The sequence below is a fragment of the Dendrobates tinctorius genome, unplaced genomic scaffold (assembly GCF_039654945.1).
Source record: "Dendrobates tinctorius isolate UK_male_01 unplaced genomic scaffold, ASM3965494v1 ptg000205l, whole genome shotgun sequence".
In the NCBI taxonomy this organism is placed as follows: domain Eukaryota; kingdom Metazoa; phylum Chordata; class Amphibia; order Anura; family Dendrobatidae; genus Dendrobates; species Dendrobates tinctorius.
Window position 1 is genome coordinate 12,525,782 of NW_027361872.1, and position 144,179 is coordinate 12,669,960.

Consider the following 144,179-nt stretch of genomic DNA (forward strand, 5'->3'; position numbering starts at 1 on the left):
CTTGTTAGTACAGTAGCAAAAATATTTCAGATATTAAATACTTTTATGGAATTTATTACATTTTTGCACTTCCACGTGAAATAAATCATTACAGAATAAAATATAAAAAAACAAATATTTCCTTTTGCTCACTTCCTTTATTTATAAATGGCCACAATCTTAATCTGCCATCCTTTCTAATGTGAGTATGTAGGACATTGCTTTAGTATGACATGTGCTGGACACTCACTATTGATTGTATAAATGTTGTGTATATTGTTACTATACAATTTATAGAACATACCTTATATACTTACATTTGATAACGAAAGCAATAAATCTCTTCTGTTTGGTAGTACGGGCCGGACTACATTTCTGCAGGTTGCTGAATTTTTCCAGAGTCAGGTGTAATATCTGGACTACGGATCTCCCTGAGATGTGGATGGAGCCTGACCTCAAAGAGATGGACAGTCTTCATCTAAGGTGGCATTTTGCATGAGAAGACTGCCCCCACATTTACGGCAAAATGCCTTCTCTTCTCTGACTTTTGTGAAACGCCCAACTCTACGGAGACAGAAAAAACATGGATTAGCAGACAAGAAAGGGCAGAAATATTAGTTATTAGAGGGAAGACATGGATTGTTCATGGAAAATTAGATCTCAGTCTTCAATGATCTCCTGATCTCAGATAATATTAGTTGAAGTAATGTAGTTTTTTTTGTAATTCTATAAAAATAAAATATCTCCTTACCTATATTCACACCCTGCACACATGTAGTTATACGTGTAGTTGATCTCATACGCGTGATACGTGCTCACTGGTGGTAACTCAGGGTGAGCACAGATGACCATTTCAGTATAGGATGTCCAGAGAGGGCCATGTCCATCGTTTTGTACTCCATCAATGTGCCAGCAGGCGGCATGGCACAATTCGTGTGCTAAGGCATCTCTAAGGCGCTCTAAAGATAGAAAATATACAATTATTATAGCTTATAAAGATACTTTGCATCACAAGAGCCAATGTGCTAGGCCATGTTACAGGGAAGACTCAAGAGACATTTGACCTGGAGCTTTGGAAATTTCACCAAGTATAGGACCTGCAGGATCTCCATCACCCAAGCTGACTCTTCTGATCCATAGACCCAGTAATTCCTAGTTACATCCCTGGCAGTCACTATTTATGTGTATTTTATCCATTGTTCACCTCCACATTCCCAACAATTAAGGAAAAAGGGGTCCTTTAAGGCGTTTCAATGATATTATCCAGTTAAGAGCTATGAAAGTTGCAGTAATTTCGGTCTGGCCCTTACAACCTGCTAATTCCATCAAAATATCACATTGTTGCCATATTATTGTCATATCAAACTTACCTGCGGAGTCACACACTTTTTCAGACAGTTCAATAGTGGAATATTGCTCATTATCCTTCCAGATGTTAATGCAGAAGGCACATGTTGGCCTCAGTCTTTTACTCCACTTTATTTGTATTTTGTCTTCAGGAAGCTAAAGATGAGAAATGAAGAAATAAAATATATTATATATGCAATTTAATAAACAAAGTTAAACATGCAGTCCCTTCTAGGACACTACAATAGGGAGGTATAACTTGTGACTACTGGACCTAAAGACTCCCGTAGGCACCAGGTCGTGGGGTGAGTGCTACCTCCACACCTCTATAACTCTGCATTTACATAGAGGAATAGTAAAGGTTATTGATGATGTATTACATAGAAGATTACATGAAGAGTTACAGATAAGACAATATAGATGAGGATGTATAACCCAAAGACTATAGTATTTTACCTCGTTCCCAAACACAGTGATGTTGTAAAGCTTGATCAGCCGTGTTACCAACTCGTGTTTGGTCTTCTGGAAGTCCTTCACATATGGAGATGTCGGGCATGTGATCTCCTCTATGAAGCAGCCTTTGATGTTACAAGTAGCACTGGAAAGAACAGAAGATCATATATGAAGCCTTAGATTATATCTCAGAACTAACAGGAACATTTACGTGTTTATTCATTTCCCCTACAATTTAGAAGGGATTTCCCATTTAAGGATTAGGCTACCCCAATGGTAGAAGGTCAGAGGTACATATACAATAGGGGCAGTCAGCAACTGGCTATGACTCCGGGCAGGTGGAGGAATCAACACTGGAATAAATCTCCCAAAAATGCCAAATGCAAGAATCTAATATCATCTCTATGTGAGCGGCAGTATAAGGATTCTCTGAGTGCCAGGAATTACACAGGGAGGAGAGGGGTGATTAACTGAACCCCGACATGGATTGGGGGTGCAAACAATCAAAGACATGTGTGAGAGCTGGATTGTGTGAACTGAGCTGGTAGCTGAGGATGTCCACCAGTAGGAGGCACAACTTATTAATTTATAGCATATCTTATAAATTTATACAACTTACTGCTCCTCGGAGGTGGATCTCTCCAGATATCCAGATGATTCTGTATCTGGAAGGAAACATGGTGCAATGAAAATCTTTTCATCTTTGGTAATTATTACATTAGGTATCTATACAATATTCTTATAGAGAGGAGCAAAATCTGTAGTCCTTCATTGAAAGGGAGTGAGGAGGCACCAGATATTCATGGTCACTACTCTAAGGGTACCGTTACACTTAGCGATGCACCTGCGATCCCGACAACGATATGGATCGCTGGTGCATCGCTAAGTGGTCGCTAGTGAGCTGCCATCCAGGCAGATCTCACCAGCGACACAGCAGGGGTCGGGGGTCGTTACTTTCCTGTCAGACACGGCAATCCTGATGTCCTCCCGCCCGCGTCCACGCGCCGCACGTCGGCGCCACAGGAAGCCAATGACGAGAAATGATCCAGGACGTTCTCGCGCGACCAGCGATGAGCAGCGGGGGAGCCGGTCGGAGGTAAGTATCAGACATAGCGATATCGCTAGCAATATCGCTGCTATGTCACAAAATCGGTGACGTTACAGCGATATTGCTAGCGATATCGCTATGTGTAACGGGGGCTTTAGTGTGATTCCTGTGACCACTTATTGTCTATCAGGTCACGACGCACCTATCTATTGTTAGATTATCCTTAGGGGAAATGTATATAATCTGTAAAGATAAGTGATTTAATCCACAGTTTTGGACACTGACCACTGAAATGTGATGTTGGTGCCATTATTATACAGTCGTCGTCATCATCGCTGTCACTAATGATCACTGGAGATGCGTACTCTTCAGAGTCAGCAGCGGCTTCGATATCAGATGTCCTGAACCCTGTGAACATCATATAACAGAACAGAAAATGGATCAATGGAATATGTCCAATACCACAAATCTAGATTGTGTCTAGAAAACACAGCTAACTACTCCTTACGTTTGCGAGATGATGCTTCCTCGCCACTAGAATAATCATCATCATCAGATATAACAATGACATTGGTGGAACTGCAAAAAGAAATATAGAAATAGGAATCAGTGGGGAAAAATCTAATATTAAAACTCTATTAAATTATGGATGAAATTACTGATAAAAATGAATCAGATAAAATAATCCGGAGCCCAGGAACCACCAGGGTCTTTTATGAAGCTGGGGTGAAGGGCATTCAATAGAAATGTCTCCCAATGGGACCTGAGCTCCTCGTTGGAGAAGATGCGATTTATCCTACCTGTAGATGTCATTGCTGCATGATGGTAAAGATGTAATTACACCTGAGGAAGAAAAGGAAAAGGAATATGTGAGACAGTTATTACCGTATATGTAACTGCAATAGTAGACAATTACAGACATCTTCCAGGACGTGAAGATTGGAGGTTATACTTAGAATATACTTAGGATAGACTTTTAATGATTTGTGTGTATCTTATCAAAAGAATGAAGAAGCGAACGAATGGGCCACAGTGCAACTGCAAAAGTCATCATGGTCCCCTTCATTGGTTACAACCCAGTCTCAATTGGTGAGCTGCAGTACCAGAAATGGCTGCCCAAATGGTGAAGCCTGAGTTTACAATGTAGGATGTTTTCGAAGATCTGACCCCTAATGATTAAACACTGATAGCTTTTCCTAAGAATAGGCCATTCATGTTTAAGTCACACACAACACATTAAAAAAAAAGTACAGAGACTGCAAACCGTACAATCCTGAGCTAAGCTGTTCTACTAAACCCACTATATCTGGGGCACATATCAGCAGAGAATAGATTATATAGGGGATCAGTACCTGGTTTTCTAGATGTTACACCAGTATTGAATCCAGCTTCTTGTTGATGGTCCGGAAGCCTCAATCTTTTCTTAGGATGGGACTAGAAAAAGAGAAAAAATATAAGAAATGTGACATAAATCATCAGAAACATCATTACGGGTCTGAAAATAACAGACGGGGCCAGTTCTGGTTATCACAAGGGCACATGAGTGAACAGATCCAGGGGGCAGGAACATGTTATTCTTATATTAATAACAGTAAAAATTGTTAGTGACGGTCTAGTAAGATGGATATTAACTCTTGTGATTTTCTAAGGTCGCTGATTATTTACCCAATACCCAAATAAGATTATTTTCTTCAATATCAGCTATTAAGAAGCCAACAATCAGCCGTATTGATCACATAAACTATTAGATCATAGACTGGTAATATATGAGAATAATGCAGAGAAGTGACGGCTCACCTGGTGGTAATCCTCATCACTGTGGTCCTCTAAGTCGGACACAACAATATTTCGCTTGAAGCGCTTTTTGTTCGCCATGTTTTAAATCACAAATATCCACACTCCTCTCTCTCTAACGCCTTCAACAACCCTCAACAGAATCAGGCGTTACACGGCATCAAGAACTGTCAGTGTATTGTGACACCATCAGCCATGGAACATTGTCGCTGTGACATCACTCATACCATTAGAAGCAGCTATATATGTATAGATAGGAGGCTGCATCTATACTCACAGATAGTTATTCTAATAACATGGAGTAATAACCGGATGATTATTGTAAATGAGATGTGCTTGTAAAAAGTGTTGTTTTGCATTGCTGTAAAAAGCCTAGATTTATCAAATATTAATCTTTCTGCATATGACACACGGGCATACAGGACTTTGGGACAAGTATTTTACCTTCTATAATCACAGGAACAATGGCCCAGGCAGGACTCCGGACAAAAAATAAAAACAGTGGTCTAGATGCTATGTACGCTGACAGGGCAGCAGCAGTCCTCTGCCCTGATCTTCTGTTATTGGAGCAGCAGAATACAATATGTATTTTAATTTGAATAATTTTTAAAAATTCAGTTCTTAGTTTTTATTAAATTGCGTAATTGGTGAAAAAAGACACAAAAGCAAAATAGCGTATCAACAGAAGTTTGGGTGCTCCATTCCTTATCAAAAATCTGCATGAACGCTTGCAGGTGTGAGACATTTTCCATAATCTCATAGCATGAAAGGGCAGACTGATGCGGAAAGTAATGATTATAACTGCTAAATTCTGCAGCATTAGCACTGATAGCTCCTCTGGTCCAATCCAACAGAACAGCTTGATACATACTGTTCTGTGTAACCCAAGAGAGTGTACATGATGAACCTTATTCACCACTGAAAGTGGCTGCAATGGCCTTTGGAGTGTGGGAAGAAATCCATGGTGGGATTTGAACCTGTAGTCACCACATAATATAGGATGTTCTGAGACGTGCCTGCTCCAAATTAAATAGAAAATTCAAATACGTGCATGGAAGAGCCACGCTGATATATTGAGCATCAAAGCAGATCTCTCTTTATTGCATCCTTTGGTCAGGGTTTTACAGGTATTTAATATTCATACAAGGTAACAATATAATTAGCTCAGCTTATCTCTAATTGTGTGTTGGCATTAGCATACACGCATCTCATTGGCTAAAGTTAATTCTGAAGAGTCTAGGAATCTTTCTACTGTTAGTTTTGTTTCGTCATTATTTCTGAGTCTTTAGACAGTTCCAAGAACTGCTTATTTCAACACATGCACACAGACTCAAGCTCCATTTCGGAAAGGAGGAAATGCATGAAGAATATCAAAAATGGAGTCAGGATAGATAAACAAAAATCCTGCTGTCACAAACTCAAGTCCCCAATGCTGCAAAGCTACAGTGCTAACCACTGAACCACCATGCGGCCCATATGTGTGGCAGATGCATTGATGCTATATAGGCAACAGGAAATAAAGTATTATTTTAATTTCTATTCTATCCAAAGGAGCCTAAAAATTCTAAAGGCCACTGTGTATGTTATGGGTAGCAATATGATCTTTATGTTGCCTAAATATTCTAATTCTAATATATACCAAAATTTAAATTTCCAAAATCAGACATACCTAGGAAAACCCTAAAAAAATCTATATAGCCTCTCTCATACCCATTTTGTGATCCCATTCACAGGATTGTCCTGGCACAATTGCAACTTTACTTAAACTTTTCTAGATATTAATTTGCGGTTCGTGAATTAGAACAGTCTTGTCCTCGTCTCAGTTGCAATGTCTAGACAATACTCCATGAGCCAAAGAATCTGGACTCCAGATGGGTATGTTGTAGAAACCTATCAAAGAGGTTTGTGCAACTACTGCTGCTGTACGTTGTTCAGAGCGAACCCGAGGCCGAATCCACTTTCAGGTCAGAATCCTGAGAATGTAACTGTAGTGTTTTCATTCTCCGACTACAAACGAGCATCTAAAAAAATGTCGGGAAATTGAAAGTGTATTAGAAAGTTATTGAAGTTTTTATTCATGCACTGAATATGTAAGGTAAGGGTAATTTATGGAGCACTGACCATGTTGGAGGAGGTTCCCATCACAGGGATAACAACAAGTAATGCAAATGGACATGCATCAGTTCAAGAAAATGTTACTCTTTGGGTGGCAACGAGCCTGATGGTTACAGAGGTTTTTACTAGGTCCAAGGTATCAACAGAATTGCATAGTTAATATATACAAGAACATGAAAAGATCATGCACCACGTTTGTAATCCTGTTGCCTGCTGATATTGAAAGAAAACTGGCTCAGGATGGGTACGGAAGTGCCGTTTAAAATTGCAGACCAAAACCAGCACTTCCTTGTAAAAAAAATATCATAATTTTATTCCATCTTCATTAAAAAAAAACTACATACTGAATTATTGCATATACTCCATAGAAAACATCTGACGCGTTTCAGGCATGTAGCCGCCTTTAGTCATAATGAATATTAAATAAAAAGCAAAGCTAAAAACTATTTAAAACCATTAGAAGTCTATCCACTGAGAGCAAAATGGATAATCTGATAAGGGTTTTAAATTGTTCCTAATTTTGCTTTTTTTAATATTCACTATGACTAAAGGCGGCTACATGCCAGAAACGTGTCAGGTGTTTTCTATGGAGTATATTCAAGGACCGTTTATATACAATCTGTCAGGAACACCGCACTGCACTTGCTCACTGAGCCAGTGCGCGAGTCCTGAGTACAAAAACAGTGCTCAGAGAGACCTGTGGAGCGGGGCAGCAGCGGTGACGATGCTTGCTTCAGACTATCAGGACCTGAAGCGTGTGACTGCTGGGGGCGTGGCCTAAGCTCCACAGAGCTAGGAGCTGCAGGGAAACTCTAGAAAAGTAACTACAGGACAAGTTACCAAGGGGCATAGACAGAGATGTAAAACAGATCAAGCCGGGTCAAAGCGCGAGATAGCAGGACAGTACCAAAGGGTTAGACAGAATGGATAGTCAGGACGTAGCAATAGATCAGAAAACCAGATGGTACAATAGGGACAAACTGTAACAGAGTAACAATAGCCAAGCCAGGAGGTCAGAACCATAGAAGACAATAATACCAAAACGAGAGACAGAGAACTGAGTGAGGGGACAGACCGGGTCATACACGGGAATCAAACAAGCAATGCAGTATCCACGCACACCAGGGGGGTCAGACACACAGCCAGAATAACAGTATAGCTGACAGGGAATGCTAGTCTGGAGTGAGTATAAATACCCCTCCCAGATCCAAAGAGAGGCCGGCAAAAGTTAACCCTGTGAGAACAGGACATTAACCATATCCTAACCATGACACAATCTAACACTTGCACTTTTGACAGTCTGCCGGCAGGTAAACTTTAGGAGCACTTCCATAACTCAGATCTAGTCTAGTAGTCTCCTTCACAATGCAGCAAGGCACACAACCACAGTGCTGGTCATTGCATCTCCTCACAGTCACCTTTCTTTACCTGTAGAAGCTTGTGTCTGGCAATTTGCACACGGTTTAGGCCAACACATTTAGTTATCATGTAACAGTTCCTCACACAAAGTCATTTGTAATTGGCTTTCTCTTATGTGGTAATTCTCGTCACACTCAGGCCTCAGCGCTCAGATACTTCTGTGGTGATCTTCATAGTTAGGAATAAAAGGTTATACTTCACTCTATGGTGGCAAATCTTTGCCCTTATGGTGGGTAATCTTCACCCTATCAGCGAATACATTCTTCACTCAGAGGAATAAGCCTCTGTCCTGCCCTCGGTGGCAATCTTCACCTTCTCTCTGTAAAGTTGGCTCTCTCATCCTGGTAAACTGATCTCTTTCTCCTGGGAAAAGCTACACTGACTACAGTGCAGGATGGAGCTTACATGCTTCTTTTTGGCCCTAACTAGTTCCCTGGGATGACACACCAATTGTCAAGTGTTAAAAGCTTTTACTTATACAGTTTTTATCTTCTGCTGAGCCTCTCTTATCTCCTATTTTTGTCTGGCTGCTTGCCTGCAAATGTCTACACATACTTGAAATTCTAGCTCTATGTACAAACCCAGGGTCATGGTTGCACTGTTCATGGAAGCCTGGCAGCTGTTAATAGAGGTTCTACGGACATGCTTAGAGCAAGCCACTTTGTTACCAGATCCCAGGGATTGCACCGGCCTTTTCCCTTTAAACCCTGTTCAGGAATCTGTTCTTACAGAGGGATCCCTGGGCTGGGGCTATGTAGTCAGCTGCTGACTGGTGGAGAAAGCTGGCAGCAAGAAAGGTCTTCATGCAGGGTCCAAACCAAAAGGACATATCAGGGATAAAATCAGAAAGCAAGCAGGTGGCAAAAAAACAAGCCGAGGTCTGAAAATGGGATAAATCAGGAGACACAACAAGAGTAAGGGCAAAAGTTATAGATCAAGTAAACTGAATGTATTGAATGACAGTGCAAGTCAGAGATTAAAGGGTTTAGGTAGAATGCAACTCCTCCCAGGGCACACAGGAAAGCTAAATCAAAATCAGACAAGAAATAACCCCGTACCCCTGTAGGGGATTGAAGTAGAATATCCCTTTAATGCCACTGCCCCTTTAAGGAGTTCTAATATTAATATATTATAAATGTTGTACAGATATAATTATGCTCCGGTATTGCTACACTATTGTGTATTACCGCCGTTGTCATTGGTACTGCCACATTATATATGTGTTACCATGCCGTATAGACTGTATTGTATTATGTTTTGCATATTGATGTATAAGTTTAGGGTAAGCCAGTGCATCCTTCGGCTTCAATAGTGGAGGGCACTATTAGTATAGAGTTCATTTTATGGGTAAGTATAGTTCCGTTGTGGGCCACTAGATGGGAGTATACTAGTGGGCCTTGTTAGGTATAGCTGATAAGAAGTTCACATAGGGGTTAACTGTAGGAGGAGCTGCTATGGGTTAAGGAAGTGTAGGCTATAGGAAGAAGGCAGAAGGGCAGCACGCCATACAAGTCCACAAGGGCTCTAAGCCCAGGATGCCATAGCAGCTACGCAATGTTATTGGAAGAAGAAAAGAACGGGCACAGTCAGACGGGTGCTGGATAAGAGCAAACAAGATTTCAAGGGCAGTGAACATATAATTATAGGTGGCCCTGACCCATGGTGACCACCCCATAACATGCACTAGCTGTGGAAAAACTCCCAATACTTTGTATACAAAAACACATGGAGTAAAGACATCCACCAAGGAAAATATAAAAAATAGTTTTATTCTGAAAAGTTAATAATATAGGCAATGAAGTACATAAAGACGGGTCACATAATAAAAGAGCTCCATATGATAAGGAATTCAGGTACAGAAAAAACACACATGTAGCAATACTAACAACAATGGAATGTGTATAATGGATATGCAGAGATAAGTAAAGTGCCAGTGCTTAAAGTGTTTCTTTCAGATATCCAGAAAATCCCACAAAGAGACCCCCTCACAGTAATAGACCATAACGACATAATAGCGCAAAATCTTAGTCTGGAGGCCACATAATGAAAAACCTGTTCAAAACCGCTTACCCATAGCTAATTAGTATGCCACACGTGTAGCCCCTACGCGCGTTTCGCGTAGGCTTCGTCGGGGGGCTGTGATGGCATGTTCTGTCCCACTCTCCCTTATATCACCCCATCACAGCTGTGGAGAGTCATCATAGATGGCGCATGTCATCACAACGGGACCCGGAGTTCGCGTCAATAAACGGCGCCAAAATGGCGGTGCGGCTCACCCAGAACAACTGGTGACGTCACTGAACCGCACACATCATCAAACGGCGCCGGAAGTGGCACGCCGGTTATCTCAATGTGTAGGACATGCACACTGATGATCTCCCAAGGCTGATCACCAGAACAACAGGTGAAGTCATCGGACCGCCCAGACAATACAGCGGCACCTAAAGGTGACGCATCCATCGTCTCAGGATATGCGTTCTACCCATCTGGCGGTGCAATCTAGCAACTGGAATCAAAAACAAATCCAAAGGCGCATCTCCAACAACAATACAGGAGATCTATACGCTATGAACCAATGCAATATTATATGCACCGCTGAACAAGATATAAAGTATAATATTCACAAGACAGTAACGCATCAGTGCACAATTAGCCCAATCCAGACCATTATAGACACGAAAAACAAAAAATATATATATATGAGAAATAAAAAATAATAAATAATAAAAAATATAAGTGTTATACACATAAGTGTATGATACCATATGCACTAGAGACACGAGGTGAGAAAAACCTCAATATGTATGAATACAGCTTTTATCACAAAACTATCCCGCAGGATTATACAATAAAAAGGTGAAAATCTGAAGTGAAAATATATATATATATATATATATACATACATATATATATATAATGTGAAGAAAATTCATTTAGAATATAAATCAATACCAAAGGTGAAGTGAAAACGTAAAAAGTGAAATACAAAAAAATATAACATATTCAGACCACTATAAAGTGGAAACTATACCAAATAGTGCAAAACTGAGAAAAAAAAAACAAAAAAAACACATGTGTACATATATATATAGAAAGGTCGTGAATATATGATCCAGGCGCTCTAACATGTTTGAAAGTCTTCTTCCCGAAACCGTTGCTCGTTGTCAGAGGTCCAAGAGGGAGGATGCTCACAGATACTCATTCTCATATGGCAATAAACTATAAAAGACACAGAACATACAAAATAAAAATAAATCCAAAAAACACAAATGTTATAAAAAGGAGGAAAAACTAATTTGCTCGTTTAAGCCTTTCGGTGTTACAGTGTCCAGAACTGCAATCCACTTGCATTCTCTCTGGGTGAGGAATCGCACCGCATCCCCACCTCTAATACCCAATTGGATACAGTCAATCCCATATATCTGCAAGTCATTTGGATTACAGTTATGTCTCAGTTTGAAGTGCCGGGGAAGCGACTTGAGTCCACCAACATCATCCACATCACGGGCGGCCATAATGTCCCTAACGTGTTCACGTGTCCTTACTCGTAACTCACGTGATGCTAATCCTACATATATTAGGTTACACTTGCACTTTGCGTAGTAAACAACATGTGTAGTTGTACATGTAATGAACATGTTGATGTTAAAGGTTTTAGAGCCGTCCGAAGATGTGAATGATGTGGCCCGTACATGGTTTTTACATGCCAGACAATTTTTACATGGAAAAAACCCCTTCCTCCTATCTGCATTTCCAAATAAGGATGGGGGCCTAGTCACATAGTGACTATTCACTAGCATGTCTTTAAGATTTCGACTACGACGGGCCTTCATTTGAGGCACCACTGGTAAATTTTTACTGAGAGTTTGGTCTGTCATAAGTATCGGCCAATGCTTTTTAAGAATCATCCGCATTGTTTCCCACTGTTGGTTTAATGTAGAAATAAACCTTAACCCGGCATCACATTCCTTTTTCTTATTCCGTGGGACTAAGAGATTCCTTCTCTCGGATTTCCTCGCTCTAGTATAGCATCTCTTAATACTCCGCCTGCTGTACCCACGCTCTTGAAATCTGTCCCCAAGGTCAATGGCCTGCCGCTCAAATAGGCTGTCCGATGAACAAATCCTCCGGGCCCGGAGAAATTGGCCTACTGGGATAGCCTTAATAGTTGAGCCCAGGTGTGCAGACGAGGCATGTAGTAATGCATTAACTGCAGTTTCTTTACGAAACATGTCTGTATGAACAGAACCATCAGAATGCACCCTGAGCTCAATATCTAAAAAGGATATCTTCTCATGATGGAAATTGTAGGTAAGCCTGATGTTGGAGTCGTTGCGATTCAGACCCCCCATAAATGAGTGTAGTTCATCAGTGGTACCCTGCCATATAAACAATATGTCGTCTATAAAGCGGAACCATCCAAGTATATTGGGAGAGGCATGTGCGCCGTCGCAAAACAAACCCCTCTCCCAAAAACCGAGAAAGAGGTTTGCATACGAGGGCGCACATGCCGCTCCCATTGCGGTACCACGCGTTTGTAAGTAATATCTATCCTTGAATGTAAAGAAATTATGGGTAAGAATGAACCGCAACAACTCCAACACCAGTCCCCTCAGGTCAGCATCCAAATTACTTGCCTCAAGATAAAATTGAGTAGCTCGTATACCATCTTCATGAGAAATGCTCGTATACAGAGACTCTACATCTGCTACCACAAATAGCATATCGGGTTCGAGGAACAGTCCATCAACACGTTTCAGGACGTCCATAGTGTCTCTGACATAGGAGGGCAAAGTCTCCACCTGTGGTTTAAGATAATATTCAATAAATTTACATATTGGGTCGCATAGCCCTCCTATGCCAGAGACAATAGGACGCCCAGGAGGTGAGATAGAGTCTTTGTGGACCTTGGGTAACAGATAGAACGTGGGCACAACAGGGAACCTTACAGACAGCCCATCAAGGATTTTCTTAGAGATGATTCCTCTCTCATGTGCAATCTCCAAAATATTAACCAAAGCACCCTTAGGCTACTTTCACACTTCAGGTTTTCGGCGTCAGGCGCGATCCGGCGTCGTGCCGGAACGCCGGATCCGGCAAATGTTTAGTAAAACCGGATGTGACGGATCCGGTTTTCTGCCGGATCCGTCTTTTTCTTGACAGACAAAACCGGATCCGTCTCATCCGGTTCATCCGTTTTTCGACGGATTACGCCGGATCCGGTTTTTAAAATTGACCCTTGTGGCCTTCCGAACGGGATTGGCTACTGGAAAACTATATATAGCATGTTCCTACAGCCCTTCTTTGACAGGTTGTAGAGGAGAAAGTGCAGGTTGGAGAGAAGAGCAAGTTATTGGCGAAGATGGATGTTGTCATTGGAAATATTTTGAAGAATTTGGCGGATTTTATAGCGGAGGCGAATCGTTTGAGGGTGATTGTTCTGGAGAAGGAGAGAGCGAGACAGCAGCGCATCAGGCATCGTAGACGACGTTTGTGGATCCACCCCATCACAGCCAAGAGAATGACGCGTGGGGTCTATTCTACACTCTGCATGGACCTTCGACGAAACCCGGATAAATTTTTTGGATATGTTAGGATGAAAATGGAGAATTTTGATTACTTGGTGGAGCGCATTGCACACCTCATAAGAAAAGCGGACACCTATTGCCGCTTCTCTGTTTCACCCACAGAGCGTCTGATGGTGACTTTAAGGTAAGCCACATTTATTGGATGTGATCGCATCAGAGCACACTTTCACTGCAATCTTGTTGGTGGTAGTTTGTATCTCCAAGTGTTATAGCTCAGTTTTGGTATGTAATGCTGTGATTTAAAACTAATTTATTGTTTTTTAATTCCCCACAGATTTCTTGCAACTGGAGAATCCCTTTCGTCACTGCATTTCCAGTACAGACTCGGGATTTCCACCATATCTGGAATAGTGAAGTACACATGCCGTGCACTGTGGGACTCCTTAGCTGAAGAGTTTTTACCAGAGCCCACAACAGAGAGGTGGATTGAAATTGCTGACAAGTTTCAACAGATATGTCAGTTTCCCAACTGCTTGGGCGCTGTGGACGGGAAACATATCCGCATTGTAAAGCCAGCTGGATCGGGATCGGAATATTTCAATTACAAGAAACATTTTTCAATTGTCCTCATGGCCATCGCTGACGCGGAATACAAATTTATTGCGGTTGATATTGGGGCCTATGGCCGCTCCAATGACTCTCAAGTTTTCAAACTGTCTGCCATGGGGCGTAAACTGTATGGAAACACCTTCCAGTTCCCACCACCTAGACCGCTGCCGCAAACATCTGGTCCACCTATGCCATTTGTCTGTGTAGGGGATGAAGCCTTCCAGCTGTCAGAACACCTTTTGAAACCGTACTCTAGCAGAGGATTGACAAGACCAAAACGCATTTTTAATTACCGCCTCACAAGAGCAAGAAGAATGGTTGAATGTACCTTTGGTATTCTGACAGCCAAATGGCGGGTCCTATTGACTGCGATCAACCTCAAGACAGAAACTGTGGACGAGGTGATCAAAGCGTGCGTGGTACTCCACAATTTTGTTATCTGCAAGGAACCCATTTCCATTGAGGACACCTCTGAAGAAACCACCTTGCAAGATTACCATGACATTACCACTAGAAGTTCTGTGACGGTTTCAGTAATGAGGGACAATTTTGCACTATACTTTATGTCACCTCAAGGCAGAGTACACTGGCAGGATGACAGAGTGTGAAAGATTTGTGCCCAACCAAACTTGTGTACCTTCTGTACCAACAGTATATACCTTTGCCAACCAAAGTTGGCTATCTTGTCATGGTCTCTATTTTTAGCTTTAGGCCACAGGTGTGTACCTGGTTGTGTTTTATGCAAAGTATTTCACCTTTTAACAAAAGTTGTGTACATTGTTAGGAAATCACCAACAATAAACACAACTTTTTAGGTGAAATACTTTGCTTCCAACACAACCAGGAACACAACTGTGGCAAAAAGCTAAAATTGACCCACAGTTATATACCTAGTTTTGAATACCATTTCACCTTTTAAATACCCTGTATTTAACCTTTTTCGCCGCAGAAAGAAATGACAGACAACCAGTGTAAAATAATTTAACTTTTATTGAAAAATGTTTTTTTTAGTAAACTTTTTTAAAATTTTAATAAACTTGTTTAATAAAGCTTTGAAACTATAAAACTGAAACCATAAAACTGGTCATTTTTATTTAAATACACACATTATAAATCTGTGTAGTGTGTGGTGGAAATACTGCTGTAGGGGCTGCGGGACACTTCGACACTGGGAGTGTGGAGAGAGGACTGGGATCGTGGTGGGGAAGGAACAGTTAGAGGTGAAGGTGTGGAAAAAACTACAGAATGGGTGGACATGTGGGAAGCAGAAGAGGTGGTGGGTGGTGGAGTGGAGGGTTGGGCAGGGACTGTAGGAACAGATGATGTTGATGGCAAGTTGTATGGGGAAGGAGTTTGGTACAGGGCAGGTTGCTGGAAGTGGGGAGATGTCTGGTACGGGGCAGGTTGCTGGAAGTGGGGAGATGTCTGGTACGGGGCAGGTTGCTGGAAGTGGGGAGATGTCTGGTACGGGGCAGGTTGCTGGAAGTGGGGAGATGTCTGGTACTGGGGAGGTTGCTGGTACTGGGGAGTTTGCAGGTACTGGGGAGGTTGCTGGTACTGGGGAGGTTGCTGGTACTGGGGAGGTTGCTGGTACTTGGGAGGTTGCTGGTGCTGTGGAGGTTGATGGTGCTGGGGAGGTGGATGGTGCTGGGGAGGTGGATGGTATGTAATAGGAGGGGGAGGATGGAAAGTGGCTGGAGGGGGTGTAGATGTAATAGGAGGGGGAGGATGGAAAGTGGCTGGAGGGGGTGTAGATGTAATAGGAGGGGGAGGATGGAAAGTGGCTGGAGGGGGTGCAGGTGGAGGAACTACTGTGGTGGGAGGAGGAGGTTGGGAGGTAACTTGCTGGAGAGCAGCGTGGCATGAATGCATTACATGCATCTGCTGGGCAGGAGAGAGCGTTTCCATGCGCTCCACAACAGACCTGAAAAAGGTGTGGTTTGGCGAAGATCTTGCTTCTGAATGCATGGTTTGCAGAAGTGTCTTCACCTCCAGAATGCTGGAGTTGATCTGCTGATAGCCTGCGGAGATTTGCTCTGACAAGACTTTTAGACAGTTCTGGAAAGATGCATTCAGATGCAAGAACTCTGGCGCATAAGTCTTTTCCTGACCCCTCTGCCGCTGCCGCCCAGTACCCGCAGGTGTACTAGAGGTGGCAGGGGCAGAAGGGTGGGGTAAAGGGAAAGCGATCTCCTCACCAGCAGCTTCATGTAATGTAGGCGGCCACGATGCTCCTGTGCTGGTGGATGGGACTGATGGGTCGAATGTGTGGGAAGGCTGGGAAGGTGCAGATGTACCGGGGAGGTCGAAGTCTCCCTCGGTGCCGGTCTCCTCAGGGATCGCCTCAGAAGGGTCCAATCGTGCAGGCTCCCGAGTGCTGCTCACCGTGCTGTGGAATAAAGAGAAAAAAAAACAATTAAAATAGTGACATGGTATGGCCCTGGCTGAAAAAAAAAGTTACATCTAAACATTTTTTTGTCACATGTGGTGTGTAATATTTACCTTCTGGTGAGCATTGTCTCCCGGAGGAACGACAGGGCTCGTGCGTACTTGTACTTGCTCCTGCGTCCTCCAGATCCACTCGGGGCCCGCATCTCTTTATTGAACTCCTTCTTGAAACGATCCCTCACAGACCGCCACCGCTTCACAATTCTCTCCCCTGAAACGAGAAAGGACAAAGTGGTTAGTATACAACATCAGTGTTTCCCAAACTCCAGTCCTCATGGTCCCCAGGGGTCATGTTTTCAGGATTTCCAAAGTAAATAGAAATCCTGAACACATGATCCGTGGGGACCACGAGGACTGGAGTTTGGGAAACACAGGTTTAAATCAAGCAACCGGTACTGTATATACTTACGCTCTTTAATCTGGGCCCGAGCTTCGAGGTCCTCCCAGCGGTCCACAAGGAGCGAACAGATTTCCTCCCAGAGTCGTCGGGTAACAATCAGGTCAGCGTGGCGTCGGTCAGCCATATTCCAGAGCGGCTCCCTTTCTCTGACGAGATCGATGAGGCGGTCGACATCAATCCCTCCATCCTCACCGTCAGAGTCGGGAGCACGCTGTGAAGGCTGTTAAAGAAAAAGACAAAAATAACATAATTAGCCTCCACAAAAGAAATGAAATAAAAAGTGCAAAAAAAACAAAACAAAAATATTTATACTTACACGCTGGTGACCGCCGCGTTGCTGTCGCCGACGACCCTGGGAGGCACTGCGAGGACCTCTTGGCCGAGCACCAGATTGGGAAGACTAGAGAAGAAAACAAAAAATGTTATGTCTTTGGATGTAGGCATTTGTTTGCTGTGTGTGGTCTGCAGAACATTGTTTTCTATGTGTTGTGTGTAGTGTGATGTTGTGTTTCTGCGTTTGATGCAAAAAACTTACCAATTGTGAGCCCACTCCAAGTGTCTGTCCACCCCTTCCTTCTTCTTCTGGGAGCTCCTCTTCATCTTGTGATTCCTGTTTTGAAATAAAAGGCAATGAATACACATATATTACAGAGATGATGGATTTTGGAAATAAAAACTTACCGTCAAACGCTGACGATGCGAGGGAGGGCTCCCAGAAGATGTGCTGTCTTCCTCATGGCCAGACTCCATGGCTGTGGGTGGTGTTTCTGCTGCTGCCATTGCTGCTGCTGCTGCTGCTGCTGCATCTATTGGGCGGCTGTTGAATAAAGAGAAACAAAGGGCCAATGAATATCTTGATATTCCATAGCCCTAGTTTGGAGGAATGGGGGATTTGATAATTACCGTCTCTCATCTGCTGCTGGACTCCCCTCCCGTTGTTCAGCATGCTGCTCCATTTGGGGTGGTGCTGATGGTGCTGCTGCTGCAGATGTCTGCTGCCTTCTCCTGCTCCTGGTTCTTGGCTTGGGTGGCATGTTGGGTGTGGCTGAGGGTCCCATTGTCTTGCTTTTATATATGTCCTGTGGGCAGAGCTACTGAGCATGCTCAGACCAAAAAAAACGGATCCGGCGCATTGCGGCGCTCATAGGCTTTCATTGTATGAAAAAGCCGGACACGCCGGATCCGGCGTGTCCGGCTTTTTCGACGGATACAAAAAACGTTACAGTCACCGTCTTTTCCAGACGCCGGATCGCGTCACATTGCCGGATCCGGCGAAAATCGGATGAAACGCATGGCCATCCGGCTCGATCCGGCTCTAATGCAAGTCAATGGGGGGGAAACCGGATCCGGCATTGCATTTCGACGGATCCGGTTTTAGTCAAAAGCGCCGGATCGCGCCTGAAGCAGAAAACCTGATGTGTGAAAGAGGCCTTAAAGGAGACAAGCGGATTTGTTGTAAGTTGGGCATATGTTTCCTTATCTTTGAGCTGTCTGAATGCTTCCCTCTCATATTTCTCTACCGGCCAGACCACCACATTCCCCCCCTTGTCCGCTGGTTTAATGACTACGTCACCCAGTTTTCTCAGGTCATTAAGAGCCTTCCTTTGTTGGTAAGATAAATTATCTCTAGCTCCATTGTTCTTAATTTTACGGAAATCCTCCACCACCAATCGTGTGAAGATCTCCACCTGTGGACAAATAGACAAGGGAGGGAATGTGGTAGATCTGGGGCAGACTTGAGGAAAAGAGATACCTGAAATACCAGCAGTAGACTCTCTCTCCAATTCCTCCAATACTTCCAGGGCCTCTTGTTCTGATATTACCCCTCCCAAATCATCAGAATTTCTGGAGTGAAGCTTTTTCAACACCAGCTTACGGGAAAATAGGTGTAAATCTTTTAGCGCTGTGAAGAAATTGAAATTGTTACATGGAGAAAAAGACAAACCCAACTCAAGAACTTCTATCTTCGTTTTAGTTAGAATATGTGGTGACAAGTTAATTACCTGCAAGGCATTAGTTTTAGCTTTTTTATCAGCAGGAGGAGAGGATAAATTTTTACGTTTAGAAATGTTCTTAAAACTACCCGACCGAGGGTCCTTGAAAAAGTCTCTTCTGTCCCACGGAATTTTTGAATGGTCAGAACCCTGAGGTCTTTCCTCAGTCGATGAGACAGATGAAAAGGAGACAGAACGTGTTCTAGACCGTGATCTAAAAGCTGAATTATTTTTGTTATTCCACCTATACATCCGACCATTTTGTGAATCAGCCACATCACGCTGATATTTCTTTGTCTTATTCTGTACTATCTCCTTTTCCCATTTGAGTGACTCTACATCTAATTCATTTTTATATCTTAACACTTCCTCTGGAGTGAGTTGTTGATTCATCTCATCCTGAACTACCTTGAGTTCTTCATCTAGTTCCTCCATTTTAGATTGATTAGATTTCGCTAATAATTCCATAAATGTTTTTGAACACAATGATGCTGCATCTTCCCATGATTTAATAAAAACCTCCTCATTTACAGGAAAGGAAGGGAAGACTTGAACTCTTAGTCCTCTCGGAATCAGACCACACGTAATATACTTCTCCAGGAATGCTTTGTTCCACCATAGATGGGCTCTTTTGAGCAACAGTTCCTTATATTTTTTAAAAAGTTCTCCACCATTTTTGGATTTACAATCATTAGCAGCACCTGAACCCTCATCAAATACTCTGTCGAGTTGTGTGCGCCACGCTTTCTCGCGCTCGCGAAAGTCCATCTGTCCCAAGATGGAAACTGTGAAAACACAGACAATGATAATAGCAAACAAGATTTCAAGGGCAGTGAACATATAATTATAGGTGGCCCTGACCCATGGTGACCACCCCATAACATGCACTAGCTGTGGAAAAACTCCCAATACTTTGTATACAAAAACACATGGAGTAAAGACATCCACCAAGGAAAATATAAAAAATAGTTTTATTCTGAAAAGTTAATAATATAGGCAATGAAGTACATAAAGACGGGTCACATAATAAAAGAGCTCCATATGATAAGGAATTCAGGTACAGAAAAAACACACATGTAGCAATACTAACAGCGATGGAATGTGTATAATGGATATGCAGAGATAAGTAAAGTGCCAGTGCTTAAAGTCTTTCTTTCAGATATCCAGAAAATCCCACAAAGTGACCCCCTCACAGTAATAGACCATCACAACATAATAGCTCAAAATCTTAGTCTGGAGGCCACATAATGAAAAACCTGTTCAAAACCGCTTACCCATAGCTAATTAGAATATAAATCAATACCCAAGGTGAAGTGAAAACGTAAAAAGTGAAATACAAAAAAATATAACATATTCAGACCACTATAAAGTGGAAACTATACCAAATAGTGCAAAACTGAGAAGAAAAAAAAAAAAAAAAACATGTGTACATATATATATAGAAAGGTCGTGAATATATGATCCAGGCGCTCTAACATGTTTGAAAGTCTTCTTCCCGAAACCGTTGCTCGATGTCAGGGGTCCAAGAGGGAGGATGCTCACAGATACTCATTCTCATATGGCAATAAACTATAAAAGACACAGAACATACAAAATAAAAATAAAACCAAAAAACACAAATGTTATAAAAAGGAGGAAAAACTAATTTGCTCGTTTAAGCCTTTCGGTGTTACAGTGTCCAGAACTGCAATCCACTTGCATTCTCTCTGGGTGAGGAATCGCACCGCATCCCCACCTCTAATACCCAATTGGATACAGTCAATCCCATATATCTGCAAGTCATTTGGATTACAGTTATGTCTCAGTTTGAAGTGCCGGGGAAGCGACTTGAGTCCACCAACATCATCCACATCACGGGCGGCCATAATGTCCCTAACGTGTTCACGTGTCCTTACTCGTAACTCACGTGATGTTAATCCTACATATATTAGGTTACACTTGCACTTTGCGTAGTAAACAACATGTGTAGTTGTACATGTAATGAACATGTTGATGTTAAAGGTTTTAGAGCCGTCCGAAGATGTGAATGATGTGGCCCGTACATGGTTTTTACATGCCAGACAATTTTTACATGGAAAAAACCCCTTCCTCCTATCTGCATTTCCAAATAAGGATGGGGGCCTAGTCACATAGTGACTATTCACTAGCATGTCTTTAAGATTTCGACTACGACGGGCCTTCATTTGAGGCACCACTGGTAAATTTTTACTGAGAGTTTGGTCTGTCATAAGTATCGGCCAATGCTTTTTAAGAATCATCCGCATTGTTTCCCACTGTTGGTTTAATGTAGAAATAAACCTTAACCCGGCATCACATTCCTTTTTCTTATTCCGTGGGACTAAGAGATTCCTTCTCTCGGATTTCCTCGCTCTAGTATAGCCTCTCTTAATACTCCGCCTGCTGTACCCACGCTCTTGAAATCTGTCCCCAAGGTCAATGGCCTGCCGCTCAAATAGGCTGTCCGATGAACAAATCCTCCGGGCCCGGAGAAATTGGCCTACTGGGATAGCCTTAATGGTTGAGCCCAGGTGTGCAGACGAGGCATGTAGTAATGCATTAACTGCAGTTTCTTTACGAAACATGTCTGTATGAACAGAACCATCAGAATGCACCCTGAGCTCAATATCTAAAAAGGATATCTTCTCATGATGGAAATTGTAGGTAAGCCTGATGTTGGAGTCGTTGCGATTCAGACCCCCATAAATGAGTGTAGTTCATCAGTGGTACCCTGCCATATAAACAATATGTCGTCTATAAAGCGGAACCATCCAAGTATATTGGGAGAGGCATGTGCGCCGTCGCAAAACAAACCCCTCTCCCAAAAACCGAGAAAGAGGTTTGCATACGAGGGCGCACATGCCGCTCCCATTGCGGTACCACGCGTTTGTAAGTAATATCTATCCTTGAATGTAAAGAAATTATGGGTAAGAATGAACCGCAACAACTCCAACACCAGTCCCCTCAGGTCAGCATCCAAATTACTTGCCTCAAGATAAAATTGAGTAGCTCGTATACCATCTTCATGAGAAATGCTCGTATACAGAGACTCTACATCTGCTACCACAAATAGCATATCGGGTTCGAGGAACAGTCCATCAACACGTTTCAGGACGTCCATAGTGTCTCTGACATAGGAGGGCAAAGTCTCCACCTGTGGTTTAAGATAATATTCAATAAATTTACATATTGGGTCGCATAGCCCTCCTATGCCAGAGACAATAGGACGCCCAGGAGGTGAGATAGAGTCTTTGTGGACCTTGGGTAACAGATAGAACGTGGGCACAACAGGGAACCTTACAGACAGCCCATCAGGGATTTTCTTAGAGATGATTCCTCTCTCATGTGCAATCTCCAAAATATTAACCAAAGCACCCTTAAAGGAGACAAGCGGATTTGTTGTAAGTTGGGCATATGTTTCCTTATCTTTGAGCTGTCTGAATGCTTCCCTCTCATATTTCTCTACCGGCCAGACCACCACATTCCCCCCCTTGTCCGCTGGTTTAATGACTACGTCACCCAGTTTTCTCAGGTCATTAAGAGCCTTCCTTTGTTGGTAAGATAAATTATCTCTAGCTCCATTGTTCTTAATTTTACGGAAATCCTCCACCACCAATCGTGTGAAGATCTCCACCTGTGGACAAATAGACAAGGGAGGGAATGTGGTAGATCTGGGGCAGACTTGAGGAAAAGAGATACCTGAAATACCAGTAGTAGACTCTCTCTCCAATTCCTCCAATACTTCCAGGGCCTCTTGTTCTGATATTACCCCTCCCAAATCATCAGAATTTCTGGAGTGAAGCTTTTTCAACACCAGCTTACGGGAAAATAGGTGTAAATCTTTTAGCGCTGTGAAGAAATTGAAATTGTTACGTGGAGAAAAATACAAACCCAACTCAAGAACTTCTATCTGTGTTTTAGTTAGAATATGTGGTGACAAGTTAATTACTTGCAAGGCATTAGTTTTAGCTTTTTTATCAGCAAGAGGAGAGGATAAATTTTTACGTTTAGAAATGTTCTTAAAACTACCCAACCGAGGGTCCTTGAAAAAGTCTCTTCTGTCCCACGGAATTTTTGAATGGTCAGAACCCTGAGGTCTTTCCTCAGTCGATGAGACAGATGAAAAGGAGACAGAACGTGTTCTAGACCGTGATCTAAAAGCTGAATTATTTTTGTTATTCCACCTATACATCCGACCATTTTGTGAATCAGCCACATCACGCTGATATTTCTTTGTCTTATTCTGTACTATCTCCTTTTCCCATTTGAGTGACTCTACATCTAATTCATTTTTATATCTCAACACTTCCTCTGGAGTGAGTTGTTGATTCATCTCATCCTGAACTACCTTGAGTTCTTCATCTAGTTCCTCCATTTTAGATTGATTAGATTTCGCTAATAATTCCATAAATGTTTTTGAACACAATGATGCTGCATCTTCCCATGATTTAATAAAAACCTCCTCATTTACAGGAAAAGAAGGGAAGACTTGAACTCTTAGTCCTCTCGGAATCAGACCACACGTAATATACTTCTCCAGGAATGCTTTGTTCCACCATAGACGGGCTCTTTTGAGCAACAGTTCCTTATATTTTTTAAAAAGTTCTCCACCATTTTTGGATTTACAATCATTAGCAGCACCTGAACCCTCATCAAATACTCTGTCGAGTTGTGTGCGCCACGCTTTCTTGCGCTCGCGAAAGTCCATCTGTCCCAAGATGGAAACTGTGAAAACACAGACAATGATAATAGCAAACAAGATTTCAAGGGCAGTGAACATATAATTATAGGTGGCCCTGACCCATGGTGACCACCCCATAACATGCACTAGCTGTGGAAAAACTCCCAATACTTTGTATACAAAAACACATGGAGTAAAGACATCCACCAAGGAAAATATAAAAAATAGTTTTATTCTGAAAAGTTAATAATATAGGCAATGAAGTACATAAAGACAGGTCACATAATAAAAGAGCTCCATATGATAAGGAATTCAGGTACAGAAAAAACACACATGTAGCAATACTAACAGCAATGGAATGTGTATAATGGATATGCAGAGATAAGTAAAGTGCCAGTGCTTAAAGTCTTTCTTTCAGATATCCAGAAAATCCCACAAAGTGACCCCCTCACAGTAATAGACCATCACAACATAATAGCTCAAAATCTTAGTCTGGAGGCCACATAATGAAAAACCTGTTCAAAACCGCTTACCCATAGCTAATTAGTATGCCACACGTGTAGCCCCTACGCGCGTTTCGCGTAGGCTTCGTCGGGGGGCTGTGATGGCATGTTCTGTCCCACTCTCCCTTATATCACCCCATCACAGCTGTGGAGAGTCATCATAGATGGCGCATGTCATCACAACGGGACCCGGAGTTCGCGTCAATAAACGGCGCCAAAATGGCGGTGCGGCTCACCCAGAACAACTGGTGACGTCACTGAACCGCACACGTCATCAAACGGCGCCGGAAGTGGCACGCCGGTTATCTCAATGTGTAGGACATGCGCACTGATGATCTCCCAGAGCTGATCACCAGAACAACAGGTGAAGTCATCGGACCGCCCAGACAATACAGCGGCACCTAAAGATGACGCATCCATCGTCTCAGGATATGCGTTCTACCCATCTGGCGGTGCAATCTAGCAACTGGAATCAAAAACAAATCCAAAGGCGCATCTCCAACAACAATACAGGAGATCTATACGCTATGAACCAATGCAATATTATATGCACCGCTGAACAAGATATAAAGTATAATATTCACAAGACAGTAACGCATCAGTGCACAATTAGCCCAATCCAGACCATTATAGACACGAAAAACAAAAAATATATATATGAGAAATAAAAAATAATAAATAATAAAAAATATAAGTGTTATACACATAAGTGTATGATACCATATGCACTAGAGACACGAGGTGAGAAAAACCTCAATATGTATGAATACAGCTTTTATCACAAAACTATCCCGCAGGATTATACAATAAAAAGGTGAAAATCTGAAGTGAAAATATATATATATATATATATATATATATACATACATATATATATATAATGTGAAGAAAATTCATTTAGAATATAAATCAATACCAAAGGTGAAGTGAAAACGTAAAAAGTGAAATACAAAAAAATATAACATATTCAGACCACTATAAAGTGGAAACTATACCAAATAGTGCAAAACTGAGAAGAAAAAAAAACAAAAAAAAAACACATGTGTACATATACACTCACTGGCCACTTTATTAGGTACACCATGCTAGTAACGGGTTGGACCCCCTTTTGCCTTCAGAACTGCCTCAATTCTTCGTGGCAGAGATTCAACAAGGTGCTGGAAGCATTCCTCAGAGATTTTGGACCATATTGACATGATGGCATCACACAGTTGGCGCAGATTTGTCGGCTGCACATCCCTGATGCGAATCTCCCGTTCCACCACATCCCAAAGATGCTCTATTGGATTGAGATCTGGTGACTGAGGAGGCCATTTGAGTACAGTGAACTCATTGTCATGTTCAAGAAACCAATCTGAGATGAATCGAGCTTTATGACATGGCGCATTATCCTGCTGAAAGTAGCCATCAGATGCCTGTTCTTAGCTGAGAGGAGTGGTACCCAGTGTGGTCTTCTGCTGCTGTAGCCCATCTGCCTCAAAGTTCGACGCACTGTGCGTTCAGAGATGCTCTTCTGCCTACCTTGGTTGTAACGGGTGGCAATTTGAGTCACTGTTGCCTTTCTATCAGCTCGAACCAGTCTGCCCATTCTCCTCTGACCTCTGGCATCAACAAGGCATTTCCGGCCACAGAACTGCCGCTCACTGGATTTTTTTTCTTTTTCGGACCATTCTCTGTAAACCCTAGAGATGGTTGTGCGTGAAAATCCCAGTAGATCAGCAGTTTCTGAAATACTCAGACCAGCCCTTCTGGCACCAACAATCATGCCACGTTCAAAGGCACTCAAATCACCTTTCTTCCCCATACTGATGCTCGGTTTGAACTGCAGGAGATTGTCTTGACCATGTCTACATGCCTAAATGCACTGAGTTGCCGCCATGTGATTGGCTGATTAGAAATTAAGTCTTAACACACAGTTGGACAGGTGTACCTAATAAAGTGGCCAGTGAGTGTATATATAGAAAGGTCGTGAATATATGATCCAGGCGCTCTAACATGTTTGAAAGTCTTCTTCCCGAAACCGTTGCTCGATGTCAGGGGTCCAAGAGGGAGGATGCTCACAGATACTCATTCTCATATGGCAATAAACTATAAAAGACACAGAACATACAAAATAAAAATAAATCCAAAAAACACAAATGTTATAAAAAGGAGGAAAAACTAATTTGCTCGTTTAAGCCTTTCGGTGTTACAGTGTCCAGAACTGCAATCCACTTGCATTCTCTCTGGGTGAGGAATCGCACCGCATCCCCACCTCTAATACCCAATTGGATACAGTCAATCCCATATATCTGCAAGTAATTTGGATTACAGTTATGTCTCAGTTTGAAGTGCCGGGGAAGCGACTTGAGTCCACCAACATCATCCACATCACGGGCGGCCATAATGTCCCTAACGTGTTCACGTGTCCTTACTCGTAACTCACGTGATGTTAATCCTACATATATTAGGTTACACTTGCACTTTGCGTAGTAAACAACATGTGTAGTTGTACATGTAATGAACATGTTGATGTTAAAGGTTTTAGAGCCGTCCGAAGATGTGAATGATGTGGCCCGTACATGGTTTTTACATGCCAGACAATTTTTACATGGAAAAAACCCCTTCCTCCTATCTGCATTTCCAAATAAGGATGGGGGCCTAGTCACATAGTGACTATTCACTAGCATGTCTTTAAGATTTCGACTACGACGGGCCGTCATTTGAGGCACCACTGGTAAATTTTTACTGAGAGTTTGGTCTGTCATAAGTATCGGCCAATGCTTTTTAAGAATCATCCGCATTGTTTCCCACTGTTGGTTTAATGTAGAAATAAACCTTAACCCGGCATCACATTCCTTTTTCTTATTCCGTGGGACTAAGAGATTCCTTCTCTCGGATTTCCTCGCTCTAGTATAGCCTCTCTTAATACTCCGCCTGCTGTACCCACGCTCTTGAAATCTGTCCCCAAGGTCAATGGCCTGCCGCTCAAATAGGCTGTCCGATGAACAAATCCTCCGGGCCCGGAGAAATTGGCCTACTGGGATAGCCTTAATAGTTGAGCCCAGGTGTGCAGACGAGGCATGTAGTAATGCATTAACTGCAGTTTCTTTACGAAACATGTCTGTATGAACAGAACCATCAGAATGCACCCTGAGCTCAATATCTAAAAAGGATATCTTCTCATGATGGAAATTGTAGGTAAGCCTGATGTTGGAGTCGTTGCGATTCAGACCCCCCATAAATGAGTGTAGTTCATCAGTGGTACCCTGCCATATAAACAATATGTCGTCTATAAAGCGGAACCATCCAAGTATATTGGGAGAGGCATGTGCGCCGTCGCAAAACAAACCCCTCTCCCAAAAACCGAGAAAGAGGTTTGCATACGAGGGCGCACATGCCGCTCCCATTGCGGTACCACGCGTTTGTAAGTAATATCTATCCTTGAATGTAAAGAAATTATGGGTAAGAATGAACCGCAACAACTCCAACACCAGTCCCCTCAGGTCAGCATCCAAATTACTTGCCTCAAGATAAAATTGAGTAGCTCGTATACCATCTTCATGAGAAATGCTCGTATACAGAGACTCTACATCTGCTACCACAAATAGCATATCGGGTTCGAGGAACAGTCCATCAACACGTTTCAGGACGTCCATAGTGTCTCTGACATAGGAGGGCAAAGTCTCCACCTGTGGTTTAAGATAATATTCAATAAATTTACATATTGGGTCGCATAGCCCTCCTATGCCAGAGACAATAGGACGCCCAGGAGGTGAGATAGAGTCTTTGTGGACCTTGGGTAACAGATAGAACGTGGGCACAACAGGGAACCTTACAGACAGCCCATCAAGGATTTTCTTAGAGATGATTCCTCTCTCATGTGCAATCTCCAAAATATTAACCAAAGCACCCTTAAAGGAGACAAGCGGATTTGTTGTAAGTTGGGCATATGTTTCCTTATCTTATCGCATGTCCTACACATTGAGATAACCGGCGTGCCACTTCCGGCGCCGTTTGATGACGTGTGCGGTTCAGTGACGTCACCAGTTGTTCTGGGTGAGCCGCACCGCCATTTTGGCGCCATTTATTGATGCGAACTCCGGGTCCCGTTGTGATGACATGCGCCATCTATGATGACTCTCCACAGCTGTGATGGGGTGATATAAGGGAGAGTGGGACAGAACATGCCATCACAGCCCCCCCGACGAAGCCTACGCGAAACGCGCGTAGGGGCTACACGTGTGGCATACTAATTAGCTATGGGTAAGCGGTTTTGAACAGGTTTTTCATTATGTGGCCTCCAGACTAAGATTTTGAGCTATTATGTTGTTATGGTCTATTACTGTGAGGGGGTCACTTTGTGGGATTTTCTGGATATCTGAAAGAAAGACTTTAAGCACTGGCACTTTACTTATCTCTGCATATCCATTATACACATTCCATTGCTGTTAGTATTGCTACATGTGTGTTTTTTCTGTACCTGAATTCCTTATCATATGGAGCTCTTTTATTATGTGACCCGTCTTTATGTACTTCATTGCCTATATTATTAACTTTTCAGAATAAAACTATTTTTTATATTTTCCTTGGTGGATGTCTTTACTCCATGTGTTTTTGTATACAGGGTGCTGGATAAGACCTGCTCACCTGGGGAAATTGCAGTTCATGACAGCAGCAGGAACGGAAAGAAATACGTGGTCCAAAAGTCATGCAGGGCGCAGAATATTCACCATGTGGCAGATCTTAAACAGGGCTGAAGCTTGTAAGTCTGGGGCGAAGCAGATGTCTTGAGGTCCTACAGAAGTGAAGCTGCGGTACAGCCAAGGGCGCTACTACCCCATAATGCGCATGAGGATACAGAAAGTAAGAAAGGGAAAGTGCAGGAGGAATGCTGTGTGGACTGCAATGTAACTGATGTGTCCGGGACCGTTGAAGAGAAAAGTAAAATCATTGAGTTGACTTCTGAACCGGTATCTGTGTCCGTTATTCCAACCCTAAGCACTGAAACCAAGTGTACAGGAGCTGGGTCACACCGCAGTGGAATGCCTGTCCGTGGACCAACACCCCAAACAGGTACGCCGGTAGAAGCTGATAGTTTTCCTGTGGGAGGAGGCCAGGACACCAGAGCCCCAGTGTCCTCGGCTAGGACTACAGTCCTGGCCGCCTCTTACACCTCCCTGATTTAGCAGCACCAAAAGTCTCAGGAATAAAACAGGCACTGCCATGCCCAGCAGCAAAAGTGGAAACCGAGGTGACAGGAACTGGTACACAGATTACACCAAGAAGACAAAAGCATGAATGAAAATACTAACACCACACCCCCTATGACATATCAGGCTTCAATTATAGTTGTCGACTGAGACAGATTTCCCAATACTAAAAGGGTTGGAGCTTATGTAAGTCATATCCCAAAGTGGACTGATCAAGAGCATTCCCGGGAGGCTTGGGGTTGGGGATAAGACTTAAAAAAACTCCAGAAATGTTGGTTCTATGTCTTCACTTCTGCTACTTAATGGCCACATGTCTCGGCATATTGGACCTGGGGTATTTCCCCCTTAAAATGTATTTATGAACACATTACCATCAATCTGATTGCTTTATGGTTTAGATTGCCAAGTACTGTACTCTGATATCACCAAATAGTCATATAAAAAAAACTACCATCCATGGGGGTTCCAGTGAAAAACTTTAGTATGGGTCATAACTTGTTAAATTTGTAAAAATCCTTTAATATAATCCAAGAAAATCCCATTAACTGGTGTTTCATGAGGAAGCCCTATGAGAACAGTGACTACTACATGACATTCTCTAATTGATATGTCTGATACATTCTCTGTAACGTACTCTGTGTCTGACATACTTACACACAGAATAAAAAAAAAATCTTTCCTCCTGATTATGGAGCTTGAAAGCAGAAATTTCCGCACAGAGTGCAGGGAAATGTGATTTTCATAATGGCTTTTCAGTTCACTAAATGAATCAGGAAGGAAAGGAAAATTAATTAATCGGAGAGACGAGCGGCTGCTGTTTAAGCCAAATGAATTTCAGGGAAGGAAATACAATTATTGTTCATGGAGCCAGCTGGAACCAAGATGGAGCGTTATTTGTCTGTGTGCCGTGGCCTTTATGTAATTAATCTTTAATTTGCTGGATTTATGCAAGCAGGACTAACAAGCTCCCTAAGTGTACGTGAATTAATATTTTACCGGTCTGTTTTTTTGCCTCTTTGTGGTGCTAGGTCAGACAGGTAACAGGTAGAAGGTCTGTAACAAGACACTAATCACATCTAACAATGGCCAATAATCATATATGTTTCAGAGAGAATAGGTGAGAAAATATGATCTGCGTGCCTCCGACAGCTTGTTTCATCAATACTCAGGTAAATTATTCAGGATTTGCAAAAATGGTGAAAACTCATTGTATGACGAGTATCGCTCTAAACAGCGCGGATAATTCCTGGAAGTATCATCTCCAGACCTTGGTAAAAGAATAGTGCATGTTGTGGACCTGCCCCTAACTCTTTAGACATGGGGCGTAAATAAGAACTATTATATTTATTCCACTATTACACTGCAGATCTATAAAATCCTACAGTGTATTTATAGATTTTTTAGTTGTCTGTGTAAAATTATAGAGGTTGCCCCATCATAACAGCTTATCGCCTATCCCAGTACAGTTGCTTGTGCTATTTACTTATATACCTGTGGAAACAATAAGGGCTCATTTAGACGTCCATGGATTTCGATCCCATATAGGACCGCTAATGCACAAGCTGGCAGTCCGTGCTTGGACCGATTGGCACAGACGTCTGAATGAGCCTTAATGGGGACATTTCAATGCGCTGATACCAGAGAGTCAGTCCGCAATGATTAAACATTTCTTGTCTATTCCTAGGGTATGGATGTGTTAAAAGGAAATTTAAGGAAAGACAAGTAATTTGTTTGGTGTAATAAGACCAGCCTTTTAAAAAAACAAGCATTGTTTTGTGATACTCTGTCATTAAATGCCTACGCGATATGTCATTTTGAATGCATTACTACATTGAACTTGTTTATTGTTTGTCTACCCTCGCCTACTGTATTATCACCCATCCCTTGAAGATTGTGAGCCCTCGCGGGCAGGGTCCTCTCTCCTCCTGTACCAGTTATGACTTGTATTGTTTAAGATTATTGTACTTGTTTTTATGTATACTCCTCCTTACATGTAAAGCGCCATGGAATAAATGGCGCTATAACAATAAATAATAATAATAATAATATTGAGAAATTAGTAATTAAAAGGCTAGGTACATCTTTATACATAACTACATTTATGTAATTGCTTCCTAAATGCAGAGTTAAGTAGATGCCATTTATGCAGCTCAGTGATCTCCAAAACGAATACAGGTCTGTAAGAGCTGCTCCTGATTCTGATGGCACTTACTGCTTCCATCCTTCCCTCAGAACTAGGCTACATTCACACATCCATGAGCCCACAGCCCGTGATTCATGGACCAGCCACGTGTGTCTCATCCTGAATTCAGCAGCCTCATAGGTCTATCTGACATTGCCAATATCTGAGAACAACAAAATCCCATATGTAAATAAATATGGGGGTAAAAAAGAGGCCCCAAAAAAGGTCATTATTAAGAATAAAATAATAAATTTTATTGAACAATATTTAAAAAGCTGAAAATGCCATATAGGGAACGCCGAGCACAATTTTTTTTTATAAGGAAAAGAGGGGAATCCTGTGACATATAGCATAGAGGGTACAATGGGTAGCTGCAAAGAGAAATCAAGGTACTGTGACCTCCCTTAACAAAGATCACCACTACCGTATAAACGTTGTCATACATTTTGTACACCACCTCACAATAAAAATCAATGGGGCCTCACTACATGGTATATATACATACCAAACATTCACTAGGCTTAAATGTACTATAGGCAAATATCAATTGGTTCTGAAAAACCATCTAATAAAAAAAAATAAGGACAATGATATCAAAATAGAAAATGCCGATGATAGCCAAACCAAACCAAAATGTACATACAGGTTGCCAATATAATGCAGTGAACAGTATGTTACCTGTAGGTGCAAAATACAGAAACCATGGGAGTGCTCCAGGCGTTCCCTCACCCCGACGCGCGTTTTGTCGCCAGCTTCTTCCGGTTGTTCTTATGTATATGAACTGCCCTTGTATATCTATAGACATTTTGGTTAATCTAATTGTCAATATCTGATCAGGAGATCATAGATAAGGAGGAAAGTATATGGAGAGGAAATAAGTGCAGTTCTGGAGCTGTGCCTTTATATATAAAAGCAAGTAAATATATCAGGACTCTGGATACTGATAAATCTCACATCCAGCCTATACTACTGGAAGAAACATTATCAAAAAAAAAAAAGTTTTGCAGAGATTGCAGAATGGAACGCAGTTTAATTTTATTACCAAAGAACAGCTCTAAAATATGTAAAACATGTTTCCATGATAAAAGTGAACTTAGTTTTTAAAAGGGTAGTCCAGTTATTTGATATAGATAACTTTTAGGATAGATAATCGGGTGCAACACCCCCAAAACTAAAAACAATGTATGGAGATGGAACACCACAGCTCAATGTACTGCTTAGAGGACAATACTGTAGCTCAACTTCCTATTGAAGTGAATGTAATTTAACCTACAGTATCTGAAAATGGCCTCTACAGAGTATACGGAGTTCATATCAAAGTCCAGAAAACTCCTTCAACCAAATTGAGAAAAATTTGAGGGCAGACACATTAATCTCTTCAATTTTTTAATCCCAGAAAGCCCCCTTAAATTTTTTCTTTTGCTGAAATCAAAAGCAGATTTTTCCTAAACAACAGGTGAGCACTGCAGGTAACATGGCCAACATTGAACAGGTAGAAAATATAGTGAAACCAAAAAGAAAAAAAAAAAAAGCAGAACTTATGGTCTAGAAACAAAGGTCTGATAATTGCTTTAAATAAAATTACCTTTATTGAATAGAAGTGGTAAACGGTAGCACTATAGCAAAAAATGTCCCCGTACATGGACTATAAAATCAATAATAAATAATTAAAAGCAAACAATGACAGCGGACCAAAAAGGACGTTAATGATGTTAAATATATAATGGCTACATAATGGTTATCAGTCCTTGTACCTTTCTCTTTAGACAATAAGTTTGGGTTTTTTTCTTTTTTCTTTTCGGTTTCTCTTAATTTTCGAATGGTCCACCATTCGTTTACCTAGCAACCATATAGCATTTACTATATTATACATATTGATTGATGTGTTGTTTTTGATATACGGGTATTGCTACGTTGACTTTGTGTTAATTTTCAGGTATAAAATACGGAGGTATGGATAAGACGGACAGAGATTTTGGTTTGGAGAACAAATGGGCTCCAATAATTTGTTTGCAAAGAAGCCCAGGTGTAAGAAGGCTAAAATTGCTTTTGATCATGTGCAAGGCACGAGATATTTATAACTAATGATTACACTTGTCATTCTAATTTACACAAGGAATGTAATTAATTAGACTATATAAGGCATTTAGTTATATATAAGTCATTGTACAACTAATAATTACATTTCCCCATTAAATTCCTGAAGTTGACGATATATCTGTATCCCATAAAAGTCAGGTCTGAAAATAGAGCAAGGGACGCACCCCATAAAGAAAAGAATTATTCTTAGTATCCGAAATTCCCTTACACAATTTTCATGTGACACTATGACAGATCTATTTACATCAAATGATAGTGATTCATGTTTAAAAGAGATATGATCACGTGAGACTCAACAATGCAAAACCAAAATTATTGTACCCAATCTCCCACTGCTAAACTGCCATTTGTTTAAAGTAACACCCCAAATTTGTTTTTCCACATATATTTCATACTCATCAGCAATATTCCATCTGTTAAAAGGTCAGGGGAACGGAGGATGATCTATATATGCACACACAAATACTAATAAAATAGTATTCAAGTAGAATATCTATATACAATATACGTTACGTGTGCGCATCTATACCGGACAGGAATGCCAACAGACTAATCGGTAATGTAACAGGAAGCAAAAAAAGATAAATAAGTCAATATATCAAGTCATAAAAAAGTGTAAACTTTATTAATCAAAAGTGATTGGTGTGCAGTGAGCATACAAACAAGCAAGAAGGCGGACAACAAAAAAGGTAATGATTATACAGTAATTTCCGAAAGTGTTGGCACCCTTGAAATTGTTCCAGAAAATAAAGTATTTCTCCCGGAAAAGTATTGAAATTAGACATTGTTTTGTTATACACAAGTTTATTTCCTTTGTGTGTATAGGAAAAACACAAGAAAAACAGAGCAAAAAAAAAGGTAAATTAGACATAAGTTCACATAAAACTCCAAATATGGTCTGGATATAATTATTGCCACCTTTCTAAAATTGTGGGTTATATGGAACAGCTAAATAAAATGGGAATGGTTGGAGATATCAACTTCCTGTTTGTGGCACATTGGTATATGGGAGGGGGAAAACGTTTCAAGATGGGTGGTGACCATGGCGGCCATTTTGAAGTCAGCCATTTTGGATCCAACTTTATTTTTTCCAATGGGAAGAGGGTCATGTGACAATCAAACTTATTGAGAATTTCACAATAAAAACAATGGTGTGCTTGGTTTTAACGTAACTTTATTCTTTCATGAATTATTTACAAGTTTATGACCACTTATAAAATGTGTTCAAAGTGCTGCCCATTGTGTTGGATCGTCAATGCAACCCTCTTCTCCCACTCTTGATACACTGATAGCAACACCGCAGAAGAAATGCTAGCACAGGCTTCCAGTATCCGTTGTTTCAGATGCTGCACATCTCGTATCTTCCCAGCATAGACAATTGCCTTCAGATGACCCCAAAGATAAAAGTCTAATGGGTTCAGATAGGGAGACCTTGGTGGCCATTCATCTGGCCCACAACAACCAATCCACTTTCCAGGAAACTGTTCATGTAGGAATGCTCGGACCTGACACCCATGATGTGGTAATGCACCATCTTGCTGGAAAAACTCAGGGAACGTGCCATCTTCAGTGCATAGAGAAGGCAGCACATCATCATATAGCAATTTCAGATATCCAGTGGCATTGAGGTTTCCATTGATGAAGAATGGCCCCACTATCTTTGTACCCCATATACCACACCGGCGTTCCTAGGCTTGCTAAACTGCGGTAACCTCACGGAGATCAAAGATCTGCAGTGAACTCACTGACCTGAACAGCGGTGAACTCACTGACCTTTTCTCATGGAGCTGAGCTCACTGTAATTCAGCCAAGCTGGAAACATAGCCTCAGTGACAAGCGGTAGCCTTTATGAAGTCACCACTGGTCACTGATGCTATGCTCGCAGGAGCTCATTCATCAGTGGTTCTCAGTCTGGACGTGAGCAAAAGAATAATGTGAGCAGTCTTTAGCACCCGGAGCCAGGGAACAGTGCGGACAGTATCGCTGCTTCCGAGGCACCGGTACATGTAGTAGTGATGCGGCACATGGTTGCCACACTTGTGCCGCAAGTATTACACACATGGACATTGATATCACCTGTACTGTTTTTGTTGGGACCGGAAATATCAGGACAATTGGCCTAAAGGAGGGGTTACAAGGGGTTACTTTGGGTTTACTTTGCTTGTCATTATGCTAGAAATAGGGGACTTTGGATGTAGGTGCTGAATATGGCTCTCAAAGAAAGAAAGGTTGGGGAGCACTGTTCTAATGTGTAAAAGAGATGTCAGTTTTTAACTCTGTGAACTACAGGATGACCATCATCACCTGCCAGATCCCTACTGACAGTTCTCGGATCCTTCCCACTCATCTTTGCACTCTGTGCCTCTAATCATGCAGCTGAAGAAATCTTTGCTTCTTTATACAGTGTAAATGAGCAGTAAGGGTGTGTGCACACATTGTGGATTCTGCTGCGGAATTTTCAGCGCGGATTTGTCTAAATCTGCAGGTAAATCCGCAGATCAAAACACCTTCGGTTTATCTGCGGATTTATTGCAGATTATCCTGCGGTTTTCCCCTGTGGTTTGACACCTGTCATGGAGCAGGTGCCAAACCGTTGTGGAAACCGCACAAAGAATTGACATGGTGCGGATTTAAATCAGCAGCAAATCCGCGCGGTAAATTCCGCACCGTGTGCACTGTGTTTTTCTATTTACATAGGTTATAATGGTACTGTACAACGCAGCAGAAACTGCTGTGGATCCGCAGGGCCAAATCCGCTGCGGATCCGCAGCAGAATCTGCAACGTGTGTACACACCCTAATCATAGAATCATAGAATCATAAAATCGTAGAGTTGGAAGGGACCTCCTGGGCCATCTGGTCCAACCCCCTGCTCAAAGCAGGATTTGCTAAATCATCATCATAATATAGTAGGTTAGCTCAAAGGATGATTAGCAGAATACTTGTCTCACAGTGTTTATACTATCTGTGTGCATTATCATGAATGTACTCCTGTGAGATGTATTTTCACACATCTACTCTCCTGCCTGTTGGGGATAGGGAGAAACACATCACAAGTAGGAGGCAGGCAAGACAGACAAAAGCTGTGTCACATGGATACAGTAAAACTACAATCTGAAGAGACAGCAGAATCATGTCACTGATCTTTTACTTGATGACTGTGATGACACAGCATTTAATCTTAATTATCCAGACGTCTATTTTCAGTAGGCCATGAGATAATGGCTATTGTCTGATTGTTGACTATTGAATTTATGTATTTTTCTTTGATCGGTCAAGACTCATGGACTATTGTCATATGACTTTGAATGTTGACTCTTCTTGTAAGCTGAATTGATATTTGTAAATTGAAGAATAACTGCTATCTACCTCCTCTATCAGCTCATACAATTTATTATACTGCTATCTTTGCAAGACAGTAACATAGGGTAATTGAGCAATAGCTGTTGTTAATATGGTGATTACATATTGTACCAAGCCAGATAGTTTGTTGATATGCAAAACAGAGGAAGACAAACTAGGCAGATTGATTAAATACTGAAACAATGCAAGTTTAATTTCATCACACCTTCCCCTTGACCTGTGGATGATTGCTTGAAGGGCAGCTGTGAACTATGGAAGGGGGATATGTCACTGTATCAAGCATGACTTGACAGAATAGCTGCCAGGACAACGTGGCTCCATAAAGAGGGACACAGATTTGAATCTACAGGATGTCAGCTTAGGGGCCCACAGCCCAAGCTGAAAGAATACAGATCTGCTCCATTGACAATCACTGAATCTATGGATACTGTGAGAATCATGTGGGAATAGTGGATGAGGGCAGGTATATCTCGCCCAGATTCCTTTCCTATGTGGCCTAGTCTGGTCAGTATCGCACCTGCTTACTATTGAATAATGGGAGGTGGATATAAAAGGATGCCAGGTGGTTGTGTGAGTGTCTCAGCCTGGGAACACAGAGAGCCTGTCTGTGTGAGAGACACACGTGAGTGAAAGCAGTGCCCACTGCAACTGTGGTTTGGCTGGACGGGAGAAGCCCGCCAGTTGGTAGTTAGGTTGTACTTTGCTTAGTTAGTGCCGGACAGGCAAGGATTTGTTTTATGGTTTATTTCTTTATGCATTGCTTTCACCATTAATAAACCTGACCCAGTGTCAGTTATACCCGAATCCCAGCTCTGCGCCTGAGTTTCATGCTGAACGCACGTGACCTTTGACCCCGGCAAAGGCGATCCCGGAGTGTTTTATCACATTGTGGTGGAGAACGCGGGCATCACGTTGGAAGCATGAGCATGGAGGATGTGGTGAAAGCGCTGGTACAGTCCACCGCTGTCCAACAAGAAGCTAAGCGGGTGATGATGGCCCAGCTGAAGGAGTTGGTGGACATGACAGCTACCGATCGTTCGCTTCTCCAGCAGGTGGCGCAGCGCCTGGCAAGCCTACATGAGGTTAACCTGGAAGCCGAGTCGAGAGTGATTCACGTGAGTCGGTACTGGCAGAAGATGACGACCGAAGATGACGTCGAGGCATACCTGACCACGTTTGAACGGACGGCGGTGCGAGAAAAATGGCCGAAGGCACGATGGGCTGGCCTGATTGCCCCGTTTCTTTCCGGTGAGGCCCAAAAGGCTTATTATGACTTAGAGCCTGAAGCTGCGCAGGACTTTGACAAACTGAAAGCCGAGATCTTGGCCCGGCTGGGAGTGATGACCGCTGTCCGTGCACAGAGAGTGCATCAATGGACTTATCAGCCGGATAAACCACCGCGGTCACAGATGTTCGACCTGATCCACGTGACGAAGAAGTGGCTACAACCTGAGGTGCTGACAGCACCAGAGATAATCCAGAGAGTCGTCATGGACAAGTACCTGAGAGCTCTACCGCCAGCCCTGAGGAAGTGGGTAAGCCATGGAAATCCTACGACGGCAGATCAACTAGTGGATCTGGTTGAATGTTACTCCGTGGCGGAAGGACTCCGAGACGACGCTACCCCACCTCGTTCTTCATCGTCTCCACGTGGAACTGGTAAGACTGTTCCAGGGAGTAGGGGAGATGGAAAAATCCCTAAGACAGTCGGGGAGGAAAACGGGACTGCCCACACTGCGAGGCCGAGAGTAACGAACTATGGTCTAAGCAAGGGGCCCGTTAGGTGTTTCCACTGCCAAGAGATGGGACACATTGTTGCGAACTGTCCGCTCACTACTGAACCCATGCAGTGCGACGTCACAGACTCTAAAAACCGCATGTCTATGGTTGCACGGGTAGTGAGTGTGAATGCTGGTCAAAAGGAGGTGGAAAAACACTTGTGTGATTTAACTGTTGATGGAAAAAATGCGGTGGCATTGTTAGACTCGGGAAGTGTGGTGACTCTGGTGAAGGCCAGTCTGGTGTCAGCCCCGACTGGACGAGCAGACAAATTTTCTGTAACGTGTGTACATGGAGACACCTGTTCGTACCTCACCACGGTCATATGCATTACTACTTCCTATGGGTCTGTGCAACATAAAGTGGGACTCGTCCCGGCGTTATTGCATGATGTTATCCTGGGGCGGAATTTTCCCCACTTCTGGCAATTGTGGGAGAATCAGTTGATACCCCAGGGTAATAGTGTACATGATTCTTCTCCCAGGGCGCGTGTGGGTCCTGAACCCCTGGAAGAGGTCTCCCCGGAAGACTCGGGGGAAGAGTCTGCAGGAAATGACCTGCAGTTCCCGTTTTCAGTCATGGCGGGTGATACGGAGGAGACCAGGGAAGAGGAGGAGGCCGACAGCCATTCACCTCCCCGTTTGCCGGATTTAGAAGTTCAGAAAGATGACTTCCAAAGCGAGCAAATAAAGGATCCTACCCTTTCTCAGGCTAGGACAAATGTAAAAGTGATAAATGGGGTACCCGTAGAACCTGGCTCTAGGCTGGCATATCCTTACATGGTTCTGGAGAATGATTTACTCTATCAGATAGAGAAAAAGGGGGAAGACACGGTGCAACTATTAGTCGTGCCAAAACCCTACCGGCGGAAGGTGCTGGACCTGGCCCACGGACATGTGATGGGAGGTCACCTGGGAGTCCAGAAAACCACCGAAAGGATATTACACTGTTTTGTTTGGCCAGGCATGCATCACGATATTCGTGTATATTGTGAGTCTTGTCCTGACTGCCAAGCCTCTGCGCCTAAGCCCCGGTTCTGTAGCCCTTTGGTACCCCTACCTATTATTGAGGTCCCATTTGAGAGGAATGGGATGGATTTAGTTGGGCCCCTTCCACAGTCTGCACGTGGACACCAACATATCCTGGTCATCTTGGATTATGCCACTCGTTACCCGGAGGCCATCCCTTTGCGTAACACAGCCACCAAGACGATTGCCAAGGAACTGGTGCATGTGTTTAGTCGGGTCGGTATACCAAAACAGATACTCACCGACCAGGGGACCCCCTTTATGTCCAGGGTAATGAAGGAGCTCTGCCGGTTGTTACAAATCGAACCGTTACGCACATCCGTGTATCACCCTCAAACAGACGGGTTGGTCGAACGGTTCAATAAAACTCTGAAGCAGATGCTGAGAAAGGCGATAGACAAGGATGGGAAGAACTGGGACTATTTACTTCCGTATTTGCTTTTTGCCATCAGGGAAGTGCCCCAGTCTTCCACGGGGTTCTCGCCTTTCGAGTTTTTGTACGCCCGACGTCCTCGCGGACTGTTAGACGTCGCCAAAGAATCCTGGGAGGGTCAGGTCACTCCGTTTAAAACGGTGATAGATCACGTCACACAAATGCAGGACCGTATTGTGGCTGTTATGCCTATAGTCAAAGAACACATGATGCAGGCTCAAGGAGCCCAAAAAAGAATCTATGATAGGGGCGCCAAGATCCGTACGTTTGCACCCGGAGATAGGGTGTTGATCCTGGTCCCCACGGTGGACAGTAAGTTCCTGGCAAAGAGGCAGGGCCCCTTTGAGATTAAGGAAAGAGTTGGTGAAGTAAACTACAAAGTATACCAGGCAGGTAAACGGAAACCTGAACAGATTTATCATGTAAATCTGATAAAACCCTGGAAAGATCGGTCTGCCTTGTCAGCGGAGCTGGCCCGTCCCGTCTGCTCGCATACCGTACCGGAGGTATGGGTTGCAGAGACTCTCTCGGAGCTGCAAAAGACTGAGGTCAGGCAGTTTCAACTTCACAACCAAAAGTTTTTCTCAGAAAAACCCGGGCAGACTACGCTAATGAAACATGACATCGTAACGGAACCTGGTGTCACTGTTCACGTGAAACCCTACAGAATTCCGGAAGCGCGCCGTGAAGCCGTTTCCCGAGAAGTGAAGGCAATGTTAGAGTTAGGTGTCATTGAGGAATCGCACAGTGCTTGGTTCAGCCCGATTGTGTTAATTCCTAAACCGGACGGCACAATCCGGTTCTGCAATGACTTCAGGAAACTGAATGCGGTCTCAAAATTTGATGCCTACCCTATGCCCCGGGTCGACGAGTTAATAGATCGGTTAGGTAAAGCCCGATATATTACGACCCTAGACCTAACAAAGGGGTATTGGCAGATCCCTCTGGCGGAGGCTGCCAGAGAAAAGACGGCATTTGCTACGCCGGAAGGTCTATTTCAGTATGTGTATATGCCGTTTGGACTGCACGGAGCACCGGCGACCTTCCAGAGACTGATGGATCGAGTCCTGAGGCCACATAGGCAGTACGCTTCGGCCTATTTGGATGACATTGTCATTTACAGCTTGGACTGGGAGACTCATCTCCAGAAAGTACAAGCTGTGATTGACGACCTGTGGGAGGCAGGTCTAACCGCGAACCCCAAGAAATGTCATATCGGGCTGGAAGAAGCCCGGTATTTGGGGTATGTAATTGGGAGGGGTGTTGTTAAACCCCAGGTTGATAAGATTCAGGCGGTTCAGGACTGGCCACAACCTGTCAACAAGAAGCAGGTGCAAGCCTTCCTGGGGATCGCCGGCTATTATCGCCGGTTCATACCCAATTTTGCAGCCATCGCTACCCCCCTGACGGATCTTACAAAAGGGAAAGACTCCATCATGATTAAATGGAGTTTAACGGCTGAAGAAGCCTTCCATAGCCTAAAACGGGCACTTTGCTCTCAGCCCGTACTGGTGACTCCGGACTTCCGCAGCGAGTTTGTGGTACAAACGGATGCCTCTGATACCGGTATCGGGGCCGTACTCTCACAAGTGAGGGACGGAGTGGAACACCCAGTCCTCTATCTCAGCAGGAAGCTGAATAAACACGAGCAAAGGTATGCAGTCATAGAAAAAGAGTGCCTCGCCATTAAGTGGGCTCTAGAGGCCCTCAAATATTACCTGGTGGGCCGAAAGTTCAGGCTGATCACTGACCATGCCCCTCTCAAGTGGATGCACTTGAACAAGGAATGGAATAGCCGGGTGACCCGGTGGTTCCTTGCCCTGCAGGCCTACACTTTTACGGTGGAGCACCGCCCAGGGGTACAGATGGGGAATGCAGATGCCCTGTCCCGAGTGCACTGTTTGGCGGGTGTCATTGCTCGACCGGAGTGGTCTGAGAAGAGGGGGGGGATATGTGAGAATCATGTGGGAATAGTGGATGAGGGCAGGTATATCTCGCCCAGATTCCTTTCCTATGTGGCCTAGTCTGGTCAGTATCGCACCTGCTTACTAATGAATAATGGGAGGTGGATATAAAAGGATGCCAGGTGGTTGTGTGAGTGTCTCAGCCTGGGAACACAGAGAGCCTGTCTGTGTGAGAGACACACGTGAGTGAAAGCAGTGCCCACTGCAACTGTGGTTTGGCTGGACAGGAGAAGCCCACCAGTTGGTAGTTAGGTTGTACTTTGTTTAGTTAGTGCCGGACAGGCAAGGATTTGTTTTATGGTTTATTTCTTTATGCATTGCTTTCACCATTAATAAACCTGACCCAGTGTCAGTTATACCCGAATCCCAGCTCTGCGCCTGAGTTTCATGCTGAACGCACGTGACCTTTGACCCCAGCAAAGGCGATCCCGGAGTGTTTTATCACAATACACTCACACAAGCCAGGTTGGAACCATCCGGTCATGCGACCCCCAAGAACACGTTTGGAGAAGCCAGGTTGAGACCATCCATGGCCACCTGGCCACGTGCCTCAATGGACTGTCAGCTTCCTAAGCTTGTCATTACCTCATCTCTATGGGTGTCCACCAAAACTGGGGTGCTACTGGTGGGGGTAGTCGGCCTTGGAAGCCCTGAAGTCTCAGCTGCTCTAATCCCGGCTAGTCAGCGGAAAGAGTGAGACTCTGTAATTTTGCAACATCTTGTACATTTGCTGGGACTGTTTTATATGTCATTGTCTGTTCGGTGGTTCAATAAAGTATTGCCATGCTGTTTTACCCTTACCCTTTGTTGTCTGAATAGTGTTATGCCCACGGGAAAAGGAGAGGGGGCATTTAGTGGGATGAGCCCTTTTCCATGCAGCCACCAGACGAGAGTACCCACTGTCCCCCCGTGTCTCCACAATGTCATTAGATAACATTCAGAGACAACAAAGTCCAGTATAAAACTGTGAATGCCTCTTATGGTATTTCAGGGATCAGATGCATTTCTATGGATATAGATACAATAGAGAAGCAATCACCTGGGGTGTTTTCAATGTAAGAACTTATTGCTATGTTTAATAACACAACAACAAATTCTTACATTGAACACACCGTAAGTGATTTCCTCTTTAATCTATCTATATTCATAGAATCATATGGGATTCTTCAAATTGTTCTTCCCTTTTAGTTATTTTGATGAAAAAATCAAAAGCTCAAGATCAAGTCGAAAGCCTTTAAAAAAAAAAAAAAGGCGTCAGTGAGCCTAAGGGTATGTTTCCACGGTCAGTATTGCCAGCGCTTTGTACGCAGCACATGTCTGCTCCGCCCAAAGTGCTGCCGGCTTTTCTACGCACGGTGATTCTGCATGTATTAATTGAACCATGCGGAATCACCGTGCCCCTATACATTGTATGGGTGACTTTATCTTGCGGAGATAGAGCGTCTCCTTTTATTTTTTTCTTTTTATACTTTACATCACATGTATAATTGATGTTTTGCATTTGTATGCAAGGCGATTGGTTGCATGTTTAAATATGTTGTTAAACATTGTAATCATTATGAATATCCAAGATAGGTTTTGTTATATTCTGTTTTTCAAAAATTGCCCTCAATAGTTTTTAGTATAAAAGAGCTGGTCCTTGGTTTAATTTGATTTTTGGGCAAAGTGCACAAAGAGCGTGTTTTTGCGACCTAATTAGGTCTGTAGTGCGGTTTGTAAATTACATTGCGGGCAGTTATAATTGTTCTTACTTTGTTCTTGTGGAATTGCCCTTAATAATTCTTAGTATAGAGATGCTATTTTGTGCTGTATTAGATTTTTGGGCAATGTGCACAGAGCGTTTTTATGTGGCTTAATTTGGCCTGCAATGTGGTCTACAAATTATATAAGTATATGGCAGGTAGTTGCCTTATGGAACTGCTTTACAAACAATTGTCCTGTTTTTTGCGCGCCGCTTGCTGGGCGGTTACTGGGGTCCGACGGCTCCCGGTTTCATGACCGCTGGAATGCACCGCCATCATTACACTGATGGCGCTGGTCTCCTGCATTCCAATTACCGGGGACGGAGGGTCCATGATACGGTCATGCACTGAGTGGATGGCGCGCTACTTAGATCCGGACAATTGCTTTCACTCACAGCTGTGTATAGCGTGTAATTTTCAGAGTGACGCGCTATTGGTAATTTGCCCTTATATAAATCAGACAACTTCCCACATCCATACACGCCCCCTGAGGAAGAGTTGACGAAACGTACGTCGGGGTTGGAAGGACGCTATCAGCACTGCAGCACTTTATGCATTTTTGAACACCACGGCACTTCTGAACATATTAATTGAGGTAATATGCATTGTTTGAAAGCATCTGTTTCTGTTAGGCAGTTGCATAGGAATTTTATATAGGAGAATTTTACCTTTTCCCTGCATATATGCTATGTCAGAGTAGGTAGCTCGATCTTCATATACCAATCCATTTATGATATGTTATACAGCAACAGTGGCATTTTTGTAACATGTTTATCTAATTTTGATGCATTATTTTAGTGCTTATACGTCCTTTTCTGTAGTTAGGCACCATGGTTGTTAATTTTTGTAATAATTGGTTCTTTTTATAAAAAGATATTTATGTCAATAAAGCATGATTTTTTAACGGACCTTTTGCTATTTGGTTCATTGGTGGTGTATTGGACACTTTTTTTATGTCTATAATTACACCGGTGGTTTTCTGAATTTGAGAACTGCAGCATTTTTTTCAGTGTTTTTTTCACCCATAAAATGCAATGAGACAGTAAAAAATGCTGCAAAAAACACAATGGTTTGTTTTATCAAGGGTTTTTGGTGAATTAAACTAACTTAATTAAAAATCTACTGTAGGCAAAACACAAATGTACTTGGCACCAAAAAAGGTGCAAAAAAAAGCATTGAAAAAATCATCTATTTTAGTGCCAAGAGAGCAGGTTTTGCTGCAGAAAAAAAAAACACAGAAGAAATGCTGGGTGTGAACATAAACTAAGGCCGGGGTCACACTTGCGAGTGCAATGCGAGAAACCTGCGGGGGTCTCTCGCCTCAATACCCGGCACTGCCGCCAGCACTCAGGACCGGAGTGTGCAGCTGCATGTATTTCTATGCAGCTGAGCGCTCCGGTCCAAACCGCTGGCGGCAGTGCTGAGTATTGAGGCCAGAGACCCCCGCAGGTTTCTCGCATTGCACTCGCAAGTGTGACCCCGGCCTAATGCTATTAACCTGCAGAGTAACCATATCGCTGAAGGTTACTAGTGTTCGGGGACATGACAGGCCCTCTATAAAGCATACGGTGTACGATACGTGAGGTAATGCTCAGACGGGGCCTTTTGTAGAGTTTTTTTTAACTGGATCCTTCTCCAGAATCGTCTTCAAAAACTGCTTCAAATAAATTTGCTCTTCCTTCTTTCATTTCCATAGAAAGTCCGCTTTGCTGTTCAAATAAGGAGGTTTTATTGCACTTTTTGTTTCTGAAGAGGTTTTGAAAAATATGAAGAAAACAGAATATTTTTCTACCGTATGATTTTTTTTTTTTAACTTTATCCCTTTTTTCACAGAGGACTAATGTTGCCCCAAACAGTAGAAGCATAAAATCCTTCCCAAGCACTTTTTACATTGTGGCAGATGACATTATCCTGCTGACATTATAGAACACCACTGCCAGGAAGGGGCACGTAGTTTGCAGTAGTTCATCCTGGTGCCATCTCTGCCCCATGTAAGCCTCCCACATGCACAGACCATCGTAATTATATATAAAAAAGAGAGATTCATTAGTCCAGGCCACCATCTTCCCCTGCTTTATGGTGTAGGTCTGATGCTCAAGTGCTCATTGTAGGTGCTTTTAGTGTTGGCCAAGGAACAAGGTGGCACTCTGACCAGTCTGAGCTTATACAGCTCCATACATTGCAAACTACATTGCTCTATGTGCTGACGGAGCAATCACTTACTTATTTTTTCAGCAATTTGCTCACATCAAACGATTCTATTCCTTGTTCTCTGTGCACATCAAGAAAGTTGGAGTGTCCATTGCCCTGTGTCCAGTTTACCGGTCGTACTTGCTTAACTTCACTGTCCTAGGAAGATTTTCAACCTACAATTTGGCTGTAAATAATTAAAAAAAAAGACAAATTGCAGACACACTGCATGCAAATAAGTTGCAACCAAAAATCCAAAATTCAACCCAGAAAGACATCTAGTGATTGCAGCATCGCAGTCTCAGTGGGTTCTGGGTTGCACCCTCACCTCTTTTACAATCATTAGATGCAATGTCCCCGTGTAACCTTAACATTATGTTTGACCGTTTTTACTCCTTCCACATGAAGATCAAATACTGAAAATTCACTAGCTGCTTAGTACATCTCCCCATAGAAGGATGCCATTGTATTAATATTCACATACAAGTCATTTTAAAGAGGATATTACACTGGATTTTTTTTAATTTAAACTAAGTGCTTCTTCCAATTGGCCCTGCTCCACTGATTCTGGAACAGTTTTTTTTTTCTTCTGGGCCCCTCCATTTCAAAGTTATGCCCTCTGTAATAATGGAGTAAATTTTCCCTTCAACTAACTGGGCGTGCACCACAGAACTTCTCTACTTTTTCTCACTTGACGCTAGCCAATGAAAACATGGCCACGCCCACAGACAAGTTCTGTGGTACACACCTCATTGGTTGAAGGGATCATTTACACTATTATTTCCGGGGAGCATAACTTTGGAATGGAGGGGCCCAGAAGAAAAAGAAAAAAATGTTTCTGAATCCTTGGAACAGCAGAAATTGGAGGAGGAACTTAGTTTAGATATAAAAATCCAGTGAAAAGTCTTAAAGGGGTTGTCTCGTGCCTCTCACTTCCATATTGGAAGATGAGCAGCATTGATGTCTGTTTTTTTCCCCACTTGTCCATCGGTTGTATGTGATTTTGCAGCTCAGCACTATTCACTGTAATGAAGCTGGTGCTGCTCTAATAGAAAACTGTCATATATTCTAATCCTGTACAACCCCTTTAATCATGTGCTGTGTGTAATAAAAGGCCGCCCATGTCAAATCGCCCAAAACAGGAGTAAGAGCAATGGTTTCATTTACTAATAGGCAGCAGTGCAAACTGCATTATCATGGCAGCTAAGCAGCTTTCATGTTCATGACGCATCATATCTTTGGGCTCCTTCTGCATAAAAGTATAAATGGGGAAACGCTGACTTTAGCTAAAGCTGAAAAATCCACAGTAAGTAGAGACATCTAATGGTAGAAAAGCAAATTGCACAGTATGATGGAACTTGTTAGGAACGGCGGAACGCACTAAATACAAATAAATAAAGTGCGTTCGCCGCTCGGGGTCCAGCGTGCAGTAGGTGTTACACCGCTGCTAGGTAATGGCAGACGCACAATATGGTGGTATATTGCGCACGGGTTGAATGTCACCCAAGTGCGGTAAGCAATTTCTGTTTGCTCACAGAGATATCAGCAGAGGTAAACACAAAAGGCTGAGCCTGTTAGTGTCATAGGACTCAGGTAAATGCACACACGGTATATGGTCACAGGAGCAGGACCCAAGACAGAGGAGCTGCGTCCGTCTAGACCTACCGTGCGTGCGGCATCGCTACTGCGGACGCCAAAGAGGACTGCAACTGCAGCGTGGCGTAGAACACTGCCGCTAGTCGACAAAGCAAGGAAGCAGGCGCAATGTCGGACGCTAGCACTGTGGATGATGCTGTAGTGGCTTGAGGCTTGCCACGCGCTGGCGCTGACTCTAATCTAAGTCCCTGTACACATTCGTAATATCAAAGGAAGGGGAATCTTAATGAGTCATTCGCAGGTTCATACATCCATCATCATTCACACAGTAGCAACTAGAGACTATACTAGCGCATGGCCGAACGGTCATCCGCGCTTTTTCTAGCCGGGACCTTCCAGAAGCTTCTAGATCTCTGAGATGGACCAATGAGATCTGGAGCAGGATCTGGGCACATGACTCCCGATCTCCAATGGGAGATCGTCTCATGAGTATGCCCAGTAGGAGAACAGAGGGACTTAGTCTCTGGAGCGATCTCCTGCAAAGCAATCTCCTCTGCGGTAGATAGACAGCAGAAGACCGCAGAATGTGAGGTGCTGGATTCCTGCAGAGCAGATGCAGAAACTTGACGCCTAACAGAGCTGGAAATTAGGAATAACATGATGGGTCTGTATGGACAGATGCAAAAGAACTGTGGTATAGATAATATACAATCCCCAGTGACTAGGCCACAGAGGACTGACCGGCCAAATATGTTTTGTTCTGCCTATCCCCGTTTCAGCAGCCATAACTATATTTTTTCACAAATGTGGCTCTATGATGCTTTGTTTTTTATGGGGTACATTTAACAATTATTAGTGCTATTTTAGGTACATATAAATTATTGTGTTTTATATATAAGAAATACTGGGCAAAAGTTTAAGGCAGGTGTGTAAAAATTGAGACAAAGTAAGTATACTTTTAAAAAAGAAAGTACGGTATTAATAGTTTATTCCTATCCATTAATAAAATTCAAAGTGATTGAACAAATGAGAAATCAAAATCACATCAATATTTGGTGTGATCACCCATTACCTTCACAATAGCTTAAAAGCTTCCATTCTTCTAGGTACACTTGTACTTGAACACAGTTTGTGCAGGAACTTGTAAGAGAGACTGTTTACAAATATCTTGGAAAACTAACCACAGATCTTCTGTGGATGTCACTTGTGGAAATCCTAAACAGACCCCACTATAAATCAATCCTTATGATGGTTTTTCATATCCTCCATGCAATAAATACAGTTGGAAACAAAACTGAAAGAGGTTCTTGTGCCATATTCCTGTATGGACAATGGTTCTGGTGACGTTTTCATGTGATCTTGTATTTCTGTACTGATGGTGGTGGTGGTGACATCTTCATGTAGTAATGGTTGTTTTGGTGCAATATTCATGTACTATTGATGGCTCTGGTGATGTATTCAGGCAGCAATGATGGTTTTGGGACTGTATTCATTACCAGAACAATCATCAGTACATGAATACAAAACCAAAATCATCATCAGTACATGTATACATCAACAGAGCCATCAACAGTACATAAAAACAGTACCAAAATCATCATCAGTAAATAGGTCATTAGGACCACTATCAGTACATGAATACATCACCAGAACTACATAAATACATCACTGGAACCTCCACCTTTACATGAATACATCACAAGAACCACTGTCAGTAAATAAATACAACACCAGTAAATGATTATGTCACCAGAACCACCATCAGTACAAAAATCTATCAATATATCACCAGGATCACCATCAGTACAAAAATCTATCAATATATCACCAGGATCAATATCAGTACATAAATACATCACCAAACTTAGTACTGCAATCAATTATAGTGTCAAGTCAGGCCCATATACATTTGTATCTCATGAACCTACAACTTCCATAATGTCCTTACCAATAGTAAGAATATGCTGGAAGTTGTTGTTATTGGTCTTTATCAGACAGTGAACCATACAGAAAGCACAGTACTGATCAGACATAGTCAGTATCAACAAGTAAACATTTTATATCCTGGTACCTTATAGGTGACATCTACTCTGATTGCTCAGTTTCTTTCTTTTTGTCTCTATCTTGTCCAGATACTATGGTGACTTTTCACATCCACAGCTCTTCTCTGTAGACTTCTCGCTTCTCCGGTCTTCTGCAGAAAATCCTAACACGGTGTCTTTAAAAATAAGAGTGTTATTAAAATGCCCTCTGCATAAAAATATCAGTCCATATTATGACGTAAATAAGCCTCCTATGGTATATGGCCTCCACACTGTCTGCACTTATAAGCTACACTCGCCAGATTGTCCGCCTTAATGAGGTATAACCGCCACACTATCTAAGGCTACTTTCAGACTAGCGTACTGAGGCGCTAAGCCCAGCCCCCGGCCATGCTTCCTCCGGTCAGCTCCTCCTATGATCGCATGACGCTGCTTGCGATCAGCGTACCCTATATTTAGCGTTGGGTATGCTGGCTGTGCGCTGGTGTGATTTTGCCAGTGTTTGCACCCTTTTGGCGCTGCGCTGAGTGCACAAAAATGCAACAGAGTGCATTTTTGTGCGCTCGGCGCAGCGCCAAAAGGGCGCAAGCGCCGGCAAAATCATATCAGCGCACGGTCAGCGTATCAAACGCTAAAAATAAGGTACGCTGATCACATGCAGCATTATGCGATCATAGGAGGAGCTGAGCAGAGGAGGAGCGGCTGGGGCGGAGCTTAGCGGCGGCCCTGCGCCTCAGTACGCTAGTCTGAAAATAGCCTAACATTGTCAGCTGGTGCGTTTTTGTCGCAGCGTATTTTTGCTGCATCATAAATGTAGCATCTTACAGATCTAGCAAAGTGGATGGGATTTATAGAAATCTCCTGCACTCTGTGCTTCTTTTTAAGGCTGGGATCAGGCTTGCGAGAAACTCGGACGAGTCTCACACATTAATACCCGGCACTGCCGCCGGCACTCGTCCGAGTTTCTCGCAAGTCTGACCCCGGCCTTAAGCGTAAACTCACTTGAGGTTCATGTTTCAAATTCACTACATGTCACGCTATGTGAGCATATTGAGTATTTGCTTGCAGAAGTTTCTGCAAAGTTTCTGCATCTTTTGGCAGCAAAAACACTGCGGAAAAAAGTGCGTTTTGTACCTTTTTTTTTGCATTTTTGCCATGGTTTTAGATGCATCTTTTTTTGTCCTGTGCATTCAATGGGTCAAAAACGCAGGTAAAAAGCACACAAAGAATTGAAATGCTGCGGATTTAAACGCACAGCAAATCCTGAAAGGAAAAATACTGATCATGTGCACAGCACTTCAGGATTCTCACTGACTTCAATGGCATAAGGATTCCATAGCATTTTTGGTCCAATTCTGCAAAAAAAATGCATAAAAAAAAAAAATCGCTCTGTGTGCACACAGCCTCAATGTCTCTTGCAGACATTGACTTGCATTAGAGTTGAATTACGGTAGATTTGAAAAATCCACAGGTAAAAAATGCATGTGTGTTTTCAGTTGGATTTCTCCTGCAGAAATCCATCAAAAACACTTGTAATCCGCACCTATGTATCAAAAACAGCAGCTTTATTTAAAACATGACACCCCAACCAGATATAAAAAATGCAATGAAAAAGCATGTAAAAAAAAAAAAACATACAGAAAAACGCAATGAAAAACCGCAAGTAACCTAATTTACCCTTTCTTGTGTCCTTGTGATGAATAAAGGGTTAACGGCTTCTCGCAGCTTTGGTTGGATGACCCGGCACTAGGTGGGTCAGGTGTGATCGCTCAGCTGCTGATCAGGTCAGTACGGCCTTTGGTTTTTGAAACATCAGGAAAAACATGGGAGGTCGTTCATTTCTGTGAGTATTTCTGGCAAATGCATATTAGGCCCTGATCTTCGGTTCTTCACGTCAGAACATTCAAAAATGTCATATAATAGTCTTTTCATAAGAGCGTCATATTACATTTTTTTCCTACCACTGTTTATAATCTGGGACCAAAGTCTCAAAAACCCACCTTAGGCCAGGCTGCAAGAGAGAAAATAAAGAAAAAAGTCTAATTGTTATATATTCTCTTCTCAATAAGAACCCTGCTTATAAGGCCATGTTCACACAGAATAGATTTGTTTAGGATTTTCAGTGCAAATGAGCAGTAAAATGCATATTAGTGGGGTTTTATTACCTGCCCTCCCCAGAGAGCTGCAGTGTGGGCCCCATAGTCCTCGTAGAGGATTAATTGTACAGATTATTTTTAACTCTAGATTTTCTTCAACTTTAGAAAAGACACAAGTTGGAAAAATCCAGATTTTTTTTTACAATGTAAAAAATAATAATAATAAAGGCATGGTACATTCAGCATTGTGATAAAAACCATAGCAGGCTGAAGACTGGGTAGTCATGTATGTGAAACACCGGAATAATGACCTATGACATATATAGATGAGATACACTTCTGATACAGTTACCACTAACGTCTGTGGAAATAAGAGGAAGTGAAGGTGAAAATTAGAAGAAACTAGGCAATAATTCAGAGTTTAAAAAAAAAAAAAAAAACAGGCCAGGGTCTGATTTTATTGTCCTGTAATACCTATATCTTCCTTTAGAGGGCGCCATACATTTACTTAACTTTCTGCAATGTTTGTAGTTTTTGATGAAGAACAGAAAGCATCTTCGCTATGAGACCATGCTGGATGGTTTATCAGCTCCTGCTTATGTTTTTGCTGGAAGGAGAAATGAATAAAGAACACTTTTGGAATGTTGGCTTTAACAGGGATAAAACAGTAAGTACAAAGTGAAGATCAGGACCCGACGACAGTCCTTAAAATCGTCGCTTTCAGGTATAATTTTCAGTTGGGTTCCAAATGTGTTGCTTCAGTCTGAAAACCACAAGACAAAGTTGAAAGCTGAAAATTGATTTTATTTGTATATTTTTTTTTTTTTTTTTAATTGGCTGTTTGGTAATCACCGCAAAAAAAAAATAAATGTGGAGTTTAATATATAACTTGTACAATTTGTAGGCACATTGTGGGGTTATACACTAAGTATACGGACCACACCTCAATTAGCGTCGGAGTCGTGGAGTCGGTATAAAATGGACCAACTCCAAATCCTAAAATATATAATAAATTGGGTACAGTAGTTCAGTGCAGAACATGCTGAATATTTTTTCATAGGAATTTGGGAAAGTTATGAAATGTCCTATAAATGGCTGTTCTATTCCTGATCTAAGGCTGCATTCACACACAGCGTTTTTGCTGCATTTTTTGAGGATATGTTTTTCAGCTGCAAAAGCAGATCAGATTTTTTAAAAAACGCATCAGCTGAAAGGTTTTTGAGCTCATAATGTTTTCAATAGCAAAAGCAGATTAGAAATCTGCTCCATCCATTTATCCATATCTTAGCTGTACCAAAAACAATGAAAGCCGGATAGCACAGAGACTAAAGGGTCTGTCACACTAAGCGATATCGCTAGCAATATCGCTGTAATGTCACTGGTTTTTGTGACGTAGCAGCGATATTGCTAGCGATATCGCTATGTCTGATACTTGCCTCCGACCGGCTCCCCCGCTGGTTATCGCTGATCACGCGAGAACGTCCTGGACTGTTTCTCGTTGTCAGCTTCCTGCTGTGGCGACGAGCGACACGGGCGGGAGGACGTCAGGATCACCTCGTCTGACAGGTAAGTAGCGACCCCCAACCCCTGCGATGTCACTGGTGAGATCTGCCTGTGTGGCAGCTCCCTAGCGACCACTTAGCGATATACCAGCGAATCTTAACCGCGTCATATCGCTGGTCGGGATCGCTGGTACATCGCTAAGTGTGACAGTACCTTAACACTTTTTTTTTTTTTTTTTTAGCACCAGTCAGGTACACCTCATAGCTGCCCAAAAGGACGCCCAGGACAGGCATTGCTTGTCTTCAGTAACATCAATTGATAGTTGGAATAAATAGACTGCATTCACCACATCTTCTTAAGGTGCAGGCTTTATTTTCAAGTGTAGGGGTGTGCAGTATGAGGTTCTGCAGCAGCTGAGGTGTCAGTGGTGAACTCTAGCACCAGTGATGCTCCTCCTCTACAGACAAGGGTACAACACAGACAAACATATTCAGAAAGAAGGAAGGCACTTATCTCAGAAGAATTGCTAGAGTGAACAGGATAACAAGATTAAGGTAATTCTTAAAGCATATTTAAACTTTCAATAAACTGTGCATAAATCAATAGTCCAGTATACTGTATGTTCTCTCTGTATTCTTGATGCTTGTTTGTTTTTTCTTTGAGCTCATATACTTTTGGGAAGGTAGCTTTTATACAATATACAGGGAAAATACAGCAACAGGATTGATGAGGACTTGTATAGGAATAGAAGCCAAAACATCAAGTTATTAGCTCTGTTATCAGTTTCTTTGTTCCTGGAGTATGATACACAACAAACTTGCTTCCTCCCTCCTCCCCTCTTCATAGACTGTGAAGCATTTAGTGAGCTGTACCCTAATATGAAAAGCCTTGGAAATTCAAAGTAAAGCTATCTAATAACATATTTTACAAACTTTATATTTGGCATCTGTACTATTTATTTATGCAAAGTTTGTTTTATTTCTATCTAAAATTATACAGTGGGGAAAGTATGTATTTGATACACTGTCGATTCCCACCTACAAAGAATGGAGAGGTCTGAAATTTTTAATCATAGGTACACTTCAACTGAGAGGAACAGAATCTACAGGAAATGTCTGACCTCTGTAATTGCAAACAAAGGTTTCTGTACCAAATATTAAGTTCTGTTTTTCTATTGTATCAAATACGTATCTCATTCAATAAAATGCATATTATTTAAATCATACAATGTGATTTTCTGGATTTTTTTAGTCTGTCTCTCAAAGGTGAAGTGTACAATTGTAGACCTCTCCATTTTTGTAGGTGGGAAACCATGCAAAATTGTAAATTGTCAGTGTATCAAATTCTTATTTTCCCCACTGTACATGGTTCCTTGTTCTTGCTGGAATTATAATATACATTATTTTATTTTATGGGACAAAATTATTTTGAGAGTGAATTTATATGATTACAAAATGTCTAAGAATCTCCCCATGAAGTCAGCTGTATTTGAGCATTTCCCAGTGACTCAAGATGAAAACTATTTTGTGTGTCAATGTATGACAAGTGACCCAGAGGAAAACAAATGCTGTGATGCCAAAATCAGTGCATACTCAGGCAGTGATAAAAATGCTCCTACAAGAGCTTCCAATCTAAAAAGACATATACAATTCTTCCACCCAGAAGTTTTCAAAGCTGTGACTGAGAAAGATAGCAGCATCACCAAGAAACCCGCGCCCAGCACTTCCTGCCAGGCAAATGAGGAGGAAAGAGCATCTCAAACATCATTAACAAGATATTTTGTAAGTGACAAAGTTACTGTAACAATGACAGCAGATATGTTTAAAAGACAGCTCATACAGCTTGTTGTGAAGGACGGTGTACCATTATCACTATTTGCATGACCAGCTTTTACAGCTCTTAATGGAGAAATGGCCGGCAAACTTGGTGTTTCTCTGGAAAGAGAAAGTATTAGAAAATTAGTGATTGAAGAAGCCCTTAAACAAAATGAAGATCTTAAAAAGACTCTCAAAAGACGCTTCATGTTTCTTAAAATGGATGTCTGCACACGTCACAGAGTGAACTATTTTGCCATCAACGTACGATATGCTTGTGACAACAAAGAAATTGTTACCAAGACATTGGCAGTAAAAGATGCTAAAGCTCATCACAGCAGCCAGTTTCTCCAGGCCTTAGTGGAAAAAGTCCTGCAAGACTATGAACTCAAAAAAGAACAGGTTCTTGCTATTGTAAATGATAATGCTTCAAACATGATAACTACAAATAAACTGATGAATGAGAGTAATGAACAACAGCTAGAAGAAAATTTAGGATTCAGTATGTTTGAGATGGAAGGCCACAGTGCTGTTCGTGTAACTGAGGAACAAACAGATATTACAACAGAAGAACAGCAAAATTATACTTTAGAAATAGATGATCTTGTTGAAGCTGCTTCAAAACACTTTCCTATTCATCACATGGGCTGTGTTGTGCACAAGCTGCAGCTGGCAATAAGAGATAGTCTGCAAGAGGGACATGCTGGAAATCTGATTGGAAAAGTGAGGAAATTGGTTATTGCCGCCAGAATCCCTAAAATTGATTCCATCTTGAAGAGACGTGCTGGGAAAGGGGCAAATGTTGATCAAGCCACTCGGTGGGGCAGCACTTATTTAATGATTGAGCGATTGCTTGAACTAAAACCGTTTCTTACGGATATGGCGAACCCTCAGGTAACCCTAAATGAAGTTCAATGGACACAGGTGGCTGAATTGAAGGAATTGCTTAACCACCCATTTACCGTGACTAAAAAATTACAAGCTGAGGATTTAACTCCTGGCATTTTCATAAGGGAGTGGAAGAACTTGCTATTTTGCTTGTCCCAAAGAGGTGGTTTAATCGCAGATGGCATTTCTGCTTCAATGAAACGGAGAGAGACACAGCTATTGGAAAATAAAATTTTTCTGGCAGCTGTTTATGTGGACCCAAGTCATCATATACTGCTTGATGATCAACAGCTTACTAAAGGAAAAGAAGCTCTGACTGAGGTAGCAGTTAGGATGAGTGGCCTACAGGAGGACTGCCAGGTACAAGAGGACTTGGGACCTGACAGTGCTACTGCTGCCATATCTTCATCCTCATTAGATGAGGAGTTTGACTTTGACAAGTATTTGGATGACATGGAGCAGGCAAAGCGTTGCCGCAAGGAAAAAGACTTCACTCCGTCTCCTATAGCAAGCAGATTGACCATATTTCAGCAAAATGTTTCACTTGCTCTCAAAGAACCCGGAAATTGTTAGAGATGTTGCCCATGTGGTTACGGCTTTGCCTCCAACCCAAGTTAGTGTAGAGAGGATGTTCTCTGGCCTTAAAATTATTCGGTCAGATTTGAGGTCATCTATGAAGGAGGATCTGATGGAGGCAATTCTATTTCTTAGGACAAATTCATAGACTGCACAAATGTTATTTAGTATGTTTTGTTGAAAACTGTTTTTTGCCACTTAGTTTATTACACAGTGTTATATATGTAATCGATATTACATAGTGTATTAGATATTTACAATTTATTACAGTTTTTTGTGTTCTAAAGTTGTATTCCAATAAATATTATGTTCTATCTAAATATCTTGATTATTGTATCATAAAAATGATTAAGTGTCTGATGTTCACATTGTACTACAATAAATTTTTCACTTGAATATAAGCAATATATGTGGGAGTCGGAGTCGCAGGTTTGGCTTACCGACTCCACAGCCCTGGTCAGAGTAACTTCCATTAAGGCTCCTTCGCTCATTATTTTTCAGGAAGTTTTTAATGTTTACATTTGTAATAAATACCATACCTAGAACTTTGCTTTTTAAAAAATCGTCACTGACCCCAAAAATGAAGCAAACCGAGGCGTTAGATTTATTAAGAAGGTGTATTTTACACCAGCACACTTCAGTTTTAAGTGTCAATCTTTACAAAAAAAATATAATATATATAATTTTTTTTTTCGCTATACACTTGGTGCTAAATTTACTATTTATTCTCAGATCCGCTGTGCGTGTTAACGGCGCTGCAAATTTAAATCTGCAGTATGTAAATTAACGCTGAGGATATGACTCTGGATATTCTTCACTACAGAAATAAGATTTCTTATATTCTCATACACAATGTTGTTGCTGCAGTACCCAGCGGATTTTCCACACACATCTGTAGCTAAAATCCTCTGTGTGTTTTCTGCTATGGAATTCCTTCCCACAATGAGCTTCTGATGCTGCAAATTTTCTACACCTAATAAATTAAGCTTGCTTGAGTTTTTATCAAGTTTTTGATGCTGTGGTTTTAGTCTGTTTTTGGCATGTCATGTTTTTTTTTTCTTTTTTTTTTAATGCTGCTTTGTTTTTAATACTTCCAGATATTTGGCTGTGACAAAACTTTGATACAGTCATGTGCAGATTACATACATTTTTCATGCTTTTCCGCTGCAGGTCAATTTCTCTTACAGGTTGGCTTTTATGTGCAGATCTTCCCTATAAAATTGCATAAGAGGCAGAAAATCAGCAGGTATAAAATGCACATGCTTTTTTAGCACAATTTAACTGTGGAAACACACTAAAAATACATGTAACCCACATATGACTATCAGTTTTATAAGTTTTGTTAAGGCCTCTTTCACATGTCCGTGTCTCCGGGACATGTGGTGACCGTTTTCACACGTACCAGAGACACTGACACAGGTAGACACATTGAAATCTACATTGCTGTGCACATGTCCGTGTATCCATGTCACCCACATGTAGACATGTCTGGTTTTTACCAGCATCATGGGCGGCAAACCGAACCGCACACTCACGTGGATGAGTCACTGAAATGTCATTTGTGTGATACGTCTCAGCGCCTGAGGAGCAGCGTTACAGTAGGCGCTGTTACCCGGCACTGAAGAAGCTCTAATCATTCTCCCCTGCTCTGCCAATGATCGGCATGAGCAGGGGAGAATGATGAGAGTTGTATTCAATTGAGAACAATGACAGCAGGCGGCGGCTGATGGGACTATTTCTCCCATCAGCCTACACCGGCTGCTAATAATAACTAACAGCAGGAGTGGCTGACGGGAGTATTCCTCAGCCACCGTCTGTGCTATAAATAAATGAAAAATTCGGCATGGGTTCCCCTGTATTTTCTATAACCAGCCAGGCAAAACTCACAGCTGGGGGCTGCAACCCTCAGCTGTCAGCTTCAGCAAGGTTGGTTATCAAGAATAGAGGGGTCCTCATGCTGTTTTTTTAAATAATTTAAATAATTTAAAGAAATGGCGGGGGTGCCCCCCATTTTCGATAACCAGCCTTGCTAAAGCTGACAGCTGGGGGCTGGTATTCGCAGGCCGGTAAGCGGCCAGTGATGTTGACCCACCCTGGCCAAAAAAAAGAAGCCCGCAGCTGCACAGAAAAAGCACATTTACTAGATGTGCCAATTCAGGCGCTTTGCCCAGCACTTGCCCAGTAGCGATGGCAAGTGGGGTTCATATCTGTTGTTTTGATGTCACCTCTGTATTGTCAGGTGACTTCAAGCGCACATCTTGGTAATGGAGAGGTGTCTCTAAGACACCTATCCATTACTAATCCTACAGTGACATGGTAAATAAACACACAGCCAGAATAAAGTTTTCCATTTTTATGTAACTTTTTTTTTTTTTTTTGGAGGAGCTTTTATTTATCTGAAGAGACTTGGATATTTTTGTTTTTTGTTTTACCCAATAATTTTTGAGGCCAGCCTTTTGATTCAAGAGTGTCTAGTTTGGAGAGGTTACCATCAGAATCTGCTTCATAGATGTCACATGCCCTTGTGTTTTGTTTGTTTTTTTTTTTTTGCACTAGGCAAAACTTCTTTAAAGAAGAAAACAAAAAAATATGAAAAGGAATGTGGATTTCCCGTCAAAATTAATAGAAAGACAATTCCAAGAGTTTTTGCAGTGTTTTTTTTTTCTTTTAAATATATTGAAGAGGTCAGTTCCAAAAAAAAACTGTGAAAATATCTTAAAGGTACGTGCATATGGTGTCTTTTGCAGATGAGAAAGTGCCACAAAAGTGCCCTATAAAATGAACATACATTGGTGTGAAAGATTGTTTGCCCCTTTCTGATTTCCGGTTCTTTTGCATGTTTGTCACTCTTAGGCTGGTTTCACATTAGCGCTTTTTAAGCGCATGCACGGCCGGGGGTAGCTCCGCCCCCGAGCCGGCTCTCTGCCCGGCGTGCCCGCCCCTTGCTTGTAGCGCCGCCTCCTAGCGCACAGCGGCGCCTGCGATCGGCGCACCCTATCTTTAGCATAGGGTGCGCAGATCGTGCGCAGGCCGTGCGCTAGTTGCGGTTTGACCTGCGCTGCGCACTTTTGACAGTGCGCCGTGCACGCCAAAATCCGAAAAGTTTGATTTTGGCGCGCACGGCGCACCGTCAAAAGTGCGCAGCGCGGGTCAAAGCGCAACTAGCGCACGGCCTGCGCACGATCTGCGCACCCTATGCTAAAGATAGGGTGCGCCGATCGCAGGCGGCGCTACAAGCAAGGGGCGGGCACGCCGGGCAGAGAGCCGGCTCGTGGGCGGAGCACCCCCGGCCGTGCGTGCGCTTAAAAAGCGCTAATGTGAAACCAGCCTTAAATGTTTCTGATCACCAAACAAATGTAAATATTAGACAAAGATAACACAATCACAAAATGCTGTTTTTAAATTAAGGTCTTTATTATTAAGGGCAAAAGAAATCCAAACATCCAGTGCCCTGTGTGCAAAAATGATTGCCCTCTAAACCTAATAACTGGTTGGGCCACCCTTAGCAGCAACAACTGCAATCAAGCGTTTGCAATAACTGGCAATGAGTCTTTTTTGTAACGCTCTGGAGGAATTTTGGCCCACTCATCAATGCAGAATTGTTGTAATTCAGCCACACTGGAGGGTTTATGAGCATTAACTGCCTTTTTAAGGTCATGCCAGAGCATAGCAATCAGATTAAGTTCACGACTTTGACTAGGCCACTCCATGGTCTTAAATTTTGTTTTTCTTAAGCCATTCAGAGGTGGACTTGCTGGTGTGTTTTGGATCATTGTTCTGCTGCATAATCCAAGTGCATTTCAGTTTGAAGTCACGAACAAATGGCCAGACATTCTGCAGGATTTTTTGATAGACAGACAAATTCATGGTTCCATTTACCACAGCAAGTCTTCCAGGTCCTGAAGCAGCAAAACAGCCCAAGACCTTCGCACTACCACCCCCACATATTACTGTTGGTATGATGTTCCTTTTCTGAAAAGCTGTGTTACTTCTACGCTAGATGTAATGAGACATACACGTTACAAAAAAGTTCAACTTTTGATTCGTCAGTCCACAGAGTATTCTTCTAAAAGTCTTGGGGATCATCAAGATGTTTTCTGGGAAAACTGAGACAAGCCTTTATGTTCTTATTGCTCAGCTGTGGTTTTTGTCTTGGAAGTCTGCTATGTAGGTCATTATTGCTCAGTCTCTTTCTTAGGGTATGTGCACACGCTGCGGATTGTCCTGCGGATTTATCTGCAGTTTTTCTGCGGTTTAGCCTGCGGTTTTCCCCTGCAGTTTGACACCTGCCATGGAGCAGGTGCCAAACCGCAGCGGAATCCACACAAAGAATTGACATGCTGCTGTTTTGAAACCGCAGCAAATCCGCGTGGAAAAATCCGCACCGTCTGCACAGCGGTTTTTATTTTCCATTGATTTTAATGGTACTGTACACTGCAGCAGAATCCGCAGCGTGTGCACACACCCTCATAGTAGAGTCATGAAAGCTGACTTTAACTGAGGCAAATGAGGTCTGCAGCTCTTTGAATGTTGTTGTGGGGTTTTTTTACCTCTTGGATGAGTGATCGCTGAGTTCTTGGGGTAATTTTGGTCGACTGGCCCCTCCTGGGAAGGTTCACTACTGTTCCAAGTTTTCACCACTTATGGAAAATGGCTTACTGTGGTTCGCTGGAGTCCCAAAACTTTAGAAATGGCTTTATTGCCTTTTCCAGACTGGTAGATCTCAATTACTTTGTTTCTCATTTGTTCCAGAATTTCTTTGGATCGCGGCATGATGTCTAGCTTTTGAGGATTTTTTAGTCTACTTCACTTTGTCGGGCAGGTCCTATTTAAGTGATTTTTTATTTTTTTTTATTGGGAACAGATGTGGTAGTAATCAGGCCTGGATGTGCCTAGGGAATTTAAACTAAGCCTCCCAAAGATGTGATAAACCAAAGTTAATTCATGTTTTACTATGGGGGGTATTGAGGTGCAATCACTTTTTCACACAAGGCCTTGTAGGTTTGGATTTCTTTCTTAATAATGAAGACCTCCATTTAAAAACTGCATTTTGTGTTTACTTGTGTTTATCTTTGTCTAATATTACTTTTATTTGGTGACCTAAAACATTTAAGTGAGACAAATATGCAAAAGAAGAGGAAATCAGGAAGGGGACAAAGACTTTTTCACACAACTGTAGTTCAAGGTAATGTCAAAACAGCAGTGCTGAGCACATGGTCTGTCTTATGTCACATCTTTTAACCACTTCAGGGTTAGGAAACCCTGATGCGGTTAAAAGAAGTGACATGCTGTTAGGAGTCGGATTCCTGCGTTTACTCAGCAGGGATCCAGATCCTCACATTCTGCACTCTCCTCCTATTTTTCCACTGCAGAGGAGATTGCAGAGGAGATTGCCTTGCAGCAAATCTCTCCTGAGGCTAAGTCCTTCTGTCCTCTTACTGGGCATGCTCATGGGACGATCTCTCATTGGAGATCGGAAGTCATGTGCTCAGGTCCCGCTCCAGTTCTCATTGGTCCATCTCAGATCTGGAAGCATGCAGAAGGTCCCGGCTGCTATAAAAGGCGCGCATGGCTGTTCAGCCATGCGCTAGTATAGTCATACTTGCTGCTGTGTGTATGAAGACGGATGCATGATTCTGGTGACTGACTCATTTGAAACCCCTTCCCTTTGATATTACTTATGTGAATAGGGACTGAGTTAGTTTCAGCGCCAGCGCTCCTCTGCTTCAACTTGCACAGCTGCTAGCATCTGACATTGCGCTTGCGCCTTGCCTTTGTCGTTTGACGGCAGTGTCCACACCGCGCTGCAGTGGCAACCTCTTTTACATTAGCAGTTGCAACGCCGCGCACACGGTAGGTCTAGACAGACGTAGTGCCACTGTCTTGGCCTACTCCTGTGACCGTATACCTTGTGTGCGTTTTTTACTGAGAACTGAGCCTGATGTAGTCACAGTAATTTGTGTTTGTACTTTTGGCATCTCCGTGAGTTTAACTGAGATTGCTCTGCGCACCTGGGTGTAGTTTAACCCTGTGTGCAATTCCGCCATATTGCTCCTGCCACCACTTAGCAGCGGTTATTTCACCTACTGCACGGTGGACCCTGAGCGGCGAACACACTTTATTTATATTTTTATTTAGTGTGTTCCGCCGTTCCTAACATTATACTAGTGCCAGGGTCTGGCTAGTGATGGCAGAACAGCAGCAACTCTTACAGTGTATTCGGCAGCTTGAGGGCCGGCTGGCCACTCTTGAGAGGGCTCTCTCAGCTGCACAATCCACCGAAGCTGCTGTAAAGGCAATCACAGACGCGGTTTCCCATATGTCCACGTCCTCCCCCGCGCCGACAGTTACCCGCCTCCCGTTGCCCGATACATTTTCTGGCGATGGCGCCTCCTGTAGGGGTTTCATCAGCCAGTGCGCCATTCAGCTGGAGTTACTGGCTGCGCGATTCCCTACGGAACGGGCCAAGGTGGGGTTTATTGTTTCCCTGCTGTCGGACAAAGCGTTGGAGTGGGCTACGCCACTATGGGAGCGTGGTGACCCAGAGGTCTGGACCGCTTCTCACTTTCTAACAGCTATTAAGCAGGTCTTCCTCGGTCCACGGGTCACGCACGACACCTCTCTTCAGCTTCTTGCTTTGACTCAGGGTTCTCTCTCGGTTAGTCAGTATGCCGTCCGTTTTCGGACACTGGCTTCTGAGTTGGAGTGGTCCGATAAAGCCCTCATCCCTGTGTTTTGGAGAGGTTTGGCGGAGCACGTAAAAGATGCTCTCTCCACTAGAGAGGTTCCTGCCAGTTTGGAAGAGCTGATTGCCATTTCCACCCGCATTAACCTCCGTTTTTCGGAGCACGGTATGGAGCATGCTCAATCCAAACGGAAGGTTACTCCGGCTCCCAATTTTTTTGAGCCTCTGGAACTACCTGAGCCAGAGGTTCCACCTCCAGAGCCCATGGAGGTGTCTCGCGTCATTCTTCAGGCGTGTCCGGCACAAGACTCCAGTCGCGACCTTATTTGTCAACACGCGGGGTCTCAGAACAACACTGCCCCGCAACGGCCAGATTCTGTACCGCCGGTTAAGACACTTGTTCCTCCCCACCTCCGGCCAAAGGTTCTTGCCTGGGCACACACGTCCAGGAGGGGTGGTCACTGCAGCTATATGCAGACCACAAAACTCCTGGCAGGGTCTTACTGGTGGCCGCACAGGGCTCGGTTTGTTAAAAAATATATTCGGGTCTGCGCCTTTTGTGCTCGGAATAGCGTCATTAAGCGAAGAGCGGAGACGCCCGCTGACACACGGTGGCGTTCCACTTTAACTTCTGCTCCCGCTGTCTCCCACGGGTCCCTTCTCAGACCTGGCGATCTTGTCACCCCTAAGGCCTTCCACGTGTCCCGGGTCTCTGTCATCTACCGGGACATCAGACTTGCCTGTGGACGAGTCTGAGGCCTATACCTCTTACGGGCACAAGTTGGTGGATCGTAAGGCTCAGGGTAGGGGGGGGCCCTAGGAGGGGGTTAATGTTAGGAGTCGGATTCCTGCGTTTACTCAGCAGGGATCCAGATCCTCACATTCTGCGCACTCCTCCTATTTTTCCACTGCAGAGGAGATTGCAGAGGAGATTGCCTTGCAGCAAATCTCTCCTGAGGCCAAGTCCTTCTGTCCTCTTACTGGGCATGCTCATGGGACGATCTCCCATTGGAGATCGGGAGTCATGTGCTCAGGTCCCGCTCCAGTTGTCATTGGTCCATCTCAGAGATCTGGAAGCGTGCAGAAGGTCCCGGCTGCTATAAAAGGCGCGCATGGCTGTTCTGCCATGCGCTAGTATAGTCATACTTGCTGCTGTGTGTATGAGGACGGATGCATGATTCTGGTGACTGACTCATTTGAAACCCCTTCCCTTTGATATTACGCATGTGAATAGGGACTGAGTTAGTATCAGCGCCAGCGCTCCTCTGCTTCAACTTGCACAGCTGCTAGCATCTGACATTGCGCTTGCGCCTTGCCTTTGTTGTTTGACGGCAGTGTCCACACCGCGCTGCAGTGGCAGCCTCTTTTACATTAGCAGTTGCAACGCCGCGCACACGGTAGGTCTAGACGGACGTAGTGCCACCGTCTTGGCCTACTCCTGTGACCGTATACCGTGTGTGCGTTTTTTACTGAGAACTGAGCCTGTTGTAGTCACAGTAATTTGTGTTTGTACTTTTGGCATCTCCGTGAGTTTAACTGAGATTGCTCTGCGCACCTGGGTGGAGTTTAACCCTGTGTGCAATTTCGCCATTTTGCTCCTGCCACCACTTAGCAGCGGTTATTTCACCTACTGCACGGTGGACCCCGAGCGGCGAACGCACTTTATTTATATTTTTATTTAGTGTGTTCCGCCGTTCCTAACACATGCTCATTCTTCAGCGGCTTCTGTTAGAAAGCCACCCACCCTCTATATTTAACAGAGTAGTGTGAAAGCTCATAGAGGAAGAGCCGATGTTACAACAATGACAAAACTCCTTCTGGAAAATGACCAACATCTTCACCTTGGAAAACTCAGAGGTTTCACCAGCGTCTAGATGAAGCCTACGGTCAGGTTTGTTTTTATTTTTCAATTTTTGAAGCTGCGGTTAGAAATAAAAAAAATCTCAGGGGTCAATTAATCAAAACTGGTGTTTGTAATGCCTGTAATGGTCATAGGGATCACCCACTGATATGTATTTATACTCACTTTTTCCTTGCAGGAGAGTCACTCTGTAGAAACTGATTTACAAATAGGTAAGTGTTTTTTATTCTCTCAATTTATATGAATTAGCTGATCTTACAGCAGTAAAACGCCAGAAAGGAAAAGTGATCAATTTAAACATACTTCAAAATTATAAATGTAGCTTTACAGAGAAGCAAAAATTCACAGAGAACCAAGGTTCTGAAAAACCTTGATGCATAACTCGGAGGCATCAAATGAAAAGATCTCACAAAAAGTGACTCCGGGGTATAGAAATAGTTATATTTAAAATCCCATTTTTACTCCTATGATTATAAGGGTATGTGCACACGGTGCGGATTCTGCTGCGGATCTGCAGCGTTTCTGCAGCTGCGGGTCCGCAGCAGATTTAGGTGCGTTGTACAGTACCATTGTTTTCAATGGTAAACTGGAAAATGCTGTGCACATGCTGCGGATTTTTCCACGCGGTTTTGCAGCAGTTTACAATCTGCAGCATGTCAATTCTTTTGTGCAGAAACGCTGCGGTTTCACACCTCATCCATTATGAGGTGTGAAACCGCAGGGCAAAACCGCAGGTAAATCCGCAGATAAACCGCAGGACTAAAGTCCTGCGGATTTATGTGCGGATTTTACTACAAAATCCGCACCACCAAAAAAACTCCGTGTGCACATAGCCTAATAGTGACCAGATTCGCCATAAATCACAAATCAATATCCGGCACAATCAGTGCACCATATATGTGTAAGGTAGAAGACTCTTTATATCATTGCTATCTGGATATGACAAAACATATAAAACTTAAATGCCAAATGACTTCAGCTACTTAAATACACACAGTAGAAACCTGACTAATGTACCTTTGTGGTTAATAGTACCTTAGATGCAGACTACACCCATAAGAGACCTTTTTCTTATTATCTACTCCCTTCAAAATACATACCGTTCCATTAACGTGAACCTGTCAGCAGGATTGTGTACAGTAACCTACAGACAGTGTCAGGTCGGCGCCGTTATACTGATTACAATGATATATTGGCTGATGAAATCCGTCTTGTGCTTGTTGTTTAATCTTTATTTTCAGTTTTTAGTTAGATATGCTCATGCTCACAAGCTCCGGGGCGGTCTGTGGGGGTCTTCATGTGGTGATCTGCTTAGGTATTCATAATGCAGACTGCTGATAGGGCACTGATCCCTCACAGACCTGCCCCCTAGTTTGCATAATGAATATATGTACATACTGCAAAATAAAACCTTCTGCAGACAGGTGCCAGCCGTGTCTGACCATGTAGAGCTGCTCCAGTTCATGGTCGGCACATACCACAGTGACTGGGGGAAGCATAAGTCATTTATTGTATGTGAGTATACAGATGACACAGCTGTTTGTGCAAGGGATTACATTGTTTCTGTCACTTCATCAGTCCTGTGCGCTCACTATAAATCAAGTCAGTGAAATAGTAGCTCCAGTAGCCGCTGAGCATATGTCACTGGCTTCAATTGTGATGAAATCAGATGGCTGGAAATGCTGCAGAAACACTCACTCCTGTGATAAAACAAGCAGGAAAATGTGGAACAACAAGTAGATAAGATTCAGCGTGAAGTGTGGTGTCCCAGATAGATAAAACTTAACATTTAATAGTAATGATTAAAAATCTCAAGATAATGTACTGGCACTAAAGCCCCCATTACACACTGCGATATCGCTAGCAATATCGCTGTAAAGTCACCGACTTTGTGACGTTGCAGCGATATTGCTAGCGATATCGCTGCATGTGATACCTCTGACCGGCTCCCCTGCTGCTTATCGCTGATCGTGCGAGAAGCTCCTGGACCATTCCTCGTCGGCCACTTCCTGCGGCGCTGACGAGTGACGCGTGGAGCCGGGTGGGAGGATGCAGGATCGCCGCATCTGACAGGTAAGTAGTGACCCCCGACCCCAGTGATGTCGCTGGTGAGATCTGCCTGTGTGGCAGCTCACTAGCGACCACTTAGCGATGCACCAGCGATCCTGACCGCATCATATCGCTGGTCGGGATCGCTGGTGCATTGCTAGGTGTAACGGTACCCTAATGCATGGATAGGTACAGGAAACGTACCTACGCATTTCGACAGAGAGCCTTACTCATGGTTCAGATTCTCACTGAGAAATCCTCTATTTATATGCATCAGAATGTGGTTTAGGGTATTTTCATCTGAGGGAGCCAATCAAGAATCAATATATGCCACTAGCGTACTAGTTAAAAACAAAGATTAGAAGCTGTACCTAAAATAAGAGATAATACATGAAAAAAGGGAATTGACAATTTCCAAAACAGTTTATTTTTTTACTTTCATTTTTTTTAAAGTAAAAAAGATCTATATTTAAATAGATGTGGAGTATCAGTTTTGCAAGATAAGATCTAGTCTTGTGTTGAAACCATATGGTATATAGGCGTCCAAAGTGAATATCCATTTTAATTCCCTATTGAGTAATTTATGTTTGTGATCTCTCCCTCTTATTGGTCTATAAACTTTTTCTATGACCATAAAAGTTGAATCCTGTTAAATTGCCCTTATGAATTAGGCAGGGAAATATGTTACCCCAGAACAAATCTCTGAGCCCTTGCTGTATCGTCTGTGTCCTTGCTTAATGTACTTGACTTGTGCTTCTCCTTCCCTGGCCAGTAGATGTGATATGGGCAGACCATGAACTGGAGCAGCTCTGCGTGGTCAGACACAGCAAATAGCAGTAACAAGCAGAGGCTAATTTATAAGATTATCTCGGCACAGGAACTTTTTTTTTTTTTATAACGCATCCAATTGTAGAATACTTATTATTATTTCTATATCAGTTGATTAAAATGTACTTTGTTCACGGCATATCTCCTTTGAAAAAAAAAATTTAAATGGGTTTTCAAAACCAGGCAAACCGTTACCTGTCAGTTCAGGTGACTTTTCAAAGTAAGTGTTTGTGTGTTTACTGTATCTGGCCATTATGTTACTTGTATCCAGCACAAACTGAACCAGAAGCATGGAGGATGTTATACAGCAATACTGAGCAGTATAATTGTGAATCCAGCTCTAGATTAGAGAATCACTTTCCAGAAAGCAGCAACATACATCTGCTAGTCTCTGTCTCTTCCTCCCTGCTCTCTTCTCAATAGAATTAAAAGCACAGCTATAAACTGATCTCTCAGTGAGCTGGCAGTCTGTTTTGACCAAGATAAATTTCAGCTATTTTTCAAAGTAATTGAAGAGCCCAGGAGGCAGAGTGGTTCATAAGTGGAGAGAGCAACTGATTTTTCTAGTATGGTATATTGTGAGGTTTGTCATATTTCCCTATACTATTGATTTATTCAAGGTTAATTGAAATGCCAGTGACCATATAGTAAGTAAATAAACATCACAAAATTATAGGGATACAAATATCCTATAATTAAGCCCTACGGTTGAGAATGTTAAAAATCTAACATTGCCAATCTTTGTTTCCCTCAAAGACATACAGTGAAAGTCCATCAACTCTAGATTGTCACCGGTATTACAATGTGTGGGGTTAATAAGACAATACATTTTTATGATTTTTGATTTTTTGTCTGCTTCCAGACTTCAATCCATCTGCAGTGTGGGCTTTTGTGCCGGCAAGAAGCTGCCATTTACAGCTTAGTGGACCCCATGGGACATTCTCACCACCTATATTCTATGGGAATATACATGTAAATCTGTGGTGTAATTGGACTATTCTGGCTGCTCCAGAAAGACACATTGTCATCTATATCACTGGCTTCCAAACAGATAAATCCTGCAGTGAAAACCATGATGAAATAATATTTGAAGGCATATCATCAACTGTGGAGAACACCATTGTGTATGCCTGCTGGAATAAGCATACTCATGTGTTTGCCACCAAAGCCTTAGCGGTCAGTGTTGTGTTACTTTGGCGCAGTTTTGCAAACACTGGTTCTAATAGATATTTCTATGGGAGATACTATGTATTTAATGATCCTGTCCTTGGACCAAATATTGACTCTGGAAATTGCTCATTAGTTAGTTATCAAAATGCGTCAACAAGCGCAGTTATTCAACCCCCAATTACCAATAAGACGTCAACCACCAAATCCCATCTGGATTCTGTGTTTCCAGAATCTTCATCCAGTGAAATGTCTACAAGCATACCTTATTCTCCTGAAGCACCTTATTCTCCTGAAGCTTCTTATCCTCAAGAGCCACCTGCTGTAATGGAAACTTACATATCCACCCCTACCATGGACCATCTACTGACTACAACCACTCATGGAGATTACATGTTGCATGTTACGAGGTCTTTATCACAGAGCACACAATCACACACCGCAATGTATTCTTCTGAGTCTCCAGTGATGATGCAGTCCTTGGAGCTTGGTGTATTGGAAGATCACACTGTCATGCCAACAGTAGGAGACCTAGAACCAAGTCATATCGGAAAATGGGAAACCATATCTCAATCAACTTGGACAACTGCTGGTTCTGATTTTTGTTCTGAGACACCAAGTCTAATATCAGCACAAAACACGGAGTTCCTTGAGGCAGCACATTTGGATGTAATCAGTTGGATGATGGAAACAAAAACGTTCAGTGAGGACCAATCTGCTATAGTTCAGACCCAAAGTTTGATCACACCTTGGGAATCTAGTTTTGGTCAAGTTGATGCTACCGATCCTATAAATCCTTTGTTTATACAAATACTAAATACAGATTTCCCTGAGCCTTCACTTTTAAGTGATACATCCTATTCCAGGGAAATACATACCACTAATTTCACTGAAACCTCACAATTAGGTATTGATCAAACCACTGACCAGGTCAATATATCATATTTCAGCAATGTCCAAGCTGTAGAGCTTCCTAAGAGCCTAAATGTCAGTGCATTAAACTCTGTTGTGTTCCCAGAGACCATATCATTTCGTTTTTCCAGATATATTGAGCCTACGTTGTCAAAAGTCAGTACTGTCCAGGATGTTTATTCTACAAAAAATAATCCTCTAAATGTACCTGACAATACATTACTTTCAGAAGTCCACAAATTGACTCTCACCAATAATGGAGACCTTACAGATACATATAATTTTAGTATACTTCCTATTATCGGACTATCTGGCTTTTCAACTGTTGATGGTGCACACGAACAAATATTAGTCAATAAATTGCAATTGACTACTAATGTAGATTCTCATCCAGAAGAACCAGCTTCTGAGTATCCATGGAAGGTAGCCTCTCTTGGTCCTACTCCATACCCAGCCTCTTTGAATATCTCACATCTTCAATCGACCACTTTCACAGAGACCCATATATCAATATTACATGGCCACACTGATCTTTCATCGCCACAAAGCCCTGAGGTAAAGGTCGATGAACAACTAACGATTGAAAGTACTATGGCTTCTCATCCAAGCCCTGAAACTCCAACTGAATTGACATATCACAAGAACATGCTTGAATTTACAGAAATCACAGATAAGATGGAAACTATAGATGAATATACCTCAGTGAGAGGCTTAGAAAGTCAGAGTTCACCAACAATTGACCATAAGTATACTCAATCTCTTGTAGAACCTGTCGAAGAACCGGAATGGTGGACAGTAGCAGAGAATCTGTGGCTTTTAGATTCCATCTCAACAACGTCCACACATCCCTTAAGTACACCACCGTCATATTTGTACTTTTCTAGAGAGTTAAGAAATACTTTTTCAAATGCACCAGAAGATATAAAACCACAGGTTACCCCCTCCCCAACTTCTCCTCAACCTACACACAACTTGAAATCAAGCATGGATATAACCACTACAGAACTGATCAGTGAGGGTAATGAGAAGAGCACATACTCCTACCAAACAAATACAGATCTCGATTTTTACCCAAATGCTGCAGGTCAACCAAGGGGTGGCTTTTTAGGTAAGCACAAAATCAATTTTGGGAAGGGCAACTCTTCTAGTCTATTTGCTTTATTAAATAATTGTATTCCCCATAATCTAACAACTTCTGGAGCATCTTTTAATATTTATTTATGTTGTAACTTTGTTTCCCCATGGCAATGAGGTGGGTTCATACAGTCTGGTATTTTCAACAGTAGTCCCTATTGTCAATATATTCCCAGATTTCTAATGGAAGTAAGAGGAATGGCACAACACAGAGCTCTAATAATGTTATGTGATTGCGGATACAATTATTTACTAAAACGGCCAAGTCAGGATAGTGGACAGTTCTCTTCACCTTGTATCACCTTAAGGCAAAACACATAATGAAAAATGTGCTTTTCTCCATTAGATGAACAGGATGTAATTTACTACTTTGATAATGAATCTGATTTAGAAGTTATTCACAATCCAGGAGGTAAGTAAGAACTCGCTGACGATATCTGTGACTTGTAAATATTACCTACGGACTATTAGTTGCTACTGATGTACGGTTATAGTTGTGTTTTAATGTTGTCTTGTGCGAGAATATTTTTTCAAATTCATTCTAATTTGTTTTTGAATATTTCCTGTAGGCCAGCCTCAAATTAATGGGAATCACAAAATTAGCTATATTTTCAAGAAAAATTGTTAAATATATTTTTTAAATATTTGGTAACTTTTTTGTTATATTTTCCATATCATGATCTATGCACGTGTGTATACATACACCGCGTTCCAAATTATTATACAAATTGTCATAAAAATGTAATTTTTTTTGTTTTGTTTTTCACAAACTCATGGGTGGTTTTGTGTCTTGGGCTCTTTGGATCAGTGAAATCAATCTTGAACGCCTGTGATTATTAAGAAAGCCACAGGTTTCATGCAATATGGGAATAAAAAGGATCTCTCCTCTTCCAAATATTGCAATGCCTTGGACAAGGTATGAAAACATTAGATATCTTATAAAAATATTAGATATCTTATGAAAACAGTAGCATGGTTATAGTACTGTGAAGAAAAGTGTCTGATACAGAGTAGAGATGGGTTTGTGCAGATAAAGGCATAATGAAGGTTTCTGCCAGACAAATTCATCGGATTAAGAGAGCATCTGCTAAAATACCATTACAAAGCAGCAAGCAGGTATTTAGAGTTGCTGGTGCCTATGCAATCCCACGAACCCCAATGGGTAGGTTGCTCCTGAGGCTTGCAGTTGTGCACAACCCTACTATTCGGCTACCCCTAAACACTGCTCACAAGCTACAATAAATTTTAAAACAGTCTTGTTTACTAAAGATTGTTGAACAACTCTGGATGATCCACATGGATGGAGTAGTGGATGATTAGAGGATGGGGACTGTGTCCCAACAAGGCAGCAATGTCAACAAGGAAGGTAACGGAGACAACTTTTGGGCCAGAATTATGGGGACAGAGCTGGTAGGCTCCTTCAGATTTCCTGAAGGTGTGAAAATGACCTCAGTAAATAATATAGAGTTTCTGACTGACCACTTTGATACTACAAAAAAAACAAACCGTGCCATCGGTTGCAAAATAATCGTTATGCACCATCTCCTTCTGCCAAGAATACTTCAGAGTCACTGGCTGGAGTGGAACTCATGGCATGGTCACCATTCCCCTCAGTCCGCAACCCTACTAAGAACCTTTGGAGTATCCTCAAATGAAAGATTTATGAGGGTGGGAGGCCGTTCACATAAAAACAGCAGCTCTGGGAGGCTATACCGACATCCTGCAAAGAAATTCAAACAGAAACTATCCAAAACCTCGTAAGTTCAATAAATCCAAGAATTGTGAAGGTGAACCAAAAAAAAGGGTCCTGTCCTATGGTAACATGTAATTTGGCCTCTTAAGATGTTGTTAATTGAACAAGCTTTTGATTCCAGTAAATGTCACCTCTTAATGCTGCAAATTTAACAAATAACCATTTTCAGCTCTTTGCAACTTATAAAATGTTTGGAAACTCTGTTGTGCAAAATTTTGGATCAGTTCATTAAGACTTTTTTTTGTTATGATTGAGTTATTGGGAGGTTTGTCCAATAAAATGTGATACGTTTTTTTTTTTTTTAGATTCTAACATTTTTTTTTTAGGAAAGTCAGAGAAAATTAAATTAGCCTTTGCATAATTTGGATCGTGGTGTATTTACATAATAACTAATTTTATGTTTCCTGTAGCCCATCCTACCATTACCAAGCACAACCTTGTGAAAACTTTCTTAGTGATGGATTTGTACAGCCTATAGTATAATTAAGGCACTCTTTTCCTTAAGCACTGTGCATTGTTATTTGGCACACTTTGGTGGTTTCTACATTAACATGTCAGCAGAACTATCTTCTTTCCATTTTCTACAATTTGGAAGAAGGTGTCATTAAATTTTTCATAGAGACCTCCCCTGACTCGGCTCAGATGGTTAGTTAGGTTAAACCCTTTCTAAGACCCTTTCTTCTGTTACTACACTTATATACGCTCTAATTTTTATTAGGCGATTTCTCAATATTCCCCTTTTTTAATCAAGATTCAGTAACTACAACTTAAATTTCAGACTCTTTATATGTGATAACCACTGAAATTGAAGACAAGGATGTTGTTTGGAAGGGTTCTGAAAAAGATCTTGTCCAATCCATCAGCGAAAAGGTAAAATAAAAAGCATTAAAAAATGTCCTGACTGATGAAAGTGAGAAACGTATTGGATTTTTATTTTTTATTTTTTTAATTCTATAGATCACAGAAAGGATGATTTATTATCCAAGTGGAGCAAACTCTCTCATGCTAAAGGAAAAAAGATGGTAAATAACTATAAATATTACCAGAGCTGTCAAAAAATACACATAGACCCACAGACCTGCTGCCCAGATGTCAGACTAAAGGGGTTATTTATGCAGTTTTATGCAACTTATTAATATACTTACTTCAGCAAAGTTCTGCACTTGTTTTCTGTGTTTGCGTGTGACCAAAGTTGCACATGAAGGGGGCTGGCTGACTGCTCATTTCAATAACTAAGTCAGTCCCTATTTTTGTCCACACATTGGCCGTGACATATAGGGGAAGTTATTTTTAACCAAAGAAAGAGCGAGAAGGGGGCACAACAAACCCCAGTTAGGGTACAGAAGATGTTTGTCATAACAGTAGCGAAGCCTATGCACATAGTTTAAGTTGTGCTGACATCCTCTTTAGGCGATTATACATCTAGGATCATTAGAAAAGTCAAGTATATAGGAAAAAGTAGAGGACTCTTCGGCTTTTTTTAACTCGTGATTATAAAATCCAGAGGCTTAGATATGTTAGGATGATATATTACTGTTTATAAAGAAAAAACACCAAAAACTAAAATTCACGTGCATTATAGCAAACACATTTTAGATCCATATAGGGATCATCATCAGGCTTTCCAGATCTGGGGGTACAGTTGACTTTCTTGACCAAGTTGTCTGGCAGGGTTATTTCTACACTCTGTGACCCCCTTCTTTAATAATGATGGTGTAGACCAGGGATCCCCAACCTGTGGCTTGGGAGCCACACGTGGTTCTCTGACCAATGATGTGTGGCCCACGGCTGTCTGCCAGCTTGGTGTGTTAGTATGAGGAGCAGGTCTCCAGATAGTGATTTTTATGAGCAGCCCTGCATAGAACATCACGGTTGCCAATACACTGGCAGGGGAATGCCGGTTATAGGGTAATACTGCCAGTTAGTGGTTTACATGAAGCTACAGTAGATGTGATAGTGTGGTGAGTGTGCTTGATGCAAAAATACTGAATTGGGATGAGGTGGGAACCCTGGATATACGTATACTGCCTATATTGAAGGGTGGACAGGATTTAGGTGTGCTTTCTGTGGGAAAGCTTTGCCTGTCATTTTACCAATTATTGAGGTTTTGGCTGTCGCTACTGGGGAAGGGGGGACTGGATGTGGCTTGCAACCAGCTCTCAAAGCTGAATGAAGCTCTCAAGGTTCTAAATGTTAGGGACCACTGTAGACAATGGATGTGATTCATCAAAAGCTTTTACGTCAGTATTCTGGTGTAAAAAAAACTTTGAAAAGTCTCCAAATTTTGACACAACTTGAGGCTGCGCTAATTTTTTTTTACTCTTTCATACTGTGGTACATTAGCTCACTTGGTTGCTCACAGCAGTAGACACAAACGTTTCTCGTTTTCAATTTTCTACTGGTTTATAAAAAAGTTACGGCATAAACCAGTGCACAGATCAGCAATATCATGGCCTTTTGTGGCATAAAAGGAAAACCTGGTTAAAAAAACATAGCACAGCATGTGGCTGCGGGGATACGTTCACTCAGGAAAAACAGGGTTCAGCTCTCTTTACCATAAACGCAGCTCTGGAGCTCTTGTCTCCAGGCACACCAGGTGATTCAGAAGGCTGACTATTTACCTTCTAGACCCAACCCTGGGGTGGAGTTATGGTGAAAAACCTCTCTTCAGCTGATCACAAAAAAAATCCAGCCCTTAACATGGCTGATTAACCACTCTCGGCACTGTGTGCTAGAGCATTTTCTCAAGGTTCATATCACTGAAGCGAACATCAGTGATGCATATCTCCAGTACTTTACCAGTGACCTTGTCACAGTTCCCCCACCGTTTTCACCAAGCTCCAACAAACTGGTCGTGGAGGTGGTGACACCCGCTCGTTAAATTCATGACGAGCAGTGGTGTTTGCTACACCAGAAATCTTAGTGCAGTAGGATTTGTGGTGAGGCACAGGCAGAGGTCTACACTACAAGTCCGATGCTCCTGATTCCCGCACATCTCCTCATCAAAACTGGTGTGAACAACACTGGTCTTGATGAATCTGGCCCAGTGTACAGACACCAAGTAAATGAGTTACCATAGTAAATGAGTTACCATCAGGGACTGTAAAGTGCCACTGAAGCTCTGGAGACTAAACAAAAACATAATGGTCGTCGTGGGATGCTGGATTCAAGTAAATTTATGTGATTGACCTGTATAATCATCTTGTTGTCCTATACAGGATGATGAATAATATTGTTTTGGGGTGGGGGAAGTTTGATCTTTGCTATTTATCAATGTATTTATGTTTTTCTCAGGTCAAACGTCAACAAAGTAAAACTAATTTTTTGGTTACAATTGTTTCAAGGAGGAAAAGAAATGAGAAATTTTCTAAAAACTCAGCTAAAAGCTCTGGAAGGATATCCATTTGGGTCTTCCAATGCAACACTGATATCTTTCACAGTGGATGGTAAATCACATGATTTTATTTTCATTATTTGTATTATTTACCATCCCTGTCGTTTAGCACATAGGCTTCGTGAAGTAATACAGGCGTATATTGAAGGTTATGGGGCCCCACCTACCACAGGCCATGTACAACACTGGGGTCTGCTCAGATCCTATATGGCAGAAGGGCATGTGGGCAAACTTGGGCACCAGGGATCATGTTTTGTCCCTGTTGGCAACTCCATAGTACCTTTATTTTAAAGGGGTTATCCATTATTTGTATAGTGATTACCTAATCAGATATGTGAAGCAGCATACTGATTGACTATATGCAGCACTTGCAGTAGACGGCTTTAACTGTGCAAAACCGGAACAGCACAGCTCCATGTGCACTGGCCTTATTGGGAACTGTAGTTCAGCTCCTTTACTTCAGTATGATCTGAGCTGGAGCACCGGAGAACAGACACTACGAGCTGAGCTGATCTGATGTATTATACTTTTAACATTCTCCCACCGCCAGAGCTGAAAATAGCTGATCAGTAAGGGTGCTGGTTCCCAGGTGTTGGATCTTCACTGATGTGATATTGATGACCTAACCTAAGGATGGGCCATTAATATCAAAGTAGTGGTCAACCCCTTTAAAGCTACAAGTTTTCAGTAACTGTATGTGACTGCAGAATTGTGTAATTCTTACAGTGTGTACAATACACACTGTCAGGAATCTCTGCTGCTGGCAGAAGGCGGTCACGTGACCACATATGTAGAGTTGAGCGATACCGTCCGATACTTCAAAGTATCGGATCGGAATGGATCGGCCGATCTTAAAAAAAAAAGTATCGGTATCGCCGATTCCGATACCGGAAGTCCCATTCAAGTCTATGGGACTTCCGGTATCGGAATAAGAAAAATCCTGTTTTTCCCTTGTACAGCCTCTCTGGGGTCTGTACGGGCCTTTCGGGGGGCTGTGCCGGCCTGCAGGGGCTCTGTGCAGGCTCCGGTGGTCTGTGCAGGCTCCGGTGGTCTGTGCCGGCCTGCCAGGGGGGCTGTGCAGGCTCCGGGGGGCTGTGCCGGCCTGCCAGGGGGGCTGTGCAGGCTCCGGGGGGCTGTGCCGGCCTGCCAGGGGGGCTGTGCAGGCTCCGGTGGGCTGTGCCGGCCTGCCGGGGGGCTGTGCCGGCCTGCCGGGGGGCTGTGCAGGTTCCGGGGGGCTGTGCCGGCCTGCCGGGGGGCTGTGCAGGCTTCGGGGGTCTGTGCAGGCATCGTCCGATGGGACTACAAGTCCCATCGGGCGATGCCTGCTACCATGACAGTGATTGACACATTAGCCAATGATGGGACAGTAGTAGTCCCATCATCCGGCTAATGTGTTGAATGTAAAAAAAAAAAAAAAAAAAAATTACATGCTACATACATACAACATGCATACTACATACATGCTACATTCATACTACATACTACATACATGCTACATTCATACTACATATATACTACATGCAACATACATACTACATACATACTACATGCAACATACATACTACATATATACTACATGCATGCAACATGCATACTACATATATACTACATGCTACATACATACTACATATATGCTACATACATACTACATATATACTACATGCATGCTACATACATACTACATACATACTACATATATGCTACATACATACTACATGCTACATACATACTACATATATACTACATGTATTCCTCCGCCACTTAAAAAAAAAAAAAAAGTCCCTAGTCTCACTTTATGCCATTGCTGTGTGGGAAATTCCCACGCAGCAATGGCATAAAGTGAGACTAGGGACTTTTTTTTTTTTAAGTGGCGGAGGAATACAGTGCGGAAGGATACCTACCTTCCGTCATTGGATTCCTGCAGTCCGTAGAGAACGGCAGCAACAGCTGATGCTGCAGTTCTCTACCCAAGATCGTCGTGGGACACACTCGTAGACTGCTTCGGATCGTGGGTGAGTATTTTTGTGGTTTGTTATGTTAATATTTATTCCGTAAAAGACAATGGCTTCGGGGAACAATGTGACAAGTATTGGTAAGTATGTTACTCTATGTTATATGTACTGTATGTCTATGTATGTATTGTATGAATGTATTGTATGTAGTATGTATGTAGTATATATGTGGTATGTATGTAGCATGTAGTATGTATGTAGTATGTATGTAGCATGCATGTAGCATGCAGTATGTATGTAGCATGCATGTAGTATATATGTAGTATGTATGTAGCATGTAGTATGTATGTAGCATGCATGTAGTATATATGTAGTATGTATGTAGCATGTAGTATGTATGTAGCATGCATGTAGTATGTATGTAGTATGTATGTAGTATATATGTGTTATGTATGTAGTATATATGTGGTATGTATGTAGTATGTATGTAGTATGTATGTAGTATGTATGTAGTATGTAGTATGTATGTAGCATGCATGTAGTAATTTTTTTTTTTTTTTTTTAACATTTAACACATTAGCCGGATGATGGGACTACTACTGTCCCATCATTGGCTAATGTGTCAATCACTGTCATGGTAGCAGGCATCGCCAGATGGGACTTGTAGTCCCATCGGACGATGCTTGCACAGACCCCCGGACATCAGCACAGCCCCCCGGCAGGCCGGCACAGCCCCCCGGCAGGCCGGTACAGACCCCCACAGGGTGCACAGACCACCGGCAGGCCGGCACAGCCCCCCGGCAGGCCGGTACAGACCCCCACAGGGTGCACAGACCACCGGCAGGCCGGCACAGCCCCCCGGCAGGCCGGTACAGCCCCCCGGCAGGCCGGCACAGCCCCCCCGGCAGGCCGGCAGAGACCCCCGGAAGGCCCGAAATGACGGCGCATCATGATGCGCACACACCGCGCATCATGATGACGTCAGGCTGTCAATCAACTTTGAACTTCCGATTCCGATGCCGACTTCCGATATTGAAAAAATATCGGAAGTCGGTATCGGAATTCCGATACAGCAAGTATCGGCCGATACCCGATACTTGCGGTATCGGAATGCTCAACACTACACATATGTTATTTGCCTACTTCCAGCCACATTGTGACTAGACTTGCATTGAGCTAGACCGTGCCCATCTAGTTGGCATGTGATTGCGTGTATTCAAATCACGTGCTTGCAGTCATGTGCCTGCCTGTCGCTCCCAGTGCCAGCACCATAGAATCATCACGGTGCACAGTATACACATGGTGACTGCAGACTTTGTAACTTAAGACCAGACAACTCCTTTAATTTATTTAGTTGATTTTTCATGAGTTGTCTTTTACCCCTGCCTAGATTTGAATGAGTGCCAGCTTGGCATAGAAAACTGCCATAGTAATGCTCACTGTGTCAATACGATTGGCTCCTATTCTTGTGTTTGCATGGATGGATATGAGGACCATTCTCCTGATGCTTCTGGGACTTCATGTATTGCTGCCAAATCTGCAGGTAAGCTCAATAACCTCACAAATTTTGCCTTGTTCCATTACTTGGCTTTCACTCTGCAGAAAACTGAAATTCCTTGTGGTTCCATTGCCCCAGTTAGATAATCCCACTATGTATAGACATACAGGTTATCAAATCAAATGCGTTATGAATATCCCAAAAAAATCAGATTTAATATGAGTAAATTCAAGGAAATTGGCATTTAAAAAAAAATTATTCTCCTCTCCTTGGAGTCAAGGACCGCTCCCACCGCCATTGTTGCTCTCTTGTGTCTCATAACTTCTGTTTCGAGGCCTCCAGCACTGCTGTTTTTGACTAGGTGTCACAATGTCATGTGGGGCTCAGTGTTCATCACTGACGTTAATCCGGGTATCATATGAGCATGTGCTTACCCATAATTAACATTAATGACCTATTTGTAAACCACGTCATGGCTTTATACCTAATCAGGAACGGCAGTGCCAGGTGACTTGAAATGGAAGCAGATACAAGAGAGAAGACAAAGCGCCAGTGGCAGAAGTTTGAAGAGAGAGGAGCATTAAAAATACTTTATTTTTTAGGACACTGCTTAACATGTCTCGCTGATAGTGTGCTCAGTGGACTCTGCCTAAGTACTGTCTCTTAAAATCACCCGGCCACCACTACCTCCCCTCCCCCCCGTGCTCTTAATACATTTGCATCAAGAATTTGTTGAAATTTCATTGAATCCATACTTCCCATTACCCGTAAAATGTTCCCTGTGCCATTGGCTGCTACACCCCATGCTTAATGGTTGGCGAGACGTTCTTTTGCTGAAATTCTGTGCTCTTTTTTTCTCCACACATACCTTTGATCATTGTGGCCGAAGAGTTTTCTTTTAACCTCATTAGTCCAAAGGACTTGTTTACAAACTGCATCAGACTTATTTAGATGTTATTTTGCATACTTCTGATGCTGAATTTTATGGTGAGGACGTAAGTGAGGTTTTCTTCTGATGACTCTTCCAGGAAGCCCTTACTTGTGCAGGTGTCTCTGAACAGTAGCGCAGTGTACCACAACTTCAGAGTCTGCTAAATCTTCCTGAAGGTCTTTTGCAGTCAAGTGGGGGTTCTGATTTTGCCTCTCTAGCAATCCTACGAGCAGCTCTCACTCAAATTTTGCTTGGTCTTCTAGACCTTATCTTGATCTCCACAATTCCTGTTAACTGCCATTTCTTAATTACCGTTTGAACTGAGGAAAGGGCAACTTGAAAACGCTTTGCTATCTTCTTTATAGCCTTCTGCTTTGTGGGCCTCCACTATTTTCAGGGTGCTAGGCAGCGGATTAGAAGAACCCCTGGCTGCTGTTTTGTGGCACAAGGTTAGAGGAGGCTGGTATTTTGCAAAGCTGTGAAATTTGCATCACCTTGCCTTTCCTAACAATGAAAGTGAACAAGCCCATAACTCTAATAGGCTAATTAATTTTTACCAAGGTTTCAGACTTTATCTGAGGACACAAATCTCCAAGAATGCCCAGACTTTTGCATCAGCCAATTTTCCTTTTTGCAACTTTTAAAATGTAAAAAAAGAGAAAAAAAAATTCTGTATATATGTTTGCCTAAAATACAAAGGAAATGTGTCATCTTTAACTTTAGGTCTTTTAGGCTACTTTCACACATCAGTTTTTTGCCGTCAGGCAGGATCCGGCTATTTTTAGAAAAAACGGATCCGGCATAAATTTTGGAGAACTGTAGAAATGGATCCGTTTTTTTGCTGGATCCGTCTCTGTTCCTGGGGGCTGGCCAATTGGATCTGAGCATGCGCAGACTTAAAAAAAACTGATCCGGTGGCTGGATCCGTCTTTTTCTGGATCCGGCGCATTCCGGCGCCCATAGACTTTCATTGTAGCAAAAAGCTGGAAGCGCCGGATCCGGCGCTTCCGGCTTTTTCGCCGGAGACAAAAAACGTTACAGTAGCAGTTTTTTCCAGACGCCGGAATGAGACAAGTTGCCGGATCCGGCAAAAAACAGATGAAACGCAATGCCATCCGGCACGATCCGGCGCTAATGCAAGTCAATGGGGAAAAACTGGATCCGGCATTGCATTTTGCCGGATCCGGTTTTACAAAAAAAAGCCGGATCGCGCCTGAAGGCAAAAAACTGATGTGTGAAAGAGGCCTTAGAGATCGTTTCACCTTCAACTTGCTTAAGTGTTCCCAGTAACAGAAATTTTGACCAGGGGTGCCCAACTTTTACATGCCACTGTACAGTCAATGCACTCCACTGTTCTGTTACTGTCTCCATCGGTCATTGGTGCCTTGTTTTCTATTCTCAGAAAGTAGACACCATATTGGCATGAGGAGGGTTGTGCAATGCCTGGTACATGCCTCCCCTTTCTGCAGGATGGATGAGCACCCATGACTACAGTGCCGTGTCTGTCCCTTGGTAGGGAAGTTATGATTCAGATTTTCAATGGCATTCCTCGTGTCACTCTGGTGGCCATTTTTAGTTAAAAAAAACAACAAAAAAAACTGGGGCACGAATGACAGACAGAGGCAGTGACATCTGGTTTCATGAGGTATGGTGACTGACTAGACTTACAGCAGAAAATATATTGTCATGGTTGAAGGGTTGCTTGTAAAGGTTACCTTCTCCTGTCATGGATCCGCCGATTTCTGGTCCCATCTGTGTTCATCTACAATGGCCGTCAGTTTCTTAGATGACTTTGTGCATATTCTGCATTGGTAGTCTGAGGCTCACCTCTCAGCTTGTTCTCACTTTACTGTTTTCGAAGCGGTTTTCTAGGATTTTGATACTGAAACATCCCATGCAATAAATCTGTTTGTTTTTTTTAGTTTTAGTGTTAACATATTCCGCAGCTCTGAATCACCTTTATCCTTTGCACACAACTCAGGAAAAAAAAGTTCTGGAAGTGCCAGTAGTTTAGATTATAGAATGATAAAAAAGCCACAACCCAACTTTGAGAGAAGCAGCAGTGTGGAGCCGTTGGCTCATGTAATTACGGATCGAGCAGCAATAATCTTTTATTAGGCTGTCTGCTACTGGATCAGTTGTAACTGATGAATACAATCTGCCAAAAAAGTTGTGCAGACACAACTTTTTATTTGTTGGGCTAAATAACAGGATTTCAACAGGATCCATTTGGAAAACTTGAAGTCTATGGAATACGGATCCGTTGAATAGACATCCATTTTTCTTTCATTTGGAAAGGATCCACTGTTTGCTTACTGTAGGTGCAAAAATAAATATCTACACATACTACTGGACATGTGACCTTTCAACTATTCATCCATTTGATATTGATGCTGTAATAAAAAAAAGAGCTGATCCTTTTCAAATGAAAAATTCAATGGCTATTTAACAAATCCATTTTCTATAGACTTCCATGCAAAATGAATGTATCCAGTTGAAATCGGTGCCTTTTAGCTGGATAAAACAATTGACTGCACAACTTGTGCCAACAGATTGCTGCTGGATCCGTTTCAATGAATGATTAGTGGACATGTGAACATAGCCTTAGCCCCCCAAAAAAGTTACCTTATCGGCCGGCTAAAAAAAAAAAAATGATTGCTGCTGGAACTGTGTGTTATATTATTGAGATCAATGTGAACAGATCAGTTATAAAAGATATTCATTGTTCATATATAGTATTTGAAACTGATCTCGTTGCATTGTTTAACTGGATTTGCTTCAAACGGACGAATAATGTATGTCTGATTTTGGACAAAGTCCCGTTAACTGTAATAGAACACATCTGAAAAAAGCTATATCAAAATGATGTCTATAACCGGCGGCAGATCAGGTTATATCCAACAATTTCCTGTTAATACCCAATTCTAAGAGGAATTCCAGGAAGACCTGATGATGGTGGAACGTTAGGTGAACCCTGATAAATGCACTTTGTAACTTTTGCTTTATTTGAAGGCTTTTGTCGCCATCATTACTAGATGGGTCACTAAAGATCACCTTGTGGGACCCTGCTATGTCTTTATGATCACTTTCCTCATGTGATTCTCTTCTGTGTGTTTTGCCTTGTACAGAATTTCAGTTAACACTTTTGCTGTCTTCTTTCTCTATAAACAGAGATCAATTCTCTTTCAGAACACTTGGGGATTGTCATTGGAGCAATCGTGACTGTTGCTGTCACGTTGTTGTTTATCATCATCACTCTTTCTGTTGTCCAATATAAGAGACGAGCCAAAGTGAACTTCAGCTTGCAAGACCCAACAACGAGAGAGCCCGGAGCACATATAGGAGGTGATCATCATGGTGAACCTGGCCAACCACTTTCCAGCCCCTCCAGGAATTTATCTCCCACACGTGTCAGAGAGCACCATACTGCCAGGGACACGTCAAGCACACTTGAGCTTACTAAGATAACCGTCGAACAGACTGCATGCTAATGACTATTATGTATGATGGTCCCTACATCTGAATAAAGAATGGACATGTTGTCCTCTGCATTATATTAATGTCGTCTATGCTCTCCAAGCTTAATGTCTAAGCTCGTCTTTAAAACCAATAATTTGTATTGCTCCAATGCATGTGAACTAAAAAATCTGGCAACTTTGCAAGAAGTTGAATAATTATCCTATAGTTTTGTATCTACAACTCCTATAAAGGCCTATGTATAGCCATAGTTACAGACTTCAAACATATCTTATATTGTTTTATTCTATGGTCATACTACTTATTTCACAAATCGGAGCTCAATTAAAGAATTTAAGTTGGAAATCTTAAAGGGTAACCATTCTTCAAGTAACTTTTCAGAATAAGTTGTCATGTGAGTGTGTTTGTGTATAAGAAGTAACACCTTCTTAGCATTATGACTTCTATTCTGCATTTTCACTGGTTTCACCTCCTGCAGACTCTTAGCTCTTTATTTGCAATCCACTCTGATCGATGCCGGGAGGAGACTTGCAGTTATGATCTCTCCCATACCCACTACCCAGCACACAGAGAGGGATTCCTGGCCTTCACAGCTTTTTCTTCTAGCACACAAAGACAAACATCAGCCGCAACAGAATACAATATGCAGAAGTCCAGAACAATATACAGTGGGGAAAAAAAGTATTTAGTCAGTCAGCAATAGTGCAAGTTCCACCACTTAAAAAGATGAGAGGCGTCTGTAATTTACATCATAGGTAGACCTCAACTATGGGAGACAAACTGAGAAAAAAAAATCCAGAAAATCACATTGTCTGTTTTTTTTTCATTTTATTTGCATATTATGGTGGAAAATAAGTATTTGGTCAGAAACAAAATTTCATCTCAATACTTTGTGATATATCCTTTGTTGGCAATGACAGAGGTCAAACGTTTTCTGTAAGTCTTCACAAGGTTGCCACACACTGTTGTTGGTATGTTGGCCCATTCCTCCATGCAGATCTCCTCTAGAGCAGTGATGTTTTTGGCTTTTCGCTTGGCAACATGGACTTTCAACTCCCTCCAAAGGTTTTCAATAGGGTTGAGAGCTGGAGACTGGCTAGGCCACTCCAGGACCTTGAAATGCTTCTTACGAAGCCACTCCTTCGTTGCCCTGGCGGTGTGCTTTGGATCATTGTCATGTTGAAAGACCCAGCCACGTTTCATCTTCAATGCCCTTGCTGATGGAAGGAGGTTTGCACTCAAAATTTCACGATACATGGCCCCATTCATTCTTTCATGTACCCGGATCAGTCGTCCTGGCCCCTTTGCAGAGAAACAGCCCCAAAGCATGATGTTTCCACCACCATGCTTTACAGTAGGTATGGTGTTTGATGGATGCAACTCAGTATTCTTTTTCCTCCAAACACGACAAGTTGTGTTTCTACCAAACAGTTCCAGTTTGGTTTCATCAGACCATAGGACATTCTCCCAAAACTCCTCTGGATCATCCAAATGCTCTCTAGCAAACTTCAGACGGACCCGGACATGTACAGGCTTAAGCAGTGGGACACGTCTGGCACTGCAGGATCTGAGTCCATGGTGGCGTAGTGTGTTACTTATGGTAGGCCTTGTTACATTGGTCCAAGCTCTCTGCAGTTCATTCACTAGGTCCCCCCGCGTGGTTCTGGGATTTTTGCTCACCGTTCTTGTGATCATTCTGACCCCACGGGGTGGGATTTTGCGTGGAGCACCAGATCGAGGGAGATTATCAGTGGTCTTGTATGTCTTCCATTTTCTAATTATTGCTCCCACAGTTGATTTCTTCACTCCAAGCTGGTTGGCTATTGCAGATTCAGTCTTCCCAGCCTGGTGCAGGGCTACAATTTTGTTTCTGGTGTCCTTTGACAGCTCTTTGGTCTTCACCATAGTGGAGTTTGGAGTCACTGTTTGAGGGTGTGCACAGGTGTCTTTTTATACTGATAACAAGTTTAAACAGGTGCCATTACTACAGGTAATGAGTGGAGGAAAGAGGAGACTCTTAAAGAAGAAGTTACAGGTCTGTGAGAGCCAGAAATCTTGATTGCTTGTTTCTGACCAAATACTTATTTTCCACCATAATATGCAAATAAAATGAAAAAAAAACAGACAATGTGATTTTCTGGATTTTTTTTTTTCTCAGTTTGTCTCCCATAGTTAAGGTCTACCTATGATGTAAATTACAGACGCCTCTCATCTTTTTAAGTGGTGGAACTTGCACTATTGCTGACTGACTAAATACTTTTTTTGCCCACTGTACAGGTGAATCTAGCTCTTGAGTGAGGTAAAAGACTTGTCAGAATGCTTAACTTGGTATCTAAAGAAGTGTTGAATTTTTGTTTTGTTTTTTTTTTTTTTAGAAGAGTTACGAGGAAAAGGATAAAAATGTTGTGTAACTGGTGAAGTAAGTGTGGCGCCCCCCAGGAGTATGGTCGCCACAGTGGCATTACCTTCCTCCTAGAGAGAGTGATGTCACGCCTGGAAGCAATGTAGGGTCTCTCTGGCAGTTAATCACTGCATGCAACACAGTTCCCACTGCGGGTCAGCAGAGGGAGCTCTGAACCCAGAACTGAGGGGAGGAGCTATCTCTGGGGGCCAGGAAGAAGTGAGTGAGATAGTGTGAGGAGGGTGTCGTGTGCAGACGTGGAGGAGAAGAGCTGGGGAGACTGAGGAAAGTGGAGAGCTCAGTCTCAGTGATAGCACATGATCTGGAGCCTGGTCTCCAAGGGTGTATGGATACTAACGGTCCTGTACCAGAAACCAGAGGAATAGGATGCTGTAAATGCTCTATTCCCACATAATCCTCGGAGGCACAACAGCGACGGGTGAGCCAAGAGAGATAGAAGGCTACGGCTGTCTGCCATGCGAGTGGAGTGTGGATAACATCAGAAAGGAGGAACTCCAGTGTAGCTCAGTACTGGGAGTACTTCATAGAGAGCACTAGTAAGGAGACTGCACAACCCACCTGCCAGAGTGATTCCTGATTTGTTTCCAGGCTAACCAGCTCTTGTGCCATCTGTACTCAGGACCAGGGCTGTGGAGTCGGTAAGCCACAGTTGCGACTCCGACTCCTGGATTTTATCAGGCTCCGACTCCGGCTCCGACTCTGACTCCTTCATAAATGGCCAATTCATAACAACAAATTTACTGTTGTAAAATATTAAACATCGTGCTTATTCAGTTTCTCACCATCATATAAGTAATCAGACCACTTAGAGCAAAAACTACATTTATTAGAATACAATTAGAATATAGCAAATAACTTTTATAAACTTTTCTAAACTGTAAGTAAATATGCAATAAACACTTTTATGCAGTTAATAAGAAGAAATCTATAAATTTGTCCTCAGAAAAAGTATTGCCTCTGTCAGATCCTCCTTCATGGATGCCCTCAAATCTGATTTAATTATTTTGAGAGCAGAGAACAACCTCTCTACACTAACTTGTGTTGGTGGCAAAGCAGTAACCACTCGGGCAACATCTCTGACAATGTCAGGATACAGAGGAATCGCTTGTTGCACTGTTATTTTTGATGAACGGTCAAATTTCTCAATTTCTTTTAGTGCACATGAAAAATTCTGCTGAAATGTACTGGCTGTGTTCCTTGATGGGGATGACTCTTCTTCTATGCGGGAACGCTTTGCACGGTCCTTGTGATCCAAATATTTTTCGAAATTAAATTCTTCATCAGTTGATGATGAGGGTGAAGATGTCGCAGGACGACCAAATTCTTCTTGTTCCTCCTGACTGTTCTGCAACCCTTTCATCCTCACTGCTATTTCAAACAGAGCTTCTTTTCCTTTACTTAGCTGTTAATCATCTAGAAGAATCCGATGCATTGGGTCTACATAAACAGCTGCCAAAAGAATGTTATTTTGTAATAGTAGCTCCTCTCTCCGTTTCATTGATGTAGCAATGCCACTTGCAATTAACCCTCCTCTTTGGGACAGGCGAAACATCAGGTTCTTCCACTCCTTTAAGAAAATACCTGGAGTTAAGTCCTCTGCTTGTAATTTTTTAGTCACTGTAAATGGGTGCTCTAGCAATTTTTCCAGCTCAGTCACCTGATTCCACTGACTTTCATTTAGCGTCAGTTGAGGGTTAGCCATGTCTACAAGAAAGGTTTTCCGTTCAACCAAGCGCTGAATCATTAAGTAAGTACTGCCCCATCGTATGGCTTGATCAATAATTGCCCCTTTTCCAGCACGTCTCTTCAAAATTGAGTCAACTTTAGGGGTTCTGGCAACAGTAGCCAATTTTCTCACCTTGCCAATCAGTGCAGCAGCATGTCCTTCTTGCAGACTGTCTCTTATAGCCAGCTGTAGCGTATGCACAACACAGCGCATGTGATGAATGAAAGAACATATTGACACAGTTTCAACAAGATCATCTAAACTATCATGTTGCTGTTCATCTGAAACAACTTCAGTTTGCTCCTCAGTTACAATACTGTGTTCCTCTATTTCAAACATTTCTGTGTCTGTGGACCCAGAATGTTCTTCTAGCTGCTGGTCACCATCATTACTCTCATTCATTAGCTTAATAGTACTTATCATATTTGAAGCATTGTCAGTTACGACAGAAAGAACTTTTTTAAGTTCATAGTCTTGCAGAACCTTTTCCACCAAGACCTGGAGAAACTCACTGGTGTGATGAGCTTTGGTGTCTTTTACTGCCAATGTCTTGGTAACTATTTCATTTTTGTCACAAACAAATCGGACATTGATGGCAAAATAGTTCACTCTGTGACGTGTGCAGGCATCCATTTTAAGAAACAGAAAGCGTCCCTTGAGAGTTTTTTTAAGTTCTTCCTTTTGTTTAAAAGCTTCTTCGATTACTAATTTTCTGATACTCTCTCTCTCCAGAGAAACACCAAGCATGCGGGCCATTTCCCCATTCAGACACATAAAAGCTGGTCGTGAAAATAATGAAATAGGCACACTATCCTTTACAACAAGCTCTATGATCTGTTTTTTAAATGTATCTACTGTCATTGTCACAGTAACTTTGTCACTGACAAAATATCTTGCAACTGATGGCTGCAAAGTTCTCTGCTCCTTTGTTTGGCTGGAAGAGCTGGGCACTGGTTCATTGGTTTGGATGCAGTCTTTCTCATCCACTGCTTTCAGTACTTCTGGATGAAAGCGCTGAAAATGTCTCTTTAGAATAGAAGCTCTGGTAGGAGCATTTTTATCTTTGCCTGAATATGCAGTCATCTTGGCTTCACAGCATTTGTTTTCGTCTGGATCATTTGTCATACACTGACAGACATAATGTTTTCTATCTTGAGTGATGGTGAAATGTTCAAATACAGCTGATTTAATGTGATGCTTCTTTGACATTCTCAGGTTTTTAATTCTGCATTCACAATCCAAATGACAATTGTTTTTCCTAAAAACAATTGTACAACATTATTGCCAGGTCGTACAACTGATATAGTGGTCAGTAATACTGTTATTATTCCTCATGTACTCACAGTTAACTGATGCAAAGTTTGTTGAAAGGATAATGCTTCTTACAGTCTTCCTCTTCTGAGTAGCAGGCAGCTGTGAGATGCTTGTAAGACGCACACCTAGTATGATCTAGTCTAGAGGAGGAGCTTTACTACTAACAATTTGCAACACATTTTCACTTTCAGTTTCATACATTGTAAGTAGGGGGGTTGGGGCAGCATGAGGTTAACCAAGTATAAGATTAGATAAGGGCAGTGGAGAACAGAGACACACAAGAAGTAAGAAATGTCTCTATCTCCAGCAGAACTGCTTATCACTGTTGTTCATAGTTTGATAGAACATATATATTTGAGTAACATTTATAAAAATCATATGAAAGTTCAATTATGAAATATTAATACATTTTTTTTAAAGCTGGAGTCGGAGTCGGTACATTTCTACCGACTCCGACTCCAACCAAAACTAACTCCGACTCCACGACTCCGACTCCACAGCCCTGCTCAGGACCCTGGACTGCATTTGCCAAGTAAAGGTAAAGAAACTGCAACCTATTGTGTCCTTGCCTTCTTGCTGCAACCTCCCTGGCACTGCTACATCTCTGTACCTGACACTGCACCTTCCTTCTCAACACCCACCTACACTGCCCTGGGACTACAGCCCTGCCTGTGGAGGGCTATAACATCATTGCTGCACTACACCATCTGTCCCAGAGGATCTGTCTGCAGCGTCAGCTTAACATTTGCCGAACACCACAGGTGGCGTCACGAATCATCTATTCATAAACTTTATTCCATCACTTCACTCCCTTACATGGACGCCCAGGGCCACGGACCGGGTCACCGCTACTGTGACACTTCCCTGTGAAATACCCGCTCGGTACTGAGTACCCCACTTCCCTAGCGGGCGATCCATTTACAGATATTTTTTCTGATAAGAAGATAAATGTTATAGTTTCTTGAGACTATTGTGACATAAATCACACAGTCAATGGAAGTCAAACTCTTCAACAAGCTGAGGGATGAATTCCAAATCATTCTGAAATTATAGTGGAAAAATGAAAGCATTGACACGTCATGTGATTGAGTAGTGTGAATGGCCCCCAGGTTCCTGTATGAACTTCTGGGCAAGCTCCTGATGAAACAATGGGTGGTGTCCTAGACCTGGATCAGGGCATCTTTGAGGTTCTCAGCAGTCTGTGATGCTTCTTGGTGTTGTTGGATGCACTGATAAATAATGTCAATGAGATTCTCAATTTGGATTAAGGTTTGGAAAAAACAATTATCAGTCAAAGGCATAAATTCCTTTATCAAGTGCAGAACAATGCCTGACCTCATGACTAGAGTTGAGCGATACCGTCCGATACTTCAAAGTATCGGATCGGAATGGATCGGCCGATCTTAAAAAAAAGTATCGGTATCGCCGATTCCGATACCGGAAGTCCCATTCAAGTCTATGGGACTTCCGGTATCGGAATAAGAAAAATCCTGTTTTTCCCTTGTACAGCCTCTCTGGGGTCTGTACGGGCCTTTCGGGGGGCTGTGCCGGCCTGCCAGGGGGGCTGTGCAGGCTCCGGTGGGCTGTGCCGGCCTGCCGGGGGGCTGTGCCGGACTGCCGGGGGGCTGTGCACCCTGTGGGGGTCTGTACCGGCCTGCCGGGGGGCTGTGCCGGCCTGCCGGGGGGCTGTGCTGATGTCCGGGGGTCTGTGCAAGCATCGTCCGATGGGACTACAAGTCCCATCTGGCGATGCCTGCTACCATGACAGTGATTGACACATTAGCCAATGATGGGACAGTAGTAGTCCCATCATCCGGCTAATGTGTTAAATGTTAAAAAAAAAAAAAAAATAAATACTACATACATACTACATGCATGCTACATACATACTACATGCTACATACATACTACATACATACTACATACATACTACATACATTCCACATATATACTACATACATACTACATACATACTACATACATAACACATATATACTACATACATACTACATACATACTACATACATGCTACATATATACTACATGTATATATGAATACATGTAGTCCCATCGGACAATGCTTGCACAGACCCCCGGACATCAGCACAGCCCCCCGGCAGGCCAGCACAGCCCCCCGGCAGGCCGGTACAGACCCCCACAGGGTGCACAGACCACCGGCAGGCCGGCACAGCCCCCCGGCAGGCCGGTACAGACCCCCACAGGGTGCACAGACCACCGGCAGGCCGGCACAGCCCCCCGGCAGGCCGGTACAGACCCCGGGCAGTCCACACAGCCCCCCGGCAGGCCGGCACAGCCCCCCGGCAGGCCGGCAGAGACCCCCGGAAGGCCCGAAATGACGGCGCATCATGATGCGCACACACCGCGCATCATGATGACGTCAGGCTGTCAATCAACTTTGAACTTCCGATTCCGATGCCGACTTCCGATATTGAAAAAATATCGGAAGTCGGTATCGGAATTCCGATACAGCAAGTATCGGCCGATACCCGATACTTGCGGTATTGGAATGCTCAACACTACTCATGACGACATGTGGCTGGGCTTTCTCTGCAACCTGGAGGAACCCAGTGCCCACTGTACCAGTGTAATGTCAGACAATGACTTTAAGGCTGGAGTCACATCAGTGTATGGCATCCGATGCGAGATGCTAATAATCCTCGGCTCATGCTCTGCTGCAAGCAGGAGCCGAGTGTCAGTGCTACAGTGCTCTAATCCTCTTGCACAGTGTGGATCGGCGCACAGCTGCGGAGAAATTAATTTCTCCATCTCCTCTGCTGCTGCTGATGGCGTATATCTCACCACACTCAGGTGATACCCGAGTGCTGTGCGTTGTCACTCGCACCCATAGACTTATACGGGTGCGAGTGAGTTGAGTCTTGCTGCCAATCGCAGTTCTCGCATGTCGATTCGGCATGAGAAAATAGTCACAGATCTGAGCTTCCCCATAGAGTAACACTAGGCATGTTTTATGGCATAGCACTCGGCCATGTTGTAGGGTAGTGGATCATCCCCAGGGCAAGTGTGGGGTTACTCGGTACCGGGCCGGTGTCTTAAAGGGGAAGTGTCGCGGCGGTGGTAACCTGGTCCATGGCCCTGGGTGTCCATGTAAAATAGGTAGAATGAAGCTGAATAAAGTTTATATGTAGATAGTTTGTGACGCCACCTGTGGTATCTGGTCAGAAAGGGGACCAACGCTGCAGTGCAGATCCTCTGGGACCGATGGTGTGGTGCAGCAAAGATGTAATAGCTCTCCATAGGCAGAGCTGTAGTCCCAGGGTAGATGTTGAGGTAGATGGTGTAGTGTTGGGTACAGAGATGTAGAAGTGCTAAGTAGGTTGGCGCAGGGAGAGGGCAATGACACAACTGAATGCAGTCCCAATACTTTACTCACGTTTCTGGCATAGACAGGTGCCCGCTTCAGAGCCGTGTCCTCCAGGTCAGGGGCTCAGCCAACTCCCAGGCAGATGGAATACACCCTTCCAGCACTCCCTTTCAAATGTGCCTTTCCTGAACGTCTCCTTTCTAGCGCTAATCTGAAGTACTTGTAGTTATGAATTACACTCAAGTTCCTATGGCTGAACTTTTAAATTCCTATTTTGCATCTGTTTTCTCTCAGAAAGGAAATGTAACATCAACTGTTATTCACTGTCCTATTAAGGGAATAGAAGAATCCAGGATATCTATAAACAGAAAGATAGTGAGGAAACACTTAGCTAGCCTAAATGAATTCAAGTCTCCAGGTCCAGATGAATTACACCCCAGAGTACTGAAGGAGATAGCAGAAGAAATTTTTGAACCCCTCTCTATAATCTTTGAAAATTCTTGGAGAACAGGAGAAGTGCCAGAAGACTGGAGAAGAGCAAATGTTGTTCCTATCTTCAAAAAGGGGAAGAAGGTGGACCCAGGTAACTATAGGCCGGTGAGTCTGACTTCTATACCAGGAAAGATCTTTGAACAAATTATTAAACAACATGTATGTCAATACCTGGATAAGAATGAAGTGATTAAACAGAGTCAGCATGGGTTTGTAACTAATAAGTCATGTCAGACTAACTTAATTTCCTTCTATGACGGTATCACTGATTGGGTAGATCAAGGAAATGCTGTAGATATAGTATATCTTGACTTCAGCAAAGCATTTGACAAAGTCTCTCATACAATCCTTATTGAAAAAATGATTAAGTATGGAATGGACAAGGCAACTGTTAGGTGGATTCATAACTGGCTTAGTGATCGGACCCAAAGAGTGGTCGTAAATGGCTGCACATCCAGTTGGAAGAATGTCTCAAGTGGGGTACCACAGGGCTCTGTCCTGGGCCCTGTATTGTTCAACATCTTTATCAACGATTTAGATGAAGGAATTGAGGGTAAACTGATTAAATTTGCTGATGACACAAAGCTAGGAGGGATAGCTAATACTAGAGAAGAGAGAGAGAGGATTCAAAAAGATTTAAATAAACTGGAGAAGTGGGCAGCAACTAACAGAATGGTTTTTAACAGGGAGAAATGCAAAGTACTACATCTGGGCAATAAAAATGGAAAAAGCATATATAGAATGGGAGGAATAGGGCTAAGTGACAGCACATGTGAAAAAGACTTGGGTATACTAATAGATCACAGACTGAATATGAGTCAACAGTGTGATGCAGCAGCAAAAAAGGCAAATGCAATTCTAGGATGTATTAACAGAAGCATACAGTCTAGATCACGTGAAGTCATTATTTCCCTCTACTCCTCTTTGGTCAGACCTCATCTGGAATATTGTGTCCAGTTTTGGGCACCACATTTTAAAAAAGACATCAACAAACTGGAGCAAGTTCAGAAAAGAGCGACCAGAATGGTGACCGGTCTGCAAACCCTGTCTTATGAGGAAAGGTTGCAGGATTTGGGAATGTTTAGTTTGCAAAAGAGAAGACTGAGAGGAGACTTAATAGCTGTCTACAAATATCTAAAGGGCTGTCACATTGTAGAAGGATCAACTTTATTCTCATTTGCACAAGGAAAGACTAGAAGCAATGGGATGAAACTGAATGGGAGGAGACACAGATTAGATATTAGAAAAACTTTTTGACAGTTAGAGTGATCAATGAGTGGAACAGGCTGCCACGAGAAGTGGTGAGTTCTCCTTCAATGGAAGTCTTCAAACAGAGGCTGGACAGACATCTGACTGGGATGATTTAGCGAATCCTGCTTTGAGCAGGGGGTTGGACCAGATGGCCCAGGAGGTCCCTTCCAACTCTACGATTCTATGATTCTATGATTCTATGATTCTATGATTCCTCTTTCTTGCTGTTACTTATAACTCCACTCGCATCACAGGCAGCTGTAGCCTGCTTCGGGGACTCCATACAATCATGTCCCGGCTCACACACTTTGCTGCTGTGTCTTCGATGGGAATAAAGTGGTCACAACTTCTATTCCTCCAGTTTCTGCTGCAGGATCATTAGTATCACACACAGCCTCGGATACCGGCACTCGGCCTTTGACGCATAAAACTTAGGAAAAGGCTCTGCTCTAGCTCCGATCCCAGTTCTTTCTCCTCCTCACGTTCAATACTTTTCTATCATTCTTCTGAACAACTGATCCTTCTGGGTCGCCCTCCCAGGGCTGTGGGGTACTCGGTACCGGGTCGGTCTCTCAGAGGGGATTGTCACAGCAGCGGTGACCCGGTCCGTGGCCCTGGGCGCCCATGTAAAAGGGGTTGAGTTGGAAATAAAGTTTATAAGTGATTTGTGACGCCACCTGTGGTGTTCGGCAATGAAGGTGTTAAGCCGACGCTGCCGACAAATCCTCTGGGACTGATGGTGGGGTGCAGCAATGATGTTGTAGGCAGGGCTGTTGGTCCCAGGGCAGTGTAGATAGGTGTTGGGGAAGAGGGTGCAGTGTTTGGCACAGAGATGTAGCAGTGCTGAGGATGTTGCAGGAAGGAGGCAAGGACACAACAGGGTGCAGTTTCTATACCTTTACTTGGCAAGCGCAGTCTAGGGTCCTGTTTACAGATGGCACAGGAGCAGGCTAGCCTGGAAGCAACTCAGGGATCTCTCTATCAGATTGGTTGTGTAGTCTCCTTCCTAGCACTGGCTTGAGGTACATCCAGTACAGTGTTACACTGAAGTTCCTCCTTCTTATCTTCTCTTAGAACTACCTCGTATGGCAGACAGCTGTAGCCCTCTATCTCTCTCGGCTCACCCGTCGCTGTTGTGCCTCCGAGTCCTGTTTGGGAATAGAGCATTTACAGCTTCCTATTCCTCTGGTTTCTGTTGCAGGACCTTCAGTATCCATACAACTGTGGAGACCAGGCTCCAGATCATGCACTATCACTGGGAGGGAGCTCTCTATCCTCAGCTCAACCTCCAGCTTCTCTCCACACGTCTACACACGTGGCCCTCCTCACACTAACTCCTCATTTCCCTTCCTGGCCCTCAGAGAGCACTCCTCCCCCAATCCTGGTTCAGAGCTCCCTCTGCTGGCCTGGAGTGGGAACTGTGTTGCATGAAAATGATTAACTGTTAGAGAGACCCTTCATTGCCTCAAAGCCTGACATCACCCTCCCTGGAGGAAGGAAATGCCACTGTGACGACCATACTCCTGGGGGCGCCACACTTCCCTTTTCTCTCTTTCCTGCCAGCAGCTCCAGCTCACAGGAGGCTGCTGCATCTATGTCCTTTCTCTCCCTCCCCCAGTGGGGGAACTGACCTAGCTTCCTGTCAGCTTTCCCCATCTAGTTTAATCTAAGCTCCACCCACCACCCTTCATGAACCAAAGCAGCTGCCATAAAGGGTGCTCTGCTCTTCTAAGGTGTCCGTGCTGGATATAGGTGCTGGAGTCTGGTCAGGTGTTACCATTTTACCTGGGGAGTGGGATTCTACACCTCAGGAGGAGGTGCAGTACCTCTGTGGCGACTGAACCCTCAGGGGTGCCACAGTAGTGTGACTCCTGCCTAAGAATTGTATCTGGATCCCTAACAGCAGTCAGCTTAATGTTGGTTATCATGTGGAGATTTATGCGACCTTACAACGATTTGCCTCCCCAGACCACCACTGACCTATCACCAATCAAGTCATGATGGATGCTGTTGCAAGTAGCAAAACTTTCACCATAGTGTCTTTAAGTTCTTTGACTTCTTGTGTGTTCAGAATAACGTTCTGTGAAGAGAACAGGGAGCTAACTTCACACCTGCTGATTCTTGTATTCTCTGGCAAATACCAATTGAGCTAGTCAGTGCTGGGCTGTAAGCTCATGTGCTAATACTTGATATCAAGTTCTCATGCCACCATCATGGAGTCTGTTTCTGACGGGTAGGAAATATGAATACCAGTCACCTGTGGGAAGTCATTTTGTAGGGCTGTTACACAAAGGAGAAGGTTGTGGAAGTGTTCCTGAGTCAATACCCATCTATGCCCCGTCTGATTTTCCTTGTGCAATGCCGTGTGTCCTGGTATCTGCTTCATGCTCTTGAGAATGTGTTAGGAAGCACAGAATTCTTTTTGTCATGGCACGCATACAGGGGCAAAACGATTGCAATCACAAAAGGTGTGACCATGACAAGGCCCATGTAGGAGGGGGGCCCACAAATCCTAGTGCCAATTTCACATGGCTATGCGTCCTCGGATGCACATTTAGCTGAAATATTTTGCGGCGCAGGAACCTGCTGGCTCCCTGCCTTGAAGCCCACACTGCCAGCCAGTCTAAGGCTGGCAGCAGACTGTGACGGATGTTGCAAGGCAGTAATGAGGAGCATTATACCAGGCAGCGGCCCAGGATTGGAGACATTATATCAGAAAGGGGCCCAGGTTGGGGGACATTGTCATAAGGTGGTGCCCAGGATGTGGCGCATTATTACTGAAGGACCTAGAATGAGGGACATTGGTAAAGTTGCCAAGAGTTGTCATAGCCGAGCTGCTCTCCGATTACGCGCTAGCATTTTATGGGAGAACAGTGTACCAGTGTGCTTTCAGGTGTGGGGTGCAGGACTCTGCTGTCTCCGGACCTCCATCTTCGGAATCGTCCGCATACAATCCAGGGCTCAGCAAGATCTTTGCAACAAGTAAATGTTTATTGGTCAGTCACATGTGGGATAGAGCACAACACTTCATATTACTTACCTCATACAACACATCTTCAGCCCTACCACTCGTTTGTCCTGAACTATTCCTAGGCCTACTGATTCCGTAAGCCTCAGAAATTTCATGTGCACTTCAGCAGTGCACCCAGGATCCATTACCTTCCCTCTACACAGGTCCCTGTCCATCTTCTCCTCTATGTCAGAGGACACAATGCGCCCAGCAGCCCCAATGACAGATCTTGGACTCCGGACATGACTGGTACATGCCGACCCTAGTAGCCCACTGTCCCTGAACTTGACATCGTCACTGTACTTCCCTATCTCACTTATTACCAGGAAGAGTCCCTTTTTTAACAACACTAGTCCCCACCCACTGTGGGCTAGTTCTACACATTAACAGTATCTTATCCTTCTAACATCAACTAACTGCCATCAATGTATACTAAGACTCTTATCACTATTTTGTGTCTGTCTAATCCTATGCTTACCCTGCACTATACACTATTTACAGTGTACATTAACACTTTGTATTACTTATATGCTGTACCTTACCATAACACAATATAAGTGACACTCGTCACTATTCACATTACATGTAAAACCGCAAATGTAAAGCAGGAGACCGAATGCAACACACAGGAAGCTCGAGGATGGAACACTCAATGAACTGTTTAATCTTAGCCCGTACATGCTTCCGTCAGTGTACAGCACAAAGGGCTGAGCGAAATCAGCGCAAGCCAAGATAGGAGCATCCATCAGCACCATTTTCAATGCCTGAAAAGCTTCCTCTTGCCTTGGACCTCACTGGATTGGCTGCCTCTTGGCTCTCCCTGCCATTCCAACTAGAAACTCTTTAAGCAGTGGCGCGATCTTGGAGAAGTCTTTTATGAATTTGTGGAAGTATCCAGTCAGTCTCAGGAACACTGTCAGCTCTCTCAGGGTGGTAGGAGTGGGTCACTTCTATACTGCAACCACCTTCTCCGTGGTGGGGTATCCTCCCGCACTGGAAACAGCGTGTCCCAGATATTCAATCACGCATTTAAACAAGTGACACATCCGGGGTTTGACTTTTAACCCATGTCTTTGATCACGATCCCACCGCTGCCACCAACATGTCACAAACCTCCACTGAGGCTAGTTTCACACTTGCTTTTTTTTGCAGCGCGTTTTTCCCGCAAAAAAACGCATTGAAAAAACGCATACAAAAGCATACAACTGCTGCGTTTTTTTCAAGCATTTTTATGAGCATGCATGAAAAAAACACAGCGTTTTTATGCGTTTGTATGCGTTTTTAGTGCGTTTTTACCGCGTTTGCGTTTTTTTCCAACATTAGGTGGCCCCTCACACTAACCCAAACCATGACTTTACTAACCCTAACCCTGACCCTAACCCTAACCCTAACCCTGACCCTAACCCTAACCCTAACCCTGACCCTAACCCTTAACCAAACCATACTTAACCCTAACCCAAACCCTAAACCCTAACTAACCCTAACCCTAACCCTAACCCTGACCCTAACCCTAACCCTAACCCTAACCCTAACCCTGACCCTAACCCTTAACCAAACCATACTTAACCCTAACCCAAACCCTAAACCCTAACTAACCCTAACCCTGACCTTAACCCTGACCCTAACCCTAACCCTGACCCTAACCCTAACCCTAACCCTAACCCTAACCCTGACCCTAACCCTGACCCTAACCCTTAACCAAACCATACTTGACCCTAACCCCAACCCTAACCCTGACCCTGACCCTAACCCTAACCCTAAACCCCCTTAACTAACCCTAACTCTAACCCAAACCCCTAAATTCCATGGTTAACAAAAAAAAATGCATGTGCAAAAAAACGCATACATGAGCATGCCAGTGCGCATGTATGCGCATCCATAGGCTATAATGGCCATTTTTAGCGCAAAACGTGCGCATACGTGCGCATGCGCTTTTTTGCAGGGCCAAAAAATGCAACATGCTGCGTCTGGAAAATACAAACGCACACCCCAAAAAAACGCAGCGCATGAAAATCGCATACGTGCGCTTACCAGCGCGCAGGTATGCGCACCCATGTTAAATATAGGGGAAAAAACGCATGCGCACGTATGCGTTTTTTTCCAGCGCAAAAAAACGCAAGTGTGAAACCAGCCTTACACCGGTATGTCGCAGACGGAGGGATGTGATGCACTGCTGACACATGGCTATCACAGGTGCAGGGGGGACTTATCTTAGTTATCCCACCGCTGGCACCATGTGACAAAAAAACAGCAACCTAGTCTTGCCCTAACAATTTATCGCAGGGGGGTTATTTTGGATGCCCCACCACTGCTAACAATCTTCCACGAACTGCGGGGATTTATGGATATCCCACTTTTCAGTTCCACTTTGGAACTCGCAGCTCTCCGGCGCCCCCTTACCCTCAGGTCAGTCAGGGAACTACACCTAGGATAATTAGTTGCCGGACGGGCTGCTTGTTGTGCACGGGCGACTAGACTGCTGCAGTGTGGGAATTATAAATGCTTTGGCCACAGCCACCCAATCAGCATATAACACCCTTCCGTCACTGCCAGCTAGCCCAACCAGCCAAAACACACCACGCCGCCACCAGCTCCAGGTTTCTCTGCTTAAGTTATAGACTTAAGAGGGGTTCAAAGCCAACCCAATCAGTAGCGTAATTATCTTAAAGGCGCTTAAGTTCATTTCTTAGAGCATGAAGACAGACTAATAAGTTTATGATTTATTCCCCAAAGTGGGGCAGTGATTACAAAGATAAAATGATTTTACAAAGTTGAGACATCAGATATGTACATTGCAAATATAAAATAAATGGGAGTAAAAGCAGAAATTAAACTTACAGTTGCTTAATGGTCTTTAGGCAAGCCATGTGGCCGGGGGAGGGGCAGCCAGCCATACATCGCCCTGCATCTGGGGGTACTTTCGGCATGGACTCTGCAGCTCAACTAAGTCATGTAACAAGGCTCGTTAAAGGGTCAACATTGACTTTTAGGATTGCTACGTCCAATAGGTGGCACTAGAGTTCTAGACAATTTGCATAATTAGCATATTTCACAGAGGAGCATTGCGGCTTTGTCTCCTCACCTCGACATGCTTAGCATGTCATTCTCCGCAAGGAGAAATGATACTTCATGGATATCGGTCAGACGCCTCACTCACAGCCAAACCAGATTTCACACTGTGAACTGACGAGGGGCAGTACCCCGAAACACAGTGTCTGCAAATTGAGATTCTGGCTTGGCTTTTATACTAAGTCATGTAACAAGGCTCGTTAAAGGGTCAATATTGACAGTTAGGATTGCTACTTCCAAAGGAGGCACTAGAGTTCTAATCCTCTTCCTCTCTGAAGAGACAATTTGCATAATTAGCATATTTCCCAGAGGAGCATTGCGGCTTTAAGTCTCCTCACCTCGACATGCTTAGCATGTCATTCTCCGCAAGGAGAAATGATACTTCTTGGATATCGGTCAGGCGCCTCTCTCACAGCCAAACCAGACCTCACACTTTGCACTGACGAGGGGCAGTACCCCAAAACACAGTGTCTGCAAATTGAGATTCTGGCTTGGCTTTTATCCTAAGTCATGTAACAAGGCTTGTTAAAGGGTCAACATTGACTTTTAGGTTTGCTTCTTCCAATAGGTAGCACTAGAGTTCTAGTCCTCTTCCTCTCTGAAGAGACAATTTGCATAATTTGAAGCCTCTCCAACACTTGTTGCAGCCAGATAAGATGATCTTCGAATGTGGATTAGTAAATGATGATGTCGTCAAGATATATCAAGGTCGCTTCAAAGTTTAGATCCCCCAAGCATCTCTCCATCAGCATTGTAAAGTTTTCGGTGCATTTGTCAGCCCGAAAGGCATCAGTTTAAATTCAAATACGCTCATAGGGAGTACTGAGGATGTCTTCGGGCGATCTTCAGCAGCCATCGGGGCTTACCAGTAGCCACTCGCTAGGTCAACGGAGAAGTACTTGGCCTTTCCCAGAGCAGACAGGGAGTCTTCAAACTTGGGTAGGGGTAGGAATCTCACACAGTGCAAGCATTCAGCTGACAGTATTCCACACAGAACCTCAGTGTACCATCTTTTTTCTGAACTAACATAACTAACACAATAGGCGCTGCCTAAGGACTCTGGCTTTCAGGGATCACTCCATTGCACAGCATGTGTAGCTGCAGTTCTTTCACCTCCTGGTACATCTGAGGTGAGATCTGCCAATACTTAGGAGCAGCAGTCCCCATGGGGATCTCATGCTAGATAGCCTGGGTACACTCAAAATCATTTTTGTGTTGTACAAACACTCCTCGGTATCACTGCAGTTGTTGTTCAATTTGTCCAACCCATTGCTAGAAAAATTCTGTGAGGCTAGTCTCCATTTGCTCCAAGAGATGAACACCAACTAGTGGTTTGCTTCTGTCTTTTTGACCATCAAGTGACACCGCCAAGGTTCACTGGTCTCCTCCTATAGGCGTTAATTCTATAGCATCAGCTCTGATGAGATTTTTTGGCATTACGCAGATTTGAGCTACTTCTTGTTGGGGCATCAACTGCAGGCTTGCTCCATTGAAGTTTCTACAACGCATGGGTACATGTCCTTGTCGTACAATGGCCAAGGTGCGGGCAACCAATAGGGCGGAGTTCACTTTATCCCCCTCTATCGGTTCAGTTTGGACAACCACCCCTTCCAAAAATACATGAGCCAGTACTAGCTTAGTGAATACAGTCTGTCCAGCAGCAGCGTCACCGTGGCTTTCGGGGGTATCAGCACTTTGCTGAGGCACTGGGAGGTAGTGGGTAACTTCTGGTTTTTGCTTGACTCACACGAGCTGCTGGAACACTTTCTTCCTGGTTGGGTCACGAGTGGCATGGGTCCAGCTGTTTCTGTCTGGGCTGTCAGCCAGGAACTGCCATACTTCCTTTAACACATTAATTCCAAGAGTTACAATGAGCCCTCCTCCTCGGGAGCCCTTTACCAGCACTATCCCTTTTCGGCCCAGTTCTTTCCTGCACATTTGTACGGCAGACATCCACACAACTCTAGCCACTGGAATAGGCAATTAGTTGGCCACCAATAATTGGATGGTGGGCTATTTGTTGGTGCTGGCAACCTCCTGAAAGTGAATCTGAAAGTATTCTTCAGGCATAGTGGTCACTGAGATCCCATGTCCATTAAGCAGCAGATGCGCTGACCATTAAATTCAGCCCAGGTAATGGGTCTCTCAGAGACAATGTCCTCAGAGACTTACCCTTCCTTCAGGGGCTCGGAAGCTGAACCACACAGTATGCTCCTCGACCGTGGGGCACATTAATTTAATGGACGCACACTTCTCTTCTGGTTTGGACAGACTCTCAATGTATGTCCCTTTCAATTCTGGCACGCGTTCCACTGGTGGGCTACGGATGCAACGTGGCAGGGCATGTGGGAAGCAGCTTTCCCACTCCAAACTCCTTTCACATCGGGCCATGGGGACCCTTGATAATATGCAGTTCACCTTGGATATCCCATACTACCTGATGTAGCTCCTGTCTCAGGTAGGGGATCTTCAATCCAGCCACCAGATGGTCCCGCAGCACTTCATCCAATGGCCCCAGCCCTTTGTACCTGTCTTGGGTCTTCTTAGTGATATGGGCCGTCACTTCTTGCAACGCATTTACATACTGAGATATAGTCTTACTTTCCCCTTGGACCCACCAAAACAGTCACATGCGGAGGTGCCTGTAGTATCACTGTGCATGTCATCTAACATTTTATCACTTTGTCCTCAGTGTCACGCTCCCTAGGCTGGCGGTAGATAACAACCATATGCCGGACTTCTCCGTCAAGCATCAGGAGGGCTAACTCGGCTTGACAGGTAGGGGTCAGGGGCTACATGTGCAGCATGCTCTTCAGTATCTATACTCAATCCCATGGTGATACACTGTTTTCCGTGAATTTGAGAAGGTTGCTTAGCATAGCTCCGAGGGGTATATTTCCCTAACGGACTCGGTCACTGACTGGTCTGCCATCTCTGTGTTTGAATGTTGTCTCCTGCTGACTACGTCAAATGTAAAGCAGGAGAATAAATGCAACGCACAGGAAGCTTGAGGCAGGGACACTCGATGGAACAGCTTAATCCTTTCAAATACAGCGGAAATTTGCAGTCATTAGGAAACAATTAATAATGTCAAACAGTGCCAAAAGCAATAAACCATGAAACAATACAATTAGAATACCTGGGAAAGTCTGTCGATAATTATGCTAATGTTCTTTCTTTTTCTATAAGGGTGATACTCCCGTTTCTGGGAGTTACCACGTTATCTCTTTCTGCAACTATGGCCCTAGTGGGGGTCACCGAGTTTTCCCGCTAGGCCGCAAGTCCTTCTACCAAAGTCTACCAGGGAGCGTTGAGCTTCCTGTGAAACAATCTATCCCCACCTTGCCTACACTCTGGGTCTTGACCAGCACAGGGCAAAGGTTCTGGTCTTGACGGGCGCAGCCTGGACTCTGGGTCTTGACCGGCACAAGTCGGGTCTCTAGATCTTGACCGACGAAGTCGGGTCTCTGGGTCTTGTCTGGCAAGCGACCAGCACCCTGCTGGCTCCCCCTTTGTGCTGCACCCTGTCACACTGCCTTCAGCATAGTCTGTGCTCCATGTCTGCACAGCTTCTTTCCTTGGAGCCAAATAAGCACAGGGCTTTTATATCGAGGAACTCGCACCACCTGCAATTCTTCTGGTGCAAATTGGTTCTGCCTGATTTCGTTCAGCCAGCTGATGGCAGTCTTTCCTCACTAATGTCACATCATGCAAGGACTCATTACACATGACACTGCACACATGCCGCAATTGTTGTCTTCAAGGGCAGGATCGCAGCAGAACTGTCCACCACTCTTACAGATTATTACTAGAAGGGGCCAGGATGGGACATTATTACTGGAAGTCTCCCAGGATGGAGGATATTATTTTACGATAGGGCCCAGGATGGGGCATATTATTAAATAAAGGGCCCAGGATGAGGGACATTATTACATGATGGGGAACATTATATCAAGAAGGTGCAATAAATAAGTAAATAGCATAGTGCATGAGAATAATATACAGTACTTAGTTAACCTTTTTTTAATAAAAGAAAATGCAAAAGCCATTCCACTTCTTCATGGTGATCATAATTGGGACAGTCCTAACTCTAATAATAAAAACGTTACTGTTTGTCAGGCAACATGCATTTAGATAAAGGCTGAGAAGGACTGGGCCCATCTAGTGGACACACAGCCATGGGAGACCAAATCAATATAAGATGCCCCCATTTCTAACACCATAGGAAGTTGGAAATAAACACACAGCAAGAGTAAAATCCTTTATTTGAAATAAAATCAACACCCTACTTTGCACATTTATTTAAAAGTAAACAGTTATACTCACCTTACACCTATGCTATTGGTGCCTTTGTCCCCTTTAGAAGACAGAAAATAATAAACAACTATTATACTCACCTTACACCTAACCCATTGACGCACTTCTCCCTTGTAAAAAAAGAAAAATAATAAACAAATTATATCCCTCACCAGTTCGGTGAGTAATCCAAACTGTCCCATAATGATCCGAATGATTTGGATAGCGGTCACATTAGCTGTCTGATCTAGCTTGGCTGGTTGTAAAAAATGGAGTTTATCCCACACCTTTTTTTTTAAATTATTTATTAAAATAATTTTAAAAAATGGCATGGGGACCCCTCTATTCTTGATAACCAGGCATGATAAAGCTGACAGCTGAGGGTTGCAGTTATCAAAAATAGAAGAGACTCCATGTCATTTTTTATTTATATATAGCACAGGCGCCGGCTTATGAATACTCCCATCAGTGGTGCCTGCTCTCATAGTTTTCAGCAGGTGTAGGCTGATTGGAGTAGTAATCATCTGACAGCCTGGGAACCATAGTTTGCTGACTGGCAGTAATTATCTTACCGTTGATCAGAGCCTTTGTTTACTGTGCTGTCATGCAGATGACCGCGTGGCAAACAACGGATGGTCATGCCTCTCATTCATCTGAATGTAGTCCGGGTTTGGGTTTGAATCAAACTTTTTTTTAGATGTTCGGCCGATCCTGCTGGACCCGAACATCCATGGGTTCGCCCATCACAAGTTAATAGCTCCATATTTACAGAAAAGTTTTTTCCAGATGCAACATCCTATAACTTGTGAAACTTTGCTTCACAACAAAAGTCTGCTTTGTTGATCTTTGTAAAAGGGCTAATTAAATCCGCTGTGATTTAGAGGTGGGTATCCTATAACTTGGTATATTTTTAAGAAAGAAATATAAGCACGTTTTTATTTGTTTAACCCCTTTACTGACCCTGCTGTATATGTATGATGGATGTAGGATGCGAGTGGATAGAGCTTGTTAAGGAGATAAGCCGACTTCATACATGGTGGATACTGTGGCTGTGTTATACAGCCCGCACCCGCCTCTACCAGCAGAGCTTGAAATTATCTCCAATCGCTGCTGTTTAACCATTTGATGCTGCAGTCAATCAATGACAGTGGCATTTAAGTGATTAGCTCCTGAGGGGCCTAGATTTTTTTCTCCCATTGAGCCTCCCGCAAATGTGGTTGCATGGTTCCAGTGAGTTACAATGCCAGCTTGGGGTCTACTGAAGCCACCTGACATTGCCATCTTGAGACTGCTGTGAAGCCTAACCATTGACTAGGCTTCATAGGAGATCTGTGAACTGACCATATACTGTAATGCTAAAGTACTGCAGTTCAGTGTTCACAGAGGGGCTATAAAAAATATTCAAAAAATGTAAAAAATAAATAAATAAAAGATTCAAAAAAGAAATAAAAGAAATAAACATACTTGATATCACAGTGTCTGTAAAAGTCCGATCTTTCAAAAGCCAAGAAAAAGACAAAATGCCACACTTTTTTTGTGTTTTTTTCTGTAACTTTGTTTTAAACTATTTTTTTAGGGAGAAGAAGCAAAGTGAGAAAAGGGTCAAATATAACCCAAAATGGTTCCAATTAGAACTGCAGCTGACCAGTCCTCATACATCTCCATCTATAGAAATTTTTCTAAAAGAGTTATGGGTTTGTGGTAACACAAACCAAGCCATTATTTATTTTTCACAAACTTCTGAATGTTTGAAAAGTAGTGAAATGTGAATGAAACTATATAAATTTGATAGCGCTATAACTAAACTGAAGAATCATGTTGCCAGGTCATTGTTACCGAAAAATAAATGCCAAAAAACAATGGCTCAATGGCATTTTCTTTCACTATATCTATCACTCCATTTGAATTTTGTTTCCCAGTAAATTATATGGTAAAATAAACGGCGTAATTCAATTCTGTTCCAATAAAGGAACCACGATACTGTTAGCTAGATAGAAGGGAAAATAATTTAGAGATCTTCAAAGATGGGATGGAAAAAAAGTGATTGTGCAAAAACGAAAAAAGACCTCATCTAGGAAAGGTTAAAAGTTTTCCCCAACTCCAGTTCTCAAGGCCCACCAAGAGATCATATTATCAGGGTTTCCCTAGTGTTGCACAAATCATAATTCCATCACCTGTGCAATACAGAGGAAATCCTGAAAACATGATCTGTTGGTGGGCCAGGAATTGGGCAACAATGTGGTTCTCAGATTCAGCTTCCTCAGTGGTTGTCCCCCAACTTTCTCAGACTACCGACTGAGACATCCATTTTATTTTGCTCCTATAATAAAAATGAATGCAGAGTTGACTCTCACAAGTCTGGGGAAAATGCATTTGGCAGTGATGACAGCGTATGCAGAAAAGTTTATTTTCTTACCTCCAGATGGCTCTGTTTCCTATATAATGTAATGATTTTTGCAGTGATTTACTCCATGGTATGATGGCAGGAAGCTGACAGCAATATTCAGGAACGAATTTTTTAGGCTACGTTACAACAATGAGCCTTTTTGACACTTCATGTTTTCCCTGTGTCAAAAACACAGTGTCTTACAGTTCCAGGAAAGTGGATGGGATTTCTAGAAATTTCACACCCACTGCACTTCTTATTTGCACAGCATAAACTGACCTGCGGTGCATTTTTTCAATACGCCACATGTCAATTTCTCTTGCGGGTACGCTGAGTTTTCAGTGCAGATTTTTCCCATAGACGTACGTTAGATGTGGAAAATCTGCAAGTAAAAAACGCACATGGCTTTTTAGTACATTTCCGCTGCAGAAACACATAAAAAATGCATGTAATCCTCATGGAGTGTCAATGGAGTGCAGTGAAATCAAATTACCAAAAGCTTTCAAAAGCAAGGCAGCTTTATTTAAAGAATGACTCACCAAACATTGACAAAAACGCAATGAAAACACATGCTAAAAAACGCACGGAAATACGTAATTAATCACCTAATTTAAATAATAGGTGCAAAATTCTGCAACATCAAAAACGCATTAAAAGCTCATCGTGGGAAGGTAGCCTAAGAGTATGTTTCCACGGTCTGGAAACATTCAGTATTTGCGGTGGATTGAACGCTGCGTCCTGCCGTAGCGTTTAATCCGCAGCGGCCATATGTTCCTGCATAGTGGAGGGGATTTTATAAAATCCCGTCTCTACTATGTGTCCGATTACACGGGTGACACACCCGCTAAACCGGACATGCGGCGCGTCTTTATAGACCGCAGCATGTCTGTTTACCTTGCGGAGACGCTCTGTCTCCGCAAGGTAAACTGCCTACTGTATGGATACGATGCGGCGATTCCGGATGTGTTCAATAAGCATCCAGAATCACCGTGCGGACAGAAGGGGGCGAGACTTTGGGCGGAGAGGGTTTTGCGCTCCGTCCAAAGCGCTGCGTTAAGAGTACATGGAAACGTTCCCTTATAGTGCCGGACCCAAGCACAACCGTTGGTAACGTTCACACAAGCATATTTCCTATTGGAGTGCTGTCCTTAATAAAACAGACCGCGCTCAGACCACTGTTATTCAATGGGGCAGCACACATAACAATTTTTTTTTACAGACAGAATATGTGTGTGAAATAAACGCAGCATGCCCACATTTCTTCCATTCTAGACTACAGATGTGTAAAAAAAAATATTAGATCCGATACGGAGCACCATATATCATCTGATTTTTATGAATACATTTGAGTTTTTAACAAACTGGACTTAATCTTTTAAATGAATAATAGCTGCTGCTGTATAGAAACGAATCGCATTCCGACATGTGAGCAAAAAATCGCCTACGTTTCCTGGATGAAACTCCAATGAATTTTTATACGCTTGTGTGAACTGACCCAGTCAATCGGTGATTCATTATTTCATAGGTCACCATAAAGGAATCATCATAGGTCACAATAGGAATCAATTATCACTACATTTCCCATCAATTATTAAACAGAAAATAATCTGTTATATTTTGTTATCTTCTATGAGGCCATAGTCCCGAGAAGTCATAACCAACAAAAAGCCTTAGGTCATGTTCAATTGTTCAGTATTTGGTCAGTATTTTACATCAGTATTTGTAAGCCAAAATCAGGAGTGGGTGATAAATACAGAAGTGGTGACATGTTTCTATTATATTTTTCCTCTGATTGTTCCTCTCCTAATTTTGGCTTAGGCTAAGTACACACGTACCGGAACTCTCGCAGAAATTCCCGCGAGAATTCCGGAATTCCAGTCCGCGGGAAAATCGCATTTTAAATTCCCGCGATTTTCCCGCGGAAAAACTAGCATTTTGCAAGCGTAATTAGCTTGCAGAATGCTAGCGTTCTCCAAGCGATCTGTAGCATCGCTTGGAGAACTGATTGACAGGTTGGTCACACTCGTCAAACATAGTGTTTGACCAGTGTGACCAACTTTTTACTACTGAGGCCGCCTGTGCAGCATCAATAGTAAGAGATAGGATGTAAAAAATAATAAAAAAAAATAAAAAATGGTGTTATTCTTACCTTCCGGCGTCCCGCGCATCCGTTCCCAGTAATCCTTTGCGAAAATGCCCGCGATGACGTCAGTTCTCGCGGGATCGCGACGTCTCGCGGTAATTCGCGATGACGTCGCGCGAATGACCGCGAGACTTCGCGATCCCGTGAGAGTGGACGCCATCGCGGGCATTTTCGCAAAGGCTTACTGGGAACGGGAGCGTGGAGAGAGGCAGGAAGACTGCGCGGGACGCCGGAAGGTGAGAATAACAATATTTTTTATTTTAAAATTCTATTTTTTACAGGGATATGGTACCCAAAGCCCGGAGGACAGTCTCCTCTCCTCCGGACCGTGGGTACCATCGGCAATTGTTCTGCTTACTTTCCGCATGGTGTGCACAGCCACATGCGGGAAGTAAGCGGAACAATGCATTCCTATGGGTGCGGGATCGCCGCGATTCCGCAAATTAATGAGCATGCTGCGGTTTTTACCACGAAGCGATTCCGCCGCTGTAAAAACCACAGCATTAGCACAGCCTTGCGGAATCCCATAGGAATGCATGGGATGCTTATTTTTCGCGTTTTCGCGGCAAAATCGCGCGGATTAAAACCGCCGCGGAAACGCGAAAAAAAGCCACGTGTGAACTCAGCCTTATAAATACTGAGGTGCAAATTGTCTCTTCAGAGAGGAAGAGGACTAAAACTCTGGCGCAACCTATAGGAAGTAGCAATGAGGGATGAGGGGGCCGTGCCTACAAGGATGGGGATGAGGGGGCCGTGCCTACAAGGATGGGGATGAGGGGGCCATGCCTATGTAGGGAAGGTGACCTGACGGACGGACTTGTCTGTTGGAAGAAGGGACGGTTTGTGCACTGTGGACGGATGTTTGTAATGACAGAAGGGAAACAGCTGGGGAAAGTGTAGAATGAGTGCAGTACCTTAGTTTGACCACAAGATGGCAGGAGGGAGCATGAGAACAGGACTTTACAGCAGCTTAGGGCTATGAAAACGCTTAGTCATGGGGGGGGGGGAGATAGGAACCCAGGAGGGAAATTCCCAAGGAGGGAGATAAATAGGACAGGAGAGGGTTCCAGAGGGTTCCAGTCCTCGGAGGAGCTCAGGAGGAGAAGAGACAGTGAAGGAGAACGAACAGTAGAGGAGAGCTCGACCAGGGGACTGAGGAGAAAAGAAGTCAGGGGGGTGGCCCCGACACGAAGAACCGCAGAACAGACGAGGCCCCAGGGGTACCAAATTGACGACGACCTCAGACTGGTGAAGTGCTGGCGGTAGATAGGCCTAGGGCAGCCCCATCGAAAGAGCCGCAAGGAACATCACTACGACAGAAGAAAGGTGCAGGTACCCGGGCCTGAATACGGAGAGCTGTGAAGGTGCTGCAGTGTATGGCTACGGTCGTCAGGAGGACGGCCAATAAACTCGGACCTGTTGTAATTGAAACCTGCCTCCGTCTTGTGTCTGTGTCGTCTGGTCGCGGTAAGTAGTGGACCACCCCCCAATCTGGCCCTTACTACACCTACCAGGATGGGGATGAGGGGGCCATGCATACCAGGATGGGGATGAGGGGGCCGTGCATACAAGGATGGGGATGAGGGGGCCATGCATACCAGGATGGCCAGGATCGAAAGTCCTGGATTTGGGTCTACGCCCTGTAGTCTTGGGCATCTGCTGAATGTACCTCTTTACCACTGGCCCTCTGACATCTCCTCCTGCCTGGGTAGAAAGAGATGGTAAATGGGCATGGATTGAGGTGTGAACTTGCCAAGGCGCACTATGCCCGCCAAATAATTTGCTCCTCTTTCTATTCTTCAAAAGGTGGGAGAAATGGTGTTACTTATTAGTGTTACAAAATGGCCATACAGCCACAATTTACAGATCTGCACATCATAGCCGTATGGTTATTATTTTGAGTTATTTCTCCTCTATGAAATAAAAAGTGTCCATGAATGCAGTCATTATTGAATCCCCGAATGTCAGAACTGCTGGCAGCTTTTCGTGTCCATCAATGATCTGATTGTTTTTATCATTGACAATTCAGAAAAGGATTTGTCAGCAGACTGTGAATTCTTCCTCCACTGCTCAACAGGCCGGTCCTAGTATCAGAGGAGCAAAGAAAAGAAAACTGTTAAATGGAATCTCTGATAACAAAGGAAATGTTTACCGCTGTGACTATTAATTAGGAAGTCGCATATGGCGGAAGTTTTGCAATGAGGTTGACAAAGGCACTTTGGACAAGTAAATCTCAAGGTTTCTAAACAAAGGAATTGTGGCGCCCCTGAGGGTTCAGTCGCCACAGAGGTACTGTACCTCCTCCTGAGGTGTGGTACCCCACCATCCAGGTAAGGTAGAGACACCTGACCACGCTCCAACACCTGCACCCCACACCACAAAGTAGTGTAGCAAAGCACCTTCGTCGGCTCCCTGCTTGAAGTATAGCATAGCACCCATTGGTGACTCCCTGCTTGGAACACGAAACGTGCTGGGAGGTGGGTGGAGTTTAGTTGACACAAAAGAGCGGGAAGAGTTGAATTAGTCAGTCAGTCTTTCATTCAGTCAGAGAGTGAAGATGTAGACGGAGTGTGAGACAGAGAAGATCCCCGGGAGAGGGATGGAAGAAGGAAGTGCTGCAGCAGACCACAGTGATCTGGGTCTGCTGGCACAGGAAGGAGACATAGAAAGGAAGCTTGATTCTCCACTGGGAAGAAGGATTAGTACGGAACGTAAGGAGAATAAGAGAACAAGGACCAGGGTTAGAGGAGAACCTTTCTCAAGTTCTAAGCGCAAGGCCGGGGTCCAGTCCCCGAGGTTGTATGGATACTAATGGTCCTGCAGCAGACACCGGAGGAATAGAAGTTTGTCACCACTTTATTCACACACAAGACTTGGGGGCACAACAGCAACATATTAGTGAGCCGAGACTTAGTAGCAAGTAGTCCCCGAAGCAGGCTACAGCTGTCTGCCGTACAAGTAGAGTTCATAGGAACATCTGACAGGAGGAACTCCAGTGTAACTCAGTACTGAGAGTACTTCATTCTTAGGCGCTATAAGAGGAGACGTTCAGAAAAGGCACATATGTTGGCAGAGTGTTAGAAAGGAGTACTTCATCTTGCCTGGAAGTTGGCTGAGATCCTGACCCGGAGGACACGGCACCGAGGCGGGCACCTGTATGCTCAACAGACTGTGAGGAAAGCTTTGGAACTACATGCCCTGGTGTCCTCCACTTATTCCGGCGCCAACCTGCCCAGCACTGCTACATCCCTTGCGCCTGACACTACACCATCTACGTGTCACTTCACCTTCACTGCCCTGGGACTACAACCCTGTCTGTGGAGGGCTATAGTATCACTGCTGCACCACACCATCTGTCCCAGAGGATCTGTCTGCAGCGTCGGTTTACATCTCTATTGCCGAACACCACAGGTGGCGTCACGAATCACTTATAAACTTTCACCACCATAAGCACACTGAAAGAACAATCGCCTTTGCAATGGAGCCCCAGGGCCCCTGACCGGGTCACTGCTGCCGTGACAAGCCCCTGTTGAGAAGATCAACCGGCCCGGTACCGAGTACCCCACGGCCCTGGTGAGTGAGGGCGCTCCAAACTTGGTGTCACTAACAGGATGACGAGACCCAATGCCATCGGTTTCTGTGTGCTTGAGATTTGTTAGACTTAAAGCTTTTGGAAATGTGCAGAAGACCTAATTTAATAGACTAAAATTATAAAATGAATGCTAAAAATGGCCGCCAGCGCGGTGAAGAGGGTCGTGACACTATGGGTGGTCCTAAGAAAAGAGCGCGAACAGTCCTGGGCCTCCCCTGCCTGAACTTCTATGCAACTGCAGCATGGTCCACCCCCCCCGAGGGGTTCGTATACTGGCTTAGTATGGAGGAGTTGGAAGAAGACGCCGCCCCCAGAAGGAGGAGCGGAAGCCAGTGACGGGAAAAGAGCCGAGGCGGGAAGGAGAATGCCAGAACGCCATATTGGAAGGAGAAGGGAGGAGGCCTGCGGAGCGCGAGGAGGCTGAGTTGAATCTCCCCGGCGCCATGGCTGAAGGCTCCGACCCGGCTTCCAGGATGAACCACCAGCAGCTGGAGGATGAGATTGCTCAGCTGACGTACCATTTATGACTGAGGCAGGAAGCCTTGTGGACCTTGAATCTGCAGCGCACTCAGGAGGGGCCTACACCCGCGGTACCCGTGTCACCGGTACCTGCCACCGCTACACCGGATCTCCACCAGGAAGACCCTGTAGCGTCTGACACTGCTGCAATGTCACCGGCAGCGTCTATTGTCATCTCTCCATTGCCACCGCTGCTGTGTGAAGCTTTGAGAGCTGAAGCGGAGGTAGAGAAGCTCCCGTCTGGACCTAGAGCGGCCGCGCAGGTCCCACCGGAGATCCCCGCGGACCCGGAGCCGCCATCTGCTCCACCACCACCGGTATCTGAACCCGCTACTCCTGTGGATACCCCTGCAGCTGCCCACCATCTTAGGCCTGCACTGGAACCATAACATCACCAGGAGGCACCAGGTATGCCCGTCGGCCCTGAAGTTAGAGAAGCCACTGGGTGCCTGCCGGCCACCGCAGCCGGACAGGTGGTGCTGGACTTGGCTTGTGACCAGGATATTAGTCCCCAGGGGGAACATCGGAACCCCTAACAGTGGTGCCACGGTCCATGGTGGGCGAAGGTAGGCCCCGGGAAGAGGAGGATGAGACATGGGCCATTTGCCAGGCAACCATCCATCAGCTGGCAGCCGAGCAGCGGGAAAGGGAGCACGGGAGGCAGGCTGTGCTGGGCCCGGATATGGACCAGAAGGAGAAGTTCCGTGCTGGTCACTACGGCCCCAGGGACTCGGCAGGACTGGGCCAGGTCCTGAATTTGAACCACGAACGGGGGTTTGGGTTTATCTCTGACCCCAGGAGGATCTGCGACCTGTTCTTCGACCGGAGGGACGTGGAGTCACACCTAAGGAAAGGACACCCTGCTAGAGACCTGCACCCGGGGGAGTATGTAACCTTTACCCGGCATGAGGGGCTGCGTGGCTGGTACGCCATGAATATCCGCCACATCCCTGAGGATTTCATCGTGGCCTATAAAAAGGAGAAAGCGTATGTGCCCCCAGCAGGAATACCTCCTACGGTAGTGATTACCCCTACCACTACCAGGCAGGCTACATCTACCCCTGTCATTTATCCCATGGTACAAGTAGCAACACCAGCTGTACCTCAGGTACTGGCTCCCCCGACGGTTATCGCTGATCGTACTTGATCAGCCTGGGCCGTTTTTCAATCGCTGGTCAGCACGCATCAGCGACGCTGGACGCTGGTTTCTAATGTAAACATCGGGTATCCAGGAGCCGCGCGACTCCTGGATACCCGATGTTTACATTAGAAACCAGCGTCCAGCGTCGCTGATGCGTGCTGGCCAGCGGGAGACCAGCGATCGAAAAACGGCCCAGGCCGATCAAGCACGATCAGCGATAACCGGCGGGGGAGCTAGTCGCTGATCCCCATCACACACAGCGATTTTGCTGGCGAGATCGCTGTAGCGTCACAAAATCAGCGCTCTCACTAGTGAGATCGCTGTGTGTCACGGGGCCTTAAGTGTGATGGGTGGATCCAATTGAGAGTCTTGGGAAAAGACAAAATGAGATATTTCATGTTTTGTTGCCCACACGTACTTTTCTTATGTCATAGAAAAAAGCAAATGAAAAATTTTAGCTTGATCATTAACTTTTCTGACTGGAGTGACCAATATCTCATGACTAGCGATGAGAGGATCATTTTGTGCATCCACAGTCCACAGTCCTTTTTAGTGGTCTCTGGCTGTGTAAAGGAGCTACGTGAATTTCCTTCAGAGATCCCAGGCTCGGCTTATAATAAGTTGAGCTGGCGAGATGTCATCTGTGCACAGCACACTGCATGTCAAGCTGTACAATCAAGTGCGGCTCCGGGGAACCCTGGAGCTCAGGAAATTTGCACACGGCCAGAAAGCACTGACCTGAACTGTGGACCGTGGTTGCGCAAAACTGATGCGTTCATCTCTAGTGAGAACTGAATGGCCTCCCGATTCACCAAAGATTTTACGCCAGAATTTTGACGCAAAATTCCATGAAATGTTGTTACATTTTTGTGTAACTCGAAACTGCGGAAAATTCATCATAATTTATGAAACACAAAATTACGCCAGAATTGTATGCCAGTCCCTAGCTGGAGTAACATTTGTGGCTGAGGAACACAACAGTTGTAAGATGTACCAAACTAAGTGTACCTTTCATTAGGCAAAAAGTCAGTTTTAATGAATCGGTGTCGATGTTTTTAACACCATGATAGAAAAGTGACACCATTATATGGTCACACAACCTCTCAGTAGTATCGTCTAATATGTTTATGAGCGCAATTACAATGTACGGACAGTGATTCCGGAGGAAACAAACCTCAACATCATGAATTTATTACATTCGTCTCTCTGTCCGTCTGCTCCACTTCCCGGGTATATCATTGTCTCTTCAGAGAACAAAATATCGAACAGATATCTCTGCATTCTGCTGATTACGAGGGATCGCAGGAAATGCTTCTCATCTGACTGTTCACTTGTCTGCGCAGGTGAAGTACTCGCAGTCATCCTCGCCCCAGTTTGGCTTCTATTCTCTGAAGTATGTTAATCATACATTATATTCCCATAAAGAGGTTTTCTCTTCAACTAATCAATCCAATAAAATGGCTTTTTTGTTCCATTAACATCATTGCCTGCATCTTATCTCTGGTAATTGATTTAGCGATATGCTTTCTTAAATAGGTTTTTCCTGGGATACTTATTTTTAATTTTGCTCGTTCTAGAAGCATAAGAGTACAAATTAATGTTTATTTAAAAATGCCTATGTGCACAGCGAAAAATGAGGATGAATGAACTCATGGAGATCAACATCCAACACTGCAGAGACACCATTACATGTGCACAGCGAGGCTTTACCCACCGCAGATATTTCACCGATGTACCCGGGCGGCAGTAGATAACGCTTCTGTGAAATGTCCTGTAAATGGCGCTGTGAGGAGGGAGGGGGATCATTGTATTCTGTCACATTTTTATAGTCTATTTAGCAGTTTCTTAGATTTTTCATCTGTTCCAGAAAACGATGGTTGAAAACCTATATAGTTATTTATTACAAATTCTATAGAGGTCGAAAGATCATACTCTAAATAGCAAATGTATTTAGGACGTTTGGACAGTATCACTACATGAAAATAGAATGGATAATGCTCGGAAAAAAAAAAGAAGATATAACTAAGAAAATGGCATATACAACAACACAACAGAAAGAAAACTAAATTAATAGAGATCCCTTCATCGGTTAGTAAAAAAACATGCACATGCTGTTTTTTTACTAACCGATGAAGGGATCCTTTTAATTAGTTCATGCACATGCTGATTCCTCCAGGTAGCTGGAGATGCAAAGAGCATCTCCAGCAACCTGGAGGAATCAGCATGTGCATGAACTAATTAAAAGGAACCTGTAATGCCCCCAAACACTATTGACCTGCAGATATGGGGTTAAACTGCAGGTTAGTAGTATTCTAAAGCCATGCGGCCTCCTCACTGAGAGCCCGGCTACATGGGGTAAGTAAACTTTACTCCTCCTGGCGGCCTTTGGCTTTCAGTCATAGAGGTGCGGCTTCAGTACACAGTTAGCGGTGGCTGTAATCATGGCCCGACATTGGTAGCATATCAGATCCCTTTATAAAGGTTGTCTACTACTTAGATAACACTCTCTTAAATGCTGTAGTACCAAGTTTAAAAAAAGTAATAAAAAAAAAAAAGATACTCGTCTCCCGCACCATTCACTGACCATGTGAGCGCTGCAATCAGCGGCCATTAATAGGCTGCAGTTCCAATGTTTCCCTCAGACGTCTAGGTTTCATACAAGGCAGGTGTGATCACTGCATAACAATAAAATGTGCACTGAATTTAAGAAGGGGTCATTCATGCAGTGGGAAACCCCAAATGAGGAATGTCCTGCCTAAACAAACTGATTGCAGGATATCATGTTGCAAGGATCAGGCTGCAACTGTTCAGTTTACATTATGTGCCGCCATAGCGGAAATTAAGCAATATATGATTCTCAGTAAAATCAATGGATTGTTATAGGGTCATTCCAGGCTACATAAATTGTCACCGTTCCACCATCGGAACCCCCATTGATATAGAATGGTTGACTGCGTCCCCGATCTTCTGTGTAAAAAAGAATGGAGAAGTTGGTTGCCCATGTGCCCTGCTGCTTCCTTTACGACTATGGCACTGAAGACACCACTATCTTTGTCAGTGCCATAGACTTTAAAGGGAACAGTAGGATGCATGAACTAACAGCTCCTGGATTACTTTTCTTTCTGGCTGCTGTCCTGAGCCCAACAGAGTCCCCCTATTCGATATCAATCTCGTTCATTTAAGGTCCCAGCCGATCACTGTGGATCCTAGCAGAAAGAAATCCTGTAATGAAATTTCATAGTTTCATGAAAGCAGGACATCATCTGTCAGGGGAGAGTATGGAGGCCTCAACACTCTTTAGACTGTTGGTTAATCCTGACTTTTACCTAGGGTATATAGGGGTCTTAATGATTACTTAGAGGTGTTGTACGGGCAAACCCTTCATTGTCACCTGAAAAAAGGCATGGAAGCAATGTGCATGCGGGGTAGTAGTGTTATTATTATTATTATTATTATTATTATTATTATTATTATTATCCAGGGAGCATCTCATACTAGTCCTAATGAGCAGATTAGAGTCTGTACAGTATACTCGCTAAGTGCCGAATGGTCAGGTCAGATAGGAAACTAAGCCTGCATAACCAATTCATGGATTTCTCATAAACCTCCACCTTTCAAATATGGTTAAAAATTGAGACACATCAAGGAATGATGGCAGACTGACCCGAAAAGAGCCCAGTTTCACAATACATACTGTAGTTGTCTTCAATAGGTATAATGGGAACCTATCAGCAGATTCATGCTGCTTGGGGAATCGGAGAAGTAAGATATAGTTAGGAGATCTCCCTTGTTACTTCAGGTGATGGACGTGTTTCTCCCATAATAAGTGTACCTGGTAATCATCTGGATCGGCGCTGGGAATAGATAGCAGGGCATGGTGCCACACTAGTCTCGTCTGTGGTCCCTGGCCTGAACTTATAACTATAATTTTTTCCTAAACACCAGAGCGTTTCAGAGGAAGATATAAACCTGGATGCAGTTAAAATCTGATTCATTCTGGCCGTGATTTGGGCAGCATGGTTTAGTTGATAGTTACCTTTTAAATGGACTGATCTTGCCATGAGTCCATCAGTCCCTGCTGTATGTAAATTTTCAATAACAAAGGGATTACTCCAAAATTAAACATTCTGGACTAATCCGAGGTTGGATTAATGAGGAATCTTCCTTTCCTTCATTGTTTACACAATCGTACATTTGGGTGCCTGTGCCTGGTACTGCAGCTTAGTCACTTGAATGAAACACAGCTACAGAACCAGGCACAACCTAAACCAAATGTACGGAACTGTGTGAATAAAGAAGGGAACATCAGGACCCTTTACTATATGTTGTCTTCTAAACATAAATGAAATATATCTGTTTTGCACGTTTACCATCCTTTGCCGCATTGTGCTTTGTACACCGGGTCTAAGCAGGTTTCTGATAGACTCTGCACAACCACTTCTTTTCGGGTGTTGGTTATCATCACATATATTGCCTTTATTCTATTGAGTTCTTAATGTGCTTAGCATTCTAGTGCTTTTTACATCTTTTAAGCCAATTTTTATAGGCGTTCAGGGTATGTATGTAGCATTCGATCAATGTACTAGATTGATCCATTTACCAACGCAAGCGTATGGGTTTTTCTCCCCTTTTCTCATTGTAAGGTCTATATCTATGAAATCTAACATAGTCTGGTTAATGGCACGCAATGGGTTAATATTGTAGTGACAAGTATACTTAAATTGGTCTATTGTGTGACCCTTTTAGACCAAATAAACTTTTTATCTTTATATGCGGCTATTTGGTATTTAGCAATTGCATTTGCACAAACTGTTGACTATATGTGCGGTTACATCATTGCTCACTTTGTTGTATTGTGTCACAATAAACCAGAGCGCCAACGCTAGCACCAACCAATGGGCTCACTGTGTGAACTGACCGTCATCATTCGTCTATGTGCGGCTATTAAAGGCTCTTATATGTGCCTTTGGGCCAGTTACTCGTTTAAAGTGCCATTACTATAGGCTGTCCTATTTATCGGTGCTTCATATTGCCTTGTCCATGTTATGCAATTAGGACGCCTGTGCAGGGATTTTGTTTATCGGCTGCTATGACAACCGGTCTTTATCAGTCCGTTTGTAATCTTTTTACTATGCTTGGCGCATGCGCAATAAGTGAGGAGTCTGGCGCCACTTTTTTTGTTTACTGGTCATCGTGACAACTCACTCTATGTGTATATTATTATACTTGACGCATTTGTAGCAAGTGAGGAGTCTTAGGCTAGTTTCACACTTGCTTTTTTTTGCAGCGCATTTTTCCCGCAAAAAAACGCATTGAAAAAACGCATACAAAAGCATACAACTGCTGCGTTTTTTTCAAGCATTTTTATGAGCATGCATGAAAAAAACGCAGCGTTTTTATGCGTTTGTATGCGTTTTTAGTGCGTTTTTACCGCGTTTGCGTTTTTTCCAAACATTAGGTGGCCCCTCACACTAACCCAAACCATGACTTTACTAACCCTAACCCTAACCCTGACCCTAACCCTAACCCTTAACCAAACCATACCCTAACCCTGACCCTAACCCTAACCCTAACCCTTAACCAAACCATACCCTGATCCTAACCCTAACCCTGACCCTAACCCTAACCCTTAACCAAACCATACCCTAACCAGGGGAAGAGTCTTGAGGAGATCATTTGCATATTCCCAGTGCCTTCTGGGATAAGTGAAGAGTCTCCGCGAGCTCAACGATCACTGGGTTTTGGCCGTTGCAGCTGAAAAGAGGAAATCGGAGAAACCAGGGGAAGAGTCTTGAGGAGATCATTTGCATATTCCCAGTGCCTTCTGGGATAAGTGAAGAGTCTCCGCGAGCTCAACGATCACTGGGTTTTGGCCGTTGCAGCTGAAAAGAGGAAATCGGAGAAACCAGGGGAAGAGTCTTGAGGAGATCATTTGCATATTCCCAGTGCCTTCTGGGATAAGTGAAGAGTCTCCGCGAGCTCAACGATCACTGGGTTTTGGCCGTTGCAGCTGAAAAGAGGAAATCGGAGAAACCGCGCGCCGAATTTTGGCTCATCTTTCATCTTTTTAAGAAATCTCAAGATGGAAGAGGTCAGGAGCCATTTGGTGAGCTGCATTTCTTGCTACATGTTCACAGATTTACCAGTGGAAAAGCCAAACTTCACATGTCACAAATGCAAGCTTGTGACCCTGTTGGAGGAAAAGTTGCAAAATCTCGAAGAGAGGTTAGCTACGTTGAAGATCATTAAGGAAGGTGAAGAGTTCTTGGACAGAGCAGAATTATCTCTTCATGTTACAGAAAGAGAAGAAATTCAAAGTGCACCTGAAGAAACAGAGGAATGGAGACATGTGACCCAGAGAAGCAGGAGGATCAGGAGGCAGTCAGCACCCATACTGCTCAGAAACCAGTACCAGGCTCTCACGCAGGAAAACGATGAAGAAATACATCAGGATAAGACTTTGCCAACAAACAGCAACCTTGTACGCCTTCAGAGTCCTCCTGGATGGAGAAAGAAAAATGTTGTGAAGAAGAAATGGAGAGTGGTGGTCATGGGGGATTCCCTGTTGAGAGGAACAGAGGCCGCTATCTGCAGACGGGATATAACTTCAAGAGAAATGTGCTGTCTTCCAGGTGCAAAAATTAAAGATGTGTCTGACAGGATATCAGGACTCTTCAGACCTACAGTTGACTACCCATTCCTGCTACTACATGTGGGGACAAATGACACCGCAAGAAATGACCTGGAAACCATCTGCAGAGACTTTGAAGACTTAGGCAAGAAAGTGAAAGAACTGGGAGCGCAGGTGGTCTTCTCTTCCATCCTCCCAGTGGATGGCCATGGAACAAGGAGGTGGAATAAGATTCTGCAGGTGAACAACTGGCTACGTCGATGGTGCCGTCAGCAACGATTTGGATTTCTGGATCACGGAGTGAACTACTTATACGATGGACTACTTGCTAGAGATGGGGTGCACCTTACGAAGACTGGAAAGCAGGTATTTGGAAGTCGCCTTGCTACACTTGTAACGAGAGCTTTAAACTAGAACAACATGGGAAGGGAAGCAAAAGACCAGAAAAAGCCATACACCTGACAAATGCTACTGAGAACTCTGCTATTAGAAGTGGAAAGGAAGAACAAAGACGAAAGAATCTAATTAAAAAAAATATTGGAGAAAGAGAAACCAATCACAAACTAAAATGTTTCTATACTAATGCACAAAGCATGGGCAACAAACAAGGAGAATTGGAACTACTAACACAGGAAAAGAAATATGATGTCATTGGAATCGATGAAACTTGGTGGGACAATACACATGATTGGAATACAAGACTAGAAGGATACAACTTATTTGCAAGAAACAGACTTGATAAACGAGGAGGGGGTGTCGCATTGTATGTTAGAAATGCGTATATCTGCACAGAGATTGAAGCTTCAGAGACTGGGAGTTCTGTGGAAACTGTTTGGGTAAGAATACAAGGACAGAACAATGGAAAGGACACCATTGTAGGCATTTACTACAGGCCGCCTGTGCAAGCTGAAGATATGGATGAACTCTTTATGCATCAAATGGCCAAGTTCTCCAAAAAATATGACATAGTTGTCATGGGAGATTTCAACTATCCAGACATTTGTTGGGAATCTCTCTCAGGCAAAACTAACAGGTCAAGGAAATTCTTATCCTCTCTTGCTGACAACTTTATCTTCCAAAAGGTAAAGGAGAAAACAAGGGGAACTGCTACCTTGGATCTAATCCTTATAAACAGGGAGGAAATGGTTGAGGAGGTAAAAGTGGCTGGGACCCTAGGAGGTAGCGACCATGCTATTTTAGAATTTTGGATAACTAGAGGCGGAAGACCTGTGAAGACTCAGACGTCAAGGTTAGATTTCAGAAAGGCAGATTTTAAGGGATTCAGAAAGAGAATTGGAGGGATCCAATGGCTGGATATCCTTAAAGACAAAAATGTCCAGGAAGGATGGGAAATCTTGAAAAATGAAATTCTCAAAGCACAGTTGTTAACAATTCCGAAAAGAGGGAAGAATAGGAAGCATTTAAGGAAACCAGGATGGATGAACACAGAACTTAAGCACATGCTAAAAAGGAAGCAAAAAATGTTTATAAAATGGAAAGAAGGAGGCATATCTAAAGAAGAATATAATGCTGTCTGCAGAACCTGCAAGGCACAAATCAGATTACTAAAGCTGAAAATGAATTGAGGCTTGCAAGAGATGTCAAAAGCAATAATAAAGGATTTTGGGGATATGTCAAAAGTAAAAGAAAAGTCAAAGATGCTATAGGATTTTTACAGGATGAAAATGATGAAATGGTAAGACAGGATGTTGAGAAGGCTGAACTTTTAAATTCCTATTTTGCATCTGTTTTCTCTCAGAAAGGAAATGTAACATCAACTGCTATTCACTGTCCTATTAAGGGAATAGAAGAATCCAGGATATCTATAAACAGAAAGATAGTGAGGAAACACTTAGCTAACCTAAATGTATTCAAGTCTCCAGGTCCAGATGAATTACACCCCAGAGTACTGAAGGAGATAGCAGAAGATATTTTTGAACCCCTCTCCATAATCTTTGAAAATTCTTGGAGAACAGGAGAAGTGCCAGAAGACTGGAGAAGAGCAAATGTTGTTCCTATCTTCAAAAAGGGGAAGAAGGTGGACCCAGGCAACTATAGGCCGGTGAGTCTGACTTCTATACCAGGAAAGATCTTTGAACAAATTATTAAACAACATGTATGTCAATACCTGGATAAGAATGAAGTGATTAAACAGAGTCAGCATGGGTTTATAACTAATAAGTCATGTCAGACTAATTTAATTTCCTTCTATGATGGTATTACTGATTGGGTGGATCAAGGAAATGCTGTAGATATAGTATATCTTGACTTCAGCAAAGCATTTGACAAAGTCTCTCATACAATCCTTATTGAAAAAATGACTAAGTATGGAATGGACAAGGCAACTGTTAGGTGGATTCATAACTGGCTTAGTGATCGGACCCAAAGAGTGGTCGTAAATGGCTGCACATCCAGTTGGAAGAATGTCTCAAGTGGGGTACCACAGGGCTCTGTCCTGGGCCCTGTATTGTTCAACATCTTTATCAACGATTTAGATGAAGGAATTGAGGGTAAACTGATTAAATTTGCTGATGACACGAAGCTAGGAGGGATAGCTAATACTAGAGAAGAGAGAGAGAGGATTCAAAAAGATTTAAATAAACTGGAGAAGTGGGCAGCAACTAACAGAATGGTTTTTAACAGGGAGAAATGCAAAGTACTACATCTGGGCAATAAAAATGAAAAAAGCATATATAGAATGGGAGGAATAGGGCTAAGTGACAGCACATGTGAAAAAGACTTGGGTATACTAATAGATCGCAGACTGAATATGAGTCAACAGTGTGATGCAGCAGCAAAAAAGGCAAATGCAATTCTAGGATGTATTAACAGAAGCATACAGTCTAGATCACGTGAAGTAATTATTTCCCTCTACTCCTCTTTGGTCAGACCTCATCTGGAATATTGTGTCCAATTTTGGGCACCACATTTTAAAAAAGACATCAACAAACTGGAGCAAGTTCAGAAAAGAGCGACCAGAATGGTGACCGGTCTGCAAACCCTGTCTTATGAGGAAAGGTTGCAGGATTTGGGAATGTTTAGTTTGCAAAAGAGAAGACTGAGAGGAGACTTAATAGCTGTCTACAAATATATAAAGGGCTGTCACATTGTAGAAGGATCAACTTTATTCTCATTTGCAAAAGGAAAGACTAGAAGCAATGGGATGAAGCTGAATGGGAGGAGACACAGATTAGATATTAGAAAAAACTTTTTGACAGTTAGAGTGATCAATGAGTGGAACAGGCTGCCACGAGAAGTGGTGAGTTCTCCTTCAATGGAAGTCTTCAAACAGAGGCTGGACAGACATCTAACTGGGATGATTTAGCGAATCCTGCTTTGAGCAGGGGGTTGGACCAGATGGCCCAGGAGGTCCCTTCCAACTCTACGATTCTATGATTCTATGATTCTAACCCTAACCCTAACCCTGACCCTAACCCTAACCCTAACCCTAACCCTGACCCTAACCCTAACCCTAACCCTTAACCAAACCATACCCTGATCCTAACCCTAACCTTGACCCTGACCCTAACCCTAACCCTTAACCAAACCATACCCTAACCCTAACCCTGACCCTAACCCTAACCCTGACCCTAACCCTAACCCTTAACCAAACCATACCCTGATCCTAACCCTAACCTTGACCCTGACCCTAACCCTAACCCTAACCCTTAACCAAACCATACCCTAACCCTAACCCTAACCCTGACCCTGACCCTAACCCTAACCCTAACCCTTAACCAAACCATACCCTGATCCTAACCCTAACCCTGACCCTGACCCTAACCCTAACCCTTAACCAAACCATACCCTGATCCTAACCCTAACCCTGACCCTGACCCTAACCCTAACCCTAACCCTTAACCAAACCATACCCTGATCCTAACCCTAACCTTGACCCTGACCCTAACCCTAACCCTAACCCTTAACCAAACCATACCCTAACCCTAACCCTAACCCTTAACCAAACCATACCCTGATCCTAACCCTAACCCTGACCCTGACCCTAACCCTAACCCTTAACCAAACCATACCCTAACCCTAACCCTGACCCTAACCCTAACCCTAAACCCCCTTAACTAACCCTAACTCTAACCAAAACCCCTAAATTCCATTGTCTAAACTAATGGTAAAAAAAAAATCGCATGTGCAAAAAAACGCATACATAAGCATGCCAATGCGCACATATGCTCACCATAGACTTATAATGGGTGTCTTGCTGTAAAAAAAACGCATTGCGCGCGCATGCGTTTTTTTGAGGCAAGTCGGACTCCCAAAAAATGCAACAGGTTGCATTTTGTGCGCCCGAGTGCATACCGCAAAAAAACGCATGCGCGGAAAAACGCGTACAAACGCATGTGTATGCGCACATAAGCGCATCCCATGCAAAGTATAGGAAAAAAAACGCATGCGCTATTTAGCGCTAAAATACCGTATTCCCTCACCATACATGGCGCATGCTCAGTAAGTGAAGAGTCTGGCACTGCCCTTCTGTTTACCGGTTACTGTGACAGCTCATAGCGATGACGAACGTCCTGCTTTGTATCAACTGACACATGCGCAGTAGGCCGAGCAATTGACTGGGCGTTCAATTATGCGCCGACATCATAGATGATACATTCATTATGGGTAATGTGTCGCAACCATGCTTGGCGCATGCGCAGTAAGTGAAGAGCCTGGCTCTGCCCTTCTGTTTACCGGTTACTATGACAACTTAGAGCGATGACGAACGTCCTGCTTTGTATCAACTGACGCATGCGCAGTAGTCCGGGCGCCTGACTGCGCGTTTAATTATGCGCCGACATCATAGATGATACACCCATTATGGGAAAAGCGTCGCAACCATTGGCTATACACTTTTTTGGGACACACCCGCAACACCACTCCTCATGCTACTTTGGTAAGTAGCGCAGCTGCACCTTATTTATAAAGGTATATATGGGCACAGATTTCCTGCAATAGGTACCCATGACGAAGCCACTGAGGGTGGTGACACGCGTCGGGTCTCTGCTCCCCCTTTGCTCACTCCACATGGGTCTCTTTATTAGATGAATACCATTCCGCTTCATTATATACGGGTGGTTCCTCTCAGCTTATACCATTAATCTCTGTGCACCCAGTCAGTGCATTATTTGGTGCCTGGCCACACTGGCTCTCATGCGTTTTATCTTTTAAACATCAGCTATAGGTAAGCTCTTCATTTTGTGTGGACGCACTTGCATGTATTTCTCCCTTTGTGCATTTTGTGTAGTGCAGTCACACACACTATATGTGTATAAATGTTGTGCACAGGTTTACTTCAGATGGTATGCTGTTTATATGACCATCAGGTCGTTACTTATATTTCCATGTATTGTGGAGTCAGGTTTAGGGGGTTGGGTCTATTATGAGCCTAGTGATAATTGTGTTGTGTCACATGTGTGACCGATTTTAATGTTTTTGAATGTTTTTTGTATGTGTAGGGTGGGTGGGCCGGGCTGGGGGGGTGGTCCCTCTTCTTACCGCACAGAGACGAAACAGAGACAAGATGGAGGCAGATTCTGGGTGCAACAGGTCCAAGTTTATTTCACTTGCCGTCTGTCTGACGGCCTCAGAGCACACCGCACTTTCTTTACCTCACGGCCCTCTGTTTCCAGGGCCGCTTCTCACACACTGTACTCTGAACTGGGGACGCGTGTGCGTACACCGTCCCCTCTTCACTCGTCGACGCTCCTCAGTCGTCGTGTCAAATATGGTGGCTCACACCCAATGCCTCGTCCCTTCTGCGGTACTTTCCTGTCAGGACCACCCCCCTGACGTTCTCTCCTCAGTCCCCCTGGTTTAGATTCTCCTCACAACGCACAGACTGTCACAGTCCTCCTGTCACTGGAGCTCCCCCTGGTGACTGGAACCTTCTGGAACCCTCCCTCAGTATTTATAGCTCTCCCGGTCCCCTGTCACTGTAACCCCGCCCCCCATGACCAACGGTTTCTAAAGCCCTAAGCTGTTGTCAAGTCCTTTGCTCACACTCCTCCCTGCCATCAAATGGTCAACCCAAGGTACTGCACGTCCACTACACTTTCCTAGCTGTTTGCCCACTGTAATAACTGACACCTACCTACACTGTGCAAACCTTTCCTTCTTCACTCTGACTAGTCCGTCCGTCCGTCAGGTCACCTTCCCTACATATGTTTATCTGTGTCCAATAAACTTTATATCTGTTTGCTATAATCCATGTCTCTTGGTGATCCCCTTATATGGCCTGTTCCTTTTTTCTTGAGTATTTGTAAAGAAGGGAATATGGCGCCAGCAGCAACATTGCTATCTAGACACCCTGTTCAGCAATGTGGGTCCCACAAATCAGCCCCCCACCGATCAAACATAGATGACCTATCTCTATCCCTTTAAGACTAAAACGGGAGTCACACACAGCAATCTCGCTAGCGAGATCGCTGCTGAGTCACAACTTTTGTGACACAACAGCAATCTCACCAGCGAGATCGCTATGTGTGACAGCGATCAGCGACCGGCCCCCCTGCCGGTATCGCTGATCGCTCTTGGAAACCTCTGGACTTTTCTTTGGTCGCTGGTCTCCCGCTGGCCAGCACGCATCGCTGCGTGTGACAGGCGGGAGACCAGCGATCAGCTGTAAAAAATTAAAAAATAAAAATATTGTTATTCTCATCTTCCGACGTCCCGCGCAGCCATCCCGCCTCTCTCCACGCTCCCGGTCCCAGTGATCCTTTGCATGAATGACCGCGAGACGTCGCGTGGCGCGAGACCTTGACATTCTCGCGGTCATTCTCGCAAAGGATCACTGGGACCGGAGCGTGGAGAGAGGCGGGATGGCTGCACGGGACGTCGGAAGGTGAGAATAACAAAATTTTTTATTTTAATTCTATTTTTTTACAGGGATATGGCATCAGCGCTAGCGAACACAGCGATGCCGGGCGCTCGGCATCGCTGTGCTGATCGCTGGTGAAGCTGTCTGTGTGACAGCTCACCAGCGATCACATAGCGACTTACCAGCGATCCTGACACGTTGATACCGTTGTCGGGATCGCTGGTAAGTCGCTATGTGTGACTCCAGCTTAACAGATTGATGCACTTGGTTTACACAATAGTATTCACAATTCATTTTCTTTTTATGGTGTTAGTTTTCTAATGGAATCCCATCTCTGTACACATAGTCATTATTCAGATGTTCCTGTCAGAGCCGTGATATAAATAATGAGTCATTTATAGGAAGAGTAATGTGGGTTCTGCCATGTCGCAGCTTTCTAAAAGCTTTACAGCCTGCACTTCAATTAAACAGAAAATGTTTCCAAATAAGACGCATGATTCGCTCGGCGGGGTGACATGACTGTACCGAGGCATCGGGGATGACACAGCAGAGGAGCTGCGCTTTATTACGTCTCGTCATTGCAGACACTTGCTCGGTGTTCGGAGCATTGAGAGAAATTACCAGAATTAGGAATTGTGTATTCTTAGAATACAAATTAACTATCTAACGCCTGGGGATCTCATGTTTTCCAGCTCCTCTACAGAGGAATGTGTGTGGGCCTAGCTTCACAAAGAGCCGCTTTGTTTCTTTCTTACACTGCAGGCAATGCACAGAGCAATTTAGACTGCAATTTCTATGCCAACATAATGTAAAAATCAAACTATGCTGTGTCTGCAAAAAAAAATTAAATTGATACCATGTTGCATTGAAAAAAACAGAATCTCCGCATATAGAAATAATTAAAGGGAATCTGTCAACAGGTTTTCGCCACCTGTAAGGTAGAGAGAGATCCTGATTCCAGCGATGTGTCACTTACTTGTCTTTTTTCTGTAGCTTTGATAAAATCACCGTTTTATCAGCAGACGATTATCACTAGACGACTAGTCAACTTGATGCCATATACGCCTCCATAATTATGCGTTCTGTATAACTCAGCCCCCACCGATTGGCAGCTTTCTGCCTATGCACAGTGTACACCGATAGCTGCCAATCAGTGATGTGGATGGGGTTATACAGAGCCCAGCATTCACAGAACTTGTAAATCTGCAGCAGATAAAAATGTGATTTTATTAAAATTACAGCAAGCAGCTCAGTAAGTGGCCCATAGGCACTTTGTGTAACGCTATATCATGTCTACATGTGACATACGATACATGTACGTATGCGTGGTGGAGTACCCTGCCTGGCAAACTAGATCTCTCACTTTGGACTAGTTCTTTCCTTCCAATATATTAAAATTGATGGCCTATGCTTAGGGCAGGGTTTTAGTATGAGATCAATGAGGTCCTGATTATCAGCACCCTACTAATAACTTGTTCAACTGTGTGCGATGGTCGATGTTATGATGATTGACAGCTGGTTCCCTGCAGTTAGAAGCCGACTGTCACGCCCCATAAACAGAGCAGTGAGTAAAAGAAGCTACTCCTCTGCGGAAGCTGCTGAATCGCCGGCAGGAGTGGACTCTAACCACTCTGTGCTGGAAGAAGTAGGCGCCTGGCAAAACAGGTAGGTAGGCAGCATCAACCTTTCTATGTTTTTTGTTTTTCTTACTTCTTATTCTCTAATCGTTCTCCTTTAATCTGTCTGACCGCTCCTTCACTGTATCTTTTGCTAGCTCTTACACCTCTAATCTTCCTCTTACTGTTGGGCTTCCCCAAAGCTCAATCCTAGGCCCTCTTCTCTTCTTGCTATATACTGCTCCAATTGGACAAACCATCATGAGATTTGGTTTCCAGTACCATCTCTATGCTGATGACACTCAATTATACACCTCTTCTCCTGACATCACCCCCACCTTAATATAAAATACCAGGGATTGTTTGTCAACTGTCTCTAGCATCACGTCCTCTTTATCTGAAACAGAATCTCTCCAAATCTGAACTTCTCATGTTTCTTACCTCTAATTACCAACTCATACCCGATATTGCAATTGCCTTGAATGGTTCAACAATAACTCCCAAGAGGCATGCTCGATGTCTTGGGGTTATATTTGACACAAAACTTTCATTTATTCTCTATATCCAAGCTCACACTCTCTCATGTTACCTGCAAATCATCTCCAGAATCCAACCTTTTCTCACCTTTGAAACTGCAAAAACTCTTACTGTTGCTCTTATTCATTCTTTTCTGGACTACTGCAAGTTTCTACTGATCGGTCCCACTCTAACCAAACTTTCACTTCTCCAATCCATACTGAATGCTGCAACCAGGGTTACACTTTTGTCCAGCCGCTACCCCGATGCCTCTACCCTGTGCCAGTCTTTGCACTGGTTACCCATTCGCTATAGTATACAAAAAAAAGCTTATCTATTTCACCCTCAGAGCTCTCCACACTTCTGCACAACCCTATATCTTCTCCCTCATCTCTGTCTATCACATTATCCATGCTCTCCACTCCACATCTGATCTAAGACTAACTTCTTCCATAATCCGAACCTCACACCTCTGTCTACATGACTTCTCACGTGCTGCTCTGGTTTTATGGAATGCACTACCCCAGAAGATCCGACTGATACCTAGCCCCCACGTTTTTAAATGTGCTTTAAAAACTCATGTCTTTAGACAGGCCTATCACCTCAGCTCACTAACCTACCTCTCCCCTGTTACCTCTTTCTAAATTTTACCCAGAACCTTGCCCATCCTATTCATCTGTCTCCACTTCCTCCTTGCACCTAATAGAAATTGGCAACTGTACCCAGACAGATACTGGCTGGTGAATGGAACATGCAGCTTATTTAAAATGCCCTTTTTCTTATAATGGTGGCTGGACCACACATGACAAGCACTTTCTACCTATTGCCTCGCCCCTATTTCTTTATAGTTTGTAAGGTGTGAGCACGGCCCTCACTCCTCCTGTAACTTTTGAAGTGAGTTACTTTTTGATGTATTGTTTGTACAGTCCCCGTTTATTTGTATAGTGCTGCGCTATATAAATAAAATTAATATTAAAAATGATATATTACTATGCACTTAAAACCTTATTCTTATATAAACCCTTTTAATGCTGGATATCAGAGAATGACAGAGGCATTTATGTAGTTAAACTGTAGCAATCAGAGCTAGCTTGTATTGCTGTTGTTAGAGGAAGGTGCTGGCTTTACAACACAGTCATCACCTACCATGTATGGATACGACTCAGCATAACCTGTGCTTTATTTATTTAATCTTTTGTTGTTTATGGGATTTTCGGTCCAGTGAGCAGTCCTATCAGTGACCAGCAGCTTTCTTTGTATGCATATACAGATAGCTATCAATCACTCATAGGACCATAGGACTAAAAGTCCCAGAAAGAACAGAGGTTTAAATGATTATCACACAAGTTATACTGAATCTTTTCTGATAAAACTACAGTTGTGTGAAAAAGTGTTTGCTCCCTTCCTGATTTCCTATTCTTTTGCTATTCCTGTTCACTTGTCACACTTAAATGTTTCAGATCATCAAACAAACATAAATAATACCCAAAGATTACACAAGTAATCACAAAATTCAGTTTTTAAAATTAAGGTCTTCATTATTAACCCCTTCACTACCAAGGGTGGTTTGCACGTTAACTACCGGGCCAATTTTTACAATTCTGACCACTGTCCCTTTATGAGGTCATAACTCTGAAACTCTTCAGTGGATCCCGGTGATTCTGACATTGTTTTCTCGTGACATATTGTACTTCATGTTAGTGGTAAAATTTCATTCATATAACTTGCGTTTATTTATGAGAAAAACGGAAATTTGGCGAAAATTTTGAAAATTCAGCAATTTTCCAACTTTGAATTTTTATGCCCTTAAATCACAGAGATATGGCACACAAAAAAGTTAATAAGTAACATTTGCCACATGTTTACTTTACATCAGCACAATTTTGGAACCAAAATTTTTATTTGTTAGTAAGATATAAGGGTTAAAAGTTGACCAGCGATCTCTCATTTTTGCAACACCATTTTATTTTTACGGACCACATCACATTTGAAGCCACTTTGAGGGGTCTATATGATAGAAAATACCCAAAAGTGACACCATTCTAAAAACTGCACCCCTTAAGGTGCTTAAAATCACATTCAAGGAGTTTATTAACCCTTCAGGTGCGTCACAGGAATTTTTTGAATATTTAAAAAAAATTAACATTTAACTTTTTTTCACAAAAAAAATTACTTCAGGTTCAATTTTTTTTATTTTACCAAGTCTAACAGGAGAAATTGGACTGCAAAAATTATTGTGCAATTTGTCCTGAGCACGCTGATACCTGATATGTGGGGGGGAACCACTGTTTTGGCGCATGGCAGAGCTCAGAAGGGAAGGAGCGCTGTTTGACTTTTTCAATGCAAAATTGGCTGGAATTCTGATCGGACGCCATGTCGCGTTTGGAGAGCCCCTGATGTACCTAAACAGTGGAAACCCCCCACAAGTGACCCCATTTTTGAAACTAGACCCCCTAAGGACCTTATCTAGATATGTGGTGAGAACTTTGAACCCACAAGGGCTTCACAGAAGTTTATAATGTACAGCGGTACAATTAAAAAATCATATTTTTTCCACAAAATGATCTTTTCACCCCCAATTTTTATTTTCCCAAGGGTAACAGGACCCTAAAATTATTGTGCAATTTGTCCTGAGTACGCTGATACCCCATATGTGGGTGTAAATGACTATTTGGGCACATGGCAGAGCTCGGAAGGCAAGCAACGCCATTTGACTTTTTTGGCTGGAATTGAGATCAGACACCATGTCGCGTTTGGAAAGCCCCTGATGTACCAAAACAGTGGAAACCCCCACAAATGACCCCATTTTGGAAACTAGACCCCCCAAGGAACTTATCTAGATGTGTGGTGAGAACTTTGAACCCCCAAGTGCTTCACAGAAGTTTATAACGCCCAGGCGTGAAAATAACAAAAGAAAATTTTTCCACAAAAATGATATTTTTGCCCCAAAATTTTTATTTTCCTAAGGGCAACAGGAGAAATAGGACCCCAAAAGTTGTTTTGCAAATTGTCCTGAGTAGGCTGATACCCCATATGAGGGGGTAAAACACTGTTTGGGTGCATGGCAGAGCTTGGAAGGGAAGGAGCACCATTTGCCTTTTTCAACGCAGAATTGGCTGGAATTGAGATCAGATGCCATGTTGCGTTTGGAGAGCACCTGATGTGCGCAAATAGTGGAAACCCCCAATTCTAACCCTAACCCTAGCCCTAGCCCTAACACTAACCCTAGCCCTAACCCTAACCCTAGCCCTAACCTTAACCCTAGCCCTAACTCTAACCCTAGCCCTAACCCTAGCCCTAACCCTAACCCTAGCCCTAACCCTAATGGGAAAATGGAAATAAATACTTTTTTTAATTTTATTATTTTTCCCTAACTAAGGGGGTGATAACGGGGGGGGGTTTGATTTACTATTTATGGCGGTTTTTATGTTTGACAGCTGTCGCACGCTAAAAGACGCTTTTTATTGTAAAAATAGTTTTTGCATCACCACATATTGAGAGCTATAATTTTTCCATATTTTGACCCACCGAGACATGTGAGGTCTTATTTTTTGCGGGACGAGTTGACGCTTTTATTGGTATCATGTCGGGCATGTGACATTTTTTGATCGCTTTTTATTTCGGTTTTTGGGACGCAGAATTTACAAAAACCAGCATTTCATGAATTTCTTTTGGGTGGTGCGTTTACGCCGTTCCGGGTGCGGTAAAATTTATAAGGCGGTTTTATTCTTCGGGTCAGTACGGTTACAGCGATACCTCATTTAGGTCGTTTTTTTATGTTTTGGTGCCTTTTATGCAATGAAAACAATTTTATATAAAAAATAATTATTTTTGCATCACTTTATTCTGCGAGCTATAACTTTTTTATTTTTTTGCTGATGATGCTGTATGGTGGCTCGTTTTTTGCTGGACAAGATGACGTTTTCAGCGGTACCATGGATATTTATATGCGTCTTTTTGATCGCGCGTTATTGCACTTTTTGTTCGGCGGTATGATAATAAATCATTATTTTTGCTTCGTTTTTTATTTTTATTTTTAAGGGGTTCGCTTAAGGGGTTAACTATTGGGACAGTTTTATAGGGCGGGTCGTTACGGACGCGACGATACCAAATATGTGTACTTTTATTGTTTTTTTTTTTTTATTTCCAAAAAATGAATTTATTGGGGAATATTTTTTTTTTTTTTTTAATTTATTTGGCGATTTTTTTTTAATTATTTTTACACTTTTTTTTTATTTTTTTTTTACTTTATTACAATGTCCCAGGGGGGACATCACTGTCCTGTGACAGATCGCTGATCTGTCACATCACAGATCACTGTGACAGATCAGCGATCTGTCACAGGCACTGCACAGGCTTCCTCATGCCTGCGCTTTGCAGGCACTGAGGAAGCCAGCTTCCTGCAGGCCCCCGGAGGTCCCCGTCGCCATATTGGATCCGGGGACCTGCAGGAAAGGAGACCCCCGCGGCAGCGCTGCACATTGCGCTGCCGTGGGGGGCTCAGGGAAGCAAGAAGGGAGCCCCCTCCCTGCCGATGCTTCCCTTTAACCCCCGGTACACCGCGATCGTGTTTGATCGCGGTGTGCAAGGGGTTAACGTGTCGGGGGCGGTCCGTGACCGCCCCTGACACATTGTGCCGGGTGTCAGCTATGATAATTAGCTGACACTCGGCCGCGATCAGCGGCGCTCACCACGTGGGCGCCACTGATCGCGATGACGTAATATTCCGTCCATGGTAATTAGGTCCATGGTCACATGGACGGAATATTACGTCATTTGTAGGTAAGGGGTTAAGGGAAAAAGAAATCCAAACCAACAGGGCCCTGTGTGAAAATGTGATTGCCCTCTAAACCTTATAACTGGTTGTGCCACTAATAGCCACTAATAGCAGCAACAACTGAAATCAGTCTTTTATAATGCTCTGGAGGAGTTTTGGCCCACTCATTTTTGCAGGATTGTTATAATTAAGCCAGGGTTTCCGAGCATGATCCTCGTTTTTAAGGTCATGAAACAGCATATCAATCGGATTAAGGTCAGAATGATCTGAAACATTTAAATGGTGACAAACATGCAAAAGAATAGGAAATCAGGAAGGGGCAAGCACTTTTTCACACAACTGTATATATGTAAATCTTCTCAGCTCCTCCTGTTCTATAACATGGTACCTACAGATTGGATGGCATTTTCATGGTGACCAGTTGCCTTTAATGTCCAATGTGCTGAATGTTATATTTCGCAGCTACTGACTATAAATAGTCAGCAACAAGCATGGTGTCACGACTCTGTTGTCGGATGTCCCGAAGGGGCTCTTTCTCTGTCCCTAATACTAGGAGTGGCCTATCTCATCCTGTTCCCCAGATTACTTCTGAAGGTGAAGACGCTGGGGCCATGTACCTTGCCTTAGCTCCTGAATCTTCCTTTAGTCTGTACCCTTCCCCACCCAAGTAAGAGGGGAGAAGTAGTGTACCGTAATACGCCAACCAGACTAACAAGTTCTTATGAATAGGGATAAAGAAAAATACCAAATATACAAATATACTCACACAGACAACAGAGGAATGTATCGGGGAGTGGAGAATGGGTTAAAACCAAAGTAGGAGGAGAAAGGGAATTATCACACACTCAAAACCTAGCAACAGTCACAGATAAATCAACCAAATGCCTTCACCAACAATCTCCAGCCATGCAGCAAAAGTTAACTCTGACAATGAGCGCTAGCCAGGACCCAGATTATATAGGAGATGGGAATGGCTAACAGTGAACATCTGAGCCTTAATGCAGGAAAGCTTCCAGGAGCTCTCAACTGAGAAGATTAACCCCTGCACTGCTAAAAGAAACTTGCACCATTTAATATGAAGGTGATGTGCTTTTAATCAGTGCAGGAGAAGGAGAAATCAGACGTTGTGGTCTTCTGGCTCATCACTGTCGGTGGTAAACTCATGACACATGGCTTATAATATATGGGGAATTACATGAAGACAGAAAAGAAAACAGCTGCAGATTTATCAATCTTTTGGAAATAATATTCTTATCAGTACTACAAATACCAAGCCTTAAATTGTCTTTTTTTGCCACCCACCTCTCGAAATCTTTCTGGCTTGCAGTTATAAGTGTTTGGAATTTCTGCTTCGTTCCATTTGTTCTTTGTTTCAGAAGCACAATAGAGCTTGTCTTAATGGTTCAAAAAAATAACTATGAGAAATCCTGATGTGAGCCGCGCCATAAGACCATTCAAGGAATAAATGCTTTTAATTAATGGATTTTTCCGCAGTCTTCTCTTACGGGTGAAACCAAATATAACATTTACTCAAAACCTCCAAGTGAAAGTGTTGGGTTGTCATTCCCTGAATGTAACATGCACATTTATACAAAAGGGTAGGCAGATAATTGGCTGCTCTAGGTTAATAAACGTCAGTACTGGAAAGTTGTCAGGACTTTTACATTGTGAGGACAATGTCTCATTCATGACCATCCTGCCTCATATCCTTTCTGAGACAGGAGTGGAGTCTTTGGTGGCTTCTCCATTCTATCCTTTGCCATTTAATACCAGAGACAGCTAAGCTGGTTAGATGACGGAAACCACATTCACTACCGGCCATTACATTGTAAAAGCTGTGACCACTAGGAACATATGCAATGCCCAACACTGTTCAGAAAGGTCCACCTTGGCTCAAAAAACCATTTTGCTGAATATCAGGAAATGAGAATTTAGCAAGGTTTGCTGATGTGGCAATAACATTTTTTCGAGCGATCATTGTGTATCTTAGCAGTTAGAACCCCACTGATTTAACATCTATCCCTCTTCTGCATCATCTCTTTTAACATTCTGCCCTTTTTGTCACACTGGTCACATCACTGACTTAAATTATTCCATTTCTGTGCATTTTCCTGGTACTGTGACTCATTTTATAGATGATCCCTGTTGTCATGGCATACTGTAGTTGCCAGAGATCCCGCAGCTAATGGCATATTCCATATACCTAAAGCGAGGGGCACCCTAGCTATCCCTGCTCCCCGGATAAATTCTGATGGTGAAGACGCTGGGGCTACGTATCTTACTGAGCTCCTAAATCATCCCTTATCTGTCTCCTCCCCCACATAGGGAAGTAGTATATACGAATACACAAACCAGACTAACTGGGGAAGACATACAGGGATAATTGAATATGCCAATCATACAAATATGAACTCATAAACAACAGAGTGGAACACCAGATAGTAAAGGTAAGAAAAACTAAATAGGAGAGGATGAGGATATGCACACAAGCAAATTACCAAGCAACAGTCTTTAGAACAACACTCCAATTGCCTCCTATCAACTAACACATCCAACTCCAGAACCAGGCAGTATATAACAGAGTAGAGTGGCCAACACTGAACAGTCGAGACGATCAAAGCAGGTAAACTTCCATGAGCTTGCAACTGAACAGATTAACCCCTGCAATGCTAGCAGAAAACTGCACTGTTTAATATGAAGGTGAATTGGTTCTACTCAGTGCAGCAGTATGAGAAATCAGACACTGTAGTCTTCTGTCAACTCTATTGCGGTAAGCTTGTGACGCCTGGACATTAGTGATAAGCTGTTACACAGAGTAGAGACCAAAACAGCCATAAGCAGCTATGAAGGTGGAGTTATAGAAAATGGTCACCATTTCAATTCCCATTACAAGGTCTTGGGATTTATTATCACTCTTGTGATAATGTAGCATCAGACCAGCTGCTACCCTTCATACATGTAGAGAACTAAAAGGGAATCTGTCAGCAGGAGTTAACACCACAAAGTATTTATATGTGCATGCATGTAGCTCTTTCATAGACAAGGCCAGATTAAAGAGATTAAGGGAATCTGTCACCTATTTTTTGGGCTATGAGATGCGGCCAGTCTGTTCTTTCATTACTAGGGAACCACCAGTTGAATTAATATGCATATGAGCTATAGATCTGAAGTCTTTGTCACTCCAGCTCTATTCCCTGCCCAATAGGAGGCAGCGTTGGAAGGGGAATAGAGCTGGAATGAGAGTGGCTTTAGATCTACCATTTCTATTTGTATGTCAATTCAAATGTTGATTTTTCAGAATTCTGTGTGACTTCAGGCAAAGATGCTGTCAGTCAAATAGGAAGAGGCGGCGCTGCGCAGGGAATAGAGCTGGAGTGACAGAGACTCTGGCTCTATGATAGGTTTTCATTTGCATATCAAATCTAACAACAAACACAGATTTCTCAACTATGGCGGAACAGACTGGCCATGTAAAGGTATGGATGGACTTGTCATTGAAAGAGGTACATGAACATATAAATGTTTTGGATGTGAAATCCTGCTGGCAGATTCCCTATAATAAAAAAAAAATTGGCTGCTTTCAGTCACCACTAGGGGAAGTTTACCGCATAAACATAGCTGCATGCTGTAAGCTCCTATACCTTTCCTAATTGCCCAAAAGTAAGCAGAGAATTTGGGACAAATGTTAATGTTCACTGGAGGACAGAGTTACATATTATTGGTGTCTGTATAACTGTATACTGAGAGAAAGTAGAGATACCATAGCTCAATGCTAAGCTGTCACATGAAGTCATTCTGACAGCTCTGAGGATATAATTCCTGAACGGCGGACATTGCATTTTCATCAGGTTTTAAGATGCATTAGTCACTAAGCGCAGTCATATTTCACATGTCTGGAATGTTTTCTAGCATTGCGTATGATGAGATTTATGTTGTGTTAGGATAATCTCTGATGGAGGCTGTCCGTGAGGAAAGTTTAAGAAACCGTTTTTCAACCGCTGAATGTGATATATTTTAAAGCCTACTTCTCAACATAATGATGAGACAAGAAAAGAAAATAGCATGTGCTCAGAGTTACAAATTAACTTTAAAAGTTTATAGAGATAAGATACCATTTATCACACAATAGATGGAGGCCCGAAGCTATCGCATCGGGAGGGCGGTAATGTCACAATGGGGGCAGGCTTTGCAGCATTGAGAATGTCTCCCCCATGTGCTCACCCACCTATCCACTCTCTCTTTCCCCATGTGCTGACTTCTCCCATCTGTGCTCTCTTCTTAGACCTGTCTACCCCATGTGCTATCCCCCTTGTCTGCTGTCTCCTTCCTGTACTGTGTTCTCCCCTCATGTGCTGTCCCGTTTGAGCTGTCTCCCCCCTGTGCTCTGTCTCTCACCCCTGTGTCTGACCGTGTACAGTACATACCACAACTCCTGGGCAGGGGAGGAAGCAAAAGACAATACTGACATTACAGCATGAGATCGCATAGGATACATTTTGTGAGGTAAAATATTGTTTAAAAACAGTCAATGAAATATTTTCCCTCACAAAATGAATCCTCTGTGATCCCCTGCTGTAATGTCAGTATTGTCTTTTGCTTCCTCCCCTGCCCAGGAGATGTGGTATGCTCCATACACAGACAATTTTTAAAATTAACTTTCGTTCGTGGGAAAACCCCTTTAATGTGACCGGCTTCCTCTGCCTGTAGACACGTCGTGCATCTGCCGCCGGGATCAGCCAAATGATTCACTGCACCTGCGAAGAATTCGCGCAGGCGCAGTGCGACGGTCTTCTGCTGGTGGTACCGCGCAAGAGGCTGTGTAAGTGTGTGTGTGCGCGAGTGTGTGAGTGCAAGTGTCAGAGTATGTGTGTGTGTGGTGTGTATAGAGTGTGTGTGTGTGTGTGTGTGTGTGTGTGTGGTGCGACAGTGTTCCGCTGGTGGTACCGCTCAATATGTTAGTACCAGCAGCAGTTTCTATATTGAGGCGGTCGGTGAACTTCCTCCGCTTGCAATTCTGGGATACGGTGACATCTGGACAGAGCAGGAAATGAAAACATTACAAGGCCATTATATAAATAGATGGATATTTCAAATAACAGAGAACACAAATTAAGCAATATAAGTAAATTAAATGGGTTGTTTCACAATTAGAACTTCATTCGATAGGTGAATTTGGCTGATTTCTGGGGGCCCCACTGGTTGGATCATCACCACCAAGAGTGAGAACAGAGGTCCAGATCCCTGGAGTGGCGTGAGTTGAGTTTGCACAATACTGCTCTATTCAAAGTCTATTGGACACACAGTAGCCAGCTATTTCAGTCCCTATTTAAGCAGGAGACACCATATCTCCTTGTGAATGTGGGACAGCGCTTTTGATGATTATTCAGATGACACCTACGATGCAGAATACATAGAACTGAGGATGATAAGCTTCTAACTAAATTACTTGCCTTCGGCACCTGCCCCAGAGAGTCTACATAGCTCAGAAATAATAAAAACATTCAACTACTGTACGAGTCGAAAATTAAATCATTGCATGAGTTTTCTGGGACTATTTTACAATGTGCCTAAGAGCTAACTGGCAGGTAATTGCTAACTGCCTGCATGTTGTGCCCGATGCAGATCATTGTCAGCAATCACTGCCAGCAATCCTGCTGGTGACTCAGCAGCATCCTCTGACGTCACGTTGACAGAGCAGCTATTTCTCTTCTGTTCTGCTCTGTTGACAGGGTGTGACTGCTGACGTCATGCTCATTGACAGCCAACCCCTCAGCCTAACTGCAGGAAGCCGGCTGTCAATCAGCATGATGCCGGCAGTCGACAGAGCTGCCCAGAAGAAGAAGAGCTGCTCTGTTAATGTGGAGCAGCTGACCGTCGACAGGAGCGGTTGAGTACATTCTTGATGTCTTAGAAGCAGGAATATTGAGCAAGTGTAAAGAACTGAGCAACTTGATCAGATCACCTCCAAAACAGCAGGACTTGTGGGGCACTCTGGGTATACAGCACTTAGCACCATTGGTTTAAATTAGGAAAATTGGTGATTTGGGGGCATCAAGATAAGTTGATGTACAGTGTCTTGCGAAAGTATTCAGCCCCCTGGAAGTTTTCAACCTTTTCCCACATATCATGCTTCAAACATAAAGATACCAAATGTAAATTTTTGGTAAAGAATCAACAACAAGTGGGACACAATTGTGAAGTTGAACGAAATTTATTGGTTATTTTTAATTTTTGTGGAAATTAAAAAACTAAAAAGTGGGGCTTGCAATAGTATTCGGCCCCTTTACTTTCAGTGCAGCAAACTCACTCCAGAAGTTCATTGTGGACCTCTGAATGATCCAATGTTGTCCTAAATGACTGATGATGCTAAATATAATCCACCTGTGTGTAATCAAGTCTCCATATAAATGCACCTGCTCTGAGAGAGCATCATGATGACCAAGGAACACAACAGGCAGGTCCGTGATACTGCTGTGGAGAAGTTTAAAGCCGGATTTGGATACAAAATGATTTCCAAAACTTTAAACATCCCAAGGAGCACTGTGCAAGCGATCATATTGAAATGTAGAGAGTATCATACCACTGCAAATCTACCAAGACCCGGCCATCCCTCTAAACTTTCATCTCAAACAAGAAGACTGATCAGAGTTGCAGCCAAGAGGCCCATGATCACTCTGGATGAACTGCAGAGAGCTACAGCTGAGGTGGGACAGTCTGTCCATAGGACAACAATCAGTCGTACACTGCACAAATCTGGCCTTTATGGAAGAGTGGCAAGCAGAAAGCCATTTCTCAAAGTCACAGTGTTGCCCAGGTCTAATTCTTATCATATTTATCAAAGTTTTGCACAATGTTCATTGTCTTTGGACCTGTTTTGTCTAATTTTGTGTGTTTTGCATTTTTTTTATTTGTTTGGATCCAATTCATTATTTTATTTGCACTCTTTTTTTTAAGTCTGTCTTATTTGGGCATTTATTCTGACGGAATATAGGCTGAACTGGATGGACAAATGTCTTTTTTTGGCCTTGCTAACTATGTTAATATGTTATATGTGCTCGGCTGTTGTTATTTTTTTCCACTTTGTGGGCAAAGTTTAGCATTCCTCGATGTTTTAGTCTGATACATTAAATGTGACTTTTTAAAAAGTTTAAAAATTTGGCGCAACTCTAGTTTTTATGGCACACTTTTTTACGACATTCCAAAAATTGCAAAAACAGTTCAAGACAGGAAGTAAGACAATTTTTGACCTTGCACCAAATTCATGAATCGCGTGCATCATTTTGATTAATTTGGCACCAAAATGGCAACTAATAGGACAAGGCAAACCAGGAAAGTAACTTAAAAAAATGCTAATTATTTTTTTGTAAATTTTTTTCAAAGTAGGAATTCATAATCATGGCTAACCAAACCCACTTTTTTTTTTTTCAAAAGTGGCAAAAGCATTGTAAAATCGCAAAAGTCTCAAACTTTTGCATGAACAAAACATGCACCAAAATTTGCAACATTTTGATGCCATAAAATCTTTTCTTCGGATTTAATCAGAACAGATGAGCGTTCTCTTCCCATATACAGTGCCTTGCGAAAGTATTCAGCCCTCTGGGAAGTTTTCAACCTTTTCCCACATATCATGCTTCAAACATAAAGATAACAAATGTAAATTTAGTATTTGTGCTACTGATTGGACTGTAGCTAAATAGTTAAAATCAAAGAAATATGGTAAATGGTATGCAACTGTGTGGACTGTAGTAGCCATTTAATAAATAAAATCAATCAATAGTGCTCCAAAACGTCACAATGTAGCCCAGGTCTAAAAGCAACAAAGCCACAACCAAAACTGACTTAAAAAATTCCATTCATGATAAATGTCCCCTTATGAAGTATGCTCTGCCCTCTAAATATAGGGCAAATATGTTTTTATTATGTGCTGGGTTTAGTTAGCACCATTTATAGCTGTGTATTAAATAGCATTTACAGCCTGTGTCTTTAACAGAGTGTTGCATTGTGGGATTGAAGCAATGTATTTGGGATAAGGAAGGTGCCATTTTCTTCTGTGTATCTCATGGGACGCACGTGTTTATTTGTCCTCTTGTAACTCCCTGCGTGAGTTTGTTATCCGGGTAAAGCATATCTGGTAAGATTAACATCTTTCTTGCAATGCAGTGTTGTTCAGAGAGGTTATTAACTGTATGGCAGCCAGAGCTCAGCAGATGTAATTAGACACCTGTGTGTTCATGTAAAGTTTGCATCACACTGTATACTTCCTGTGATTGTGTTAGGCTGGTTTCACATTAGCGCTTTTTAGCACAGCGCATCGTGCGTGTCCATGTGCATGTACCATGTGCCCCTGTGTTTAACATGGCGGGCGCATGGTCTAGCGTTTGCACACGCATGTATGCGTTTTTGTGCACATGCGTTTTTTGTAGTGTGCGCTTAGGCGCGCCCGACGCAACCTGTTGCATTTTTGGGTCCGTCCAACGGCGTAAAAAAAATTCATGCGCATGCTAGCGCACGGAATGCGCAAAAATAACACATTGCAGTCTATGGGTGCGTTTAAAATCGCATGCGTTTTAAGAGTTAACATGGCTAGACACTGGTTAAAACGCATGCACCTAAAAAACGCAAACTCATGCAAAATGCATGATGCGCTTTTTGCATGTGTTTCTATTGCGCAC

The 144,179-nt window shown here is 43.2% G+C and overlaps 1 protein-coding gene and 2 long non-coding RNA genes across 5 annotated transcripts in view; 1 reads left to right on the forward strand and 2 right to left on the reverse strand.

Moving 5' to 3' along the window:
• Window positions 1-551, reverse strand: part of LOC141057888 (uncharacterized) — a 1,858-nt gene extending 1,307 nt beyond the window's left edge. Inside the window, exon 1 of the long non-coding RNA XR_012222040.1 lies at window positions 297-551. This is a non-coding gene — a long non-coding RNA (uncharacterized lncRNA). The remainder of the gene's footprint in view (window positions 1-296) is intronic.
• Window positions 552-20,086: 19,535 nt separating this feature from the next.
• Window positions 20,087-51,734, reverse strand: LOC141057930 (uncharacterized). 2 transcript variants are annotated; one of them, XR_012222049.1, is made up of 5 exons: window positions 51,603-51,734; window positions 49,955-50,101; window positions 46,321-46,474; window positions 22,831-22,980; window positions 20,087-20,703 (listed from the first exon to the last, which is right to left on the reverse strand). It is a non-coding gene; the product is annotated as an uncharacterized lncRNA (long non-coding RNA). The 2 variants fall into 2 exon arrangements; XR_012222048.1 differs by lacking the exons at window positions 20,087-20,703; window positions 22,831-22,980 and adding an exon at window positions 26,274-26,403.
• Window positions 51,640-84,526, forward strand: LOC141057929 (uncharacterized). 2 transcript variants are annotated; one of them, XM_073554040.1, is made up of 10 exons: window positions 51,640-51,768; window positions 52,553-52,688; window positions 65,527-65,560; window positions 69,088-71,412; window positions 71,785-71,850; window positions 73,970-74,061; window positions 74,149-74,213; window positions 76,486-76,637; window positions 79,928-80,080; window positions 84,138-84,526. In XM_073554040.1, the coding sequence occupies exons 2-10, from the start codon at window positions 52,584-52,586 to the stop codon at window positions 84,455-84,457; spliced, it is 3,312 nt and encodes a 1,103-aa protein (XP_073410141.1). In that variant the 5' UTR covers window positions 51,640-51,768; window positions 52,553-52,583; the 3' UTR covers window positions 84,458-84,526. The 2 variants fall into 2 exon arrangements, with proteins under 2 accessions (XP_073410141.1, XP_073410142.1); XM_073554041.1 differs by having other exon boundaries at window positions 51,651-51,709.
• Window positions 84,527-144,179: the final 59,653 nt, after the last annotated feature.

Excerpts from the sequence above, each read along its gene's own strand:
- LOC141057929 (XM_073554040.1), top strand. The coding sequence starts at position 52,584 with ATGAGACCATGCTGGATGGTTTATCAGCTCCTGCTTATGTTTTTGCTG. Across the intron at positions 74,214-76,485 it reads ATGCTAAAGGAAAAAAGATG|GTCAAACGTCAACAAAGTAA; the intron begins GTAAATAACTAT and ends TGTTTTTCTCAG. Across the intron at positions 80,081-84,137 it reads TATTGCTGCCAAATCTGCAG|AGATCAATTCTCTTTCAGAA; the intron begins GTAAGCTCAATA and ends CTCTATAAACAG.